Genomic DNA, 144,179 nt, shown 5'->3' on the forward strand with positions numbered 1-144,179 from the left:
TAAAAAAAAAAAAAAAGGAAATAGGAATCTGCTGTGCGAAGAACTATTCATTGCTTATTACAGACCTAAGTGCCCAATTATCACTCAATCAGTAACAATTAGAGAATAGCTGGTTACTGGTACAATCTTATGTGACAGAAGAGAGCTGGTTTGGCTGAAAAAATATATAGGAATAACCTTGATTACTATACTATTTATTTAAAAATTTTTATTTAAAATCTTTTCTATACCGTCGTTAAGCGGGTGCCATCACATTTACAAGGAAATTTTAAAATTAATAGGGCCCCAATCTCAGAAACCCGAGGTCTCATTAATAAAAACTGTTTCCTTCTTTTTTGGGTAATCCTTGACAAATCTAGGAAGATACTGATTTTATAGTCCATAAAAGTTTCTAAATGATGGCAAAAATACATCTTTAATGTCCATCCTTATCCACCTCTAAAAGAAATGACACCACCAGAGTTGCTAGGGTAATCAAGTCCTTTTGGGTGGTTTCAAGTGTTTCTGTGAAGTTTAATCGTGGCGTCACCGTTGGTGTAAGAACTTCCATTCCTTTCTGATCTTTGGAATCCTCTCTCCTAAATGGAGATGTTAAAGGTAATGTCTGTTCTGGAACTTTTAAGATTTCAAGTATATATTTTTTCCACATATCCTTTGTAGGGATTAACTGATCCCTAGGAACATTTATAAACCATAAATTTTTCCCCTTCATTAAATGTTTCAAATTTACCAACCTTGTAGACAGCAACTGGTTTTCCTTGATCAACAATGCCTGAAATAGCGATTTATTATTTATGTCCTGCTGCAATACTTCAGTGGTGTTCTTATGGGATAAAATATCTCTTTCCACATTTCTTATACGGATATCTATATTCCCTAAGTAAAAACCGGGATCATTTGTTTAAGGATGTTTGAATTGAGAGTCTGAATGACCTCCCATATTGAGTCTAAGGAAATCTCTGTTGGTCTTACCAGATCTGTTTTAATGAATTCAGACACTACCAACGTTTCTCCAGCTGCTGGCTGAGACGCAGTGCTTCTGGACTGTTCCCCGGCCTCCGATGTTGGCAAGGAATGTTCAGGGGCCACCTCTGATGTTCTTGCCTCCAGTTGCCCCCTCAGGGTCCAACCAACATCGACTGCTGTGGATACGCGGGACTGGGCATTAGGCGCCCTTCTGCAGGATTTGCCGGGGCTGTCCTTTCTCCCGGGGAGAGAGTACTATGTAGCTCAAGGGAAGTGTCGGGTAAAACTTCCTCCTAAACACCTCCCAGTGAGACCTCTCCCGGTTCTCCCATTCTCCGCTGCACATGGGCATCCATGGGCCTGTTTTAGAGAGAGAAGTTGTCGGCTGAGCTTCTCGCTCTTTAGCCTGCCACTTTCTTACTGAATAAGGCATATTGGAGGAGGAAAGAAAAGCGACCCTCACGGAGCAACCTCATACACATCCAGCAGGTTCGGGCATCTTAGATCAACTACGATGCATAATTTTGTGTCATCCGCAAATTTGATCACCTCACTCATCAAACCCCTTTCCAGATCATTTATAAATATATTAAAAAGCTCTGGTCCAAGTAGTAGAGATCCCTGTGTGGAATCTGTCACACACAGGCCGAGACTGCAATCCACACAAGCACATACTCTGTTGTTAAAAATGTTGACCCTGCCCCCTTTTTGTTAGTTCACGCATGTGCGTATTTGTGCATAATTAACAGCTTTTAAAATATGCATTGCTCATATGCAGCCCACATACTCACGTGCATGAGCCTGTTTGTGCAAGCAATGCTTTTAAAATTCAGCCCAAAGTGAACAGAAATGGTTTTCAGTTAAACTTCCTTTCACTTTGAGCTAGAAAAAGAAAAATAAGCCATGTCAATCTATGCAGATGCCAGAAAAGATAGGGTTGGTTAAAAATGTGTTTCCCCTTGGTAAGTCCTGCTCCCTGATTCTTCCTTCCCACCCCTTGCCACCTCAGCCCCTGTCAGTCCAGGGCCATGTGTGACATCACTGGTTGCTAAGCAGTGATCGCTGTACTTAAATGTGCTAGCTGGCAGCTGCCTTGGCAAGAAAGAAATCCTTAAAGTTTTGCTTGTCCCATAGACTTTAATGGGAAATGAAAACAAAAACATTTCTATTAGTTTATTTTAATTTTATTTATTTAAGCATTGTATATACTGTCATTCCAAAAGATGATCACAACGGTTTACATTATCAGTCTTCATATACTTGATCAAAAATCACATACTGTGTGGCAACATTCACGTTCCAGGTTAGTTGATTAAAAAGAACTTTCAGGCACATTTAGTTATGTCGCCTGTGCATATGTAACACCTATGGAGTCCAAAAGGAAGCTCTCATTGGCACAATCAAAGTATTAAGAAGGGCACTAACATTAAATTTGAGAGGCTGAGACCAGACTCAATAAACCCTCCCGTATGATGCGGTTCATTCCTTTGGATTCACAAAATTAACCCATTTGGAGACAGTAGCCCAAAGTTAATAGAACTTTTATTGTTACATTGTTTTCCTTTTGTACTGACAGTAGTACAATAAAACGATATTAACTACGTATTATTTGTTGACCCCTATTCCTACATATTCAAGTGGACTAAAATGGCAACAACAATATTTTGCCTCAATGGTTGGAAGAAATCCATTGACAACACGTTTTGGGCACAGAGCACTGTGGTAAATTTGTCTGATCCTTACAATGAGACCTCTGGAAAAGTTACCCACACAATTACTTTTTACACAAGTTTTGCTCGTGCAGATTTTGCGGGGAACTTTTTTGTTTTCCCAGATGCTGACAAAATGAAATCAAGAGGCAAAAGATTTGTTGTTTCAAAGTTCTGCAAACATTCTGACTTGAATGTTTTAGCAATTTTTCACCCTAATTTTAATCTGATCTCAAATCTGTCCTTATATGTCTTCTAACGTTACTCTGATTGTAAAGGTTGAATTATAGGTCATGCAAATTAGAATATCTCAGTTGTATTGCAGAAATCAAAGGTTGTCCTTGTGCTCCTTCTCTCTCTTTAGCACAAGGAGGCAGACTTAACGGCCATAGCTATTGCCATAGCCACTGTCACAGCATATCCTGCACAAGGGAAAGAAATAATTAGAAATGAGGACAACTTAAGATATAAAAGATCTGGTTGCTGGTGTTGCTACACAGTCAGTCACTATAAGCTAGATAAAGATGCTAAGCTACAAGGCTGTAGAACATTTTGAGCTGATATGAGGTTATTTGACATTCCATCTGAAAGCAAGGATAAGGTCAGTTTATATTTTATCTAAGATCATTGAAGCATATCTAGAACAAGAACAAGGATGAGGCCAATTGACATTCCATCTAAGATTATAGAAAATATTTTTAGAACAAACACAAGATGCTAATACTGGAAAATTCCAAGAAAATATTTACATATGAGAAAAGGATTTATTAACTTCAAGAATTAAAGCAAACTGCCATATGACTATTCAGATTATTTGTTTATAATAGAAAGCCAATCATAGAAATTTTGACAATTATGTAACCTAGGGGTTGAAAATATACAACTGAAATTCTTTTTTTTTTTTTTAATTTATAATTTTTATTGATTTTTCAAAATTAGACAACAAAAACAGGCATATAATTACACCATAACTTCAAATTACAAATCCAAATTTTACCTTCAAATAACATATAATGGTCTAATTATGATCTAATCAAAGGATGTCATTACTATACTTATCTAAATAATAACAGAGGCATTGCAAACTAGGGGAGAGAAAAGGGAAAATAATATAATTCTCACAGTTGCATTGTAATCTACCTTATAAATGGCCTGTGACCGACGGCCCGCAAATGCGCAGTAGAGCACAGCTCTACTGCGCATGTGCGGGCAAGGACGTCGATCAGAAAAAAAAAATGGCGGTGGGGCCGCAGGAGCGGGAGGAGAAGCAGCGGCGCCGCGCGCGCGCGGTGCCGCTGCTTCTCCTCCCCAGATCTGCCGGCAGATCTCGGGGGGGGGGGGGGAGGGTGTCACTCCCGCGCCCCCCGAGATCTGCCGGCAGGAGCGGGAGGAGAAGTAGCGGCACCGCGCGCGCGCGGTGCCGCTACTTCTCCTCCCCAGATCTGCCGGCAGATCTCGCGGGGGTCACTGCCACGCGCGCGGGGAGTGACAGCCCCCCCCGAGATCTGCCGGCAGGAGCGGGAGGAGTCAATGGAGCCGGGTGAGGGTTGCGGGAAGTCGCGCTTACGGCGCCGGGAGGAAATGGAGGTGGGTGAAGGGAGGGACTGAGTGGGAGGGAGGGAGAGGGGGACTGAGTGAGTGGGAGGGAGAGGGGGGACTGAGTGGGAGGGAGTGAGGGAGAGGAGGGAATGAGGGAGAGGGGGGACTGAGTGAGAGGAGAGGGAGGGTGGAGAGGAGTGGGTGGGGGAGGGGGGTGGTGAAGAGTGAGGGGAGAGAGAATGAGGGGGAGGTGAGAGACAGAGGGATGTAGCCCGTTTTAACGGGCTTTACGGCTTGTCCTGTAATAATTTACATTTCACTGGGCTATACCTGGTGACATGACTAGCTTTTTTTGCTCAACAAAAGTTTTCAGATGGTCAGGAGTAAAGAATATATAAACATCCTGATGTTTCTTAACAATACATTTACAGGGATATCTAAGGGTAAATGTAAATCCCATTGACAACAACTCCTGTCTGAAAGTCAGAAACTCTCTTCTTCTAGTTTGAGTAGAAATAGATAGATCAGGGAAAATTTTAACCCAACTTTCTTGAAATATGATAGGATATTTGCCAAAATATTTTTTCATAACTTTATTTAAATCAAGTAAGTTTGTAAAAGCAACTAATAGCAATCCCCTATCAATTATCTGATTGTCAGTGCTTTCAAGGAAATTTGTGAGATTGCCCTGAAAGGGCATCTCCTCACTATTCAAGTTGGGGGTTTTTTTAGGTAAAAAATAGCAATAGCTGATTATTGGAAGATCGTCTTCCGAAAAGCACAAGGTTTCCATTAGAAATATCTTCAGCGTTTCCATCAGCACCTGCCCAGCTATCCTAGGAAAGTTGAGCAGACGTAGATTTAGGCGCTTATTATTATTTTCAAAAGATTCACGTCGTCTAGACAAATAATCTCTATCTTTTGCTACTATTGACTGAAATTCTAAATTTTTTTCCTCTTTATCTTCTAGAACCTTAATCCTTGATTCTGAATTTTTAATACATTCTCAGATTTGCCTTAAATCCTGCTGATTATTCCCTGTCACTATGTCTACCTTTTTCTCTAGTCCTTTTATATCCATTGACATTTTTGCGATCATGTCCCATAGCAGTTCCAGTGTGACCACCGCAGGGTGCTTTAAGGCAGGGGTCGGGAACCCATGGCTCGCGAGCCAGATATGGCTCTTTTGAGGGCTGCATCTGGCTCGCAGACACGTGTTGCCATACTTCGCGGTTCCCCGCTGACCCAGCTGCTCCCCGGTCCTCCGCCGCCCGGGCTTAAAATGATGTCAGCCCGGGCGGAACGCGGCAGGACAGCTGGAGTCAGCGGCACCGGCGTGCTCTCTTCTCCTCCCCCCGCGGCCCGGAAGAGGAAGTGGAGAGCATCGGGTGCCTGCGCGGGAAGAAGAGACCACACTAGCGTGGTCTCTTCTTCCGTGCAGGCACCCGATGCTCACCACTTCCTCTTCCGGGCCGCGGGGGGGAGGAGAAGAGAGCACGCCGACTGGAGTCATCCGGGTGCCTGCGCGGGAGTCATCGGGTGTCAGCCGGGTGCCAGCGCTGGAGTCATCGGGTGCCTGCGCGGGTCATCCCGCGCAGGCACCCGATGCTCTCCACTTCCTCTTCCGGGCCGCGGGAAGAAGAGAGCACACCGGTGCTCTCTTCTTCCCGCGGCCTGGAAGAGGAAGTGGAGAGCATCGGGTGCCTGCGCGGGAAGAAGACTGCAGCGCGGCTCGGAGGAAAATGAAAATCTTCAACCGCGGCCGATGGGACTCCGCCTTCGCCTCCGCGAGGGCTGAAAATGAAGGAGGTTAGCGTTGGGAGGTGGCTGCTGCTGCCGCGAGTTCCCGGGGGGGGGGGGAGAGAGAGAGTGAATGAGCGAGCAAGCATGTGTGTTTGAGATCCTGTGTGTGTGAGTGAGAGATTGCATGTATGTGAATGATTGAGAGCCTGTATATGTGAAAGAGAGTATGTCTGTGATTGAGATCCTGCCTGTGAGAGAGAGAGCATGAATGTAAGTTTACCATTGGGAACCTGTATGTGTAAGTTTGTAATTGAAAACCTGTTTGTTTGAAAGAGTATGTGTGTATGATTGAGATCCTTTGTGTGTGAGAGAGATCATGTGTATGTATGATTAAGAGCCTGTGTGTATAAGTAAGAGAGAGATCATGTGTGTCTGTGTCTGATTGACAGCTGGTTTAGGTGATGGAGCATGTGAGTATGTGATTGAGAGCCTGTGTTTAAATGAGAGAGAGAGACCATGTGTGTCTGTGTGATTGAGAGCTGATTTAGGTGAGGGAGCATGTGAGTATGTGATTGAGAGCCTGTGTTTAAATGAGAGAGAGAGACCATGTGTGTCTGTGTGATTGAGAGCTGATTTAGGTGAGGGAGCATGTGAGTATGTGATTGAGAGCCTGTGTTTAAATGAGAGAGAGAGACCATGTGTGTCTGTGTGTGATTGAGAGCTGATTTAGGTGAGGGAGCATGTGAGTATGTGATTGAGAGCCTGTGTGTAAATGAGAGAAAGAGAGGACATGTTTGTAAGCATGTGAATGAGAGTCTGTGTGTGAGAGAAAAAGACAGCATGTATTTATGTGATTGAAAGCCTGTGTGTGTGTAAGCGTGAAAAGATAGACAGCATGTGTGTAAATGTGTAATTAAGAGCCTATATAAGTGAGAGAGAAAAAACATTTGTATATGTGAGTGACTGAGAGCATGTGTGTATAGGTGTGTCATTGAGAGCCAGTGTGAGAGAGAGCGCTGGTATGTGACTGAGAGAGGAGAAAGTTCCAAGCAAACCACCCCACCTCCTGCTAATTCAGAACAATCTCAGGACACCTGGATATCAAACGTTCCCAGGTATGCAGAGCAAAAAAATTTTTGTATCCTTATTATTTTTCATTACTGGATCTTTGTGTCTGCTATTTTGAAATATTTTGTTGGTATCTGGAAATGTTTTATATGAGTTTTTAATTATTGGATATTCCACTCATCAGCTGTTTCGAAATATGTTCTTTTTGTTAGTACAGTTTTACTGCTGATGATTTTATATTTCTTGATTTGTTTTATAAGGATGTGTGATGTTTCTTTTTTCCTTTGTTACACTGCATACAGAGACTCTGGCTTGTTGCAGTTTCCAATTCAGTTTTTGTCTGCATGCTTCTTGTTATGCGTTTTGGTCTCTTTATTCTATGTTAGGTGAGGGACAGCACGTGATTCAGGTGAGGTTTTCTGCTGGCGTGTAGTTTCTGTGTAGGACTCTATAGCAGCCTGACTTGGTCCGTTTTCCTAATAGGAGATGTATTGGTGTCTTAAGGCCTGGTGTAATATTTTCAGAGACTTATTGTACTTTAAAAGTGTGATCTTACATAAAATGCACACATTTACTTGTATTTAGTTTTAAACATATTGTATGGCTCTCATGGAATTACATTTTAAAATATGTGGCGTTTATGGCTCTCAGCCAAAAAGGTTCCTGACCCCTGCTTTAAGGCTTCATTCTGGCTGTTCTCTGAGGCTTGATCACCTCCCTCAGGCGTTGTTCCATTTCCACCTCCGATATCTCTAATCGGGGTTCCTGACTCGGTTGAATTGAGTCCCTCTAGTGGGCTTCCCATGAGTCCTTGAGCCGCCCTGTATATTGGGGGTATATCTAGATTGGGACTCAGCGAGGCTTCCTCCAATGACTTGGGCTGTTCTCCCAAAAAGCCCAAGTCTGCGGTATCCTTAGCTGCTGGAGATACAGGAGCGGATAAGAAACAAACTATCTCTTGCTGAATAGGAGATGGGGGGGGGGGGAAGCGAGGGGAAAATCCTTATCTTCCCCTTCCGTTTAGGTGGCATCTTAATACTACAATTTTAAATTATCAGCAGTCTGATAGTCTCTTATAACAATGCAATATACTTGCCTCTGTGGTGGTGACTGAGTGGCAGAGTTCCTCCTCGATCCTCGCTATCCAAGCAAAGCCAAGCAAAGCCAAGCAAAGCCGCGCGCGCCTAAGGGGCGCCCGTGGCTTTGGCGGCATGCCGGCGGCAGTGGCGCACCTAGGGTACGCCGTTCTTATGGCGTCTCCTCGGCCCCTCCTGATGATGTCAGGGCTGGCAGGCAGGCAGGCAAAAACAGCAGAGAAATCTCGGGGCTCTCTGGGTGCTCCTTTCAATCAGTCACGCCATACAACTGAAATTCTATATAATGCTGTGTTATCAGTAAAATCATTTAAGAGGGATTTTATGTTAGTGTCTTGCATAGCACTCTGCCTCTCCAAAAGATACCTTATTGTTTAATTTGTAAGAGTTATATTATTTTATTGCATTTAATAAAAAAACTTGTCTCTACAGCTAGTAGCTTTAAGCATTCTTATTTTCAGAGAACAACAGGCTTGTTCACCCTTCTTTTGTTGCTATTTTTTTTTCTTTCGATGTTCACTGGATTTACGACAAAGTATTTTCTTCATTTCCCTTCATCTCTGAGAGGATGATAATGGTTTTCAGCTGCTCCAATTTTGCAACATGACAGTTGCCAGCTCTCTTGATTTGTAATCTGGTGTTCTATTTTGATCCTTGCTAGCCAGATATGACTTAATATCTGCAGACATTTTGTCTTATATGCTTTACCTTTTCAGTTAACTTGGAAGCGATGGCTGATGTTTTCTTTTTAATGCCAGATCTACCTCATTCTGGGCCCATGAGCCTTCATGTTGCATTTATGTATAGTCAATATTGCTGTATGTTTCTCTTCTTTAACTTGTAGGTAATGCATTGGATGCCAATTATGTTCCCTTCCATATTCATTTGGACACAGCAACCTTTTCAGTTATTATTTATCATCCCGAGTTGGATGGCTTGAGCAGCCTATTTCCGTGCCTCTCCAGCCCTATCTATCTAGTTTCCCGGATGTTGGAATATTTTGGCGCATCACTTTTTAGAGGTGCATTGTTTCTTTTTTTCTCTACTTTTGCCCTCTCCTTTCATGTTCCCAGAGCTTCCCACTATGTCTCCTTTTACAGCCCTTTTGGATCAGTGCCCATCCTTACTCTACCCTCTGGGGATTTTCACTCACTGTAGTGTCTGCATTTTATCCTCTCTATTTTCTATGGCTACTGATCTGAGAGTATTTACTTTGAATGTGGTTTAAACCACTTTATTAGAATCACCAAAGAGCCAGTACGTTATCCACAATAATCAATCCAAATGTAACAGAGGAAACAAAAATGAAAATTTAGAAAAAAGACACGGGTCAGCAAAGCATAATAGAGACTTTCAAAGTGAAGGTGTCAGAAGCCTGCCAGCGTGTTCCATTCAAAAGAACACAACTCATGACAGACAGATTTTTAGCGAGGGCATATTCTAAAACAGTTGTACAAAAACATTCCTTAGAGGAAAGTATAGTCATTGGGAATGGTTATCTTTACCTTGTACTGTTCCATCATCTTCATGCATGACTTGTATTTTACCTTTTTCAAATCAAGTACAGGCCTCTATTTTATGGAATTGGCATGTGTTACAGATTCATGGCATCTTTAAAGATGACCACGTATCACCTATACTAGAGGTCCCAATCTATGTGATTTGTTAGTTCATTCTGATTTTACAAGTTCCTAGTTGGTCGAATCTACTATGATAAATGGGGCTCATAGCCCTTGTGGAAACTGTTCTGTGTGTCATATATCCATGAACACATCCTCAGTTACAATTCATGTGATAAATCGGATTTTCACCACTACATGTACTTCATCTTCAGTAATTTATTTGATTGAATGGCCTTGCAAAAAAAGTTTACATGGACAAGACATCACGTATGATAAAAGCCCATATGATTGAACACCGTTAACGCTCTTACACATCAGAGAACCAGTGCTCCATTGGTTCCTCATTGTGAGGAGACGCAGCATGATTTCAATGATCTACGGTTTTGTGTCATTGATCAACTTAAGGTCAGATGGCAGGGGGTAATTTAAATTTGAAACTACTTTGTTTAGAGCAAGGTTGGATTCACAGAATCAGTTATACCTGTTAGACTCAATTCAGAATGTGATTTTTAAGTGCTCTTTTGAATTGACCATGTGTTGTGTATGTCATATATCAACACTCTTTTTCAGGTCTGCATGCATCAGATGTTTCGTATGCTACTATCATGCTATAACAATTTAGATTGTGATCTAATTTTTCTGCAGTGATCATACGCAGTGCATGTTGCTCATTAACATTCTCTTCCAGGTCCGCATGCGTCAGACGCTACGTATATTTTCACCATGCTTTAAAGTGCTTGCCTCTTTTCAGTTTTATACATCCTTGAATCATTGAGACCTGGCAGTCTAGATTGATGGTATACCATTGGGCACACAGATAAGTACATTATCAAGATTTTCTTCTTGGTTTATTTATTTGGTATTTCTTATATTTTAGTGGATATAAACTGTGGAACACTTTCTACCCCTGATGAAGCTTTTCTAAGTGAAACACCAGCTGTGTCAGCTTTTACCTCAGAATCCCATCATCAGCATTTGTATTTCCCATGCCATGCACAGCATTAAGGATTATAGACTAAAATATTCTTCATTACACTTATTCAATGTCTGCACACAAAAATAATTTTGCACAAGATGGATGATCGAATTGACACCTTCACTTTGAAACTCTATATTATGCTTTGTTGACCCGTGACTTTTTTCTAAATTTTCATGTGTGTTCCCTCTGTTACATATGGATTAAACCACTGTATCAAATAAAAGAAAGTTTTGGATCATTTTAACACCTCTACATCCTGACTTAGTTTTCCTATAAAAAAAACTCACTTGTCACATGTTGAATCTCTTAAGCTTAAACAGGATTGGGTTGGCCCCCGCAACTCATAAAAAGAGTGAGGTGGCTAAACTAGTTCACAAATCCCTATCTGCAACATATTCAACAAATATCTGATCCTGAAGGTAGATGGATTGCTGGAGTGGTTTCTATCCATAATACTAAATTACTGTTAAATGTTTATTCCCCTAGTGTTGATGCTCATACCTTTTATACTGATATTTCTACCCAGCTTCATACTCGTGCTGAACTTCCAGTATTAATGGGAGGTGACTTTAATTAACCCGCAGATTTGATTTTGGATCATCAATCCACCAGCCCTGCCAGACTCTGTTTCTCATACAGTGGTTACCATCCTTATCTCCTCCTATGGTCTTGTCAATCCCTGGAGATTATTGCATCCTAAGGATAAGAACTGCACCTTTTTTTCTTAGCTGCATCAATCCTATTGACATATAGACTACTTTTTAATTCTCTATTGCACTCTATGATTTCCTCAATACTCTATTGCACTCTACGAATTCCTCAATTTTCTCTATACTCTACAATTTCCTCAATACATTTTAGTTCTCTATTGCACTCTACGATTTCCTCAGTACTTATTTCTGATTATGCTATGGTTTCCTTATTTATTCATTAGTATCTGCTGCCATCTAGTGAACCTAGCTGGAAATTCAAAGCAGATTTGGTAGAAGACTAAAGTTCAATCTCGAATTTCAGCATTTATTGAAGATCTTTTTGCCATTAATAACAATATCAATATCACACAGCAAAAGATAGGGAAAACTTTTAAATCTACCTTGCAAGGCAAAATGATCAATTATTAATTCTGTCCATGCTCGCAGAATCTTTAAGACTCAACTCATTGATTTCAACTTGTCAGATTTCTCTCAGAGCATGCTTATATTGGCTTTCTAGATAATTCCCTTGTGCTCAATCTCTGTCAACTGAAATTTCCATATAATAAACTGCTCAGCAATCAAGCTGGTAAAGCTTTATTTCTTCAGAAATCTAGATACTATTCAGAGCAGAAAAATTCTGGTAGATGGCTGGCTAATTACCTTCGGACACACAAAGATCAATGGATTGCAGCTTAAATCTAGACTGGTCCAACACTCTACACAAGCTGAAATTCTTCAAGAATTTAGGGATTACAAGCTTTCCCTCTATACCTCTGAGTCTCGTAAAGATCCCTCTCTTTTATCTAACTTTCTTTCTTCCTTAGATTACCCATCTCTAACACCAGTGGAAAGAGAGAGGTTTGATAAACCGATTATTCAATCTGAAACACGGCTCACTTTATCCACCCTCCAATCCAGGAAGGCCCCTGGTTTAGATGGATTAATGGTAGAATTCTACAAAGTATTTGCCTCTCTGCTTCTCCTTCATTTGGAGTCTTTTTATTCTACCTTGAAGGACATGCATAGTGTTGTGGCTCCGCACTTCAACAAGCCAAAATAGTTTTTCCTAAACCTAACAAAGACCCACTACTAGTTACCAGTTATAGGCCAAGCTCTCTTCTTAATGTAGATTATAACAATTTGCTAAACTGCTTACTTTAAGATTTAGTACTGTGGTAGGTAAATTACTCCATGTCTCTCAATCCAGATTTATGAAATGTCGGTTTATTATAAACAATGCAAGATTCTTTCTCAATCTCTTGCATATATCAAAAAACATTCCAGAGACACTAGCTGCTTTCTCTCTTCCTGATGAAGAGACATTTGACCTTGTTAAACAGGATTATCTCTTTGATGTCCTGCATTGGTTTGGCTGTGGTGGTGACTCCTTTCTTTCCTTAACCAAACTATTATATAGTTCTCCAAGATCCTCTCTCTCTATCAATGGCATTTTCTCACAACAAGTGCTTTTATAGAGGGGACATGACAGGGCTGCTCTTTCTCTCCATATCTGTTTAACATCTCTTTGGAACCTCTTCTTCTATCCATTCAGCAAGACCCAGAAATAAAAGGGATTTGGTTTTGTGGGGTGGAATTTAAATTGGAAGTTTATGCTGATGAAGTCCTCTTGTTTGGCAGCCAACCCCTGCTTATGATTCCTAAAATAATGGAGTATATTTCCTCCTTCTCACACATTTCTGGCTATCATGTTAATTGGAGCAAATCAGAATTGATGCCCCTCAATGGATGAGCCATTGAATATGCTTCCCAACTTTATCAGATTTGCTGGGTTCCTGGTGACCTGAAATATCTTGGTTATCTATTTTTACACTTTGCTATCTTTGACCCTCTCTAAAGTAGAAGACCATATAATCACTCTTTTAACTAATAGTGTCAGTAGTAGTCACCACTGTTCCTTTCTTGATGGGGTCATCTATACACAATTAAGATGGTGCTTGCCCCTCAAGTTAACTTTATTCTTAGTATGCGTCAAATGCTATTTTCGCACAAATTGTACCATAAACTAGATGTCATACTATGCCACTTTTTATGGAATAATAAATCACCCCATCTAGCATTATGAAAACTCAAATTACCCAGGCAAAAGGGAGTGGTCAGTTTTCCATACTTTCGATTTTACCACTTTTCATTCATATTACAGCAGGGTCTTGCCTGGATTTCAGAAGATGTTTATTTTCTATCTCTCCCAGTCTGGCACCCATTGGAACAAGAATAGCTAGACTGAATACTTTATTCACTATCATTGCTACAATCACTTATTTTCACTCTCATCCAATTTTTTAGCTACCTATACAGCTTTCCATGCTTTGGCAAATGCCATCCAACGTCCCTTCGTTCCTTGGAAATTACCTGCATTGATAACATTGTAGTTTAATTCCAAATTTATGATTGCCAGGAAATCCAGATTGGCTGGTGTGGCAATCTGCTGGTGTCTCATCCACTAATCATATACTTCAAAATGGCAACCTACACATTTTACTCAATTACAAGAAAAATTCCAACTTCACCCCTCTCAGTTTTTCTGCTGGGCCCAACTAATATCATGCCTCCATGGGGCATCAATAGATTACACTCTGATTTCCCAATTGCTCCAAGTGGTCAACTTATTAAATACCCTGACTCTCCATGGCCATAGTGGTTCCTGCATTTAGAAATATTTTAAACTCAACTCCTTCCAACCCTACACTGGTTTAGAAAGACTTGGATGCACAAATTGTCAATATCTAATGATTTTCCATGGTTCCTATTTTGGGATAAATTCATATGCGTGTCTCTTTCTTCTCATCTCACTCAATCGATGTTTTCATTGTTTGGCACATCCTGCAGTTTGGACACCTTGGGCCATGCATAAAGCTGGTATTTCTGATAACCACAATTTCTGGTCTTGTGGAACCCCCAAGGCTGCCCTATCTCATCTTTTATATCACTGTCCGTCTACTAATGATTTTTGGCATGATGATTGGCATATGATCTCCATTATGATGAATGTAACCTATCCTTTAACCTAAAATCTCATTATTCTTAGTCTTTTGCTGTCCAGCCAGCCTTATCCTCATTGGAAACTATTACATTTTTTATCTATTGCTCTTAAATTCATGTTATTTAACTGGAAAAAATTCACTAATTTAAATGCTACCTTTTGGTGGCACACAGTTTGTTTATACTACAGTTATGAGAAGGAAGCGACCAGGAAATACCAGTAATTACTTAGTTGGGTGGCTATGTGGAGGATAGTAGACCACTTCTTTATGACTCCTGACAGTGATAAATAATGATGTTCTTCTCCGCTGCTTTGATTATATCTAGCTCTACTATTTCTTCCTATTCAAGATGTTAGTTGCTCTTCTATAGTTAGGTCTGCATCAATCTGGTTCAATATTGGTTGTATTTCCTTATATTTTTACATTATTGTATTCTATTCCTTTGTATGGAAGCTCCCCTCTTTTTTCTCCCCTGATTCCACCTGTTGTATAAAATATAAATTCAATAAAGATTTCACTTAAAAAGAAAATGACACCAGTGACTCAGGCTCCCCTTTGCTTCTCACAAGAAAGGGACAAAGGGGAGCCTTATATCAATCAGCACTATCTTGAATTATGTCACTAGCAAGGCAGAAGAGACTGGGGATTACTAATACCTGAGGCGACTCAGCAATTCACTGTTGTGATTAAAGGCATAGAGAGGTGGGGTCATAAGGAGCAAGCATGGAGTTGAGTATTGGTGAGATTGGGGTTTTAAATGGGGGAAGGCTAACATGTTTTTACTTTTGTGATGGTGCATCAGGGAAGGCCCAGAGGAGGGAGCAGGGAGGTTTGACTACAGAAAGTTTGTAATGGAGGGGTACCTGCCCCTTTAAGGAATAAAGGCACATTAAACGGCCATTGGTCTCAGGTAGAAATTTAGCTATGCCTATTAAAGTGTAATTACCTTTCAGATTGTGAAGTTTATTGCAAGTCATCTTAAACTTTTTAATATTAGTGAGCTGCTTTGCACATTCAGCCTAATATTATCTGCAATATCAATATCTCAATTTAATGTATTTTATTGTACATTAAATGCCAGTATCGGGATTTAATGTACACTGACACAATAACACTGGTTAGGAAATAGGTCCCTCAGTCCAGATAAAGGTATGAATGAGCTTCCACTGCATGCATATGATGTGGCACTAAATTAGGTCCTAGGTTCAATAGAAAATAGCCCTTGGAGAAAACCTGAGGAAGGAGGAAGTCACTTAGCCTCTGTTTCAGCTATGCAAGTGCGCTTGTGGCAGAGGTTTTCAGATAATTTGGTATATACCTTTAAGAAAGTGAAGGAAATCCACAAGGAGGAGTCTCCTTGGGATCAATATAAGATGGTGTTAATGGTGGGAATTGGATATTTTCTTGTTCATTTCCCTAAGAAATTTATTATTAAGCTTCCCAGTTTCTTGGAGGGCAGCCAGTCTGTTCAGTCCAGCAAGGACAAGGCGTGAGAGATCTTTGCTGAGATCTTAGGAGGTGGCGATGACAGCCAATGACACAAGAAACTGGTGAAAATCCTTTGGGAAGTGAGTGAACTGTATTGGTGAATGAGAAGAATCCTGAAGGGTGATGTGAATATTGAATTCCATCTTAAATAAGAAAAAGGGTGAGTATGTTTTGTATTACTCTAAGAAGATTGGAGGAAGAGAGTTTTGTTATTATTGCTGGTACTGCTGTAATAAACTGCAAACCCTGATTCAATTAATGTATTTTTAAAACTCATTAAGCACTGACTGCTGTGGACAATAAACGTTTTGTTTGAAGATACCCTCAAGTGAGATCTTACTTAATCCCAAGTGTGGGTTTGTAAGAGACTTCAAGGAAGGAGTTGGGTTTGTAAGTGACTTCAAGGAAGGAGTTGGGTGCAGATAATCACAGTGGGAAAAGGATGTTTTAAGGAATTTTTCCTTATCCAGTCTGAGAAATCTAGCCCATGTCTCCATGTTAGGTTCTCTGTACCATCTGCTTGACCGTTATCATAGTATGAACCCCATATAGACTTGTGCTTAGCTCAGAAAGAGGCACCAGGCCCTCTATCATTTTATGTGCCTCCCTAAAAATAGGTTAAACAAACTTTTAGCTGGATTGATTGAAATCATTCCTGGAGGCAAGGCAGAATTTCAAATCTATGCTCATTGTTTTTCAGCAATTTTTTTTCCACAGGAAAAGCAGGTGAAATGTCTGTGGAATCTCTTTACCTGTAGGCAGTTTTTAAAGGAAAATGAGCCAACTATTTGTAGATATGTAGATTTGTCTAATAATGACTCTCTTAAGACATAATCCAATCTTTTCAAATTATTTTGAACATTGCCTTCTTTATTTTCACCATATATGTAATAGGGATGTCAGGGAAAAAAATGTGGTTTCATTTCTCTTTTCAGGAGGATTTTTTCACATGAATTTCGGTTTTGGGAATGTTTAATTCATTTCATTCGTGTAACAAAAAATCAAATATTTACCCCCCCCCCCCCCCCCCCAAATAAGAACATCCAAAAAATTTAAAATGGGCCCTCCCAAAGCCTCCCGCCCACCCAAAAAAATACTGGTAACAGAATCCCTCCCGGCCCTCAGTTACCCGATCCGGTGGGGATCCATCAGTGAGGCCTAGATGTAGGCTGAGGCTGCAGCAGGACACTGGGGCCTCAGCCTGGACCCAGGGCAGATGCCGGGACCAGGCCCCAAGGCCAGACCCAGGCCATACACCATGGCCTGGCTCAGAGACTGAGTCCTGATGCCAGGGCCTTGACATGGATCCAGGCCCGATGCTGGGTCTGGATTGGATTAACTCCGGTGTGACCCCAGCAGATGGCATCAATTGAAGAAGAAAAGAAGAGGACATCAGATTTGTTCCAAGGCCTGTACTCTGGGCCTAGGCCTGACCTACTGGCCAGGTCTCAGCATCGTGCCTGGGTCTGGGCTCTGGCCTAGGCTGTGGCCCAGGGGTCAGGCCCAGGGCTAAGCCTCGGCCATAGCTCCAGCGTTGCACTTAGGCATAAGGCTATGGTGCCAGCTTTGGGCCTCAGTCTATACCCTAAGTGAGGCACCAGCCTCACGCCTAGGCCTAGGCTCAATGCATTCATTTAAAATGAATGCAATAAATAAGGTTTGTTTCATTTGGGGGTGCCACCAATTCATTTCAGACCCCCCAAATGAAATGAATTGGCCTTATTCATTGAATTTTGTGCATTCATTTTAATTGAATGATCATCCTTAATATGCAATTTTCTAAGCTAAAGGTTCTATTTTGAGCCAAAGAAGTGAGTATTAACTCCCGAAAGCAAGTCAAGAAATATATTAAGTTAGTCCAATAAAAAGTACCAATTGATATAGCATAGTATAAATATATATATATATATATATATATATATATATATTGTTGTTGTTGTTTTTGTTTGTTAATCTTTATTCATGTGTATTTAAGTGGTCTAACATGGCCAGCACACTACTTTAAGCTAAAGGTATCATTCATGAATCTTAATAATAAAATATCAAAATAAAGAATCATTTTTAATCATTTTTTTTCCAGAAGCAGATCTGAGCAATCATCATAGTGGTTTGGAAGTTCAATATTGTCCATCAACAAATATGCCATCAACAAACTGTCAGGGAATGAGATGTCCCTGGAACATTCTTGCAGATGAATAAAGGAATGAAATATCATTTACCTGTTCTTCAGGAGGTATTTACAGACAAATGGAAAGGAGTAACTTGCAGGGTAATCGTTCCAGGTAATCTTATCTTAATCAAGAAAGAAAAGAAAATATCAGAAGTGGCTATGGAGGAACAGGAAGTATAAGAACTTAAGAGATATTTACTGAGAATGCCCATCTGTGTGATTGTTTCTTCTGATCCAGAGTAGGTTTTTAACAGTGACTGACAAACTTTTATTACTCAAGCTTTCATTCTAGGACACTTCTTTCCAGGGAAGGTTCATTCCAAGATGGCGTCCCAGAAAGACAGCTAAATTCCTCCACCAGAGGCACTCCTGGTAGGGAGACACTAGGATCTTCTCTTTCCCATCCAGAGGGTTAGAAGGAATCTCACAACCATGAGGCAGTTCTGGAGAGGCCTGCAAGTAGAGTTTAATTATGGAGCTTCCTACCCATGTGGGTAAGGACTAAGTATAAAATGGGGAAAGGGAGGGATGGGGGATGGGGGGATGTTGCTGTGGATGAGGTGGATGGGGATTGCTATGGAGATGTGGTAATGGTGAATGGTGATGGTGAATGGGAGGTTGGGTGTTTGGGAAGTGAGATGCAAAATGGCACTGTAAACTAACTATGACACAAGCAAAAGGATGTTTTATGAGAGGAAGGAAGAACAAAGCTATTATAAGAAATAAATATAATCAGATCTAGAATTTAATTTAAATATTTCAACTTGCTTGCATATCAACACAGAATGGCAGAGGGCCAAGTGGGAAGAAAATAACATTTTCTTGGGTAAGAACAGTGTAAAGTTCAGGTGACAGCTGGGATATATATAGAAACATAGAAATGACGGCAGAAGAAGACCAAACGGCCCATCCAGTCTGCCCAGCAAGCTTCACATTTTTTCTCACACTTATCTGTTTCTCTTAGCTCTTTGGTTCTATTTCCCTTCCACCCCCACCATTAATGTAGAGAGCAGTGATGGAGCTGCAACCAAGTGAAATATCAAGCTTGATTAGTTACGGGTAGTAGGGGAAGTAACCGCCGCAATAAGCAAGCTACACCCATGCTTATTTGTTTTACCCAGACTGTGTTATTCAGCCCTTATTGGTTGTTTTTCTTCTCCCCTGCTGTTGAAGCAGGGAGCTATGCTGGATATGCTTGTAGTATCAGTTTTTCTTCTCCCTTGCCGTTGAAGCAGGATATGCATTGAAAGTGAAGTATCAGGCTTATTTGGTTTGGGGTAGTAACCGCCGTAACAAGCCAGCTACTCCCCGCTTTGTGAGTGCGAATCCTTTTTTCTTCTCCCCTGCTGTTGAAGCAGAGAGCTATGCTGGATATGCGTGAAGTATCAGTTTTTCTTCTCCCCTGCCGTTGAAGCAGAGAGCTATGCTGGATATGCGTGAAGTATCAGTTTTTCTTCTCCCCTGCCGTTGAAGCAGAGAGCTATGCTGGATATGCGTGAAGTATCAGTTTTTCTTCTCCCCTGCTGTTGAAGCAGGGAGCTATGCTGGATATGCGTGAAGTATCAGGTTTTCTTCTCCCCTGCCGTTGAAGCAGAGAGCTATGCTGGATATGCATTGAAAGTGAAGTATCAGGCTTATTTGGTTTGGGGTAGTAACCCGCCGTAACAAGCCAGCTACTCCCCACTTTGTGAGTGCAAATCCTTTTTTCCACATTTCCTCTTGCTGTTGTAGCTTAGAGCGATGTTGGAGTCACAGTAACCATGTGTATGTTTATTGAATAAGGGTATTGTCTCCAGGCAGTAGCCGTCATTCTGGCTAGCCACCCACTCTTTATTGACGGCCTCTTGATTTTATGGATCCACAGTGTTTATCCCACGCCCCTTTGAAGTCCTTCACAGTTCTGGTCTTCACCACTTCCTCTGGAAGGGCATTCCAGGCATCCACCACCCTCTCCGTGAAGAAATACTTCCTGACATTGGTTCTGAATCTTCCTCCCTGGAGCTTCAAATCGTGACCCCTGGTTCTGCTGATTTTTTTCCTATGGAAAAGGTTTGTCGTTGTCTTTGGATCATTAAAACCTTTCAAGTATCTGAAAGTCTGTATCATATCACCTCTGCTCCTCCTTTCCTCCAGGGTGTACATATTTAGATTCTTCAATCTCTCCTCATAAGTCATTTGATGAAGACCTTCCACCTTTTTGGTCACCCTTCTCTGGACCGCCTCCATCTTGTCTCTGTCTCTTCGGAGATACGGTCTCCAGAACTGAACACAATACTCCAGGTGAGGTCTCACCAAGGACCTGTACAAGGGGATAATCACTTCCCTTTTCTTACTCGATATTCCTCTCTCTATGCAGCCCAGCATTCTTCTGGCTTTAGCTATCGCCTTGTCACATTGTTTCGCCGACTTCAGATCATTAGACACCATCACCCCAAGGTCTCTCTCCTGCTCCGTGCACATCAGCCTTTCTCCCCCCATCGAATACAGTTCATTCGGATTTCCATTCCCCATATGCATGACTTTGCACTTCTTGGCATTGAATGTCAGCTGCCATGTCTTCGACCACTCTTCCATCTTCCTTAAATCCCATCTCATTCTCTCCACTCCTTCCGGCGAGTCCACTCTGTTGCAGATCTTAGTGTCATCCGCAAAAAGACATACCTTACCTTCTATCCCTTCCGCAATGTCGCTCACAAAGATATTGAAAAGGACTGGTCCCAACACCGATCCCTGCGGTACACCGCTTAAAACCGCTCTCTCTTCAGAGAGAGTTCCATTTACCATCACACATTGTCTTCTGTCCGTCAACCAGTTTGCAATCCAGGCCACCACCTCGGCACTCACTCCTAAGCTTCTCATTTTATTCACCAGTCTCCTGTGCGGGACAGTGTCAAAAGCTTTGCTGAAATCCAAGTAGATGACATCGAGTGCTCTTCCTCGATCCAATTCCTTGGTTACCCAGTCAAAAAAGTCAATCAGATTTGTCTGACAGGATCTTCCAATGGTGAATCCATGCTGCCTCCTTAGCTAAAGCAGCGTAAACAGAATCAACCATCAGACTGTGTAGATCAAGTCAATCTGCGCATTTTGAGCTTTCCAAAGTATCCAGCTGTTACACCAAAATATATGGTTTAAAGAAACCGAATGGAGATCTTACAAGATTGCAGAGAAGCTATTTTCCCAGCCCTGTGAACAAGATCTTTTATCTAACTTTACCTTTTAATGTATTCCTATGGAGAAGTACATGTCAGGAATTAAAAACAAAATCCTCATGTACTTTATCAGGGTGACCCTGGATCCAACCCAGCACTGCCCTGGCTAGGTATCACCATTGTCTGGTAGCTGGGACTCCATCCCACAGGATCTATAAATACTGAAGCTATGGCATCCCCAGCCACCAACAGCCTAACAAGAACAATGACTGATTTTAGGGAACTCTGCCATTGAATAAACAACTTATTGAAAATGTACTACCAGGTCATAGCACTAGTTCACTTAGGACAAGCAAACTATAAATAAGAACATAAAACATAAGGCTTGCCATACTGGGTCAGACCAAGGGTCCATCAAGCCCAGCATCCTGTTTCCAACAGAGGCCAGTCCAGGTCACAAGTACCTGGCAGGATCCCAAGGGGTAGATGGATTCCAAGCTGCTTATCCCAAGAATAAGCAGTAGATTTCTGCAATTCTACCTTAATAATGGTTAATGAACTTTTCCTCCAGGAACTTGACCAAATCTTTTTTAAACGCATCTACACTAATAGGGGTAGATTTTAAAAATTTGCGCGATCGTGTACTTTTGTTCGCGCCCCAGGCGTGAACAAAAGTACGTTGGATTTTATAAGATACACGCGTAGCCGCGCGTATCTTATAAAATCCGGGGTCGGCGCGCGCAAGGTGGTGCACATTTGTGCAATCTGCGCGCGCCGAGCCCAGCGCGCGCTGCCTGTTCCCTCCGAGGCCGCTCCGATTTCGGAGCGGCCTCGGAGGGAACTTTCCTTCACCCTCCCCCCATCTTCCCCTCCCTTCCCTTACCTAACCCACCCCCCCCGGCCCTATCTAAACCCCCCCTTACCTTTGTTGGCAGATTTACGCCTGCTAAAAGTAGATGTAAATCTGCGCGCGCCAGCGGGCTGCTGGCGCACCGTCACCCAACCCAGGGGCCGGCGCCACGCCCCCGGGCCCGCCCTCGAAATGCCGCGGCACGCCCCCGAAACGCTGCGTCATTTCGGGAACGCCTCCGACACGCCCCCTCCCCGCCCCTTTTATAAAGCCCCGGGACTTACGCGTGTCCTGGGGCTTTACGCGCGCCGGCGGCCTATGCAAAATAGGTGCGCCGGCGCGCGTAAATCCGGAAGGATTTACGTACGCAGGGCTTTTAAAATCTGCCCCATAGTGTTCACCGCATCCTCTGGCAAGGAATTCCAGAGCTTAATTATGCATTGAGTAAAAAATATTGTCTCTTATTGTTTTAAATGTATTACCTAGTAACGTCATTGCATTTCCCCTGGTCTTTCTACTTTTTGAAAGAGTAAATAACTGATTAATGTTTACTCGTTCCATTCCACCCTTTATTTTATAGACCCCTATCATATCTCCTTTCAGCCATCTCATCTGCAAGTTGAAGTTGAAGAGTCCTAACCTCTTCAGCCTTTCTTCATAGGAGAATTGTTCCATCCCCTTTATCATTTTGGTTGCTCTTCTCTGTACCTTTTCTAATTCTGCTATCTTTCTTGTGACGTGAACTGCATACAATACTCAAGATGAAATTGCACCATGGAGCGATACAGAGGCATAATGATATTCTCTGTTTTGTTCGCCATTCCTTTCCCAATAATCCCTAGCATTCTATTTGCTTTCTTATTAACCTTTCCAGATCTCAAATATGTCAGTGCATTATTGAGAAATATAAATACCAGCTGTGAGGGAAATTTAGTCTGATGATTGAGAGGAATTAGGCAAGAAATAATAGGTGTGAGATAAAAAAAAAAGTACTTACCATTCTCAGGGTACCAAGAGCCAATATAGTCTTCATTTCCCAAGTTATCTGGTTGTCCAGAGCCAAATCTTGCAAAATCCCATGCAGAACCATCTGTCCACATGTATCTCCCTTCCTTTAAATATTAAAAAATTAGTCATAGACTGAAGAAATAGACTACCAATGGAGAAATGGAAAACATTTGTATGAAATAAAAATTATAGCAGAGGATTAAAAAAAAAGCAGGTAGGGAAGTGCAGCACCAAAATTTTTGTTTGTTTTTTAATTTCTTTTTTGAATTCAATGTTTTTTTTTTTGTTTGGTTCATTTGCGAAAGCGAACACACATCCCCATCATTAATCTAGAAAATAAAATCTAAAACAAAAAACCAACAGAACCACTAAGAAAAAATTGTGTCCTAGGACCAAATGACATAGGCCTGGTGACAAGGCCTAGGTCCAGGTCAGACCAAACACTGAGGCCTAGTCCGGGAGCCAAGACCTAGGACCTGCACCAGAGCCTAGTCCAGAGGCCTTGTTCCTAGTGGTAAGGCCTAAGATGAGACCAGGCCCAGCATTGAAGCCTAGGCCCAGCACCAAGTCAAGCCTTGAGGACTGGTCCTGGTACCAAGGCCTAGGACTGGGTCCAATGGTGACTTTTAGGCCTGGTGCAAGAGCCCAAAAATAAGGCCTACTCTCAGGGCAAACGGATACCATTTTTAAAGGATTCCAGTGAGGAAAGAGGGAATGGAGCTTTGCTCCTTTCCATTTCTGGTACTTGGACCAAACAGAAAGGTAAGTAGAGGCCAAGATGACCCAGGTCCCAGCAAACATCTGAGAGTGGAAGGGAAGAGAGTTGGAGGTGCCTATGGAGGCCCTGGTTAGGCTTGGTTCAGTCCAGCCAGGAAAGCCCAAGCCCTGGCTGATTTTTGGAAGGGGTGAGAGGGGTGATGGAGAGGCCTGGGGAGGCTCTGGGAAGCAGTGGAGTGGGCCCAGGAGGCCCCGTTTTGATTTTTTTTTTTGTTTGTTTGCAGGATTTTTTTTAAATTTATGAAACTAAAAAGACAATTTGGTCATAATCTGTCTTTAGAGGACTGAAGCTTGAGCTTACACTAGGACAGTCAGAGAGCAGGTCTTTAAAGGTGTTCTGGAAAAGAAAAGTTTTAACTTCTTTCCTGATTTCTTTATGGCCCTCAATAATTTGCAAGGGAGACGGTAAAGAGTTCCATACGGTTGGGCTGGTGATTGAAAAGGTCCTTTTTCTGGTTGAATTGAGCCTGGCATAACCTAGAGCTGGAATTGCCAAGAATTGTTGGCTTGCAGAACAAAGGGAATGGCAAAGGGTATATATTTTTACAGTTGAATTAATCCAGGGCAAAGCAATGTTATGAAGCTTGTGTTGATGATGGATGCTATCTTGTATTTGATCTGCCATTGAACTGGAAGCCAGCGTAATTGCATGAGTATTGGAGTGATGTGTAAGTAAACATGTGGCTGAGTTCTGGATAATCTGAAGAGCATAGTACACATCTGCCTCTTTGCCATTAACGTGCTAAATTCAGTTCTTGATGTGCCTACTAAATACATTTGCATATTAGATAAAATGTCCGGTCCTGTTCCTGCTCATTCTCTTCAGATTACAGTTTATTATGGACTTGCTCCGAGGTTTCATTAAACACGAATGTCAGATTATACCTTGAATGTATCATGTCCTCCAATCCAGTAGGCCTGCCCGGTTAAATGGTTGTGTATTTTTCCCATTAAAATATAAATAAAGTCATTTTCCTCCGAAGAATGAATGGAGGCCAGATGAGAATTCTGCAACAGGCATACTGCCTAGAACAAACAGGAAGGAGACATTTTTATTATTATTTTTTTATTAAAACTTTAACTATTGAAGTTCTAAAAAATGAACTTTAGAATGTGAGAATAAACAAGATTAAATGCATGCATTAAACACAGGCAACAAACACCAAATAATTTGAGATAGCAAAAGAGTTCATTATTACTAACAATATCCTCTAATATCTGTGCTGACATTCAAACTGAAATGTTTTGGGTAAAATAAAAGAAAACTAGTGGTGGTTTGAAATTGTGTGCATGAGAAAGAAATATGTATACTTCCAAAATACATAGAAATGATTGTGTTTGCTGGTGAACAGTTTATGTTTTTTACCTCTGCATCCGCCCAAGACATGCGAGTTGTAAAATTCCTATAGCAGGCATCTTTATACTGTATCCAACCTATGTTACAGAATCCCTGAGCACACAGGCAATTTTCCCAAGCACAGTTACCTGTTAATAACAAGAACAATAATAATAAAAAAATAATAATTTGCATTTATATAGCACTTCTAACTAGGGATGTGCACTGATTATTTTTCAGGTCATTTTCTTTTTGGGTTGTTATCTGTTTGATTTCATTTTTAAAATGGTTCATGGGGTATTTATGTCAGGTTTCCCTAATTTCAGAGTTAGTCCGCACAAACTGAAAATGTCAAGGATAAGTTTAATTAATAGTGTAAACTGGGGAGCAGTTCCTTAGCCAGAGGTACAGTTCAGCATTCCCATTGGCTGTCTTCTTTAGTTACTTGTCTGTGCTGCCAAGATTGCAAGCTGGTGTTTGTGGGGGAATGGCCAGTGCCTGGCAACAAGTGTAAACAAACAAGTGATGCAATAAATAATAGCATCAAGTTCTAGCAGGCAAAAGTAAAAGCTTGTAACGCAAATGCATATTTTGAATATGCCAATCCCTTTGTATTTTAGGAAAGGGGACCTGGCATTTTGGGACATGCATACTTTGAATTCCCCAGGTGTGTGTCTGTGTGTTTGGGAGGGATAGGGGTGACTAGTGAGAGAGGAAGTGATTGGGGTGAATGTATGGGGTGGCAGGTGGGAGAGAGACTGATGGAGTGGTGACTGGTGAGAGAGGCAGCCTAGTGTGTTGGGGTGACTGGTGAGAGGGGGAATGACTGGCGTAACTTTATAGTGTATCAGGTGGGTGATAGAGACTGGTTGAGGTTGTGAAAGAGAGGCAGCTTGGTGTGTGGAGGGATGACTGATGAGAGGAGGAGGACTGGGATAGCTGTATGGGGAAACAGGTGGGAAAAAGACTAATTGGGGTGGTGACTGGTAAAAGAGAGAGGTAGCCTGGTATATGTGGGGTTGGTGATAGGGGGACTGGTGATAGGGGGAGTGACTGGGGTGACTGAATGGGGTGACTAATGCATGTAAGGGGGGTGGAATTTTTAAATATATTATGGGAATGGACTGGGAGGGAACTTCCTAAACCTTCTAGCTAATCTGTCTCCCTTTTCCCTTATTTTCCACAACTCCTAAAATCAGACTATCTATCATTCTTTTTTTGTTTTACAACTTACCCACAGTCCAGGGCAGGAGCAAGTTGCGTGAGTCCAGCGTTTGCTGCGGGTGCGGCAATGGGACAGCGCTTTAATAGCACTGCCCCAGCCTGCTCATGCCCTGCCCAGACCCCGCCCTGGATCCGCCCCTTTTCCTCATCCGGTTAGTGCGTTTCTTCGTGCTCCCGAAACAAGACGAAATCGACAATTTCATTGCCATTGTCTATTTCATTTAAAACGAATGCACATCCCTACTTGTAACCACTGTCAGCGTATTTCTCACTCACAGACTCCATGAAATTATACAAAGGGGAGAAGAGTTTAATTAGTTTAGTGCATTTAGCTTGCATGTTTTCATTGTAGCTCAAGGTAAGCTAAATTCAGGTACTGCAGGAATTTTCCCCGTCCCTAGGAACAAATAATGTTGTTAGAACTATTGCTCACAGAGACGGTAACTTTCAAACCAGTGAGTGTGTGCACATTTGCCCTTATTTGCCCACGCCCAGGGATGCAACCGTTTTATCGCATATGCGCACGTGTGCCATATTGTAAGTGGGCAGGTGCACGTGTGCGCAAATCCCGCTTCTACTGCGTTCATCAGGGGATTTTAAAAGTGGCGTGCCCTGACGCCTTTCCCAGTTTACCAGCTCGTCCCCACTTTGCCCACTTAAGAGAGAGGTCCTCCAACCCCTCCCGGTTTGATAGCCATCATGCCCCCTAATTGACTCTAACCCTTAAAACCCACGGATCTGCCTAGTTTCCTTTAAGTCTTAACTTACGCGGCATCCGTAGCAGAAGTAAAGTTACGCGGCAGGGGACCTCAGCGCACACCGTTTATGCGCCCATTGCAGGATCACTCCCTGAAACATCCAATGCCCGCCCCTTTTCAAAAACTTTCAAGATGTGGATGCTGCGGCACTTACCTGTGTAAGTGGATGCTTTTTAAAATACACTTGGTGCATGTGAGCCCGACTTATTCACGTATCCCCGATCGAAACGCACATCGGGCTTTCAAAATGTACGTCTGTTAATTCTTCAGCTGAATTACATTTAAATATTATGCCAAAGGCATCCTTACTCCAGAAAGAACAGGAATGGAGAGCAACATTGACTTGCGTAAGCTCACAAGAATCATCAGTGGGAAAAGCAAGATTTGAACCCTGGTTTTCCTCACTCTCAGCCCATTGCTCCAACCACTAGGCCACAAGGATCTTTAGTGCAATATAATCCTACCTCCAGTAATGAAGAGGAGACCCAGAAGACACAGCGATGCATAGACGTTCATGTCTAGGGAGAGAAAGAAGGTGTCATGAAAACAGCTACAACATGGCGTGGACTGAATGCACTGAAGTGATAACATTTAGTACCATTAACATTCTGTGGCGCCGATGCAATAAAGTTGCATAGAAAGCGGGCGCTGAACAGTCAGTGCTAGGGTTTTCATGGCTGTCCGCCGCTAAGGAGCTTTTTTTTTTTTTTTTTTTGAGCTTTTGCAGCACCTGTACTGTCAGGAATGGCCAGCAAAAACGGGTGCCTTTCTTCTACACACAAAAACCAATGCCGGGTTTATCGGCGTCGGTTTTCATGGCTGTCCGCCGGTAACGAAAACAGATGCCGTTAAACTTGGCGTTGGTTTTTGTGATGGGCCCAATCGTCAATTATTTTTTCTTTTCTTTCTTTTAATTCTTTTTTTGATGCGCACATCTATTAACGCCTGCTCCTGGCAGGCGTTAATAGATGATAGTTAAATGTGCGTCTGAGACTGACATTTTTCTTTTTGCATCGGGAGTGAATGCCTAATAGCCTCATTCACACGCATTTGCATGTGATGATTGTTATTACATTCACTCTGCTTTAGACGCGCGTTGAAAAGGCGCTAATCCCCTTATTGCATTAGGGGATTGATTAGCGCCTCTTCTACCCGCGTCCAACTGCACTTTAAGAGTGCATTCGGCTCAGCGCACCGTATTGCATCGGCCCCTGTATGAGGAAGTAATTCTTCTTCACACATAAAGCATTGCCTCCCAAATTCATTAGGTTCTTATGAAGGTGTAAATAAACAAGCAGATAAAGGTGACCCAGCTGATACAGTGTGCTTGGGTTGTCAGAAAGCATTTGACCAAGTCCCCCATGAGGGACTCATCAGGAAATTACAAAGTCATGAGAAAGGAGGCAGTGTCTTATTGTGGATTAGTAAATGATTAAATGGAGAAAGGGCATTAGTGGATTATCACAGGAAACTCTTCTAGGAACTATGCTGTTTAACATATTCATAAATGGAAAAGGGAACAACGAATGAGATGTCAAATTTGCAGATGATTAAAAAATGTTCAAAGGTTTTAAAACAGTAGCAGATTGTGGGGATCTAAAGAAGGAACTTGCAAACCGGTATGATGGTGAATAACTTAATGACGGTATATAAAAACTTTTAAATAAATAAATAAACTCAGAGATTATGCATCTGAGTGACAGATGAAATGAACTGTGGAAATGTGCAAAGTGATGCACAGAGGGAAAAATAATCCCAGCTACAGATAGAAAATGCTAAATTCACTATTGAGTCACTATCCAGAAAAAGGAGTCCTTCTGGGCAATACAGTGAAATTCTTGGTTCCATGTGCAAAGGCAGTCAAAAAAGCAAACAGAATATTAGAAATCATCCAAAAAGGAATGGAGAATAAAAGGGAAGGTATCCTATTGCCTCGATAATGAGGCAGGGTGAGGTGGCCGCTTCAGGTGGCAGAATTTTGAAGCAGCTAAAAGTGCCCCTTCAAAATTCTGCCCAGCCCCCGCCTCACCTGCCTCCTGTTGTGCCACCCTCCCGACCCCTCAAGATTCACAAAAATCCCTGGTGGTCCAGCAGGGGGCCCGGGAGCAATCTGTCACTCCCAGGCCGTCAGCTGCCTCCAACCAAAATGGTGCTATGGCTTTTGGCCCCCTACCATGTGACAGGGGTTACCAGTGCCATTGGCCGGCCCCTGTCACATGGTAGGGGTAATGGACAACCCACACCATTTTTTAAATTTTAAAATTACCCCTACCATGTAACAGGGGCTGACCAATGGCTCCGGTAGCCCCATCACATGGTAGGGGCTAAAGGCCACCAGCACCATTTTGGTTGGTGGCAGCCGATGGCCCCGGAGCGGCAGATCACTCCCAGGACGCGGCTGGAACACCAGGGGTTTCCGTGAGTCTTGGGAGGGGGGAGGGTGCATGTGGTCCCCGCCTTAGGCAGAATATTGCTTTGAGCCCTCCCTGCAATTTGAGAACTGTGTTCAGTTCTAGTTGCCCAATCTCAAAAAGATATAGTAAAACTAGAAAAGGTACAGAGAGGGTGATCCAATGATACAAGGGATGCAATGGCTTCCCTATGAGGAGAGGCTACACAGGTCAGCTTGGAAAAGAGATGGCAGAGAGGGGACATGATAGAAGTTTACCAAATCATGAGTAGGGTAGAATGGGTACATAAAGGATGGTTATTTACACTTTCATATAACATAAGGGGACAACCTATGAAACTAACATCCAGCAGATTTAAAACAAATTGTGGAAAGATCTTTTTCACTCAGTGTACTATCAAGCTGTGGGGTCTGTTGCCATAAGAAGTGGTAAAAACAACTAACATAGTATATTTTTTAAAAGATTTTTACAATTTCCTGGAGGAAAAAATCCATAAAACATTAATAACCAGTAAGTCACTGCTTTCCATGGGGCGAGTAACAGGAAATAGTTTATCCAGATAATGTTTGCTTTCACTGACTATATTGAAAAGAATATAAGCCAGTTAAATATAAGCCAGTTAAATATAAGCCAGTTAAATATAAGCCAGTTAAATGGTGATGGCCCTTTAAAAAAAAAAAAAAAATGTTGTGTGTGGACCTTATGGACCCATTTCCAACTCCTCTCCTCCCCCACCCGAACTCAGTGCAATAAGATAGCGTCTTACCAGAGCAAGCCCCCAAATGCCTGCTGTTTTTTGTACTTTGAACTCTCCTATCTTTGAACTCTCCTATCTGTGTATATAGTTGGTTTACTCATATTGATTTATATTTATATCTAGTTTTCACCCCCCTGTTTAATGTACTCTATTGGTTATACGTAAGGGCTCCGCCCAAAAGTTTTTGTTTTTTGTAAACCGATGCGATGTGTCAACGGATGTCGGTATAAAAGAGACCTTAAATAAATAAAATAAATAAATAAATAAAACCACCCTTCAGATCCTCCATGAAGAAAACAGAGTTCTTACAAGTGGGCCCCAACCTCCAGCCGGTGCCATCTTATGCTCCTACCATGTGACAGGGGCTGACCAATGGCACCGGTAGCCCCTGTAACATAGTAGGTCAAAGGCTATCGGCGCCATTTTGATGCGAGCAGGCCGGACAGCCCGATGGCAGGGAGGGAGAAATCGCTCGCGAGACCCCGCTGGACCACCAGGGATGTTAGTAAGTCTTGGGGAGGGATCGGAATGGTGGGGGGGGGGGGGGGGGGGGGTTGTATTATACTAAATTTTAATGCTTGGGGTGGTTTTTTTTATTTAAAAAAATAAAATGTGCCCCTCCCCCCGTACAAACCTGAAAAACACATTTTTCTCATAGTTCGGGGAAAATCTGTTTCAGGGGGCAGGGTCCCTGAACCACGACAAATTAGGCAATTTCATTGAAATTGCCTAATTCATGATAAATGAATGCACGTCTCTATCAACTAATCAGTTATTGAACTGTTCGCCAAATAGCAGGCAATCACACTGCCAGCCAGAAGCTCAAAATTCCACTTGTATTCTCTTCAGGTTGCTGAAAGGAGCAATCAGATACACATAAATGCAAAGAGAGGCAGATACCACACCATATCCAGACAGGCACCTCACAGTAACAGCAGCACAAACTCCTTACACTGCCAGACACATTGTGAACTAACACAAAACCCTACATAAAAGACACTCAAAATCTATACTGCAATCCCATCATAACATAACAGTAATAACACCAAGGACTCAAACAACAATAACCCTACCTGTGAAAAAGCAAGGGTAAATATTACACTGGGTCCCAGAATACCAATACACCACCTACTGAGGAAACAAAACAAACCTGATTGCTATAGATGCCTACACAGACACTACACATTAGCAAAATCTCTCATCATGGTCACACGCACAGAACAGAGACAGACCCTCACCAAATACAGAATAAAGGATCACAAATTAGAACCAGCAATATGCAGACAAAAACTGAAATGGAAACTCCAAGAAGCCAGACTCTGTCTACAGTGTAACAATGGAAAAACAGAACCACCTTTCCTCATAAAACAATAAAATCAAGAAACATAAAGCATCAAGTATAATAGCAGAATCATACTAATAAAAGAATAAATATTTCAGAACTACTGACAAATAGAACAACATCTATTAAAGTTGTAGATATATTTTTTAATTTCCCAAACACCAATAAAATATTTCAAAACAGCACACACATATCAAATAACACCCAATAATTCAAACTAATGAGGATTCAAAAAAGCTCCTGCTGTCCATACCTGGGAAGTCTTGATTTCCAGTCAAGGACTAGGAGGCTATGAGGACACCCAAACTTTATCCTCTCTTGCTCACACACACACCCACATGTTCATTCTCCCTCACACGTATACATACATCAATCAAAACCCCTAGATCGATAACCATTGGTTATTAACCAATTTCTCTTGAGATGGGGATGAATTAACTGCAAGTAATAACTCATAAATACCCCCTCACTCAATTATATCCAACTTAACGGCGCATCCACTATATGACCTTCATAATAGGCATCATTGTGTGGTAACACGTACCTTCATTCACTCTGCCTTATTTATAATCATCGGTCAGTCCATATAATATTTTTGTGCAATAATGACCTTTGTTTAATCTGAAGTAGAGTTGTGCACAAAAAACTGTTCACACAAATGCACGCTACATGGGCACACGCTGAGCACAACTTATTACATTGGGACCAAAATTAGAAAATCCTCCTTTACAATTTAAGCTTTAACTCCAAGGAGATGGAGAACAACTGATTCCCAGCCTCTGAGCACTGCCATCAGCTCCCGGTCCTGCTAGACAAGAAGAAAACTGCTGTAACCTTCTTAGACAGTCTCAGCTGTTACAAGGAATATCTTTTCTCAGATTCCTGCAGAACATTTTGTAGTGCATTAATAAGGACCCTGGGACAACAGGTAAAAAGAAACTAGCAATATCAGGTGGTATTTGTCAAATCATAACAAAACACCTTTCACATGAGTTTTTCAAGCTTTTTTAAATAATGATATTCAATACATTTCTGATAAGATCAATAACCTTTTCCTAAATGTGCAATCCTGCTCTGCCTTGCTAGAATTACTGATATTCAGAGAAGTTAGTAACTTGTAACTTTTGGGAATTGTGAGAAGTGCAGAGTTTTTCTTGGGTGCTAAGATGTTTTCTGTAGAGTGGTGCACAGATCTCATACATCCAGCACAATATTCAGAGGCAGTAAACACTCACCTGGTTTTGGTTCTTTAGCTGTAAGAGAAGAGAAATCTTTTTGCAGAAGAGTAGAAATGACGGCTCTTCACTGCACTGAAAATTTGTCTGAAGAGTACCTTCTGGTCCAGAAACTCCCCGTTTATATCCCCTGGCACTCAAGTGATGACAAAACAAAATGCAAATCAGGTGCAGGAAGCAGTAAAAGTTTCTTCAGAATAGGCAGGTATGGGATTACTGATTACAACATAGGTCACAGGGTCAGGATTACAGTCAGCAGATGCATTTATGTACTTTTCTGGTATAAGGTTTTTCAAAATGAAGAAGAAAAAAAGCATGCATGCACACAGACTCACTCCCGGAAGGACCCGGAAATATTCACTGAATAAACTCATGTGGCTAAGCATGGTGAACATTCCGAAGCAGGCAGAAGTAAGTAGAGGAGGAGAATTTCAATGGCCCAATAGCGGACTTTTCCCTACTGGTATCTTACCTTGTCCCTCCTTCAGGGGAGACATTCCTCATCAGTCAGAGAAAATTCATCCAGTCAGAAACCATTTTCAGCTACATAGATAAAGCACTCAGAGAAAAACCATTAACGTGTATCAAAATTAATACATATCTCAACTGGAAAGACTCCCAACAGAGACACAGAAATACAAATGCTCTCCCAAGCCTCACACACAGAGAAGGTCCTAACTATTAACCAGCAGTTTTAACACCCACCTAACCTTTGCAATGTAACACCCCATAGTTTTTTGGTCTAATAAATGCCCCTGTAATATGCTTTGAAGCAACCGACCAGCTGCATGAGGCAGAACAGAAGTAATAAATTAAATTGTGTTCCCACAACATATTACACAGTAAATTAACAATCCCCTCAAGGCATCACCGTTTGAAGGAGAAATTCTTATTCCTTTTATTCCATTATAACTATCCTCCCCCATTTCCTTCCCTGTGTACTCCTCATACTCTAACCCATGCATAGAAATGCATTTGGGCTTGTGAGTGCTGCAAAACACCGGGAGAAGGTGTTTTGCAGCACTCCCTACCCCTCTACCCACCCACCCCTGGGGCTTGTTTTCTAATAAAGACTGCCTAACTTCCCATTGGCAGCAAGATAAATTAGTACATTGGTAACAGTCAAGGAAATACAAATCACAAACTACCAAGATGAGGACTATCCAATGTAACTGCTGTAGAGCCTTTATTCTGAGGGAAAGCATCTGGAAACTTAGAGCTTGCCCAATTTGTGCACAACTCTCTTCCTTGAAAATGGAGCTGACTGAGATAAAAGCTCAATTAGCTTCAATTAAAAGTATTACACCCACATTGCATTACACAGATAATAATTCCCCAATATCACAGAAAAACCAGGAGTCAAGAAAAGGAGATCCATTACGCTCAGGTAGGACCCAAAGTCATCCATTCTTGACAGATGAGCAGCCAACAGGTACACCCTCCCACTCAAACAGGTCATTAAGAAATTCTTTACAATCCAGGATTACAGTGGGCTCTGGTAGAATTAGACCTGCGATAAGGAGACACACAATGTACCAAATGCAAAAAGAACAAGCCCTCTCTATATTAAAAACTGAGGAAGTTCTTGAAAAAAACATTGCAGTATTACCAGAAAAGAGAGAAAAAACACAATGCATGCAGTATTTCAAGATCCATAACCAAAAGAAAAATCTAATTGAGATGGATAACTCTGTCAACAGTGGCACAACTACAAACAGAAAGAGTAAAGTGAATAACAAATCTCAACTAATATCTCATAAGGAGTCCAGGAAAAGCAATAACCTTAAAGAGAGTACCTGGAAGGCTATGACCACAAATGCTCATAGTTTGGGAAATAAAATCCCAGATCTGCAGGCCCTAATGGCTGAGGCAGAATTGGACATTGTTGCTATCACAGAAACATGGTTCACAGAATCTCATGAATGGGATACAACAATACCAGGCTACAACTTGTTAAGGAAGGACAGAGAGGATAGAAAAGGGGGAGGTGTGGCTCTTTATGTCAGAAACAACATCCAAGCATCTGAGCTACAAGGAAGTTGGGGTAAAGAAGAAGCTCTATGGGTCGACCTAAAAAAAGATGACGGAGTGTCCATTTATATTGGAGTGGTTTACAGGCCTCCAAACCAAAAGGAAGAGCTGGACAGAGATCCGATTGAAGACATCCATAAGATAGGTAAGAAGGGAGAAGTGGTGATCGTGGGTGACTTTAATATGCCAGATGTAGACTGGAAAATCCCCTCTGCAGAAACTAAAAATAGTAGAGCAATAATGGATGCCATGCAAGTATCTTTGTTCAAACAAATGGTGTTGGAACCCACGAGAGAAGGTGCTATACTCGACTTATTGCTCAATAATGCAGATAATGTCTCAGATGTCCAGGTGGGCGCCCACCTCAGCAGCAGTGATCATCGAACGGTATGGTTTAATATCACTAATAGAATAGGGAAAAGAACCACAAAGACCCGAGTTTTACAGTTCAAAAACACAGACTTTGAGGAAATGGGAAAGTACCTGGAGGAAGAACTTAAAGGATGGGAGAACGAGAGAGATGTGGATCAGCAGTGGACCAATCTAAAAGGAGCAATCACCAAGGCAACTGCTCTATATGTTAGAAACATAAAGAAAAGCAAAAGAAAATTGAAACCTATCTGGTTCTCAAAGGAGGTGGCTGACAAAATTAAAGCTAAAAGAACAGCATTCAAGAAATATAAAGGATCCCAAAGGGAGGAGCACAAAGAAGAATATTTGTATCAACTGGGGGAGACGAAGAAAACAATCAAGTTGGCAAAAAATCAAGCAGAAGAGAGGATTGCCAAGGAGATAAAAAATGGTGACAAAACATTTTTCAGATACATCAGCGAAAAGAGAAAGGTCCAAACTGGTATAGTAAAATTGAAAGGTGGTAATGATCAATGTGTGGAGACAGACGAAGAAATGGCAGAAATATTAAACGAATACTTCAGCTCTGTGTTCACTAAAGAAGACCCTGGAGAAGGACCATCTCTACACAACAAGAAACTGGAGGGAAGTGGAATAGATGAAAATCCTTTTACAGTAGAAAATGTGTGGGAAGAGCTAAAGAACCTGAAAGTGGATAAAGCCATGGGGCCTGATGGGATTCATCCAAGGATATTGAGGGAGCTCAGAGATGTTCTGGCGGGTCCACTGTGTGACCTGTTCAATAGATCCCTAGAAACGGGAGTGGTGCCGAGAGACTGGAGAAGAGCGGTGGTGGTCCCGCTTCACAAGAGTGGGAACAGGGAGGAGGCTGGCAACTACAGGCCGGTTAGCCTCACTTCGGTGGTGGGAAAAGTAATGGAGTCTCTGCTGAAAGAGAGAACAGTGAACTATCTACAGTCCGGAGAATTGATGGACCAGAGGCAACATGGATTCACCAGGGGAAGATCCTGTCAGACAAATCTGATTGACTTTTTTGACTGGGTAACCAAGGAATTGGACCAAGGAAGAGCGCTCGATGTCATATACTTGGATTTCAGCAAAGCTTTTGATACGGTTCCGCACAGGAGACTGGTGAATAAAACGAGAAGCTTGGGAGTGAGTGACAAGGTGGTGACCTGGATTGCAAATTGGTTGACGGACAGAAGACAATGTGTGATGGTAAACGGAACCTTCTCTGAAGAGAGAGCGGTTTTAAGTGGTGTACCGCAAGGATCGGTGTTGGGACCGGTCCTGTTCAATATCTTTGTGAGCGACATTGCGGACGGGATAGAAGGTAAGGTTTGTCTTTTTGCGGATGACACTAAGATCTGCAACAGAGTGGACACGCCGGAAGGAGTGGAGAGAATGAGACGGGATCTAAGGAAACTGGAAGAGTGGTCGAAGATATGGCAGCTGAGATTCAATGCCAAGAAGTGCAAAGTCATGCATATGGGGAGCGGAAATCCGAATGAACTGTATTCGATGGGGGGGGGGAAAGGCTGACGTGCACGGAGCAGGAGAGGGACCTTGGGGTGATAGTGTCTAATGATATGAAGTCTGCGAAACAATGCGACAAGGCGATAGCAAAAGCCAGAAGAATGCTGGGCTGCATAGAGAGAGGAATATCGAGTAAGAAAAGGGAAGTGATTATTCCCTTGTACAGGTCCTTGGTGAGGCCTCACCTGGAGTACTGTGTTCAGTTCTGGAGACCGTATCTACAAAAAGACAAAGACAAGATGGAAGCGGTACAGAGAAGGGCGACCAGGAAGGTGGAGGATCTTCATCGCATGACGTACGAGGAGAGATTGAAGAATCTAAATATGTACACCCTGGAGGAAAGGAGGAGCAGAGGTGATATGATACAGACTTTCAGATACTTGAAAGGTTTTAATGATCCAAAGGCAACGACAAACCTTTACCATAAGAAAAAAATCAGCAGAACCAGGGGTCACGATTTGAAGCTCCAGGGAGGAAGATTCAGAACCAATGTCAGGAAGTATTTCTTCACGGAGAGGGTGGTGGATGCCTGGAATGCCCTTCCGGAGGAAGTGGTGAAGACCAGAACTGTGAAGGACTTCAAAGGGGCGTGGGATAAACACTGTGGATCCATAAAGTCAAGAGGCCGCCAATGAAGAGTGGGTGACTCGCCAGAATGATGGCTACTGCCTGGAGACAATACCCTTAGTCAATAAACATACACATGGTTACTGTGACTCCAACATCACTCTAAGATTCAACAGCAAGAGGAAATGTGGAAAAAAGGATTTGCACTCACAAAGACGGGAGTAGCTGGCTTGTTACGGCGGTTACTACCCCAAACCAAATATCCAAATTACTACCTCCACCTTCCTCTATTCCTGATGCCTTTCAACTAGCTTGATCACTCCATTCTTATACTTCACTTTCAATGCATATCCAGCATAGTTCTCTGCTTCAACAGCAGGGGAAAAGAAAAACTGTTACTTCACACATCCAGCAGAGCTCTCTGCTTAAACGGCAGGGGAGAAGAAAAAAGGGTTCGCACTCACAAAGCGGGGAGTAGCTGGCTTGTTACGGCGGTTACTACCCCAAACCAAATGTACCTGATACTTCACTCTCGACGCATATCCAGCATGGCTCTCTACTTCAACGGCATGGGAGAAAGACTGATACATCACGAATTTCCAGCATAGCTCTCTGCTTCAACGGCAGGGGAAAAGAAAAACTGATACTTCACGCATATCCAGCATAACTTCAACGGCAGGGGAGAAGAAAAAAGGATTCACACTCACAAAGCGGGGAGTAGCTGGCTTGTCACGGCGGTTACTACCCCAAACCAAATGTGCCTGATACTTCACTTTCGATGCATATCCAGCATAGCTCTCTGCTTCAACAGCAGGGGAGAAGAAAAAAACTGATACCTCACGCATATCCAGCATAGCTCCCTGCTTCAACGGCAGGGGAGAAGATAAACAACCAATAAGGGCTGTATAACATAATCTGGGTAAAAACAAATAAGCATGGGTGTAGCTTGCTTATTGCGGCGGTTACTACTCCTACTACCTCTAACTAATCAAGCTAGATATTTCACTTGGATGCAGCTCCTCCACCGCTCTCTACATTAATGGCGGGGGTGGAAGGGAATTAGAACCAAGAGCTAAGAGAAACAGATAAGTATGGGAGAAGAAATGAGGGAAGCTTGCTGGGCAGACTGGATGGGCCATTTGGTCTTCTTCTGCCGTCATTTCTATGTTTCTATGTTTCTATATAATTTATTTATTTTATTTATTTATTTGATTTTATATACCGACAACCGTTTGCACATCGTGCCGGTTTACAGATAACTTATAACAAGTAATATATAGGCAAGGCCTTTACAAGGAACAGTTTTTAACATAATGCAGTAACATGGCAATTAACTAGATAAATAAGTAGGGGAGGGAAGGGTAGGGATATACGGGACAAAAAGGAGGGGGGGAGGGGTGAAAAAGGAAAACTGAAGGAAAAGATATGTACAGGGGTTCAAGGGACAATTAATATATACATAGGTTATATACAAGGTTTGTTTTTTTTTTTTTTTTTTTTTTTTGTTTAGGTTTGAGGGTCCTTGGAGGGGGTGGGTGTCGGGTGTAGGTCCTGAGGGGGAGTACTGGTGAGAGGTGGTGATCCGGTTAGGGTGTTAGTGAGAGATGAAGATGATTGGGGGTAAGCTTGGAGGAAGAGCCAGGTTTTGAGTTTCTTTTTGAATGTGGGTGTGGAGGTTTCGGTACGTAGGTCAGGAGGCATGGAGTTCCAGAGGGAAGGGCCTGCGAGGGAGAGGGCCCTATTGGTGGTGGAGATGAGTCTTGTGGATTTTATGGAAGGAGGAATGAGGGTACCACGGAGAGAGGAGCGGGTGGGTCTTGTGGAGGTACGAGGGAGGAAAGGTGGGTTTAGCCAATTGTAATGTTCGTTAGTAATACTTTTGTGGATGAGGGTAAGGGTCTTGTAAATAATTCGTGAGTGAATGGGAAGCCAATGGAGATTAATGAGGGTGGGAGTAATATGGTCTTTCTTATTGGCATTGGTTAGGATGCGTGCAGTGGCGTTTTGAAGGAGTTGTAGAGGTTTGATGTGGGTAGCAGGGAGACCAAGTAGGAGTGCATTACAGTAATCAATTTTTGAGAAAATTATAGATTGAAGTACTGTGCGGAAATCAGAGAAGTAGAGAAGAGGTTTGAGTTTTTTGAGGGTTTGTAGTTTGAAGTAACAGCTGCTAAGGATAGATTTGATGTATGGTTTGAAGGTTAGTTGGTTATCGAGAATAACCCCCAGGTTTCTTGTGTCAGAGAGAAAGTTGGGGGGGTGGAGGGTGGAGGGAAAGGGTATGGAAGCTTGTTTTGAGGAGATGAGGAGGAGTTCCGTTTTTTGCGGATTAAGGGCTAGGTGCATGTCAGTGAGGAGTTGGTTTATGGAGGTGAGAATGGTGTTCCATTTTTGAAGAGCAGTGAGTACAGAATTTGTGAAGGGTATGAGGATTTGCACATCATCGGCATAGATGAAGTGTGTAATACCAAGGTTGGAGAGGAGGTTTGTGAGGGGGAGCATGTAGATGTTAAAAAGGGTGGAAGAAAGGGAGGATCCTTGGGGAACGCCACAGTCGAGATTAACAGGGGGGGATGTAAAATTGTCGGTGAGGACTGTGTAAGTTCGGTTTTGGAGGAAGGACTTTATCCAAGAAAGAGCGGTACCTGTGATTCCTATGCTGATGAGAGTGTTGATGAGGATGTTATGATTTACTGTATCGAAAGCGGCGGAAATATCTAGCATGGCGATAAGGTAGGAGTTACCGGCATCCATACCTTTGATGATAGTGTCTGTGAGGGAGAGGAGAAGGGATTCTGTACTGAGGTGTTTTCGGAAACCATATTGTGTTGGAGGGAGTATGTTGGCTTGTTCTAAGGGAGTATGTTGGCTTGTTCTAAGGGAGTATGTTGGCTTGTTATAAGGGAGATTTCTTGGCTCCAGATTCACCCTTAACTGCCGGCTATCTGGGTCCAGTGATGGATGTTGCCGTCCCTTGGCCCTAGTGGTAATGTCGCCCCCTTCCCTCCCCTGGGCAAGGGACAACAGAGCAGAAAGTCTAAGGCACGGCCTTCATATGTTCACTTCCTCCCTTCACGTCCCTGAATGGCAGGACAAGAGGTGCAGGATTAGGGAGCAGAGTGGCTTTCCTCGTACTCCTTAGATAGGGTGGGGGACATTGAATGGTGGAGACTGAATAGGGAGTAGAGCAATTTTTCTTTGTTCTGTCTCTTCCAGCTTCACCAGTCCCTTCTGTTATCTGTTGAGTGAGATTCAGCACAAATGGGAGGCAGCAAATCATCAGCTGGTCTACTGCCTCCCCCCCCCCCCCACTCCAGATGTTTGCCACCCTAGGCACAGGCCCAGTATATCTATTGGCAAATCCAGGCCTTACTGGGTGTCTGGGTTCACTCTTACCTGGGAAGATATGTGCACTCTGACTCTGGGTCTACATCCCTCTAAGAGGACCGAAGCTCTTACTGTGCTTCATGGCCAGCCTTCTAGTCCTGCCTGACTTGGAAGAGTCTCTGTTGACCAGCTCTTCTAGTCCCATTACCTGCTATTCAGTTCTTCTTGGCTGGGAGGAGGTCCTTTTCCCAGGACCCTTAGCTCAGCTATGTCAAAGGCCTTAGATTTAATGCTGCATGAAAGGGAAAGGTTCCATCATCAGATATTCTTCATCTTCCTACCGAGCAGGTTGTGTATTAGCATAGCCAGGCAGTCTGAAGGGAAAGCATGTCCCCCAGGTTACAGAAAATAATAAACTGCAGCTTGGATAGGCAGAGAAAGCCAGCATGAGGCTGCTATACCTGGTCTTAGCCAAAAGACCAGGAACCAAACAGTGTGTGCGGCACAGAGGAAGATCCTGCCTCACATTCCCCTTCTGTTTGGATTTTCTTCGTTTCTAAAATCCCTCGGCAGCTGCATTTCTAAATGCTTTCCCTATTTTTGTGTAATGCATATTCTTTTCTTTTTTTTAATTAGAGGTCTAAGCCTTAGGCTTCTGCTGTTGTTTGTAGCAAAGGATTGTTTTTCAGGAATTTCCTGTCTCTTGCAAATTCCCCATTTTGACAGCTTCAAGTTATATTTCCCCAAGAGTCTGTATACTTCCTCCTACTTTCTTGTATTACATTTCATTTCAACAAACAATATACTAACTTTCTATGCCCAATCAGTCCTATCATGCCATAGATGAGGGGTTTCAAGCACTTTTTATCTCTTTGGAGAATTTGAATGTCTCTATCATATCCTCCATCTCTCACCTCTTCTAGGTCTCTAGGGTAAACATATTTAAGACCCTTCTCAATGGGACTTAGGTGCAAATAGCACATCATTTTGGTGGCCTTTTTCTGGACCGTCTATATTCTGTCTATATCTTTTCAGACATAGAGCCTCCACAGCTGGATACAATACTCCATGTATCTTCCCACTACTGCCTGGTACAGCAGCATTATTACCTCCATTTTAGCCATACATATGGTATTTATATTATTACATGTTTTATGTACCTGATCCTGCTGCGTTTTTGTTAACTGCACATGTGCAATAAATTATGCATGTGAACTTCTTATCAACAAAATGAAGCATGTAACAGGAAAACTACACAAAATTTGAAAAACAGGATGGAGGGCATAGTGGCCAGAACAGTGGGACTGGTTGGGTTCTCCAGGCCTACAACCAGTGAGATCCAGGAGCCAGAGCAGCAAGATCTCAGCAGGGTTCACAAGGCTCTGCCAGCAGAAAAGAATGAGGAGGAGCCACTGGCCAGTCAAAGAGAAATAGGAAGACCTTTGCCCCAATCAGGGCCCAGGAAGCAGCAACAGTGGCTTGCCCAGGAAGAAGTGGAAGCCATCCAGATCTGATCAGAGCCCCACTGGGAGCAGGAGACATAGTGACCTGGGAGGCAGCAGCAGCGATTGACATATAGAGAAAACGGCCTGCTATTCAGGTGGATGAGAGAGGAGGAGAAGCAGAAAATAAAGTGAAAAGGAAAGTTGGGAGGGAATAAGAGAACCTAGGTGGGGGGGGGGGGGGGGGGGGGGGGGAGAAGAGAGATGACTGCTTTTTGGTAGAGGGGAGAAAGACACACATAAAGATTGTATTGAGGAAAAGGCTGAGGGGATACACCAATGTAGTATCGGGGGGATACTTGCCAGGGAAAAAATATATTAAGAGTGTACTTTTGCCACCTTCTTGTAGGGGGACCAACACCCCTAAAAAAATGTTGCTGGAGATGACAGGATTATATGGCAAATTAACTTCATCCCTGGTGCATAAGTCCCAGTGAAATTACAGAATCTCCGTTGAATGCATCATATAAAAGATCCCCACATAATGAGTGCAGGCACCCTGTCCAGCCATCACACGGGAAGTACACAAACAAGAGGCCTCTGGATACCTCTAGTAGGAAGACACTTTCTGGGTGGGGGCCACAGGAAAGGTAATGTGAAGAATGCCTTTGGAACTGTTGGGTACGCCATGGAATACACCTTTCCAATTGTTTTACTACTAGTTGATAGGAATATCATATCCACTGCATATATCACACTATCCGATGTCCATAACACCTCTTCAGCATTCTGATAAAGACCAGGAAGGCAGTATAAATAGATTCATTTAAATTTAACACTGGTACATACTCTGTATCGCTCCATGGTGAGACCGCACCTTGAATACTGTGTACAATTCTGGTCGCTGCATCTCAAAAAAGATATAATTGCGATGGAGAAGGTACAGAGAAGGGCTACCAAAATGATAAGGGGAATGGAACAACTCCCCTATGCGGAAAGACTAAAGAGGTTAGGACTTTTCAGCTTGGAGAAGAGACGGCTGAGGGGGGATATGATAGAGGTGTTTAAAATCATGAGAGGTCTAGAACAGGTAGATGTGAATCGGTTATTTACTCTTTCGGATAGTAGAAAGACTAGGGGGCACTCCATGAAGCTAGCATGTGGCACATTTAAAACTAATCGGAGAAAGTTCTTTTTTACTCAACGCACAATTAAACTCTGGAATTTGTTGCCAGAGGATGTGGTTAGTGCAGTTAGTATAGCTGTGTTTAAAAAAGGATTGGATAAGTTCTTGGAGGAGAAGTCCATTACCTGCTATTAAGTTCACCTAGAGAATAGCCACTGACATTAACAATGGTAACATGGAATAGACTTAGTTTTTGGGTACTTGCCAGGTTCTTGTAGCCTGGATTGGCCATTGTTGGAAGCAGGATGCTGGGCTTGATGGACCCTTGGTCTGACCCAGTATGGCATTTTCTTATGTTCTTATGGTCTTACATACATGATTCAGAAAACAAGTCTACATCACAAAATAGGAAAAGAAGAAAAAAAGTCTTTACAAGACCACAAAAATAAGAGATGCAAGTAGATTCTGGGCAAAGAACAGAATAAGAAAACAAGCATACAAAGATTATTAATAACAGTCAATATTACATTACATTGCCAATGGAGACAAAATGCAACCAACAAACGAAATTACGATCCTTGTAGCATTTTAGAATCTAAAAGGATACACAACATTGAAGGCTCATAAAAAATATATTTTACATTATTCTAAAACCCATTTAATAAATAATAGATAAATAAAACACTTTCCCTTTGCAGAGCAGTTCTGGGGGCTCTAATTACTATTTTTCTGTCAGGACCTTTGCTATAAAGACTGCCCTCGAAGACAAAAGAGGATGAGGCAAACCATGGAGCAGAGTATTCAAAACCTCACCAGAAACATCCACAGCATGGCTTTATGGTAGAGACCCAAACTTTCCTAAGAGAAATTTAAGACAATATTAATCCTTTGAGCACAACAATTCAAACCAGCCACAGACGTTGTCACTAGCATCCAAGAGGGAATCCAGGCTCTGAGATCCCAGCAGTGGTGGAACAATGGTCGCTTGGACCTGGTGCACGTTTTCATTTCATGTCTCTTCTCCCTATCCAGTGCTTCTCTCTTCTCCCTACTTGAAGAGGGAAGAAATCCTGTACATCAGGCAGTTTTCTCCTTCTTCCCATCGGCCGAAGGAGGCAGGGCAGAGCAAGCCTTCAGCTGGTCGCCTTCATGTCAGATGCATTTTCAATGCTGTTATGGCATTCTCTATAGGTATCATTTATGGGACAAGTCTTATCCTACCAGAATCCACTATTTTCAATCTGTTAATTGAATTATGAACACAAACCATCAGCTCTTGGTGAAAAACAGCAAACTAATCACAGCAAATATATTTAGTCCAAAATAGAGTAAAATTAACTATAATAAAAGTGCTCACAGGTTGCACAAATGTGCACCCCCTTGCGCCAGCCGACCCCGGATTTTATAAGCTACGCGCGTATCTTATAAAATCCAGTGTACTTTTGTTTGTGCCTGGTGCGCGAGCGCGTAATTTTATAAAATCTACCCCTATGAGTACTTTCACCCACATTGTAGTGGAGGCATTCCTAGGAATGAGTTCAATGGGGAAGTAAGCAGTGTGTGCCCTTCTGGATTTTCTAAAGAACATGATTTGTTTTGGTTTCAAAAGTAGCCACAGGAAAAGCAGGTGCAATCTTTGTGGATAGTTTTTCCTTCGTCAACTTTCAAAGTGAAAGTGCACATGCATTCTCACTCTGGAAACTGGTGGAAAGGCCACAGGTACAAGGTAAATGATGAGCTTGCAGCCACGTGGGAAGCTTGAAAATTGCTCCTTTGTACACTTGACTATCAGTGTTTATTTGGTTAACTTAAGTTGGACAAGGGTCCCTGATCTGAATGCCCTCTTCCTGCCCCTCACTTTCCTGGATAAAGTGCTGGCTAAGTGGCAGCAGCTGACAGTGCCCAGATATTCAAAGAGCAAGCTACTGTAGGTCTGAACTTAGCCAGCTAAGTAGCATTGAACATTGAGCCCAACAATTTTGTGAGTAGGATAATTTCATTAGTAAGCTGAAAGCTGTGGAGCATAGAATCAAGACATGATTTCTTAAGCAATGATCATAACTACCTCCCTGCTTGAGTCTGTAAATGCTACCTCTGAAGCATCCCCTGCTGACCTGCGCATTGGAAGTCAAGACCCAGCTTGGGGATTGTCCTAGGGGTCTTCTATGTGGCAGTGCACAGTAGTTGCCACCTGGTTCATTGGTATTCCTATGCACTAATTTTAACTTGCTTGTAGTACAAGGACCCCTTAGTGCAGGGTTTTCCAACTTGTCCTAGGGATTCACAGCCAGCTGGGTTTTCAGGATATCCACAATGAATATGCATCAGATAAATTTGCATATTGCGGGGGACCTAGTTTACGCAAATATATCTCATGCATATTCATTATGGATATCCTGAAAATCCGAATGGCTGGGGGCCCCAGGACAGGTTTAGGAAGTCCTGCTTTAGTGGTTTATAACCAGCACAACAAAATATAAAAATCTGGGTGTTAAGTTTTGTTTTCTAAACAAATATTAAGCAGTTGTTTATTATGTGCTATGCATTTGCTTCTAAAACATTTTCATTTTTCTCTCCATGAAGCTGTCATATTGGCCATCTTATCTTTTATCAATATTTCACTGCTCCAGGGCCACACATTTTTTAAATTAGCACAGAACTTATAAAGCAGTCTTGCACAAAGTTTGACTCAGACTGACACAATTGTGCAATCTGGAGATTGCACAAGGATTTTGTAAGCCATTGTTTGATCACTAGAAGGAAACCAGAATTATACAAGCAGCTTGGGCCCAACCCTTAAATGTGGTTCATAAAGTTCTACAAATAAAGGAGAAAAAATAGTGAAAACATATTTGCAACAAGATTAATTCCAGGGTAAATCTAAGGAAATGTCTACAGTCTCTAAACCATTTTTCCTTTTTTGTACAACAGCTGTTGCAGTTTGTGTTAAGATATATTGCTGATTAGATCACAGACAGCCCAGTGATTAAAAACCTTTGAACGTTCTACATGATAAAAGCCTCACTTCTCTCAGCCCCTTCAAACGTTTTCATTGCTTTTATCTCACGGGCAGGCAGCTCATTTGAAATATCTGTGTATATTTATGTGATTCAAGGAGTTAGAAGAATTTCCAGAGTTTGTACACAAATAGAAGGTTACGCGCTTGCACTGCCATATTCCTTCCGTACCTCAGATTGTAAGGCACCTGCTGCAGCAGGAAAACCAGAAAATCCAGGTCAAAATGACCTTTGGACATCCTGTTGTGAAAGGAAGCACATCCTACGTGGACAAAGTCAAGCCTTTTCCTCATCAGGCGAGCACATGGTTGTGACCAAGTCAGCAGCTAATTCACTTTACCACTTTTCTGTAATTCTAAGATGACCAGAATAGTTCTTGCGTTTTTTCACTTTTGATCAATGCCATCTGAACCTGAGATGAAATGATGTGGATTTCAGAGAAGGCATTCATTACATTTCTTTTCTGAATATTTGAAATTGCAGGCTTTTCTAAACAGCAGAAACATTCCCTCTATAGCATCCTCCATAGAAGAAAATCCCCTTCCTGACTAACAATATCCCTTTTTACCCCTTCCTCTCCTAAGGCTCCCTCACTTTAATGTAAGCTGCATAGGACTTTGGATATCACAGCGTACACCGTAAATATTTTAAATAAATAAAATTGGAATGGGGCATAGAACTTTCTCATTTTTTTCCCTCTGTAGTTTTTCCTGCTCCTTTTGACTTACAACTCAACCATAATTTGCTAAATCTGAAATGAAAGACCCCTTTTCATTTCATTCGTGGGCCCCTGAAAATGAATGAGCCACTTCCCATGAATGAAACGTGTCATTCATTTATTTCATTTGTTTAGCTTCCATAGACTTGATGGATACATTAAAGTGAATGTCTCTATTAATGTGGCTGGTCATGTAGCAGCCACCAGCCATTGCCTGAGACTCACGTGTAATGTCACAAATTGCAAGGATGTGTCAGCAAGGAAACCAAAATGCTAATGTGGTTGAATGTATCAGAGTGAAGCATTTATCTAAATCAGCCAATTGCTGCTTAGGTGATCCAGTGATGCTCATTCTTACTTCTGATTAATCAAAAATACCCAAAGCAGCATGAAACTCATGAATGTCCAATATATTGCTACTGAAAAATGAGGGCTTAACTATTCTTTTATACAGTGACCATAATATAGCACTTCAGGATTATTGGGCTTTTTAAATAAACCCTGTATCAGTGCTAGGGCTTTATAATCATCAGTCACTCTCTAGATAATTTATGCATGCTTTGTATTAGAGCTATAGATACGCTTATAGATGCTTTATATTAAAGCTATCGATTCACTTATCTGCATCAAGTCCACTATATTGTCGAGCCTCTTATTGTCCGTTGTCCAACATTGCAATGTTTCGGAGAATGCGCTCCTTCTTCAGGGAATCAAATCAATTGAATTGCGGCATCCTGATATGTGGACTATTTGTGAACTTATCTGTAATACATAAAGCTATGTTAAGAATGCCCTTTTAAATCAATTGTTTTATGTTTCTTTAAATGGTATCGGTGAAAAGAGAGATGCTAACTTGGTCAGTATGTTGCTGTGTGCTAACTACTGGATCGAAAACATCTTCAATGCTACAAGCACAAATTGTTTAGTAACTGATAAACACCAGCTTGTCCTTCGGGTAACATTTACAAAACAACGATCCACTTACTTGTATGAATGTGGTGCTGCGAGCTACCTACTGCTTCAAGATGCCTTAGCCATTACTGACAAAAGATGTGCTCAGTGGCCACCATTTTTTTTTTTTTTTTGAATGTAAAGTTTTATTAACTGAATAAACAGCACAATATGACATAAACAAATACAAGTGTCAGTAGATTTTTTTTCATAGAATAAACCCTCCCCCAAATCCCTCCCTTCCCTTCGCCATACAAATACCTCATGAGATCAAGTAAACCACAATGGTAATATCAGCGGAATGCATTGCAGAAAACGGGTACGTTGTTTAAAACCTGACTTCTATGGCATAAAGTACAGAATGTAAGAGGAAGAACATCACTTTTTCGAGATAGCAGCTGAAAAGCAAGAACATCTCCCGTGGGTTATATGCTTTAGCCTAGGCAACACCAAGCTACAAGGTACACTAATAGTCTCAGCCACCATTTTTAAAGGGAATTCCACTGGCCAAAAAATTGATTAACATCCAGAAATGATTTGTGTTAGAATTAAATGAGGGTACACCACTCTATTTTCTCATTTAAACCATTAAGTTCTATAGATTGTAAATGATAAATCCATTGATTTTCTTTATAGTTGAGCATGCCTGCTCTGTCACCTCCACACCATGTCAAAGGAACATGTTCTAAGATGATCCATTTAAACTCTTCAAAGTGGTGGCCTTCCTTAATGCAATGCTGTACAATAGGCGCTTTCAAATCTTTGTGGTTAATCCGACTTCTATGTTCTATGAGCCAGATGGCATCATTTTCGTATGTCAATCAATTTTTTGATTGAGAGAGAAGCTTCTCCCCAGTCTGAGGCCAAGATATCCCTCATCCCAGATTAGCATTCGATTCTCCTGCAACCGGAGCTGTTGGACTCCCCTGGAGCTGGATCCCCCATCGACATGGTGAACCCAGAATTTGGAGAGCCACTAGGAGTTGTAACAACTGGTCAGCACCTGGGTATACAAAGTCTAATGGCTAGTGTTTCAGCAATCAGGACTAGTTGTGAGGAGCAGTTCGAGATGTCAGCTGACATTTCTGTTGTACCGGGCCCCGTTGGAGCAGTGGGACCATAGGCAGTGCCTTTGACTACACCCCACATTTCTGGTCCCAGGAATGGAGAAAATTGTTTGTGGGGTGAGAGGTGAGATCTCTCTAGAATCTATATTGAATGCAGTTAGTACTATAAATATCACTAATGAGAGACAATAAAATTAATATTGAGAGAGTGGAGTTGTGTCATTTTTCTGAGAAGGTTCTTGACCTTGAAAGAAAGGTAACCTCAATTTAATCTAACAATGACAGTTTGTAAAAAGATAATTTAAAATTACAACATAAGCTGGAAGTGATGGAAAATAAACTGAGATCTCTGAATTTGAGAATCTTGAACTTTCTGCAGACTTCTTTGGTCAGTCCAAGGGACTTGTTTAAGAAATATCTACCAGAAGACCTAAAGTTCACTCCGGAAGCACTACCAACTTTAAATAAGGAATATTATCTTCCTCAAGAACAGCGTGCTATTGATCCTGAAGCTGGGCAGGAACAGCTGAATTATAGACACTTTAGAACTGTCTACTTATTTAGAGAATTCGCAGGACAAGGTTGCGTCGTGAGCCTCCTTGTTAATATCTTTTGTCTGTGAGCCGGTAAAAATTCTGTTATGCAGCTTTTCTTTAAATATAAAGTATCTCTGTTTATGTATCCCTTGAAACTCAGGCTAGACGTAAGCAATTCCTGCAGATGAGGCAGGACGTGCTTAAAATTTGTAGTGAAGTTTTTCTTCTCTTTCCATGTAAGTGTCTCTTGACGTATAAAAATGAGCGATTTTTTTTGTTTTTGACCATTCACAGTTGAGAATATTTTTGAAGCTAAAATTGCCCCTGCTGTTCCTATATAGGTTTTGTTAATGAGAAATCCTAGCTATTTTGAATAACTCTAGGACTCCTTTTTTTCTTCCTGTAAGATTACTGTAGGTTGTTTATATAATCAGCTTCTCTGTATTTCTTTTCCCCTTTGCTAATATTGTGGCCTGTAAGAGATCTGAGCCATATTTATCATTTTCCTCGATTTATTTGTATAATTATTACATTTTCTTAGTACCTATTTTCTTTACAAATATTAATGTAATATTATTTGATAAAATTGAATAAATAAATGGTTGAAAAAAAAGAAACTTCACTTAAAATTATTTTGGCTGCTGTGTTCATCTTTACATGTTTTTATTGTTACATTTTACTATTACTCACTGAAAAAGGAAGGCTTGTGTTTTCTTTTCACAATTTTTCTCTCCCATTTGGGGGTGGTACTGGGCTTTAGGAGTGATTTAGGACCAATTACAGTGATCCAGCAGCTGGCTAGCTAAGCCACAGAGTACCCAAGACACAGAGGAGTAGATTTTAAAAAGATGCGTGCGGGCGTACATGTGTGTGTGCTACCCGGCACGCACACATGTACCCCAGATTTTATAGCTTGTGCGCGCAGGTGCGCACAAGTTATAAAATCAAGGGTCAGCGTGCTCAAGGGAGTGCACAATTGTGCACGCCAAGCCGCACTACCTTACCCCGTTTCCTCCCAGGCTGCTCTGAAATCGGAGCGGCCTGAGAGGGAACTTCCCTTCCCCCTAGCCTGACCTTCCCACCCCTTCCCCTAACCTTTCCCCCCCCCCCCCATGCTCTACCCCCCCATCCCCCTAACCTTTATTTTAACTTTTGCGCCTGCCTCCGGGCAGGAGCAAGTTGCGCGCACCGGCAGACTGCAGGCCTGCGATCCCCGGCACAGCGGCAAATATGGCCGCTCTGACGGGAGCCTGACCCTGCCCTGTCCTGCCCCCACCCCACCCCTTTTGTAAAGCCCCAGGACTTACACGCGTCCCGGGGCTTTACGCGTACCGCCAGGCCATTTTAAAATAGGCTTGGCGCGTGTAAAACAGATTACATACGTAAATCTTCTGAATTTACCCACCTAACCTTTTGAAAATCCAGTCCAAAATGTTTTCTTCTATGTCTGGGAGTATAGGGAACCAGATACAGTGAATTTACAAAGCAGGCAGGCAGATGAACACTTTGTAGATCCTGTTGCTGTACTAATGCACACACAGAGGAGAACAGTATCTGTCAACTGAGCTGTGAGCAGTGTGTGCACTGTGCACTAGTGTAAAATACTACAGTGCATTGTCTGTGCGTATAGTTCCTCATTAGCACAGAGTGATCACTTCAGTCAGTCAGTGGTATTGTGTTAATCTTTGTCAGTTCTATACATACTCAACATCCCTTTCATTTAAATCCCAGTAGGAAGGCACTGCATCTAATAAATACAATCCCATGACATCTGGGAAAGGCAGAGGCCAAGATAAGCCGGCAGTTGGCAGAAAATTCTATAAAACAACAATGAGTCCCTCAATAAAAATAAAAAGGGTTTAAAAAAAAATGTCAGGAGAGGCAGGCATCTCAAGCTATAAGAAATTTAAATTTGGAGAGGATGTGCCAGCATCTCCTGGTTCTCTTTCATTCCCTGTGTCAGAGGGTAGAGAAAGGGCAGGCACTAGCACCAGCATCAGGGCACCACCAGTGCCATTGGGAGTAAAAATGCAAGTCATAAAAGCACCAGTACCACCCCCAAATGGGAGTCCTTTAGTGCTGAAGAAGAAGTAAAAGCTTCTTCAGAGTTTGAATCAGAATCTGCTTTTTATTTTTGCAAATATCTTTATTGGGTTTCACCACAGAATATAAGGATAACTTTCCACTCAGACATTAAGACTGAAAAAGAGTGAATCCTTCTACACCCAACACTTTGCATCATTTCCCAAACCATCCCACCCTTTTCCACCATCACTCTATCCATCCAACAAACCAACAGATTGATACCACTGAATCCAGTTTCCATAGTGCATTAAAGGAACATATAAGACTCTCCAAATATGTAACCATCGTGGGTAATGTTAGAATTGACTGTACTGGGCAAATATTAGGGATGTGAATCATTTTTGAACAATTAAAATTGTCAGATAATTTTAAAATCGTCCTAAATCGTCAGAGTGCACGATACAATACAAAATGCCCCCGATTTATCGTCAGGGGCATTTGTATTGTATCGTTAAATAGGGCACGGGAATTATTTGGGGGAGGGTGGGAAAACCGGCACACCAAAACAACCCCTAAACCCACCCCGACCCTTTAAAACCAATTCCTTACCCTCCCCCACCCTCCCGAACCCCCCCAAAATGTTAAATTACCTGGTGGTCCAGTGGGGGGGTCCCGGCGCGATCTCCCGCTCTCGGGACATCGGTGCCATTTTGGCTGCCACTAATTAAAATGGTGCTGATGGCCCGATAAAAAAAAAAAAAAACCCACCCGACCCTTTAAATCGACCCCCCTTATCCTCCCCCACCCTCCCGACCCTTTTTTTTTTTAGGGAGGCCCGTGCCGCTAAAAGAAAAAAACCCCACCCGACCCTTTAAATCGACCCCACCCTCCCGACCCCCCCCCCCCCAAAACCTTTAAAATTACTTGGTGGTCCAGGGGGGCCTCGGGGAGAGATTTCCCATTCCCAGGCATCAGCTGTTCTAAAAAAAAAAATGGCGCCGATGCCCCTTTGCCCTTACCATGTGACAGGGTATCCGTGCCATTGGCCGGCCCCTGTCACATGGTAGGAGCACTGGATGGCCGGCGCCATCTTTACTCATCAGCCCCTATTATACTATACTCTATAATAGGGGCTGATGAGTAAAGGGGAAAAAAAACCCAACAAGAACCTGAAAACTGTTAAATTAAAAGAATACTTTTAGGTCACTATGCCTAGTGTTTTAGCAATGTGTTACAAGGCTGGTGACTTTATAGGTCTGTCTGATTATATTTAACAATTATAATGTTATGATGTTAGGCAGATAAGGATTTGGTGATATTACTTTCTTTTGCTTTGTCCAATAAGAGCAGGTGAGTGAGGGGGTTCGGGGGGGAGGGTGTGCAGGATAGAATGAACTGGGGATCACTGGGTGGAGGGAAGAAAACAAACTCACCAGGGATTGAAGGGAGGGGAGTGAGTGCATGAGGGGGAGTGAGTGAGTCAACTGGGGAGTGAGTGCATGAGGGGGTGTGAGTGAGTCAACTGGGGAGTGAGTGCATGAGGGGGAGTGAGTGAGTCAACTGGGGATAAGCAAACCAGGGTGAGTGAGGAGTTCAAGGTGGGGAAGGAACCTTGAGTGGGTGAGAGGATTGGGTGGGGAGTATGTGAAAGAGGGAGAATTATCAGGAAGGGAGAGGAGTGAGTGAACAGAGATCCCTTGTGTTTGTCCCATGGTTTCCTGAATTCAGATACTGTTTTTGTCTCTGTCACCTCCAATGGGAGGCTGTTCCATGCATCCACCACCTTCTGTGAAATATTTCTTTCTGGAGGGCGTGGTGAATGCATGGGAGGGCTCCCCAGTGGATGTGGTGGAGGTGGGGGAGCAGTGTCTGAGTTCAAGAGGGCATAGGATGAATGCAAGGGATCTTTTAGGAAGTAATGGGAATTATGCTAAATTAATGGGTCATATAATCTTTTTCTGCTGTCCTGTTTCTATGTTTATGCTTTGAATATGAAAATATTAAAATGTATACTGTCAAAGTACGGGAAAAGAATGTTAAATATTAAAGTATGATAATTCATATTAAGCTAAATACTGCACACGGTGTGTGGTGTCCATAAGGAATTGAAAGAATGATTTCACTCTATGCATCCTTTACAGTTGTTTACCAGAAGATCTGAAGTATGACTGAACTTCCTCAGGGTAAGAAGCTGCAAGACAGAATCCCTGGAGCTTTTCTGAACATCTTTAAAAGATTCAGGAAATTATGAACTACTTAGGTACAGTGAAAAAAAGATCCATTTGCCGAGTAGGTATGTTTTCTTTATTTTATGATTCTTAGTGCTAACATTATAACAATTCATTCTCTGTCCCCACCCTGCCACTCTACAAAATGTGAAAATATTGTAAGTTGTGTGAATGGATGTATTGAAACATTTTGCTTATTCATAAAAGACACAGATTACACTTTATGACTTCCTGTTTTATTGCTGCACTGGCTTTGAAAGACAGAAGTCATCAAAGTGGACTATTGTCTTCAAACTCTAATGCTTCAATACTTTGGTGGTCCTTTTTTGTTGCTCTAGACTATTTTTGCTATTTTTCTAAAAACATGTTCAAGTATATGTATTTGATTTTGAATTTTTGCCTAAATAGTTTAGAATTTTATACGATGGAAGAGAAATGGATGAGAGTCTGGGCATTGGGAGAAAGGAGAATGAAGTCACAGAGAGTTGATATGTCCTATAAACTGTTCATATCACAGAGCGGAAAATTACCTGAATTCCATGATCTTACAGAAAAACAGTCATGCTGGGACATAACGAATGCTGCAGGATAGAAGTAGCCAGAAACTGACTGGGATCCATGACGGGAATGAGATTTCTGGATATCCTAAAGAATAGTCAACCGCCTCAGCAGGTAAGATCCCCAAATAGATTGGAGGCAGCTTTGGATCAGTTGCCTTTAAAGGAAGCAGATATTGTAAGAGAGATAATAATGCAGATCACAGAAAACTTGAAAAACTGGTGACTGAAACATATCAACTGAGTTCAGGTCAAAAGCAGAAAAGACAAGAAAGAAAAAATCAAGATATTACACTGAAAAAAAATGCCAGCTTTTAATCTTACAAGAAAAAAAGACCCAATATCGTATAACATGTAACTAGATACATTAAACAAAGACCTGTTATATTTGGATGAAAATTGAGTGTACCTTCATACGATGCGAACAACAGGTTCTGCTATCGTGTCTGTGAGCCTAATTCATTAATTCTAAATCATTCTAAATCATTAGGTACCTCAATGCGTTGCTGTTAGATTATGTTAATGTCCACTTGTTTATGTACTCTTCAAAGTGAAATTTGTAATACTGAATATTATGACGCTGGCCTTAGCCACCACTTATCTTGTGCTTGCTCCAATAGTCAGTCTTGTACAGCAGACACCTAGATGTTTTGGAGCAGAGGCTCCTTCAAGGGCTGAACATTATCAAGAAGGACTGGAAAAACACTGTGGAATTGTTGACGGCTGAATTGACTTAAGTGGACTTCTGCGTTGTTAGTGCTGTCTGGAGAGCTCCGTGTATTTTTGACGGCTGCTCTTCGCGGCTCCTTTTAAGATTAAGCTTTTAATCTTATGCATGAAAGACTCCAAAATTCACCCAAAATAATTTTGGCTTCTAGATAGCCGAAAGCAATGGAAGTAGATTTTAGTCTAAAATCATGTTTGGTAAATGCAGAACCTTAGAAGAATGTATCTCATGATCACAGCAAATTCCAAAAGCCATTTACCCTCATAAGTGCATGTAACATGGATAAATAACAACATAAGAACATAAGATATGCCATACTGGGTCAGACCAAGGGTCCATCAAGCCCAGCATCCTGTTTCCAACAGTGGCCAATCCAGGCCATAAGAACCTGGCAAGTACCCAAACATTAGATAGATCACAAGCTAATCTTGCTTATTAATTACCGTCATAGCAGTTTATGGACTTTTCCTCTAGGAAGTTATCCAAAGCTTTTTTAAACCCACTTACAGTAACTGCTGTAACCACATCCTCTGGCAATGAATTCCAGAGCTTAACTATATGCTGAGTGAAAAAAACTTCTTTGATTTGTTTTATTGCTCTGTTTATTTCCTTGTTATTACCCGTTATAATGTAATCAGTTAATTTGCTTAGTTCAATGTATCCTATTGTTTTCACTGTAAACCATGGTGAAGGCTTGCGCCAAACTACGGTATATAAAAACCATCAAATAAAATAAAATAAATAAAAAATAAAATGAGCTACTTGATCACTTCATGGAGCACCCCTTGGTCCTTCTATTATCTGAGAGAGTAAATAACCAATTTGCATTAACTTGTTCTTGTCCTTTCAATATTTTGTAGACCTCTATCATATCCCCCCCCCCCCCCTCAGTCATCTCTTCTCCAAACTGAACAGCCCTAACCTCTTCAGCCTTTGCTCACAGAGCAGCCGTTCCGTGCCCCTTATCATTTTGGTCGCCCTTCTCTGCATTTTCTCCAATGCAACTATTACTATTTCCATTTTGAGATGCGGTGACCAGAATTACACACAATATTCAAGGAGCATTATGACATCCTCCATTTTATTTGCCATTTCCTTAATTCCTAACATTATTAGGCAGGGAATGGCATAGCACATTCAGCCGACGATTTCAATGTATTATCCACTATGATACCTAGATCTCTTTCCTGGGTGGTAACTCCTAAGACAGAAGCTAACATTGTGTAAATAGTAATACAGCATGGGTTATTTTTCCCTGTATGCATCACTTTGCACTTGTCCATATTAAATTTCGTCTGCCATTTGGAAGCCCAATCTTCCAGTCTTGCAAGGTCCTCGTGCAATTCATCACAATCCACTTGAGATTTAACTACTCTGCTTAAGTTTGTGTTATCCGCAAATTTGATCACTTCACTCTTTGTACCCCTTTCCAGATCATTTATAAATATATTAAAAATCACCAATCCAAGTACATATCCTACTCTCTGTAGGATTAAATGTTATAGGCAATTCATTGGCATGTATTGTAGCAATTTTCAAAAGACCTCTTACATAGGTAAAGTTCATTTACATGTGAAAAACCTAGTTTTAAACATGTAAATGCTTTTGAAAATCAGGTCAATAGGGCCAGATTTTTAAACCTACACGCAGGCGTAGTGTTTGGGTAATTGCCAGGTTCTTGTGGCCTGGTTTTGGCCTCTGTTGGAAACAGGATGCTGGGCTTGATGGACCCTTGGTCTGACCCAGCATGGCATGTTCTTATGTTCTTATGTTCTTATTTGTGTAACTCGGGGTGCACAAATCTATGCCCGATTTTATAACATGCACCCTCCCTTCCCCTACCTAACCCACCCCCCAGCCCTCTCTAAACCCCCCCCCCCCCCCCCCCCCGACCTTTGTTGACAAAGTTGTGCCTGCCTTTGGGCAGGCGTAGGCTGCGCGTGCCAGCTGATTGCCGGTGTGCAAGCCCCCGGCATGACCGCTGTGCCGGAGGCCTCGGCCCATTTTGTCAAGCCTCAGGACATATGCACATCCTGGGGCTTGCGCGTCTCTCCGGGCCCATGCAAAATAGGCTCGGTGTGCGCAGGAGTGGGTTTTCGGGGTTACACGCGTAATATACACTCGTAACCCTTTGAAAATCCACCCCATACTGTTTTGTCTTTACCAACTCATCCAGGAGGACATTTTAGGCATCTACCACCCTCTCTGTTAAGAAATATTTTCTGACATTTGTTCTGAGTTGTCCACCTGGAGTTTCATTTACTGACTTCTAGTTTTACAGTTTCCTATTCAACACAAAAAGTTCAAAATATGTGCATCATTAATGTCTTTCAGGTATCTCAAGATCTGTATCATATCTCCCCTGCACCTCCTTTTCTCCAGGGTATACAAATTCAGATCCTTCAACCTCTCCTCATAGGTCTTCGGATACAAACCCCCGCAATATTTTGGTCACTTTTCTCTAGAATTCTTACATCCTTGTCTTTATCCTTTTTGAGATATGGTTTCCAGAACTGAACATAGAGAAAGGACATTATTACCTCATTTTTTTTTACTGGTTATTCGTCTCCTCATGGAGCCCAGCATCCTTCTGGCTTTAGCGATTCCCTTGTCACATTGCTTCGCTGTCTTCAGATTCCCAAAATTAAGTTGAGATCCAAACAGCAAACAATGCAAAAACACCAAAAATCCCATGCAGGAATAATCCCCAAGCTGGTATATCGGGGCAAGGCAAGTAGGAAGAGAGGTAGTAGCAGCAAGATCCCTAAAATGGCATATCAGAGGCATAGTATGTAAGAATAGTAGCATCAAGTTTCCTAAGTTGGTATATTTATTTATTATTTATTTAATTTTATATACTGACATTCAAACTAGTATAATCACATCATTTACAAAAAGTAAACAGCATTGCTTACAATGACATTTGAGCAGAGATTCTTATGGTAGGACACAAATACAGCTTATTTGGAAGTACATAAATACAGCTTAGTTGGAAGTATTGGTAGAGGTAGAAACGTTAGTGTAACATTCATTCTTAACTAGGGTAGTCTTAGGAGGAAAGGGGGATAATGTTAATTTTGTCAACATAAACAGGGGTTATTCAAAACAAGTCTAGACATGTAATATCAATTTTGTTTGGGTTGGGTAAAGGGAGGTGTATTCAACTTTGTTTGGGCAAAGGGAGGTGTATCTAACTTTGTTTGGATAGTCAAGGGTTGGGCAAAGGGAGGTGTATCTGCTGAGGCAGACAGAGAGGTATATAGATGAGACCTTCAGGGACATAGTAGCCAAGTCCCAACTTCAGACTGGCAGCCCTGGTGCTGCCTTGGAGGAAGAAGGTCTCATGATTGGAGAGCATCAACCTGGTGCAGCAGGAAAGGATCCTGTAGCAAGGACCTGCTCTCCAGGTGATGCATTGTCTTTTCGCACTGAGGATATCTCCCCAAGGCCTACAGCCCAGGAGGGAAGGGTTAGGTCGGCCATCATAGTTGGTGATTTGATTATTAGGAATGTAGACAGCTGGGTGGCTGGTGGGCGTGAGGATTGCCTGGTAACATGCCTACCTGGTGCGAAGGTGGCGGACCTCACGCGTCACCTAGATAGGATTTTAGACAGTGCTGGAGAGGAGCCGGCTGTCATGGTACATTTGGGCACCAATGACATAGGAAAATGTGGGAGGGAGGTTCTGGAAACCAAATTTAGGCTCTTAGGTAGAAAGCTTAAATCCAGAACCTCCAGGGTAGCATTCTCTGAAATGCTCCCTGTTCCACGCGCAGGTCACCAGAGGCAGGCAGAGCTCCGGAGTCTCAATGCGTGGATGAGACGATGGTGCAAGGAAGAGGTATTCAGTTTTGTTAGGAACTGGGGAACCTTTTGGGGAAGGGGGGAGTCTTTTCCGAAGGGATGGGCTCCACCTTAACCAGTGTGGAACCAGACTGCTGGCGCTAACCTTTAAAAAGGAGAGAGCAGCTTTTAAATTAGAACAAAGGGGAAAGCCGACAGTCACTCAGCAGCGCATGGTTCGGAGAGAGGTATCTTTAAAGGATACTAATGATGCATTAGAATTAGGGCATCCCGACAGTGAGGTTCCAATAATTAGAAAAGTAGTCCAAGTGCCTGTAACTAAAAACTCACCTGAGCTAAAAGATTCTAACTTATCCCTATCAATTAAAAAGCAGAATGAAAATACAAACAAAACACAAACTTTGAAATGTTTGTATGCTAATGCCAGAAGTCTAAGAAGTAAGATGGGAGAATTGGGAAATCTGCAAGAGGCAGGAAATTCCTGAATAACAATCCATTGTTACAAACAACAGCTTGGATGGAGCAGGCACAAGGAATCCGAGGGCCAGCAAAGTTCAAGACACAGGACCAAGACAGGACTTGGCTTCAAGCAAGGATTACCCTCTGGAGGCTTGAGCTGCAGTAGTGAGGAAGGCATTGTACCACGAGGCGCCCTACTCAGCCCGCCCATGGGGCTGGTCACGGACCACGACATGGCACACCAGGAAAGGTGGCAACAAGGAACCAGGGGTTCAGGACATCTGGACTGGATCATGGACATCAGGAACAGGAGACGGACATCAGGAACTGGAAGACAGACATTAGGACTGACTGTGGACATCAGGAGCGGAAGACGGACATCTGGACTGGATCGAGGATGTCAGGACAAGCAAGGAGCTCCAAAGAAGAACAGGAAACACAGGACCTTGAAGTGATGGAACAGCGAGACTCCTGGAGCGAAGGACAGAAGATCCCAGGAGCGTCTAACTCCTTGTGAAGGCAAAGCTTGAATGAACACTGGGCCCTTTTTTAGGGCTCAAGAAGACTACACCCGGGGAGGAGCTAGCAGGGGGCCACACCTGGATGGCCCTTTAAAAAAAGAGGAGAGGCGCGTGCCCCTGCCTAAGGAGAGCTGGAGAGGAGCAGACATGATGGTGGCATCCTAGCCACGTGGAGGGCCCAGGAAGGAGCAAGGCAGGCTGCAGAAGTGGCTCCAGCCACAAAGAAAGAAGAAGGAAGAGCAGGCAAGCTGCAGGCACCGGCAGGGATGACTTCCCTGCCGGGTACGGACCCCGGCAGCAGCAAGGACGGCTTCCTTGCCTCCGACGACCCGAAGAAGAACAAAGCAGGCTGCAGGCAAGGCAAGGACAGCCTCCCTGCCGTCTAAGGACACCGGCAGCATGAAGACAAAAGCAGGAGCGGCAGCGGCGGTCCCATCAGCATAGGATGGCTCCTGGCTGCTCCGCCCTGCCGTGCAAGGCAGGAGGTGGCCGGGGAGGAGCCTGGTGATGGCGGCACGACTGCCTGGAAGAAAGCAGTGCCAGCGGCCCATTTGGCAGCAGCAGGTAGGGGGCCTGCCCACGCTCGTTGCGGGCAGGTTCATAACAACTGGGGTCCACCAATGAAACAAAAATGGTCTCATTTGTTGGATTTTACCATTTGTTTCAAATGAATGCAAGTCCTTACTGACTTACATTCAAATCTAACTGGTTATGTTTAATATAATCGGTTATGTTTGGATGTTATCCAGCCATGTGCGAGCCAGATAATGAACTACATAACTGTCTATATTCAAATATATAGTCAGTAAAGAGTCCTTTAGATCTTAGCCTGCAGTCTATCACTCCAGAATACCCTAAAATATAATTACATACATAATGCCTGATCCTCCTAACAAACCCCAACCACCACATTAACATTAAAAAAGCAGTGGGCATTAGTGCCATGAGGCCACCCCTGCTCCTTCCCTGCTTTTTGTCTATAAAATTAGGATCCACTTCTTTCCCCCCCCCCCCCCCCCCCCCCCCCCTTCCCACTCACCTGCAACCTATAGTCTATGCCTCAGATCCCACCTCCAATCCCAAAAATCCCAGCCAAGAACATGGCAATCTCTTACTTGCTCATGGCCACTTCCAGTGTTTTTCTGGCAATAATACTGGAAACATAGAAAAAGAATGTTGCTGTCATAGTTGGTTAAACCTTTTGAACATTGACCCTGATATTTCCCTGTCTATTAGTGATACTGCTGTAGTCATGAACATAGTTATCAGACATGTTCATTTTTCTGAGCTGCTGCTAATTTAATGGTAAGGTTTAGCAGCAAGGGAGCATGGGAGCATAACCGACACGCTCAGTGAATATCTATCCAAGGAACTCCCTAATCTGGATATCTCCAACCCCAACGCAGCCCTTCTATCCTGGCGCATATCACGGAGTCAATAGCTAATAAACTTTGCCCCGAAGTGACGAAAACTATCAACTGGACACAAAAAAGAAAACAACCTTTGTTCTTACCAGAACTTAAACGGATGAAGCAAGACCTCAGACACAAGGAAGGCACATGGCGGAAGACCCCCAACACCACAACACAATCCGATTATAAATGCACCATGCATCTTTATAAGATCTCTCTTTTACAAGCAAAAAAAGACTATTATGCCAGCAGAATTCATGATATTCAATATGATGCTAGGGCCCTGTTTTCCTATGTATCCCAACTCACTAAACCCTCTGCCCCCACCATCCCAGACGACCAGGCCCAATCCAAAGCAAATGAGCTAGCACACTTCTTTCAGGACAAAATTGCAAACACACTAGCGCTTCTCCCCACCAACCCAATCCCCCCAGCCCTAAACTCCAACACTACATTTCACCTTGGAGCCACCCTCGACTCCTTTGAGCCCACTACCCCCTTGGAGATTGAATCCACCCTCATGAAGTTGAAACCATCCAGCCATCCGATGGACCACATCCCAACTAAACTTCTGCTCCTCATCCCGGGTGCTATCTCCAGAGTATTGGCTGACATCATAAACTGCTCCCTAGCCCAAGGAATATACCTGGATGAGCTAAAAACAGCATCCCTCAAACCCCTCTTGAAGAAACCCAACCTGAACACAAAAGAACTCTCCAACTTCCGACCCATATCCAACCTCCCTTTTCTAGCAAAACTCACAGAGAAAGTGGTGAACACACGGCTCTCAGACTACCTGGAGGAACACAAAATCCTATACCCTTCACAGTACGGCTTCCATAAATCATCCAGTACAGAAACCCTCCTCATCTCCCTATCAGACCACATCCTCTTGGGCCTAGACAAAGGGCGGTCATTCTTGCTTGTCCTCTTAGACATCTCAGCGGCGTTCGACACCGTGAACCACACCATCCTTCTAAACCACCTCTCAGACAATGGATTAACTGGAAACGCCCTCAGATGGTTCAACTCCTTCCTTAACAACAGGAGCTTTAAGGTTAGAATCAATAACAAAGAACCCCCTAATTTCAAATCAACTCTAGGAGTCCCCAAGGCTCTTCTTTATCCCCTACCCTCTTCAATATCTACCTACTGCCCCTCTGTCAGCTGCTCACAAACCTAAACCTAATACACTACCTCTACACAGACGATGTTCAGATCTTGATCCTTATAAAAGAATCCCTTCCAAAAACGCTTACCTACTGGGAGAATTGCCTTAAGTCCATTAACCGCCTTCTCACCAGCCTGAACCTGGTTCTCAATGCAGCCAAGACAGAAATCCTTCTTATCTCCCCCCGACCACTCGGACAGCACCAGTCAGACAGTCCATAACCCCCAGACCACTCAAGTAAGAGACTTAGGAGTAATCCTTGATAACCATCTGAACTTAAAGAAATCAAACAACATCACCAAGGACTGTTTCTATAAGCTTCAAGTTCTGAAAAGACTCAAACCCCTTCTTCAGTTCCAGGACTTCAGAACTGTTCTCCAGTCAACACTTTTCTCTAAAACTGACTACTGCAACACTCTCCTCTTAGGGATCCCGATCTCCACCACCAAACCACTACAGATGCTCCAGAATGCAGCAGCCAGAATCTTAACCAACACTAACCGGGGAGCTCATATCACACCCATACTCTGAAACCTGCACTGGCTGCCAATAAAATACAGAATTTTGCACAAGGCACTCACCATAATCCACAAATCCATCCACAACCAACTACCTCTAGACCTTCGGATCCCATTCAAACTATACTCATCCGCAAGACCCATCAGAGAAGCATATAAAGGAACCCTTCAAGTCCCACCAACTAAATCCACGCGTCTAACTTCCACAAAAGAACATGCATTCTCCACAGCCGGCCGCTTCATCTGGAACAACTTGCCGACTGACCTAAGATTGGAACCCTGCCTTCTAACCTTCCGAAAAAAACTTAAGACCTGGCTTTTCGGCCAAGCCTTCCCTTAAGTTCTAATATATCAACATACTTCTCACTCAGACACAGCTCAATTGGCTAGACTCTCGATCCAGCCCCAGTATATTCATATGTATTCTACCTCTAGTTTTTGCTATCCTTTTACTTCCTGGCTACTCTAGACCCCAAGTTCAATCTCCCTGTTATATGTAACTGTGCTTTGGCCTTCCTGTTATATTGTTATTTAGTTAATCCCTAAGTTCCATGTAAACCGGTTTGATATGAATCTTGTCATGAAGATCAGTATAGAAAATGTCAAATAAATAAATAAATAAATAAATAAATGATGGGAAGCTACTCGGGATTAAACATACTTTTCAAATTTTATTTTTATATGTTGATCCTATTCTTATGATTGGGCTCACTTTTAGTATTTTTCTAATGCTCTTTACTTTTCATTCCTACAGATAAACATTTCTGCCATAATGGAAGAAAAGAACCAGACCATGCCCATCAAATTTTATCTGATGGGATTCTCCAATCATCCACACCTCCAACCCTTATTTTTTGCCACATTCTTCATTATCTACATGCTAGCCTTGCTGGGCAATATTGTGATCTCGACCATCATTACCATTGACTCTCGCCTTCATACTCCCATGTACTTCTTTCTCATCAACTTGTCCATATTAGACATCTGTTGCACAACAGCTGCTATTCCTAAGATTTTACAGATCATCCTGTCCGAGGAGAAAACTCTTTCCTTCTCTGGATGCATAGCTCAGTTATTTCTTTTCACCTCAGCCTTGAGTGTTGAGCTCATGCTATTGACAGTGATGGCGTACGATCGCTATGTCGCAATATGCATCCCACTGCATTATGCAACCATCATGAGCAAGAGGACTTGTGTGCTTCTGGCTACAGCTGTCTGGCTGCTTGGATTCACAAATTCAATGACACACACTAGCTTAATCCTGAAGTTAAAGTTCTGCCAGCGCAACATTCTTGACCACTTCTTCTGTGAAGTCACACCGGTGTTAAAAGTAGCCTGCTCGGACACTTACATCAATGATGTGGTGATTGTAATTTCAGATATTATATTGGGTATGGTTTGCTTCCTTTTAACAGTCATATCTTACACATATATCATCTTAGCCATATTGAAAATTCGTTCTGCTGAGAAAAAGAAGAAAGCATTTTCTACCTGTGCATCCCACCTCACCGTTGTGACGTTATTCTATGGAGGTGTAATATACACCTATGTTCGACCTGCTTTCAGCAGTCACCTGGAAGCAGATAAAGTAATATCAGCAGTTTATGCTATTATCTCCCCTGTGCTGAACCCTATTATTTACAGTTTAAGAAACAAAGAGGTTATCAGTGCTCTCAGAAAATTAGTGGAAAGAAATGTATTGTCACAAAAATAGAACAATTTGAAATATATTCAAGCACTCAGAAAGAAGGATAGAGACTGAATATACTTGAAACAGGGAGTAGACTATGGCTTGACTTGCACCCTTGCTCTGTGTCATAGATGACCATGTTCAAGGATCCATAATTCATTTATAGGGACTGTTCAACTTTTGAGGACAGTTTTCTGAGAGATCTATCTGATAGCTGTATCACTAAAGAGTTATTCAACTAGATCCCTTGGGGAGAAATGTTTTCTTCTCAGATCTATCTTCAAATATGAATGTCACAAAAATAGAGGCCCACTGACAATATAGAATATAACAATAGTAACTCTGATAAACATAAATTTTAATGATCTCTCAAGACCATCATAATAGGAACTACTGGCTCTGCCAGCCTTCATCTTGCCTTAGATATAATTATATGGTCATAACATAGTCTATTGTTTACTTTTCTTATCAAGTAATGCAATTACAAAAATAAAGCATTTATCTCTTCCGGCAATATATGGCAGTATATGACAGTTCATAAATGTTTATCTCAGCTACAAACCCACGGGCTATATCTGTTCAACTTAAAACTTTAAAGCAATCTTATATTGACAGTTCCATAAAATTCTATTTGCTGCACTTTTCAAATTGTGATGCCTAATATTTCTTTTATTTGGACATTCTTTTCCTCACTTCATCTCTATTCACATATGTTAAAAGGACAGACCTTTGGACCGAGGTGGAGTTGGCACAAGCTGCAGGGAGGAGCCCTACAGGTCCCCACCATCAGCTTGTGGAAACATATGAGCCAGAGGCCCAACTGGAGCTTTGCCTATTCCAGCCCACATTCCTCTTAAGTTGAACCCTCAGGTGCTAGGGCCAGCAGGTCTTAGGTGGAGCCCTCTGCTGAAGTCTTGAAAATCCATAGGTTGAAGACAGGCCAGGGTTAGGGCAGGCAGTACTCATGGAAGGTCCAATGATCAGGTGGTGTTCAATGGCAGGCAGCAGTCAAGAGATAGTCTGTTGGTTAGGCAGTGGTCAGTGGCAGGTGGCAATCAAGAAATTCTAGGCAGAAAGCCAGTGTCCAAGTTGGAGATCCATCTGAGGAAAAACGGGACAGATGGGCAGAGCAGGAAGACAAGGAGCACCACAGGAGGCAAGGACTACAAGATTGAAGACTGACCACAGGGACTGGAAGACAAAATGAAGACCACAAGAACTGAAGACCAAGATGAAGACACAGAGAAGACCAAGAACTGAAGACATGGGGAAGACCAAGAACTGAAGAGAGTAATGCAAGAGAAATTCTGAGGCAACTCACACTACACAGTGGTAGGCGACTTGTTGCTGAGGCGAGAACTGCAAGGAAAAAGGGACTTTTATAGGCCAAGGCCTCTGACATCAACTGTGGGCACCATGGAGGATTTCCTGGCACGGGCCCTTTAAATCAGGGCAGATTGACTGTTCACATGCCTAGGGACAGCCATGTTTGGGGCTGGTGGCATTCTCACTAGTGTCTCATCAGGGCTGCAGAAGAGTGGCGGTCTGTCATGCATCTGTCTGGGGGGTGCCTTCCTCGGTGTCGGGGGTTTCCACTAGCAGCTCAGGGCTAGAGGTAAGAACGGTGGTTTGCAGGGGAGACCATGGACACCAAACCCAAGAATATGGTTTCTTCTGTTTCCATGGTTTCCTTCAAAGCATTCCTCTCTGGCTCTGTATCTGATAGCCCCTCTACTAGTCTGCGTTTGTCCAAATAAAATAAATATTAGCTATCACAATTTGTAGCAAATGATAGAATTTTAGGAAACCATCAACTGAAAATTGCTTAAAAGTTTCAAGTTGAATAGATACATCCTCTAATGCAGAGATCCATCATATCAGGGATTTTGGCTGAGATGAATGGTCATGATCTGTCATATACTGACAGAAGAGATAAGTGCATTATTTTTTAATTGTATTACTTGATAACAAAACTAAAAAAATAGACTATGTTATGACCATATGTTTATATTTAGAGGATTGGGATATCTTGAGTGGTCATTAAAATTTATGATTGTCAGAAGTACTATTATTATTATATTCTAAATCTATCTTCCTGTATTTACTAGGTACCTAAATTTAGCTGTGGTAAAAAATGGGCCAATTTAAAGGAGGAATTGGACTGAGGAGGGAAAATACATTAGTAGATTTAATTTTCATACATACATGTATATTTTCAAGGGTGAAAAATAATTAGGAAAAGTAAGGTCAATGAATACTTGTGTAATATTCAAAGAGAATCGACCTTAGGTGGGATACTGAAAATTGATCCCAAGCCTTAAAGAGTACAGCAAAAGTAACAGTGACATGAACAGCCCAAGGATCTGTGAGGGGGACAAAGCATGAAAAAACAAGGGTGAGAACATTTGAAGGCATCATTAGAGGGGCAAAGAGCATCAACAACAGTGGCAATAACACCCCATGGCAGAGAGAAAGGGGTAAGTACAGATAGGTCGAAGAAAAAGTGTGTGTGTGTGAGTGGTATTTTGTTCAAATGAGAACATACATTTTAATTCTATGGGTGAATGATTGAGAGGTCCTGGCTAGTTCCCGGCTTGCTGATACCTTCATATACTGCTAAGTATTTAAGTTTTCCACTGTGCATTACATGTGATTCCTGTGGTCCTTATGACATCCCCACGAGTAGGAATCCACTGAAAGATACTTAGCAGTAACAGTTTAGAGTACTGTGAGGATTCCTGAGCTGAACTTCAGAGGGAGAGGACCTGTGCTGTCTCTGGCTGTGCAGAGGCCTAGTAAAAGCAGCAAAGCCTAACAGAATACACAGGGAGCACTGATAATTGAATGTATCAGTATATGAGAGCCTAGTAATAATATTAATAAAGAAGAAAGGTATGAAAGTGTGCTTGGTAGTTTAAATATTTTTTAATTAAGCTGACCTGTGAGATTATTTGTCAGATAGATAGCTGTTTGATTGAGGAAGGATAAGTGAGAAATTAATAGAGAATTTACATAAGAAGTCAGTATTTATCAAAATACTATTTGTTGAATAAGAGGGTAAAACTGATGTATATAAACCAATACCTCTATATACCTATTTATGGTGATTTGAATATTTAAGTAAATTATGCCCAAGAGTAATTATTTAGAATAAAGTCATAATATTATTTACGTTAGTAGGTCTTATATGCCAAGGGGTAGATTTTCAAAGGGTTACGCGCGTAAGATATGCGCATAACCCTGAAAACCTACCCCTGTGTGCACCAAGCCTATTTTGCATAGGCTCGGTGGCGCGCACAAGCCCCAGGACACACGTATGTCCCAGGGCTTTGAAAAATGTGTGTTTCGGGGGTGTGGCTGTGGGCGGGGCTGTGGTCAGTGGGTATGCCCGGGGCGTGGCAGCGGTCCGGGGGTGTGACCGAGTGCCCCGACACAGCGGCCTATGTCGGGGCCTGGCGCGCCGGCAGCGAGTCGGCGCACGCAAGTTACCCCTGCCAGAGGCAGGCGTAACTCTACGAAACAAGGTTAGGGGGGGATTTAGGTAGGGCTGGGGGGGTGGGTTAGATAGGGGAAGGGAAGGAAAGGTGGGGGACCAAAAAAACTTTCCCTCCAAGGCCACTCCGATTTTGGAGCGGCCTTGGAGGGAACGGGGAAAGACATCGGGCCTCCCCTAGGGCTCAGTGCATACAGGGTGCACAAGTGTGCACCCCCTTGCACACGCCGATCCCAGATTTTATAACATGCGCATGGCAGCGCACGCATGTTATAAAATCGGGTGTACATCTGTGTGCGCTGGGTAGCGCGCACAAATGTACTCCCCGCGCGCAAAATTTAAAATTTAAAATCACTAGAAGAAACATACAAATTAGCAGCCAATTACCTAAACAGTATAAAGGAAATACTAGCCAATCTAAAACTCATCCTCAACTTTGACAAAACTGAATTAACATTATTAGACAGAAAGATCAACTCTCTTCAAATACCACCATGAACCAAAATTCGAACCTATCTCCAATCAACCATGCCCACAACCTTGGAGTAATAATTGACAGAGAACTTTCATTCAAAAACCATATATCAACAAAAATCAAAGACGGTTATCATAAACTACTTACACTCCATCATCTAAAACCTTTTCTTTCCAAGAATGACTTCAGATCAGTCCTTCAATTACTAATTTTCTCCAACATAGACTACTGCAACTGTCTTCTTTTCAACTTACCTCTAAACACCATTCGCCCATTCCAGATCATGCAGAACGCAGCTGCAAGAATACTCACAGGATCAAAAAAGCATGACCACATCACACCAACACTTATTCACTTCATTGGCTACCAATAAGATACAGGATTGAATACAAAGTCCTATCCATCTTATATAAAATTATATATGAAGAACAAGAAAATTGGCTAAGCCCCTACATACAACTACATACCCCAACCAGAAACCTTAGGTCAGCAAATAAAAGACTCCTAAAATCGCCACCAACGCACTCAAATCAACTCACCTCAACCCAAAAAAGAGCAATCTCCCTTGGTAGCCCAAAACTTTGGAACTCCCTACCGACTGAGCTCAGAACTCAAGAAAACCCAAAAACCTTCAAAAAGGAACTAAAAACATGGTTGTTCAACAAAGCATACCAACTCACACAATGAACAACACAACATCATCGCCCTCCAATCCACCCTCAAGAATAAATGAAATACATCACATCTATGTTTTCATAAATAAGAAGTGAAACAAAAAACTGAACTAAATCCTTACACTTGTTATCTCCTATGCTTAATAACAGTTTGTACCTTGTAACCCTTGTTTAACCCCCCCTCATCCCTGTAACCTTATTTTGTAAACCGTTATGATGGCGTTATTTTGATGATTCCGAATGACGGTATATAAAACTAATTAAAATCAGCCCCCAAGTGTGTATATTAAAAGAAATTGACACACTTCCTCTGTATTGCTTCATGCCAAATAATCTTCAAGCAAGATTAACACTAAAATAGATAATCTCCCTCTGAAGAAGTTAGGGAATCTAATTACTCTTTTGTTTTGATAGTCAATAATAAACTTTATTGTCCAGTCACAAACACATAGGAAGGTTCTAGTTGGCGGAAGAGAACTATCGGGAATAGGGAGATAGCTTTTTCTTATTGATTTGTTAAAGACAGAATAGTAGGTAAAGATACATCATGTTCAAGATCTTGCCCAAGAATGCCATTTTCGCTTGCCAGCCACGTACTGCTAGCAACTAAAGCATCTCATCCTCAGGTAACCCAAATCAACAAATGCCAATCACTAGCACAAACTCCACCCTCCCCATCTCCAAATCAATGAGAAGACAAGCAAAGTGTGTGCCTACCTATATATGGAACATTAAGCACATTGGGTACTAGTAATTAAATACCGACACATAAAGACATTCAATAAGATAGGATCCTATAGATTAGTGAAAGCTAAACTTTCCTGAAGCTCTTTATCCTGGTAATCCATGGTGCACCTGAAACACAAAAACATGTTCAACAGCGAATCAGTTCTTAAAAATACAAGTAAGATACACACATAGATATGAACTCATGCATGGGTGTTTAACTGAAAAAAAAAATACTTATCTGATGTAAGTCTGGTTCAGTGATAAAGAATTGTTCTTCCTTTTGCTTGTTGCCTTAAAGAAGCAAATATTTAATACTGTGTGAGATTTTATTTAAGGGGACTTAAATTGTTCTAACTATATATATATATATATTCAACATCAAGTTCTATAACACAACCAGCTCATTTAACTGTTCGTTGTAAATATTTAAAATACTATTAACCTTTTCTTTTTCCTTCCTCTCCCAGTTTAAGCATCCCTGTTTTTTGTAGCTGCTTTCTTCCGCACTACAGTTCCAGTTTGTTTTTTCTTTCTATGCACCACTGTTTTAATGTAAACCAGCATGATGTGATTTTTATCATGAATGCCGGTATATAAAAACCTTAAATAAATAAAAATAAATAAATATTGTGTTAAAGTATTGTACAAAGTGCTATTATACACAAAACCATCCACTCACAAACAGCACTCAAATTAAATCGCCCTCTACAAGTTCATACAGCCTCCAGACCCATTAGACAAATGTATCTTGGCACCCTCTATGTACCCCCAGCCAAGTCTTCAATGAAGAAACGTGCCTTCTCTATAGCCGGTCCCACGCACTGGAACAATCTACCATCAGACCTCCGCTTAGAACCCTGCCTGCGGACATTCAAGAAAAAACTGAAAACATGGCTCTTTACGGAAGCCTTCACTTAAAGCCTTTTGCTATCCTGAAAGGCCCACATTGTAGCTGTACTAGTCTTATCTAATACTTGTATTTGCATATTACTCCTAACATCCCCCACGTTCGAGGTATATCCAATGCCAACAGTTTAAATAGTTTATTATTTCCACACAGTTACACCTACTATTTTCTACTTATTTACTCTTTATTATTATTATTTATTTTCTACTTATTTACTCTTTATTATTATATTATTTATTGTTATATGCATTCTTTTTACTGTTTTCTATGCATCATGTTTACTGTTTATTGATTTCTGACTATTAAGCATCGTTCTATGTACACCATATCTATGGTAATTCCCAATCTGGTTATATGTAAACCGAAGCGATATGTACCAGTACATGATCTTCGGTATAAAGACTTTATAAAAGTCTTTAAATAAATAAATAAATAAATAAATAAATAAATATTGACAATAGACTACAACTACTGTTGGTGAAAAATGACATTGTTACTGATATTTCATGTCACTTTACTAATTTAAACAATTGTCACCAATAAACCCTTTAAACTTTACCTTTGGTAATTCTTTTTCTAGGTGGATGCCTGGTATTGTTATAACACCATTTTACAATTTTCTTTAATTTTCTTAGCCTACTTGGCTACCTGTATGTGACACTGTGCTGCACAATAGTTTGAATATCAGGTGCTCTACACAAAGCAGCAGAAATAGTAACCCAAAGACCCCAAGGCACCAAAAGAGGGACAAAAGGAGCAACAATAGTGGCTTGAAAGCCCTAAGGCACCATAAGAAGGAGACCCCGAGGCAAAAAAATGAGCAAAACATGCACAGGAACTCCCCAAGGCACTAAAAGAAGGACAAAGGACACCATCAACAGTGGCATAAAGATCCCAAGGTACACTGAAAAGGGAAAAACATCACAAACATAAGAACATGAGAATTACCATATTGGGTCAGACCAAGGGTCCATCAAGCCCAGCATCCTGTTTCCAACAGTGGCCAATCCAGGCCATAAGAACCTGGCAAGTACCCAAAAACTAAGTCTATTCCATGTTACCGTTGCTAGTAATAGCGGTGGTTATTATCTAAGTCAACTGAATTAATAGCAGGTAATGGACTTCTCCTCCAAGAACTAATCCAATCCTTTTTTAAACACAGCTATACTAACTGCACTAACCACATCCTCTGGCAACAAATTCCAGAGTTTAATTGTGCATTAAGTGAAAAAGAACTTTCTCCAATTAGTTTTAAATGTGCCCCATGCTAACTTCATGGAGTGCCCCCTAGTCTATTATCTGAAAGACTAAATAACCGATTCACATCTACCCATTCTACTCCTCTCATGATTTTAAACACCTCTATCATATCCCCCCTCAACCGTCTCTTCTCCAAGCTGAAAAGTCCTAACCTCTTTAGTCTTTCCTCATAGGGGAGCTGTTCCATTCCCCTTATTGTGGTCATCCTTCTCTGTACCTTCTCCATCGCAATTATATATTTTTTGAGATGCGGCGACCAGAATTGTACACTGTATTCAAGATGGGGTCTCACCATGGAGCGATACAGAGGCATTATGATATTTTCCGTTTTATTCACCATTTCCTTTCTAATAATTTCCAACATTCTGTTAGCTTTTTTGACTGCCACAGCACACTGAACCGACGATTTCAATGTGTTATCCACTATGACGCCTAAATCTCTTTCTTGGGTGGTAGCACCTAATATGAAACCCAACATTGTGTAATTATAGCATGGGTTATTTTTAGGGATGTGAATCGGGCTTTGGACGATTGAAAATATTGTCGATATTTTCAAAATAGTCAGAAATCGGGGGCTCCCCCAAAACGATAGGAAAACCCCACGATATTGATCATGGGGGTTCCCTTATCGTTTTGGGGGAGGGTGGGGAACAACGGCACATAAAAATAGCCCCTAAACCCACCCTGACCCTTTAAAAATAACCCCTTAGCTTTCCCCACCCTCCTGACCCCCCCCAAAAAACTTTTTACAGGTACCTGGTGGTCCAGTGGGGGTCCCAGGAGCGATCTCCCGCTCCCGGGCCATCGGCTGCCACTAATCAAAATGGCGCCGATGGCCTTTTGCCCTTACCATGTGACAGGGTATCCGTGCCATTGGCCGGATCCTGTCACATGGTAGGAGCACTGGATGGCCGGCACCATCCAGTGCTCCTACCATGTGACAGGGGCTGACCAATGGCACCAGAAGCCCCTGTGACATAGTAAGGGCAAAGGCTATCGGCGCCATTTTGAATACTGGAGGGTCCCCCAAGATTTGCCAAAAGCCCCTAGTGGTCTGTTCTTGACTTCTCACAACTCCAGAAATCCCTAGTTTGGATTCTAAACAGAATCTCAATGCACTTTCAAATTTTTTGTGTCTGAAACATGTGACGTAATTTCTGTGAAGGAAATCTCTAAAGGTTTAAGACAGCTTCTGAAGGGAAGTTAGGACCAGGCACTCCTATTAAAAGTAATGACTTAATTTGAATAAACTGATGTTTACTGATGTTCAAAGTAATGTTTAATTTGAATAAACTGAGGCAAACAAAAGTAAAATGAGATGAGACTTCCAAAGTGAAATAGTAGAAAACATGAAAGAAGGTGATAATGAGATGCCGAGGGTCACTTGAGAGTCAGGGTTAGAAACCTTGGATTCCTCATGTAAGGCGCATAAGGAGTAGTAATAGGTAACTATTACTACTCCTTATCCTGACCATTTTTAACTACTTGTCACACTTCCTTTACTTCTTCTATACAACTGGTAAAACTTGAAAATAATAACTAAAAGTGTATTTTAATTCCCTATGCCTAGTTTTTTATCAATGTGTTACATTATCTGGTGACTTTATAGGTCTGTTTGATTTAATGCAACAATTATAAAGTTATAATGTTAGGCAGATAAGGATTTGGAAATATTACTCTGCATATGAAAATATAAAAAATTATATTGGCAAATTATAAAAAGTTTAAATATTAAAATATGACAATTCATATTTAGCTAAATCCCACATACTGAATGTGGTGTCCATATGGAATTGAAAGAATGATTTCACTCTATGCATCCTTTACAGTTGTTTACCAGAAGATCTAAAGTATGATTGAACTCCTCAGAGTAAAAAGCTTCAAAATAAGATCTCTAGGGTTTTTACAAATGTATTTAAAAGATTCAGTAAATTATGAACTACTTAATTACAGTTAAGAAAAGATCCATTTGCCAACAAATAGGTATGTTTTCTTTATTTTATGGTTATTAGTGCTAACATTATTACAATTCACCCTGTGACCCCACGCCACAACTCTATAAAATGTGAAAATATGATAAATTATGTGAAAATATTTATTGAAATAATTTGCTTATTTATAAAAGACACAGATTGCACTTTAGGACTTCCCGGTTTATTGAAACATTTGCTTTCAAAGTCAAAAATCATTAGACAAAATGGGTACTATTGTCTTCAAAATCTATTGCCTTCATACATCAGTGGGCTTTTTTTGTTGATTTTGCTGCTATAGACTAATACGGTTATCTCTCTAGAGATTTTTTCAAGTATATGTATTTGATTTTGAATTTTTGCCTAAATAGTTTAGAATTTTATACTATGTACGAGAAATGGATGAGAGTCTGGGCATTGGGAGAAAGGAGAATGAAGTCACAGAGAGTTGATATGTCCTATAAACTGTTCATATCACAGAGCAGAAAATTACCTGAATTCCATGATCTTACAGAAAAACAGTCATGCTGGGACATAACAAATAGTGCAGGATAGAAGTAGCCAGAAACTGACTGGGATCCATGACGGGAATGAGATTTCTGGATATCCTAAAGAATAGTCAACCGCCTCAGCAGGAAACATCCCCAAATAGATTGGAGGCAGCTTTGGATCAGTTGTATTTAAAGGAAGTAGAGATTGTAAGAGATAATGCAGATCACAGAAAACTTGAAGAACTGGTGAATGAAACATATCAACTGAGATCAGATCAAAAGCAGAAAAGACAAGAAAGAAAATCAAGATATTACACTGAAAAAATGCCAGCTTTTAATCTTATGCATGAAAAACTCAATTCACCCAAAAATGCAAGCTTTTAATCTTAAACAATTTGAACCTAACTCTGAGACAAATACCAATATCAAAAACAAAAACAATTTCTCACAAAAAACGTATATGGTGGACTGGCCAAAGTCAATATATATTACCAAGTGACCATCATAAAGCACCGGGTTGAATTAGTGTTGAGGAGTACACTGCAAGAGATTCACCATTCATCTGGGACAAACAGCATGGAAGAAAATTAAGGTGAGAACCTTCATATATCTGTGGCACCTATGTATATAGTTGGAGGCATAACTTTCAAAAATCCATACAATCTCTTAGATTTCTTTTTGGTAGAAAATGTTGGATTAGTAATCAAGGATGTTGAAGGCACACCATCTATAGAAATGAGGAGCCATTGCAACCCCTGAGGAAAGAGCAATCCTCCGAAACGCTGCAATGTCGGGAGTTTACATCTGAAAATGGAAGTTCCTTAAGCACATTTCGTTGGAATAAGTAGAAAGCATGGATTGCTACTATTATAAGATTTAGTGACAACCAGCACATACAACTTGTGAGTTCACATTTTAATATGCAAGTTCCTTAAGTACAATTCGTTGGAATAAGTAGTAAGCATGGATTATTACCATTGCAAGATTTAGTGAGAACAAGCGGACATATCTTTTTAAAAAAAGGTATACAAAGATAAAAAGATTAAATATAAGAGATATATTCTTACAAAAAAATTATACACATAAATTGAAATGCATTCAAAAGTCATGGTTTCCCAAGTGAGTAGTGATTAAAAAAATGTTTTGAGCACAAATAAACAATAGTTTGTGTTGTAGAACAAGGAACACAAATTCAACCCGGTGCTTATGATGGTCACTTGGTAATAGGGATGTGAATCATTTTAGGACGATTTAAAAAAATCATCAGATAATTTTTAAATCATCAAAAATCATTAAGAGTCGCGATACAATAGAAATTTCCCCGATTTATCGTGAAAAATCGTAAATCGGGAGAGGGCGGGAAAACCAGCACACCAAAACAACCCCTAAACCCACCCGACCCTTTAAAACAAATCCCCCACCCTCCCGAACCCCCCCCCCAAAATGTTTTAAATTACCTGGTGGTCCAGTAGGGGGGTCCCAGCGCGATCTCCCACTCTCGGGTCATCGGCACCATTTTGGCTGCCACTAATATAAATGGCGCCGATGGCCCGATAAAAAAAACAAACCACACCCGACCCTTTAAAATTACCCCCTTAGCCTCCCCCACTCTCCCGACCCCCCCCCCCAAAAAACTTTTTACACATACCTGGTGGTCCAGGGGGGCCGCGGGCAGCGATATCCCGTTCCCAGGCCATCAGCTGCGCTAAAAAAAATGGCGCCGATGGCCCTTTGCCCTTACCATGTGAGAGGGCAAAGGTAGCGCCGGCGCCATTTTGAATATTGGCAATACGGCCCGAGTGCAGGAGATCGCTCCCGGACCCCCGCTGGACCCCCAGGGACTTTTGGCCAGCTTGGGGGGGGCCTCCTGACCCCCACAAGACTTGCCAAAAGTCCAGCGGGGGTCCGGGAGCGACCTCCTGCACTTGGGCCGTATTGCCAGTATTCAAAATGGCGCCGGCGCTACCTTTGCCCTCACTATGTCATAGAGGCCGACTGTCGGCCTCTATGACATAGTGAGGGCAAAGGTATCCCTCACTATGTCATCCCCAAGTAGGGATGTGAATCGTGTGCCCGATCCTTAAAACGATCGGGCACACAATTCACATCCCTACTTGGTAACATTTATTGACTTTGGCCGGTCCACTATATAAGTTTTTTTGAAAAATAGTTTTTGTTTTAGCTTTTAATCTTATGCACGAAAGACTCACTTCACCCAAAATAATTTTGGCTTCTAGATGGCCGACAGCAATAGGAATTAGATTTTAGTGCAATATCACCTATGGTAAAAGCAGACAACTGAAAACAAAATTTGGCAGAAATTGACAAAAGAAAACTATGCAGTATAGGAGGAGGAACCACCATAGATATGCCAGGATTGCCCTCACTTCTACCCTTGGTCTCAGTTACCTAAATCAGTGGTCCCCAACCCTGTCCTGGGGGCCCACCAGCCAGTCGGGTTTTCAGGATATCCACAATGAATATACATGAGAGAAAATTTGCATGCACTGCCTCCATAACATGCAAATTTTCTCTCATGCATATTCATTGTGGATATCCTGAAAACCCGACTGGCTGGTGGGCCCCCAGGACAGGGTTGGGGACCACTGACCTAAATGTGAGAGAGTCCCTGTGAAGAGAGAGCCACTGAGTATGCCTGTGTGTGTGTGAGGGAGAGAGATACACTGAGTGTGAGAGTACCTGTATGTGCATGTGAGGGAGAGAGAGAGACACTGCATGCGAAAGTGTTCCTACGTGTATGTGTATGAGGGAGAAAGAGTCACTGAATATAATGTAACAGGACCCGAAGGCCACCGTGCCCTCGGGTCGTAACGGGATCCGAAGACCCCAAGCCCTTGGTCCCTACATCTGCTGGAAGTCGTGCTCGTAACACTGATATTGCCAACATCTACATGGCCCAATTTGAAAAACTCCATCTATATTCATCTCAGTGGTTTAGTCACATCGCATTGTGGAAACGATATATTGATGTTGTTCTGTGCATCTGGGCTGCTTCTGAAGAAGAATTTAAAAATTTTCTACAATGGCTCAATGCACAGAATTCACATTTACAGTTCACGGCACAATACCATCAATATTCCATTGCTTTTCTGCACATTCGGTTGGTACAAGAAGGTCATAGGATTGGGACTACTCTCTACAGGAAAGAGACTGATAGGAATCATTTTCTTCACTATTCTAGCTACCATCCTAGAAAATTGAAAGATGTTCTCCCCGTTTCTCAATTTTTGTGATTACGCAGGATCTGTTCCAGTATAGGAGAGTTCCAGCAACAAGCATCCAATTTAAAGATAAGATTTCTCCAGAAGGGATATCCCAAATCAGTTATTAATAAAGCCTTCAAGCATGCTCTGTTTGCTAAAAGAGATTTACTACACCAGTATAAACAGAAACCGTTTTGTCAGAACTTGACATGTGTTATGAAGTATTCAGCATACACCAATGAAGTAGTGCAGATCATAAAATCACATTGGCATATATTAGCACTACATAAAGTTTTTGAGCACGCACCTAGATTTGCGTATTTATGTGCACAGAACATCAGAGATCTTATTGTCAGGTCTGCTTTTGACTCGTCACCACTAAGCCCTAAAGGAGGAGGTCATCAAAGTTATGGTAGGTGCGATATGTGTGCAAAGACCATAGTAGGACACCAGTAGAAATCTCCAACATTGGACATTACAGTAGATTTGGTGTCATCCATGAGATGTGATTCAGAATGTATTGTGTATGTTATACATTCAGTACCCCTGTGATCGAACACCGAAGCTGTATTAAAACCTCTAAATTAACAACGTCTCTTGTCCAACACTGTTTACAAGCTCATCATAGCTTTGTGGATCTAAAATGGCTGGTTTTAGAACAACTGTACCAGGGGACACGAGGAGGAGATATCCAAATACACTTAACTCAACAGGAACATTGCTGGATCTTTACATTGCAGTCATCCCATCCACAGGGTCTCAATGAAAAAAATTAATCGGTATACATTAATTTGAATAGTTTCAGATTTACCGTTGAATTTATTGGAAACATCTGCATATTCCTCGTGACTTCCTCTCCGTTTCATAACAATGAAGAATATCTGTCTGCAGATTTTTTGGCTTTTTTGATTTAACAAGCTACGACCTGTTTGAAAACTATCTCCTTTTTAGGACTTTCAAGTGTCCCTGGTCGAAGATCATGAGACATGCCTTGCACTTGGGCTGGATTGTCATTTCCGGAATAAATATCAGGCGGACCTGATTGAAGACCAATTGCAAAGGAGATTCTCTCTACATATCATCACATCACATCCCTCCCCGAAACATCACATCATCCAGTCCCGCCCCCGACACGCCCCCTTCAAAAAAACCCGGGACCGGCGCACAAGGCCCTGCTTGTGTAAATCCGGGCGGATTTACGCAAGCAGGGCTTTTAAAATCTGCCTGAGTGTGTGCAAATATGTTTTTGTCTCTCACGCACATATATTTACAATTTTATGTATGTACCCTGCTGACTGACTCCTTTTATACACAAAAACAAACAGAAAGAGAACCATGATGATTGGCAAAACTGTACTTCAATTCAATCTGTCTGCAAATAACCTCAGTGCAGTGCACAAAAGAACGGTCTTCTCTGGCATTCTCCATTCTCACCCTGTCCCAGGGAACAGACAGAGAGTGGTGACTCTGCCTCCCTGTCACAGTGAGAGCACCGTGACACTGGCTGCAGCAGTGAAGATCAGAAAAAGCCATTTGCCAATGCCTTCTTTTTATAAGCTTTTCTTTCATTTTAGTAAAGTTTCTGAACACAAAACCTTTTTCTGCAAAATCCAAGGGAGGAAATGGAGTTTCTTTCCACATTCTCAAATCTTTCAATGGGAGGATATCAGTGCTATTAGATTCAGATGGCAGCTATAGGCGAGTTAAAAAAAATGCTTTAATTTGATTGGTCCTCCATCCTGTATATTTCCCTAGGTGTTCCACCTTGGCGCTGGCCATCTGCTATGTCGTGCAGGCAAGGGTTGATTGCTGTAGTTGCCAGCTTTCTCAACATTGTTCACTAGAATTATGTTAGTTGGTTGAGTCCTTTGAAATTAAATACTGCATGGTTATATTTTCCCAAAGACATCGGCAAATTGGAGATGTCTGCATGACCATAGTTATTTGTTTATTTCTGTAGTCATAATTATACCTTTTCATAAAAAATCACCCCCCCTTATTTTTGAGTGACATTAGTTCTGACGCATTTTGCGTTTTTAAATAAAAATTAAAAATGACAGCGTCTTCACAATCGATTCGGTTGAGTTTATAAGGGCAAGTTAAGCAGCCGTCTATGGTGTGCTGTCAAATTTGTAACGCAAGTCATTCAAATATCTGTTTGTTGTGGCATTATCAATGGGCATATTATTAAGTCGTTTTCACATATGTATTTATGCAGTTTATATTTTATCTGTGTTACAATTACTAGTAGCCAAAAATTTTTTTTCCGTACACAGAGAGTAGTTCTTTTTCACTTGTTTCTACAAGTGATTCCTACACACCAAAGTAATACACAATTATCGATATAATGTTTGGCACACTTTTTATAATAATGTAGTCATAATTCATAGCTAATATTTTTCTTTGTGAATCACATTTTCACGGCACATTAGCAGTTTTCACAATGAGCGATTTCACTTTGTACAATTTTTTTTAATGGCATTGCTAGTCATTTTTTATTTTTTTCACTCTAGCCTGATTTTGTATTTTAAGTATTGTTTTTTAAGTTTCGCTTAGTCCTTACATTATGAACAATTGAATACTAATCATTTGTCCATCTCGGTTCAAAGCCATACTATAATACAAATTATAAATTAAGTATCTTTCACTTACCTAAGTTTCTGTTGTTCCAAAATATATAGCCGAGTCATATTTTTTAACTTTGCTTTTCAACAAATTTGTTTCCAAAAGATATCGGTATATTCATTACCTTGTGTTGATGAATACATGAAAAAACAGTGATATCGCTGCCAATAAGCCTTTTTCAAGCTAATCTAATAGTAAGTACACATTGTTAATTGTTACACATTCCTTTTCAAAGCCACAATTTTGAGTGCCAATATTTGTTTCAAGTTATTCTTATTTCTTATCATGCCAGCTTATTTAGTCTCAATATATTTTTTTATTTTTTTACTATGTCAGCTCATTTGTCACTTTATATTGCAGAATACTTAATACAGTCTTTTTTAAGACTTGGACTCTTTCATCTTATACACGAATTTCGTTGAGGTAAAGGACATATTTATGTTGTTTTGATTACATGTAATTCGACATATTCTGTTTGTTACACCACATTTTCATGTTACCATTTTATTCATTTTTATTAATTATGTTTTTATGATTTCTATTATTTATCAATGTGTGTTGTTTGTATGTTGTAGCCCCTGATGTAGCCCCATTGTAAGAGGGCGAAACTTGGCCAGAGTTGGGCACTCTTTACACATTCGTGTCATCTTACAATAAAGATTATCCAATTTCCCGGACATTGGCTGCTAATCCTGTTTTGTTGCCCTCACGGCTTTGTTAGACAGCCTTCCTTGCTGTTTCTTCAGTCCAGCTTTCTCAGTACAGCAGATTTCAATAGGCTTGTAGATTTTAATAGGAAACATTAATGAATGACATGAACATTTTTGCTTGAATTCATGGGCACTCTCCATTCATTTAGGGGGGTCTACAAATGAAACAAAAATGGTCTTATTTGTTATATTTACCATTTGTTTCAAATGAAGGCATTATGGTAGCTTACTGGCTACCATTCAAATCTAACTGGTTATATTTGACTATAACCAGTTAGCTTTGGAAGTTATCCAAAAAACAAGATGGTAAACAATCCAGGAAAGCCATGGAAATGGAAAAACAAAAACTGGACTGATGCCTTGGAAAGTATTTTATTTAATTAATGTTGAACATGCTCGACTCTGGCCAAAGTTTCGCTTTATGGCTGCATCAGGGGCTCTTCAAATTAGGTAACATCTAGAGTATGTACTCTAGTGCAATATATATCCACTCTGGGAGTATCCACTGATTTCATATGTCAAAAATGACTTTAAAACATATCTTGTTCATTAAACCTCTAGGAGTATCGGAGTCAAGGCTATAGCGATTTGCAATGAGAAGAACTCTGTAGCCTATTTAAATGATCCTTATATCCACAATTGAGAGCGTAGTGTTGTACTGCATGCGATGGCGCATTTCAGTGACAAGACATCGTATGGCGCAAATTAATTTAGTTGAAACAAATCCAACCATTCAAGATAATGCTCATTCCTTCAGATTTCCTTTAGATACAAAGACCATCTCATTTGTCAAAAGAAAAAAAAGGTTTGGAAGTTATCCAGCTGTGTGTGGCTGGGTAATCTTCCACGTATCTGGCTACTGTATATTCAAAATTCGCACTGAACAATATGGATATTGGATGTTGCAGAATACAAAAATGTTAAATACTTAAAGCAGCAAATTGGTTCTTAAAATTAAAACCTTTGAGGCCTTTAGGCCTGAGCCCCTAGCCCATCACCCCAGAAAACACAAACATTTAATTGTATCCATAGTGCCTGACCCTCACCCCGCCACTGTCCCCCATCCCGCCACCTAATCCTCCCAACTCACCCCAACCAACCAAATTAAAATAGCAGTAGACACTAGCACCATGAGGCTGCCCCTGCTTCTTCCCTGCTTTTTGTCTGTAAACTTAGGATCCACTCCTCCCCTCCCCATTCACCTGCAACTTGAAGTCCAGAAGTTCCCAAATCTGTCCTGAGGGACTCCCTGCCAGGCAGATTTTCAGGATATCCACCCTGAATATGCTTGAATATGGAGGCAATGCAGGTAAATTTATCTCATGCATATTCAGGGTGGATATCCTGAAAACCTGACTGACTGGGGGATCTCCAGGACAGATTTGAGAACCACTGCTCTAGTCCGAACCCCAGATCCTACCCCATTTCCAAAAAACGCAGCCAGGTGTTGCTCATGGCCAGCTCCGGTGTTGATTTGACAGCAGCACTGGAAGATAGGAAAAGAAGGTTCTTGTCATGTCTGGTTAAACTTTTTGAAAGCTGATCCAGATATTTAGTGATACTACTGAAGTCATGCACATTGTCAGTAGGCAAGTTTAGATTTCTGAGCTGCTGCTTATTTAATGGTAAGGTTTAGCAGCAAGGGAGTGTCATGTGATGCTATTCTGGATTACACCAAAATAAGCCCAAACAATATTCCAGAAACCTCCAAACTGTAAACACATCAAATCCAATGGTAACTGGTTCAATTTTGTGTCCAATACCAAACATGAACCTTATAAGCAGTCTCAAAAATTTATTTTGTAGGACCTCTAAACTCGATGAGTTTGTCGATCGTTCAAACTCATACTTGGGTGAAATGGTCCAGTTGACTCTTTTCAAACATATATTGATTTACATCGTTTTTTTCGTCGCCTTCAGCTGAGGTTATTTTTTAGTGGCTCCAGTGATTATGTTGGCGATTCTTCAATCATTACGCCGAAGTCTTCATGGGTGCCACCCGGTCCTGTGGATCCGACCATTTTCACTTTTATACAACTAGTTCTTAGAGATGTTGACAAACTAGAAAGTGCTCCTACAAATCGAAATAGACAGTATGCTCCAGACTGGTCATATGATCAATATTGTGCTGTAAAAGAGCTAGCCAGCAATTCTAAAGTGGTGGTGAAACCCGCTGATAAGGGCGGAGTCATTGTTATTCAAGACACTACAGACTATGTTGAGGAGATCCACCGCCAACTCGGTGACTAAGTATTATCAAGTGCTTCCATTAGATCCAACTACCGATCTGCAAGATGCTATTGATGATTTGATCCTAGAAGGAAAAAATAAAGGTTTTTTGACGTCTAGAAAAGCATGTGCTCTTAAGGTATCTCATCCTATGCATCCAGTCCTATACACTTTACCTAAGATCCATAAAAATGTGGAATCGCCACCTGGGCGTCCTATAGTATCGGGTAGAGGCTCAATTCTAGAGCCTCTTTCAAATCTTTTGGATTTTTTTCTCAAACCTTTCGTAAGAGAGGCTGCCTCCTATCTTCAGGACACTTCACATATGTTGCGTTTATTATCAGAATTGCCGCCGCTACCAGAAGAGTGCTGGTTGGTCACCTTGGACATAACTTCATTATATACCAATGTGCCCCAGGATGAAGCCTTTGTTTTGGTTGAAGGGATTTTACATTTGCATCCCCGTCCTCATAGGATTCCCACCAAGTTTCTTCTAGAGTTGGTGAAACTGGTTCTATTTAAGACCTTTTTCAAGTTTAATGAAACATTTTACCTTCAGATACAGGGAGTGGCGATGGGGGCCACTGTAGCTCCAGACATCGCAAATTTATATGTGACCAATTTTGAGACTCAAGATCTATATCCATCTAGGTGGTTTTCTAAGATTTTGCTATGGAGACGATACATAGATGACGTTCTGTGCATCTGGCAGGCGTCTAAAGAAGTCCTTTTGGACTTTCTACAGTGGTTGAATCATCTTAACCCCCATCTTCAGTTTGTTGCTCAGTTCCATCAAAATACTGTGTCATTTTTAGACATATTGATTCAGCGTGAGGGGCAAAAGTTGACCACCACACTATTTCGTAAAGAGACAGATTGCAACCATCTCCTCCAATACTCTAGTTACCATCCCAAGAAACTTAAAGATGGTCTCCCCATCTCTCAATTTTTGAGGCTGCGAAGGATATGCTCAGACAAGGCAGAATTTATAAAACAAGCTGAGGATCTTAGGGAACAATTTATTCAAAAAGGGTACCCAAAGTCTAATTAAGAAATCTTTTAAATGTGCCCTGTTTGCAAATCAGGACTTGCTATTACAATACCAGCAGAAACCATACAGCCAGGACCTTACGTGTGTCCTACGTTACTCTTCTCATAATAATGAGGTTGTGAGGATTGTGAAATCTCACTGGCAAGTACTCACTTTACATAGTGTCTTTGATTCCATCCCAAGATTTGCTTTTGCTAGAGCATCTAATATTCGGGATCTTGTAGTGCATTCAGCGTTTCAATCTGCATGTACGTTTCTCACCGCAGGGGGGCATCAGACCTGCGGACAATGTGATATGTGTACCTTGACTATGACGGGGAAGCAATGGAGCTTGCCCAACTCTGATATTGTGGTACAACAGCCAGTCCTGACCAATTGTGACTCGGAGTGTGTGATTTATGTGATCCAATGTCCTTGTGACAAAGTTTATGTTGGTCGCACGAAGAGGAAGATCAGGACAAGACTCATTGAGCACAGAAGTTGCATAAGAACTGGCAAATCCACTGCACCGCTTGTTCAACATTCTACCCAACTGGGTCATAATTTTATGGATTTACGCTGGTCTATTTTAGAACAGCTACAGAAAGGCACCTGGGGGGGGAGACGTTCAGGTTCGTCTTAATCGCCGGGAACATTTTTGGATCTACAGATTGGGTTTGGTAGATCCGCGGGGCCTTAATGAGAAGATACATTGGTATTCTCTGATTTGATTTTTGAATTTTGTGGACCGGTTTGAGAACTATCTGTATATTGGAAGAAACTAGTACCCTCTCTATTGCTACTTTGTTGATGTTGTTCGGGCTTTATTTTTTGGATGATCTTAAGAGTTTTTTTGTTTTTGTTTTTGCGATTCATTTTACATATTCCACGAGAGATGGAGATGTGCATTTACTTCATTCTTGTTATTCAACATTTGTTTTTGGAACATCTTTTTTGGCCTGTTTTCCTAAAGATGACCTGGTTGAGGACTTGCTTTGCCGCACTTGCACTTCCGGCGCGTACATTTAAAACCAGAGGGTCCGCCATGTTTTTTTGCTAAATGGCGGTCAAGAACGCTGACCGCCCATAAATGAAATTGGAGAGAACCGTGATAGAGCTGGCACTGCAGTCAAATTGAAGTTTTACACTGATGGGAACGAAGAATTCTCTTTGATGAGCCATTTGCCCCTGAAGCAGGACCCGGTGTGGTCCGAAACACAATTGTGTCGGGACACTTTTTGTAATGGAATTTACTGCTGAACAATTCAGATGAAGGAACTTTTCTAGCAATGGAATCTGCTGCTGAACAATTCAGATGAGTATTTTTCCATATCATTCTTGGGGGGTTTATGAGTCTCTAAAGATAGAGTCTCTAAAAATAGATTTGAAGAGTTTCTAAAAACAGAATATTTGTACCAGCATACTTCGGCTTGTTTCAGTCTATGGATGCATTGCTGCATAACTTTTATTAAAAATGACCTTGGTTGGGTCTAAAAAATGAGATAATCAAAAATAGGTATTTGACTAATAAAGTAACTGGACCATTTCACCCAAGTATGAGTTTGAACGATCGACAAACTCATCGAGTTTAGAGGTCCTACAAAATAAATTTTTGAGACTGCTTATAAGGTTAATGTTTGGTATTGGACACAAAATTGCACCAGTTACCGTTGGATTTGCTATTCTGGATTAAACATACTTTTCATGTTTTATTTTTATATGTTAATCCTATTCTTATGATTGAGCTCACCTTTAGTATTTTTCTAATGCTCTTTACTGTTTCATTCCTACAGATAAACATTTCTGCCATAATGGAAGAAAAGAACCAGACCATGCCCATCAAATTTTATCTGATGGGATTCTCCAAACATCCACACCTCCAACCCTTATTTTTTGCCATATTCTTTATTATCTACATGCTAGCCTTGCTGGGCAATATTGTGATCTCTACCATCATTACCATTGACATTCGCCTTCATACTCCCATGTACTTCTTTCTCATCAACTTGTCCATATTAGACATCTGTTGCACAACAGCTGCTATTCCTAAGATTTTACAGATCAACCTATCAGAAGAGAAAACTCTTTCCTTCTCTGGATGCATATCTCAGTTATTTATCTTCTCCTTAGCTGTGGGTACAGAGCTCATGCTCTTGACAGTGATGGCAATTGATCGCTATGTTGCAATATGCATCCCTCTGCATTATGCAACCATCATGAGCAAGAGGACTTGTGTGCTTCTCGTTACAGCTGTGTGGCTGGTTGGAGTCATAAATTCAATAACACACACTAGCTTAATCCTGAAGTTAAAATTTTGCCAGCACAACATTCTTGATCACTTCTACTGTGAAATCACACCAGTGTTAAAAGTAGCCTGCTCGGACACTTACATCAATAATGCGGTGGTTATATTGGCAGATGTTCTAACTGGCATGGTTTGCTTCCTTTTAACAGTCATATCTTACACATATATCATCTTAGCCATATTGAAAATTCGTTCTGCTGAGAAAAAGAAGAAAGCATTTTCTACCTGTGCATCCCACCTCACCGTTGTGACGTTATTCTATGGAGGTGTAATATACACCTATGTTAGACCTGGTTTCAGTAGTCACCTGGAGGCAGATAAAGTAATATCTGCAGTTTATGCTATTATCTCCCCTGTGCTGAACCCTATTATTTACAGTTTAAGAAACAAAGAGGTTATCAGTGCTCTCAGAAAATTAGTAGAAAGAAATGTATTTTCAAGAAGATAGAATATATTTCAAATGGTTACTAACACACAAAATGGATAAAGACCGAATATGCTTGTAACTAGGAGAAGACTTCGGTACGGCTTGACTTGTGCTCTGCGTCATAGATGACCATGTCTAAGAAACCATAATTGATTTATAGGGAAGACTCTGAAGAGGTGTTTTCCTGAGGGAGAGTTTTGGGCACTTATCCTTTTATATGTTCAATGTGCCCTTGTGATGGAAATGAAACCCATTTGGAGAGCGGCAGGGCCAGATTAAGGCCAACCAATGCCCTAATCACAGCCCAACAATGGTGACCCCTTGGCCCTTCCATTGCTTAAATGAAAAGACATTAAGACTCAATAAGTGCTAAAGGTGAAATAAGAGATTGAAAATTCAGTTTTCTTCCAAGTCATCCCCCAGCCAGACTCTACAACTAAATTAAATACAAACTTTTTAAATGTAATTTTTTTTAAAATTGTATTTATTTAACACTAAATAGCAGTAAGCAATATAAGAAAATTAATTACTTATAATTAGGGAGCAACAGAAAAAAATGCACATTTTCAACACTCTGTGGTACCCCTCCTTCACTTGATGATATTTGCACGTGCTTATTTTGTTTAATGTTTAATTCAGGGTTGGATAGCGGGCAATGTGTGCCCATAACTGTGCAACATGCATTCCCTCTGGCACTTTTCACACTAACACAAATTCCAAGATTCTAGGATAATGTATATGAAGTAATTTATTGCTGATTTCTATAGGTAAATATATATTTTATTATTCATTCAATTCCTCCTACCATATGATATCCAAACCTAGTGCTTGCTTAGCTGCCCAGTTTGCCTCTTACTGCTCACAAAATAAAATATCTTGTAACATGACCAAGAGTCCATGATGCCTCTGAATAGTCTGATCTGTCTCTTTCTGGTCACATCTGTGGCTGGGTTGATTGGTTGCTCGTATGCCAAAGTTCTGATCACATCTGCTTTGGGGTGCAATTGGCTGTCTGGTCATGTGCCCTGGTTGTGTACCCAAAATTGTGTAAGAATTAATAGAAGCAAATAATAAAGTGTCCAGTTATATCCAGGTTCCCAATCACATGTGAGTACATGTTAAAGATATCTCTACCTCTGTGGATGTGTCCCTAAGCACAGGACTTGGAACTTGCCTATCCTCCATTGAGTAGAAGGATAATTATCCCAAGGTGGCTGGGATGAACTAATCATGAATGAAGGTTCCCTTCCCCACAGTACATTTGGTCCACATCTTACGCGCATACCCCTTTGAAAATCTGGCCCATTATACTTATAAGTTAAGAAATTTCACGATGTCAAACTAATTTTGTGATTTATATAATCAAATGTACCTGTAAACCATTTATGTCGGACAGACCACCAGATCATTAAGATTGCGCATTGGTGAACACAAAAGTTGTTTGAAAAATAAAAAAGAATTGGTTCCAATAGTTGTGCATTGCATTGCAGAAAATCATAAGATTCAAGGTCTACGTTGGTTTGCAATAGATCACATCAATAGATCACATCAAATTAGACATAAGAGGGAGCAATCATGTAAAATGATTATACCGGAAGCAACACCAATGGATTTTCAAGTTGGTTGCTGAAGAACCCAATGGACTAAACAGTAAGATAGAATGGAACAGCTTAATTCATTGAATATTGCGGGATATATAGAGAGCCGTTTAATATGGACACGTCATTACATGGCCACGTCAGCACGTGAGTCACAATTGGTTACAGTATTTTGATTAAGCCCGACTATCAGAGACTGAAGGTTTAATAATGTAACAGTGAGTATTGCCGACAAAAATTGATTGTAGCATTAAAATATACTGTGAGTTAAATGTGCTTGTTCTTCATAATGTAGAGCCCGCCCTGATGCAGGTTAGCCAAATGTTGACAACATCGGCGGCTGGGCGGCTGAGGAAAACACAGTGGTTTATAAGCACACACTTGCTAAAACAGAAAAACAGGAATTTGGAGCAAGTTGCAAGATAAGTGCTTTATATATTGTCAGGATAAATACAAAAATTCAGAACACATGAAGATATTTTGATCTCCATTCATAGAGTAATTGCAAGTTGGGCACTACAGCTAAAAATGTGATGCTGTTTAAGTGCTCAAGTCTTCTGTTCAGAAGTTGTTCATAAATAGAATTTTTGACTCATAGGGGTAGATTTTCAGACGAGCGCGAACAGCCTACTTTTGTTTGCGCTCCAGGCGCAAACAAAAGTACGCTGGATTTTAGCCGATACGCGCGTAGTCGCGCGTATCGGCTAAAATCCTGGATCGGCGCGCACAAGGCTATCGATTTCGTATAGCCTGCGTGCGCCGAGCCGCACAGCCTACCCCCGTTCCCTCCTAGGCCGCTCCGAAATCGGAGCGGCCTAGAAGGGAACTTTCCTTTGCCCTCCCCTCACCTTCCCCTCCCTTCCCCTACCTAACCCACCCGCCCGGCCCTGTCTAAACCCCCATCCTACCTTTGTCGGGGGATTTACGCCTCCCGGAGGCGTAGCCACGCCCCCGTACCCGCCCCCAAAACGCTGCCGACACGCCCCCGCAACGCCGCACGCTCCGGCCCCGCCCCCTGACACGCCTCCTGACACGCCCACTCCGAAAACCCCGGGACTTATGCGAGTCCTGGGGTTCTGCGCGCGCCGGTGAGCCTATGTAAAATAGGCTCACCGGCGAGCAGGGCCCTGCTCGCGTAAATCCGCCCGGTTTTGGGCGGATTTACGCGAGCAGGGCTCTGAAAATCCGCCCCAAAGAGTAAAGAAATTCATAGAAGATTGAAGAAAAGGATATAAAGTTAAAATAGCTAGAAAAAGAGGTTATAAGACCGGTGACTACAACAATTGGCTATTAAGTTCCTCCCCTGCCGTTGAAGCTCTCTGCTTCAGCGGCAGGGGAGAAAGGCCAGACACCCAGGCCTTGGAGGTGTTCTTCCTTTGGAATTCTTTCTTCTAACTTCTACGATGAAGTGATGCCATCTGCTCAGGAGGCACTGGAGTTAATTAACTTTGGAGCATCCTTTAAAGCATAGGACACCATTTTGATGAATGGTCTCCAAAACGGACCCCAGCATCAGGACTGGGCCAGGCCCTGGCATAGACCAATGCCCAAGCATCGGGACCCAGTCTCTGGGTCAGGACCCAGAGTGGTGCTTGGGTCCAAGCTCAGGATCAGGTGTTGGGACCCAGTCTCTGGAACAGGCCCTGGCCTATACCAAGGCTCAGGTATTGGACAAAGCTTTGAGGCCTGGACCTTGCATAGGGTCTAGGCTGAGTTTGCAGTGAGCTACTTTGGCTAGGATTACGCAAGTCCGAGTTTTTAGCCTGGGCCTAGTTGTCAGGACCTTGCTCTGGTCTAGGCCAAGGTAGTTCACCATGACCTCAGCCTAGGCCCTAAGCAAGGCCCGGGCTTTGGTCTAGGCCTAGGCTTTGATGTCAGATCCCGCTTGCACTGGGTAAGAGGGGGCCAGGGACAATCCTGGCCCCAGCATTTTTTCAGGTGGGAGGGATATGTGGAGGAAACTTGGGGCCTCAGGTGGTCCTGTTTCTTTTTTTTTTTCCATTTTTTCAGGGGCTGGGTTAATGTTTATTTCAATTTTTTAATGAAATAAACATTAGATGAAATGAAATTCATGTGAAAACCCACCCCCAAAAACAAAACAACATTTTTTCTTCTTCTTCCCATCCAGCATGGCAATTTCTTATGTTCTTAGGGGCGGATTTTCAGAGCCCTGCTCGCGTAAATCCGCCCAAAACCGGGCGGATTTACGCGAGCAGGGCCCTGCGCGCCGGGAAGCCTATTTTACATAGGCCTCCCGGCGCGCGCAGAGCCCCGGGACTCGCTTAAGTCCCGGGGTTCTCCGAGGGGGGCGTGTCGGGGGCGTGTCGGGGGCGGGCCCGGTCGTCGCGGCGTTTCGGGGGCGTGTCGGCAGCGTTTTGGGGGCGGGTACGGGGGCGTGGCTACGGCCCAGGGGCGTGGCCGCGCCCTCCGTACCCGCCCCCAGGTCGCGGCCCGGCGCGCGGGGATTTACGTCTCCCTCCGGGAGGCGTAAATCCACCAACAAAGGTAAGGGGGGGGTTTTAGACAGGGCCGGGCGGGTGGGTTAGGTAGGGGAAGGGAGGGGAAGGTGAGGGGAGGGCAAAGGAAAGTTCCCTTCTAGGCCGCTCCGATTTCGGAGCGGCCTAGGAGGGAACGGGGGGTAGGCTGCGCGGCTCGGCGCGCGCAGGCTATACGAAATCGATAGCCTTGCGCGCGCCGATCCAGGATTTTAGCCGATACGCGCGACTATGCGCGTATCTACTAAAATCCAGCGTACTTTTGTTTGCGCCTGGAGCGCAAACAAAAGTAGGCTGTTCGCGCTCGTCTGAAAATCTACCCCTTAGTTCTCACAACTCCAGAAATCCCTGGTTTGGATTCCAAACAGAATCTCAATGCACTTTCAAATATTTTATGTGTGAAACATGTGAAATATTTTATGTGTGAAACATGTGAAGTAATTTCTTTGAAGGAAATCTCTACAGGTTTAAGACAGCTTCTGAAGGGAAGTTAGGACCAGGCACTCTTATTAAAAGTAATGACACTGTTTAATTTGAATAAACTGAGGCATACAAAAGTAAAATGAGATGAGATTTCCAAAGTGAAATAGTAGAAAACACGAGAGAAGGTGATAATGAGATGCCGAAGGTCACTTGAGAGTCAGGGTTAGAAACCTTGGATTCCTCATGTAAGGCGCATAGAGCTTACCTATTACTACTCCTTATCCTGACCATTTTTAACTACTTGTCACACTTCCTTTACTTCTTCTATACAACTGGTAAAACTTGAAAATAATAATTAAAAGTGTATTTTAAATTCCCTATGCCTAGTTTTTTTTATCAATGTGTTACATTATCTGGTGACTTTATAGGTCTGTTTGATTTAATGCAACAATTATAAAGTTGTAATGTTAGGCAGATACGGATTTGGAGGTATTACTTTGCATATGAAAATATAAAAAATTATATTGGCAAAGTATAAAAAGTTTAAATATTAAAATATGACAATTCATATTTAGCTAAATCCCTTATACTGTATGTGATGTCCATAAGGAATTGAAAGAATGATTTCACTCTATGCATCCTTTACAGTTGTTTACCAGAAGATCTAAAGTATGATTGAACTCCTCAGAGAGTAAAAAGCTTCAAGATAGGATCTCTAGGGTTTTTACAAATGTATTTAAAAGATTCAGGAAATTATGAACTACTTAATTACAGTTAAGAAAAGATCCATTTGCCAACAAATAGGTATGTTGTCTTTATTTTATGGTTATTAGTGCTAACATTATTACAATTCACCCTGTGACCCCACCCCACAACTCTATAAAATGTGAAAATATGATAAGTTATGTGAAAATATTTATTGAAATAATTTGCTTAATCATAAAAGACAAAGATTGCACTTTAGGACTTCCCGGTTTATTGAAACATTTGCTTTCAAAGTCAAAAATCATTAGACAAAGTGGGTTTGGGTACTATTGTCTTCAAAATCTATTGCCTTCATACATCAGTGGGCATTTTTTGTTGATTTTGCTGCTATAGACTAATACGGTTAACTTTCTAGAGATTTTTTCAAGTATATGTATTTGATTTCGATTTTTGCCTAAATAGTTTAGAATTTTATACTATGGAAGAGAAATGACTGAGAGTCTGGGCATTGGGAGAAAGGAGAATGAAGTCACAGAGAGTTGATATGTCCTATAAACTGTTCATATCACAGAGCAGAAAATTACCTGAATTCCATGATCTTACAGAAAAACAGTCATACTGGGACATAACAAATAGTGCAGGATAGAAGTAGCCAGAAACTGACTGGGATCCATGAAGGGAATGCAATTTCTGGATATCCTAAAGAATAGTCAACTGCCTCAGCAGGTAAGATCCCCAAATAGATTGGAGGCAGCTTTGGATCAGTTGTATTTAAAGGAAGCAGAGATTGTAAGAGAGATAATAACACAGATCACAGAAAACTTGAAAAACTGGTGACTGAAACGTATCAACTGAGATCAGGTCAAAAGCAGAAAAGACAAGAAAGAGAAAATCAAGATATTACACTGAAAAAATGCCAGCTTTTAATCTTAGTAATATTATAATGACCCAACGTACAGCTTGAAAAGGAGAAATATAAGCCACAAGCGTTCTGAGGCTATTTATGATGGTTGTGCCATACACTTTTTTAAGAGTTTCTTTTTACAGCTGAATTTTCGTATTGTGTCAGCTTTTAATCTTATGCATGAAAGACTCAATTCACCCAAAAATGCAAGCTTTTAATCTTAAACAATATGAACCTAACTCTGAGACAATACCAATATCAAAAACAAAAACAATTTCTCACAACAATCTTATATAGTGGACTGGCCAAAGTCAATATATGTTACCAAGTGACCATCATAAAGCACCGGGTTGAATTAGTGTTGAGGAGTACACTGCAAGAGATTCATCGTTCATATGGGACAAACAGCATGGAAGAAAATTAAGGTGAGAAAAATCATATCTCTGGGGCACCTATGTATATAGTTGGAGGCATAACTTTCAAAAATCCATACAATCTCTTTGATATCTTTTTGGTAGAAAATGCTGAATTAGTAATCAAGGATGTTGAAGGCACACCGTCTAGCAAATTGAGGAGCCATTGCAACCCCTGAGAAAGGAGCAACCCCCCAAAACGCTGCATTGTCGGGAGTTCACATTTTAATATGCAAGTTCCTTAAGCACAATTCATTGGGATAAGTAGTAAGGATGGATTGTTACCATTGCAAGATTTAGTGACAACCAGCGGACATATCTTTCTTAAAAAAGTTAAAAAAAGATATACAAAGATAAAAAGATTAAATATAAGAGATATATTCTTACAAAAAAATTATACACATAAATTGAAATGCAGTCAAAAGTCATGGTTTCCCAAGTGAGTAGTGATATACAGACCCTTTGCGTATTGGTCCTACAAAACAAGTTGTATTAATGTCTATAATTTGTCAGAACTTGTGGCGAATTGTAATTGGAGAAAAAGATTGACCAGTGAAACCGCTCTGATATTTTGTATTAGTACTTTAAGGTTTCTGGATTACAATGTGTGGTTTTTGGACCAATTGGTTGTGATTAATAAATTTACCTCCAGATTTAGAATCCTGTTAATAGCACAAACATCATCTATCTTGTAGGGCTATCTCTCACAGTGTATGCAAATGTTTTTTGTCTCTCACACACATAGATTTACAATTTTATGTGTGTATCCTGCTGTCTGACTCCTTTTATAGACAAAAACAAACAGAAAGAGAACCATGATGATTGGCAAAACTGTACTTCAATTCAATCTGTCTGCATATAACCTCAGTGCAGTGCACAAAAGAACGGTCTTCTCTGGCATTCTCCATTCTCACCCTGTCCCAGGGAACAGACAGAGAGTGGTGACTCTGCCTCCCTGTCACAGTGAGAGCACCGTGACACTGGCTGCAGCAGTGAAGATCAGAAAAAGCCATTTGCTAATGCCAATGTCTTCTTTTTATAAGCTTTTCTTTCATTTTAGGAAAGTTTCTGACCACAAAACCTTTTTTTCTGCAAAATCCAAGGGAGGAAATGGAGTTTCTTTCCACATTCTCAAACCTTTCAATGGGAGGATATCAGTGTTGCTAGATTCAGATGGCAGCTATAGGCGAGTTAAAAAAAAATGCTTTAATTTGATTGGTCCTCCATCCTGTATATTTCCCTAGGTGCTCCACCTTGGCGCTGGCCATTTGCTATGTCGTGCAGGCAAGGGTTGATTGCTGTAGTTGCCAGCTTTCTCAGTACAGCAGATTTCAATAGGCTGTAGATTTTAATGGGAAACATTAATGAATCAAAAAATCACAGAAGAGAGGGAAAAGGATCAAAATCCAATCATTAAAGTCAAAGTGAAATAATGGCAAATGACAATATCATAAATAGTTGCTTTGGAATTTCAATCTGCAGCCTCTCGCCTCGCAATGGGCCGCAAGCTTAATTCAGCTTACAAAGCAATGTGTAACATTCAATCATTTATTGTCATATTGCTCACCATTGATTCTAATTTTATAATTTCAAAAATTCTTTTATTAATACTGAATTAATTTAATCACCCAAAAAAAGGTTTTAACGTGTGCCGTGAAAAAACCCATATACTTGCCACATCTAAGCTATCCAAAATTTACATTAAAATTCCCACATCAAAAATGTTGGAAAAAGGAATACTTAGCCAATTCGATTAGAGTATCCTAAGATGGTCGTAAAATACAATTCATAGTACTCCCGACATGATTCATGTTTCGATTGTTATTACAATCTTCCTCAGGGGAGTTTTCCAAATACTTTTACTTGAAAAGGCCAATATTCTTCAATACCTTAAAAACAAAATATATAAAATGTCATCCGGGTGAGTTTTTTCCTTTGCTGTGCTGTTATTGAATTTCATTTGAACCATGTCCATACATATATACTTTGTGGTTCTGTGAGTTTGCAGATTTCATTTTATATATTTTTTGTTTTTAAGGTATTGAAGAATATTGGCCTTTTCAAGTAAAAGTATTTGGAAAACTCCCCTGAGGAAGATTGTAATAACAATCGAAACATGAATCATGTCGGGAGTACTATGAATTGTATTTTACGACCATCTTTTTCCAACATTTTTGATGTGGGAATTTTAATGTAAATTTTGGATAGCTTAGATGTGGCAAGTATATGTTTTTTTTCACGGCACACGTTAAAACCTTTTTTTGGGTGATTAAATTAATTCAGTATTAATAAAAGAATTTTTGAAATTATAAAATTAGAATCAATGTTGAGCAATATGACAATAAATGATTGAATGTTACACATTGCTTTGTAAGCTGAATTAAGCTTGCGGCCCATTGCGAGGCGAGAGGCTGCAGATTGAAATTCCAAAGCAACTATTTATGATATTGTCATTTGCCATTATTTCCTTTGACTTTAATGATTGGATTTTGATCCTTTTCCCTCTCTTCTGTGATTTTTTGATTTATTAGAGAGGTGTTCCGCTTCTTGGTTTTTGATTAAACATTAATGAATGACATGAACATTTTTGCTTAAATTCATGGGCACTCTCCAGTCATTTAGGGGGGTCTACAAATGAAACAAAAATGGTCTTATTTGTTGTATTTACCATTTGTTTCAAATGAAGGCATTATGGTAGCTTACTGGCTACCATTCAAATCTAACTGGTTATATTTGAATATAACCAGTTAGGTTTGGAAGTTATCCAAAAAACAAGACGGTAAACGGTCCAGGAAAGCCACGGAAATGGAAAAACAAAAACTGGACCGATGCCTTGGAAAGTATTTTATTTAATTAATGTGGAACATGCCCAACTCTGGCCAAAGTTTCGCTTTATGGCTGCATCAGGGGCTCTTCAAATTAGGTAACATCTAGAGTATGTACTCTAGTGCAATATATATCCACTCTGGGAGTATCCACTGATTTCATATGTCAAAAATGACTTTAAAACATATCTTGTTCATTAAACCTCTAGGAGTATCGGAGTCAAGACTATAGCGATTTTCAATGAGAAGAACTCTGTAGCCTATTTAAACGATCCTTATATCCACAATTGAGAGCGTAGTGTTGTACTGCATGCGATGGCGCTTTTTAGCGACAGGACATCGTATGGCGCAAATTAATTTAGTTGAAACAAATCCAACCATTCAGGATAACGCTCATTCCTTCAGATTTCCTTTAGATACAAAGACCATCTCATTTGTCAAAAGAAAAAAAAGGTTTGGAAGTTATCCAGCTGTGTGTGGCTGGGTAATCTTCCACGTATCTGGCTACTGTATATTCAAAATTCGCACTGAACAATATGGATATTGGATGTTGCAGAATACAAAAATGTTAAATACTTAATTAAAGCAGCAAATTGGTTCTTAAAATTAAAAACTTTGAGGCCTTTAGGCCTGAGCCCCTAGCCCATCACCCCAGAAAACACAAACATTTAATTGTATCCATAGTGCCTGACCCCCACCCCGCCACTGTCCCCCATCCCGCCACCTAATCCTCCCAACTCACCCCAACCAACCAAATTAAAATAGCAGTAGGCACTAGCACCATGAGGCTGCCCCTGCTTCTTCCCTGCTTTTTGTCTGTAAACTTAGGATCCACTCCACTCCTCCCCTCCCCATTCACCTGCAACTTGAAGTCCAGAAGTTCCCAAATCTGTCCCGAGGGACTCCCTGCCAGGCAGATTTTCAGGATATCCCCCATGAATATGCTTGAATATGGAGGCAGTGCAGGCAAATTTATCTCATGCATATTCATGGGGGATATCCTGAGAACCTGACTGACTGGGGGATCTCCAGGACAGATTTGAGAACCACTGCTCTAGTCCAAACCCCAGATCCTACCCCAATTCCAAATAACGCAGCCAGGTGTTGCTCATGGCCAGCTCCGGTGTTGATCTGACAGCAGCACTGGAAGATAGGAAAAGAAGGTTCCTGTCATGTCTGGTTAAACCTTTTGAAAGCTGATCCAGATATTTCTAAGTCTATTAGTGATACTACTGAAGTCATGCACATTGTCAGTAGGCAAGTTTATATTTCTGAGCTGCTGCTTATTTAATGGTAAGGTTTAGCAGTAAGGGAGTGTCATGTGATGCTATTCTGGATTAAACATACTTTTCATATTTTATTTTTATATGTTAATCCTATTCTTATGATTGGGATCACCTTTAGTATTTTTCTAATGCACTTTATTGTTTCATTCCTACAGATAAACATTTCTGCCATAATGGAAGAAGAGAACCAGACCATGCCCATCAAATTTTATCTGATGGGATTCTCCAAACATCCACACCTCCAACCCTTGTTTTTTGCCATATTCTTTATTATCTACATGCTAGCCTTGCTGGGCAATATTGTGATCTCGACCATCATTACCATTGACTCTCGCCTTCATACTCCCATGTACTTCTTTCTCATCAACTTGTCCATCTTAGACATCTGTTGCACAACAGCTGCTATTCCTAAGATTTTACAGATCATCCTGTCCGAGGAGAAAACTCTTTCCTTCTCTGGATGCATATCTCAGTTATTTATCTTCTCCTTAGCTGTGGGTACAGAGCTCATACTCTTGGCAGTGATGTCATATGATCGCTATGTTGCAATATCCATCCCACTGCATTATGCAACCATCATGAGCAAGAGGACTTGTGTGCTTCTGGCTACAGCTGTCTGGCTGCTTGGATTCACAAATTCAATGACACACACTAGCTTAATCCTGAAGTTAAAATTTTGCCAACACAACATTCTTGACCACTTCTACTGTGAAATCACACCGGTGTTAAAAGTAGCCTGCTCGGACACTTACATCAATGATGTGGTGATTGTAATATCAGATATTATATTGGGTATGGTTTGCTTCATTTTAACAGTCATATCTTACACATACATCATCTTAGCCATATTGAAAATTCGTTCTGCTGAGAAAAAGAAGAAAGCATTTTCTACCTGTGCATCCCACCTCACCGTTGTGACGTTATTCTATGGAGGTGTAATATACACCTATGTTCGACCTGCTTTCAGCAGTCACCTGGAGGAAGATAAAATAATATCTGCAGTTTATGCTATTATCTCCCCTGTGCTGAACCCTATTATTTACAGTTTAAGAAATAAAGAGGTTATTAGTGCTCTCAGAAAATTAGTAGAAAGAAATGTATATTCAAGAAGATAGTAACCATTTGAAATATATTCTAACACACAAAAAGGATGGAGACCGAATATGCTTGTAACTGGGAGAAGACTATGGTACAGCTTGACTTGTACTCCTGCTCTGTGTCATAGATGACCATGACCAAGAAACCATAATTGATTTATAGGGAAGACTCTGAAGGGGTGTTTTCCTGAGGGAGAGTTTTGGGCACTTATCCTTTTATATGTTCAATGTGCCCTTGTGATGGAAAGGAAACCCAGTTGGAGAGCAGCAGGGCCAGATTAAGGCCAACCAATGCCCTAAGCACAGCCCAAGAATGGTGACCCCTCGGCCCTTCCATTGCTTAAATGAAAAGGCATTAAGACTCAATAAGTGCTAAAGGTGAAATAAGAGATTGAAAATTCAGTTTTCTTCCAAGTCATTCCCCAACCAGACTCTACAACTAAATTAAATACAAACTTTTTAAATGTAATTTTTTTTAAAAATTGTATTTAACACTAAATAGCAGTAAGCAATATAAGAAAATTAATTACTTATAATTAGGGAGCAACAGAAAAAAAAATGCACATTTTCAACACTCTGTGGTACCCCTCCTTCCCTTGATGATATTTGCATGTGCTTATTTTGTTTAATGTTTAATTCAGGGTTGGATAGCGGGCAATGTGTGCCCATAACTGTGCAACACGCATTCCCTCTGGCACTTTTCACACTCTAACACAAATTCCAAGATTCTAGGATAATGTATATGAAGTAATTTATTGCTGATTTCTATAGGTAAATATATATTTTATTATTCATTCAATTCCTCCTACCATATGATATCCAAACCTAGGGCCTCATTTTCTAAAGTATCACAGGCCTGCGATACTTTAGGCAATGAGGGGTGGGGGGCTGAAACGGGGGACGGTCCTGCCCTAGCCGGCAGTGATCGCACTGCCGCGGTGCGATCGCTACCAGTTTCGCACCCAATAGCGCCACCATAGAAGGTGTAACTATTGGGCACGAAATAGGACGTGAAAAGACCCTTACCTTTTCGTCATCCGCGGCGTCTTCGCGGAGTCGGCCCCAGTGACGCCCGGACTCCTCCTCTTCCGGGGCCGACTCCGCCCCCATCTTGGTATCGCACGTGATAAGGGACTTTTTGCATGCGAAACGTCCCTTATCACGTGCAATCCGTCTGGTAAATGACCCCCCTAGTGCTTGCTTAGCTGCCCAGTTTCCCTCTTACTGCTCACAAAATAAAATATCTTGTAACATGACCATGATGTCTCTGAATAGTCTGATCTGTCTCTTTCTGGTCACATCTGTGGCTGGGTTGATTGGTTGCTCGTTTGCCAAAGTTCTGATCACATCTGCTTTGGGGTAGAGTTGGCTGTCTGGTCATGTGTCCTGGTTGTGTACCCAAAATTCTGGCCTCATACTCAATTATTTTATACAACAAGATTACATATTTCTCAGTTCATTGTTTGGATCTGTTTGATGATTTTGTCTAGCCCTTAAAATGTCCGGGTGTTTAGGTTGTTCAGCTCATGGTAGTCCTCACCCTCACCCATATGGTAAATGGGTGTAAACGGCTTTGGATATGAGGCCTTTCCTGATTGGATGTTCCACATATAAGATAAATATCTGATGCTTTAGTAAAACACAGTTCTGCAGCTTTCATTAACTGATCAATGTTTGTCAATATTGAAACTCCAGGCTTTCCTACCAAGGTCCACAAAGCTTACATTTTCTTGCTAGTGACAGAGTTCACTCTGCACCCATCTTTACAGTTGGGTTTTTAACTATTGCAAATATTTATCTTGGTAAATACCAATTAAACTCTGCTTTTATGAGAGCTTTATATTAGTATATTCTTGTGGTTTGGTTAATGCATATATTTAACTGTCAATTTCTTTAAAAAGTCCATTATATGAGAAGTTCATTGCAGAAACTTAATCTGTTTTCAGTTTTAAATGTCTATTATTCCATGCCTTCTGAGATGCTTATGTGAAAAGTCAAAATAGAAATGTCAATATGAGAGGCTTATATGTTAGCCAGGACATTCTTCAGGAGCTTATCCTAACTTTTATGCACTTATTCTATATATAATTCTCCACCCCAAGCTCTAATCATAACAGTTCGACTGTAGAGGATAAGTTTTCAGAGGAATCCGTCCAGTAGCTGATAACTATGGAATTATTCAATTAGATCCCTTAAGGTGAAAAGTTTTCGCCTCAAAATGGCTAAATCTATTTTCCAATAAGAACATCACAAAATTGGAAGACCACTGAAAATATCGAATATAATAATTGTACTTCTGATAAAGAAAAGTTTTTATGAACTCTCAAGACCATCACAATAGGCACTACCAGCTTAGGTATAATCTCATTAGGGATGGGCATTCAATAGGAAGAAAGTTCCTCTTTCATTTTATTTTGTTAAGAAGCAAAATATAACAAAATTTTGTTGGTTTTCATGTTTTGTTTTGAAAAAAAAATGGATGCATTGGGTCTACGTCCAGTTTGTAACCTGGACCCCAGTCTAGGCGAAGGCCCAGGTGACAGGACCTGGCTTCCGGGCGAGGTCCTGGCTTTGGGACTCTCTCTCCTTATTAGGTTGCAGAACCGGGATTGGGTCCAGGCCGTAATGCCTGAGCCTTGCACACTTGGGGTTTTTTTTCTGTGCTAAGCTTTAGAAAACAAATCCCTGACCTGACATCAATATGTGAGGATGACCCAGCAAATCATTGTGGCTGAAGCAGAAACCCACACTGAATCCAGCCTTTTCAAATGCACTCCTGAATGTCCCCTGCCCCACAGAGTCTTGCCCATATTGCTTTTTCCCTCTTTGGGAATGAAAGTGGACCAGTCCTGGAGCTCCAGAGAATTAGTGTTCGGGGAATAAATTTGGTGACTGGGTTTAGGTAGGTAAGGGGGGGGGGGGTGCAGAGAATAGGTTGTATGGAGGGAGCAAGGTGTGGAGGTGGAAAGAACTCTGACTAGAGAGTGGGAGGAGCTGGGAGTGGGCAGAGGTTTTTGAGGGAAGTGATGGGTGTGGGGTTTGGTGGGGTGGAATATTTGCAGGGAGACAGAAGGGGAGACATAAAGGGGTGCACTAAGGGGCAAGCCCCTTTGGGACGTGGCACTAGGCACGCGCCGCCTGAGGCCGGTAATTTAAAAGGCCTCGGTGTGATGCAGCGACTTCACCCGGGGGGGGGGGGGGGGGGGGGGGGGCCCTCTGGCTGGGCTGTGCGATGTCCGGGTAAGTCGGCAGGCAGGTCGGACTCGGGTTGTGCTCGCTCCTGATCCCAGCGGATCAGCACCGGCCGCGCAGAGCTGAGCACTCAGTCGGAGGGTGGTGAATACAATTTGCAGAAATGCAGAATATAAATCTTTTTAAATAAAATCCTTTCAAATAAAATGTAAGCCTGGAGCATAGGCCCAGTCCTGAGCTCAGTTTCCCACCACTGAGACCCAGTATTGAGGCTTGGTCCCAGTGCCAGGCCTCAGATCTAAGGACCAATATTGGTGCCTAGGCCAGGCTCTGAGGCCCAGTCCCAGCTCTGAGGTCCAGGCATGAGGCCCAATTTACGCATGGGCCTGAGGCTCAGTCCCAGTGCTGAAACCTAGGCCTGGGTCTCCAGGTATCTTCTTCATGTTTCCATGCACTTGGAATATGATGCCGGAATGCTTTTACTTTGTGCTCTTCTGTCAGTGAAGCTGGCACAGTTTTGATGTATGGCCCGATATTTCTATGACCATGCGTCTGCTCTGCAGGAAGATGTCACAGTGATGTCACTCTGCTGCCACCTTCCGGGTGCATAATGTCATTTACTCAAGTACTAGGACACAAAGAAGATCTTTGGAGACCCTGGCCTACTCCTCAATGCTAGGACCAGGCTTCAGGGCCTCGCTCTGGCATCAGTCTCAGACCTCAGAGCCAGGACCAGCCTTGGCACTGTGACCAGGTCTCAAGGTTGGGCTACAGCACCAGGCCTAGACCTTGGCACTGACTCCAAGCCTGAGTACCTGGCTCTTTTTTTATATTTTTAAATGGAATGAATAAAAAAATGCCAGAAAATTGGGGGTATTTTCATAAAAGGCTAATTCTGGTTCTTTTCATTCTGAATTCACTGAAAATGGCTTCCTTTGTAGCAATTTTTTCCTCTAGTTAAAAACAAACTCATATCCCTATGGCTTACTTGATTTTTTTTTTTTTTTGCTAAATTTAAGGTAAACACAAGAATATCCTGTACCAGCAAAGAAGGATCATAGAAATAATACAAAAAAATACATAATTTGCATTTAAATATTTCACAACACACTTGCATGGATAACATAATATATACTGGTCCCCATGTGACAGAACCTTAGGTCTCATAGACAGAAATTTCTTTCTTCGCACCTGTGTTAATTCTTGTGACATCTGGATAAATCCAAATTTTTCCCCCATGGAAAAGATGATTCCTTTTTCTAAGAAAAAAATCTTATGACGGTGTTCCTATCACTCTTAAAAGTGAAAGTCACCGACATAGTCCCTCTTTGTAGAATCTCAATTTCTGCTTAGCTGGATTTGAATATCTTAGTCCCTGACACAAATTAGGGGACATTATGACAATGTCATGCTTATGTTCCTACAAGAACGAATCTCTTGAAAGGACATACAATGAATTTATTAATAATCAATTCCTCTCTGCTTGTGAGGGACTCTAAGGACCATATCCCTGAGGTTTTCTACAAAATATAAAACCTGTATAAGTTCCATACACCAATATATCAAAATCAGGAGGGAGATGAGACTCATCCACGGGTAAGTGAGAAAATACAGGAAGGCCTTATATTGGTAAAGATATTCTGAGTATCATACCTCTTACTGCATGAGTGCTCCCATTTGCATGTTTTGGGAGTAGACTGCACAATGACCCTACAAGTCAAACATGCAAATGATAGAAAATGTCAAGAGAGTTTTTAAAAATTCCACTACTTTAGAATTGAAATGATTTGATTTCCTGCGTATTTTCTGAATGTCTTAGAGTGGGAAAGTCTGTGTGCTGGATAGAGAAAGAGCTAATAACAGGCAAGGAGCTGTCAGAAAAGGGAATAACATCTTGAGAAAAGGCAAAGAAAAAATATTAATGGACAATTAGAGCAGAGAGAATTGGGGGGTAAATGGTCTGGAGAACTGGAAAATCAGACTTGTGCATATATTTGCCCATCTGTGTCTGCTCTGAGAATGATGTAAAAAAATGCCTTTATTAAAGAGTTGCCCGACTCTGGCCGAGTTTTGCTCTCGCAGCAGCTGCCTCAGGGGCTGTTAAGGGCAAAATTTGAAAATTAAAATAAAGATACACATGACACATGACACATAAATACATGTAAATAATGGTGACATACATACGTAAATAAAATGAAATGAACTTACATTGTGTGCACATATTTTGACAACATACAGAAGAAAATGTAAATAATTTAAATGAAATGCACAAACATAAATATATAAATACATAAATACAAAGATACGCACAAATAAAACATTTTTTAGTAGAAAATTGCTGTATTGACCTTAAAGAATTGTTTAAGGATGTGATCAAGAACTCAGTTAGTTTGTGTATGTGTGTACTGTTTTTCACAAAGGACATGGATATGGAATGGAGTATTGAGGACAAGAACTCATAATGTGTATATTTTTAACACAAAAGATATGGTTGCACAGTGGAAGTAGACTATGGTCACAACAAGAAAAAACAAACAATGATACCTGTTTCTATTCTGTTGATTTTGAAAAATTCAGTGGAAAGTCATCACCGAATGCCAATATCAATCTAAACAGAGCAACTTGGTGTTAAAATACGTCACATAAGTAATTTAAAAATGGAGTAAAAATATGATAAAAAGAAAATGATGGTCTTTAAAAGTATAAAAATGTAACAACCAAGATTGAATCATAAAAGAAAAAGAAAATAAAATGAACATAAAATGGAAAATTAAAAATAATAGCAGGAAATCAAAAAACAATGCTCTATGACCATGCACAATATGAATATTATCTACGGGGCACAGCATGTTCAACTAAAAAGTTTATACATGTCATTTAAAAAAAAAAAAAGTAAAAATAAATGAGGATAATTTATGGCAGTTGATTACCTCAGTGTTGTTAGTACAGTCAATCCCGCATGTGTTAAGTTATTTATTCGAATTCTCAAGCTGGCAAACAAGCATGATACTTAATACATTCCAGTCTGAAAAAAATTTTTTAAAACTGAATAACCTATTTTTTATGAGTATAGGAGAAATGAAAGCAGTTAGTTTTCCGTATGATTCATTAGGGACTAATATGCAAACGCTCTGATAACAGATTGTAAATGTGTTTTAAAAGGAGAACAAATACCATTGTTCAAAAAGATTGTGTCAACTCACTTGTTCAATGCCTTGTGTAAAAGCGAATGTAAGATAGCACATTTCTTGTGTTCAGCCCCTCATTGTCAAAATCGGCAGGAGACTATAAAATATAAATTTAAAGTAAATACTATGAGCAGACTAACAGAGGAGACTTCTGTTTGAAAAATACCATATTCTCCTTACCTTAACCACTTACCAAAAACTGAACACGGTGGCAAGTAACATTTTATTTATTTTTATTTAACAGTTTTTTATACCGACCTTCATAGTAAATAACCATATCGGATCGGTTTACAGTTTAACAAAGGGGAAACTAGAGTAACAATTCAAGTAAACGAAAGATAATAATAGGTAGGAATAAGTCAAAGTTACAATCAACAGGGGGAGAGAACTTGGGAGCTTGTAACAAGCTGTAAAGAAGAAAGGCCGGTAAAAGTATTGTTACCATAGAGTGTACAAGTTAAAAAACCTAAAAACGGAGCTTTAACCTGAAAGTCTCAGGTTAACATCGGGGGTATTTAAATATGTTCCCACAGCGTTTTACTGAAAAAGCCCACCAAAAGATAAACTGGTTTAATGCGTTTTTTGCGCAATCACAGGGACTGTTTGCTGTTTTTTGTCAGCAAGGATCAAAGCACGAGTGACATATTAATCAAGAGACCAACCGTGCATATGTATTTAAAATCAAAAAATGTATAAAAATAAATTGAAACTAAAAAATTCATGTATGAAAATGGAAAAGAGAATAAATTAAAATTATCAGCCAAATCTATATAAATAAAGTATAACCTTGAGTGCGACTGTTCAATATTAAATGGAAGACACAGCAGTGCGGATGCCATACAAGTTAACTGGTCTGGAGAACTAAACTAAGCCCGATGTTGTGCATGGTATCGATCAAGGGTGTATATTAAAGAGATGCTAAACAATAAATCAAACCATATATATGTAAAAAAAAATTTTAAATGTGAGATTTAAGCATTCATTAAAGGATTAAATAAAAACATGGACCATGTTCATGTGGAAAAAAGAAAAAGGGATACCTAAAGGTGGGCTTGATAGTATAATCATAACTATGCTTAATGGTTGATGAATTGTGTGTCAAATTAGTCAAGCCTTATAATATCATATATCTTAAAAAGAATAGAACTATAAAAATGTTAAAAAATGAATGTAAAAATTTTTTTTTTAAATATAATAAACATGATGCTCAAATAAATAAATTTTAAAATATGAAAAATTATATGTAAAAATGAGATCCAAATCATAAAAAACGTTTCTAAAAAAAAGAGGAAATGATGAATATAAAAATGAAATCATGAAATAAAATGAGAAAACACCATAAAAATATAATACCACCAAGTTGCTCATAGGTAAACTAAACACTAAGATCGGTATCACAGTTGAGTCCAAAAGAAGATGCAGTATTAAAATAAAAAATGAATTTTTGTTCCCATCTGAGTAAAGTGTTGTCAAAATTGCCTCCTCTCTAATTGGTATATGGATTCTTAATAATACAGAATCTGAAATCCTCAAACGTATGGTTCATTTCGACTGAATGTGCGACCAAAGGTTTTCCCTTGCTGCATCTGTTTATGGCACTTTTGTGTTCTATAATCCTCTTGTTGAATTGCCTTATGGTTTTCCCTACATAAATGAGGTTACATGGGCAGATGGCAATATAAATAACACCTGACGATTTGCATGTAGTAGAATCCAATAATTTGAAAATCTTTTCTTTTCTTCCAGTTTTTAAGGACTGTACTTGTAAATTCATGGAGCTAACGCTACACCTGCCATAGGGTTTGTGTCCAGGTTGTGTCTTTGTTATAGGTTTATCATCAGGTAATGCAGAAGAGGATAAGAATTCTTTTAGGTTCTTGTCTCTTTTGTTGGCCACCATAACTTCTTTTCCTCGGAAGACTGGAAGTAACTGGAGGATATGCCAGTATTTTCTGATTATTTTGGTGATGTCATAAGATAGTCCTGTAAACGTTAGGGGACAAATGACTTTATCCTCTCTCACAGATTTTATTCGGGGTCTCAATAATTCAGAACATTTTTGTGTATCTGCTCTTAGAAAGCCATTGTCAATGCATTCTCTTGGATATCCTCTTTTTAGAAACCTGCTTTTCATTTCTACTGATCTCTTCATAAAAGTTTTTTTGTCTGTGCATAATCTTTTAAGATGAAGAAATTGACTGTACAGTAAGTTCCTTAGTAGAGATTTATTGTGACAGCTATTAAATGTTAAAAAGTTTATTTATGTCAGTAGGTTTTCTATATATGTCCTTTACAAAACCAGCAGGAGTGTTTTTAATTAGAATATCTAAAAAAGCAATTTCTTGGGTATCATATTGTATTTTAAATTTTAAGTTATCATCAAGGTTATATAGCCAATTGTTAAAATCCAAGAGTTCATTGACATTGCCTTTCCATATCAGGAAAACATCATCGATGTATCTTTTCCAAATTACAATATTATTTTCATATCTGTGATGTGTAAGGAAAGTTTTTTCAAAATTGGAAACATACAGGTTTGCTATAGATGGGGCCATAGTTGACCCCATGGCTACTCCCTTAATTTGTAGATAGATTTGCAGATCGAAAGCAAAAAGTTATTGGTTAAGGCAATGGTGGCCAAATCTATAATCAATTGATTCAGTATGTGTTCATGTTTCTACCATGAATGGTTTGTTGTATAATTTCTATAGCACTATTTTGGGGAATGTTAGTGTAAAGGGAGTCTACGTCCAATGTGACCATAATAATGTTATTGTTGTTAAGTGATGTGTTCATTAGGATATTGATCATATGAGCTGAGTCTCTAACGTATGACAGCATGTCTGGGACATGGGGACGCAGGAAGATATCTATGAATGTGGAAAGAGGTTCTAAGCGTGAGCCATTGGCTGAAATAATGGGTCTGCCTGGTGGATCCATCGTGGACTCGTGTATCTTTGGTAATGTGTACAATACCAGCACCACTGGATGTTTTACACTAAGGAAGGAGATCTCTTTTTTCGTGACATAATTTGATGATTCTGCTATAGTGAGAATTGTATCAATTTCTTTTTTTATATTCTCCATTGGATCTTTGTTCAATCTTTTATAAAAATTTTTGTCAGAAAGTTGTCTGTGTATCTCTGCTGTATAGTCAGATCTATTCATGACAACTATTGCACTGCCTTTGTCTGCTTGCTTGATGACTATTGTTTTGTCTTTACTCAAACTTCTAATCACATTTCTTTCTGGTATGGTGATATTGTGTTTGTATTTAAATTTTCCTTCCTTCTCTTTTAGTATTAGTGTCTCAAAAGTAAGTATTACAGGGTTAGGTGGTCCACTAGGCATCCATTTGCTTGTGGGTTTTACAACGGAGAAATCTGTCATTGTGGGTCTGGTTGAAAAGATATCTAGGATTTTCAACTTTCTAGTGAATTTGAATAATTCTGTCCTAGTTCTGAAAGCATTGTACATGGCAGTTGGTACAAAGGACATCCCTTTGTTCAAAATGGCCATTTCATCTGTATTTAATATTCTGTTGGAGATATTGATCACTTGGTTATCTTCCTTTAGTATGCTGTTTTCTGATATGGGTTGTAATAACCCCTGCCTCTTCCTCTCCCTCTTCCTCTTTCCCTCCCCCTCACTGGTATCATGTCGCCTTTCTTTTCTTGTGCAAATTGTTTTGTCAAATCTTTTTTCCAAACCTTTCCTAACTGAAAAACCTGATATACTGGGATATTTTTTTGGATTGGATCATTATGGACTGTACTGAAAAGAGGTGCTGAGGGATCTACGCTGTCTCCATTATCACTGCATATACGCTTGGCTCCTCTATCAATATTTGGGCTTGTATATTGTCTTTCAACGTGTTTTTCAGTATTCATGCTTTTATCCTTATCATACATATGATGTGGAACATCATTCTTTTTTCTATAATTAAATCTGTCGTTGAATTTACATTTCTCTTGTCCCTGCCAAGGGTATACTGTGTCATTTCTATAATCATTTTCATCCCTTTTAAATTTTTCGTATTTGGTACTCTTAAGGTCCTTTGTGAACTTGTCCAAATTAACCTTATAGTCCTCATAAATCATGTTGAAACACAGATCCTTCTCTTATAAATATTGTAGCTGTTGGTCTAATTCAGCTTTTAATTTGTCTTCCCTTTTCTTGGCTGTCTTGATGATCAATATCATAAGGTCCAGCGAACATTTATTCAAGATAGCCTCCCAGCTATTCATGAATACGCCATCTTCTTGATACATGCTCGGGCACTTGTTGATCCTGCCTCTTGGTATTCTCTTGTATCTATAATAGTCAAGAAGAGAGGCATGTAAGGCACTTCTCACCACACCTTTAAGATTAATAGCGTCCTCCCATCTTTGTAGAAAATCATCAAAAACCTAATTTTCTTTGAAAAACGATTCAGATGGCAATAAATCATGTAATGTGCCGTCACCATTACTGAGTACATCCTTCCAGGGTGAAAAGGACATTTCCGGTAGAAGGGATGGACCCAAAAAACAAAGTGGAACCCGATCCAATATTGCTAGTAAGCGATGAGACGAAGAAGATCGTTGTAAAAAATGCCTTTATTAAAGAGTTTCCTGACCCTGGCTGAGTTTCGCTCTCACAGGAGCTGCCTCAGGGGCTGTTAAGGGAAAAATTTGAAAATTAAAATAAAGATACACATACACATGACACATAAATACAGGTAAATAAATGAAGGTAACATACATATGTAAATAAAATGAAATGAACTTACATTCTGTGCACATATTTTTACAACATACAGAAGAAAATTTAAATAAATTAAATAAAATGCACAAACATAAATATATAAATACAATGATACACAGAAATAAATAAACCATTTTTTAGTAGAAAATTGCCATATTGACCTGAAAGAATTGTTTAAGGATGTGATCAAGAACTCAGTTAATTTCTCTATGTGTGTACTGTTTTTCACAAAGGACATAGATATGGAATGGAGTTTTGATGACAAGAACTTATAATATGTATACTTTTAACACAAAGGGCACGGATGCACAGTGGAAGTAGACTATGGTCACAACAAGAAAAAACGAACAATGATATCTTTTTCTATCCTGTTGATTTTGAAAAATTCAGTGGAAAGTCATCACCGATTGCCAATATCAATCTAAACAGAGCAACTTGGTGTTAAAATAAGTCACATATGTAATTTAAAAATGGAGTAAAAAATGATAAAAACAAACTGATGGTCTTTAAGAGTATAAAAATGTAACAACCAAGATTGAATCATAAAACCAAAAGAAAATAAAATAAGCATAAAAAGGAAAATTAAAAATAATATCAGGAAATCAAAACACAATGCTCTATGGCCATGCACAATGGGGCAGATTTTCAAAGGGTTACGCGCGTAACCCCCGAAAAACTGCCCCTTCCACCCCCTGTGCATGCCTAGCTTATCTTGCATAGACTCGGCAGTGCGCACAAGCCCTGGGACGCGTGTAAGCCCAGGGCTTTCCTGGGGGGGGGCATGTCAGGTAGGCGTGTCGCGGCCGGCGCGTCATCGGGGCCGTTCCGAGGGTGGGGCCACGAGTGTGTGATTCCGGCCCAGGGGCGTTCCGGGCAGGCATAACTTGTAAAATAAAGGTGTGGGAGGGAATTGGTTAGTTAGTTAGGGCTGGGGGTGGTTTAGATAGGGGAAGGGAGGAGAAGGTAGGGGGGCCGGAAGGAAAGTTCCCTCTAAGGCCGCTCCAATTTCGGAGCAGCCTTGGAGGGAGCCATGATTCCTGATGTCTGACCTGGGCATCCTTCAGTACCCCGCTCCTCCTTCGACTGGAATGGTAGTGCGCTTCGTGACAGCGCAGACCATGGCGTCCACTTTGGGGACAGCGCTGACCCTGTATTTTATACATGGTCTCAATAATTCAGAACATTTTTGTGCAACTACTCTTAGAAAGCCTTAGTCAATGCATTCTCTTGGATATCCTCTTTTTAGAAACCTGCTTTTCATTTCTACTGATCTCTTCATAAAAGTTTTTTTTGTCTGTGCATAATCTTTTAAGACGAAGAAATTGTACGGTAAGTTTCTTAGTAGAGATTTGTTGTGACAGCTATTAAATGTTAGAAGTTATTTGTGTCAGTAGGTTTTCTATATATGTCCTTTACAAAACCAGCAGGAGTGTTTTTAATTCAAATATCTAATAAAAGCAATTTCTTGGGTATCATATTGTATCTTAAATTTCAAGTTATCATCCAGGTTATTTAGCCAAATGTTAAAATCCAAGAGTTCATTGACATTGCCTTTCCATATCAGGTAAACATTATCGATGTATCTTTTCCATAATACAATATTATTTTTATATCTGTGATGTGTAAGGAAAGTTTTTTCAAAATTGGTTTATTTTAGTTCTCCAGACCAGTTAGTATGTATGGCATCCACACTGCTGTGGTCTTCTGTTTAATATTGAAGAGTCACACTCATGGTTATATTTTATTGATATAGATTTGGCCGATAATTTTAATTTATTCTCTTTTCCATTTTAATACATTAATTTTTTTGTTTCATTTTGTTTTTGTACATTTTTTGATTTTAAATACATATGCACGGTTGGTCCCTCGATTAATATGTCACCCGTTCTGCTTTGACCCTTGCTGACAAAAAACAGCAAACAGTCCCTGTGATTGCACAAAAACCGCATTAAACCGGTTTGTCTTTTAGTGGGCTTTTTCAGTAAAACGCTGTGGGAACATATTTAAATACCCCTGATGTTACTTGCCACCGCGTTCAGTTTTTCGTAAGTGGTTAAGGTAAGGAGAATATGGTATTTTTCAAACAGAAGTCTCCTCTGTTAGTCTGCTCATAGTATTTACTTTAAATTCACATTTTATATTCTCCTGCCGATGTTGACAATGACCGGCTGAACACAAGAAATGTGCTCTCTTACATTCGCTTTTACACAAGGCATTGAACAAGTGAGTTGAGACAATTTTTTGACTAATGGTATTTGTTCTCTTTTAAAACACATTTACAACCTGTTATCAGCACATTTGCATATTAGTCCCTAATGAATGATATAGGAAAATGAACTGCTTTTGTGACTCCTATAAAAATAGGAGTCACAATAATATAAATAATATATAAATAATATATAAATAAAAAGTAGGTTATTCAGTTTTAAAATATTTTTTTTCAGACTGGAATGTATTAAGTATCATGCTTGTTTGCCAGCTTGAGAATTCGAATAAATAACTTAACACATGCGGGATTGACTGTACTAACAACACTGAGGTAATCAACTGCCATAAATTGTCCTCATTTATTTTTACTTTAAAAAAAATAACATGTATAAAGTTTTTAGTTGAACATCCTGTGCCCCATTTATGATTCAATCTTGGTTGTTACATTTTTATACTCTTAAAGACCATCAGTTTGTTTTTATCATTTTTTACTCCATTTTTAAATTACGTATGTGACTTATTTTAACACCAAGTTGCTCTGTTTAGATTGATATTGGCAATTGATGATGACTTTCCACTGAATTTTTCAAAATAAACAGGATAGAAACAGGTATCATTGTTTGTTTTTTCATGCTGAGAGCATAGTCTACTTCCATTGCGCATCCGTGTCCTTTGCGTTAAAAGTATTCATAAGTTCTTGTCATCAATACAACATTCCATATCTACGTCCTTTGTGAAAAACAGTACACACATACACAAACTAACTGAGTTCTTGATCACATCCTTAAACAATTCTTTCAGATCAATTAGGCAATTTTCTACTAAAAAATGGTTTGTGTGTATCATTATATTTATGTATTTATATATTTATGTTTGTGCATTTCATTTAAATTTTCTTCTGTATGTTGTTAAAATGTGTACACAATGTAAGTTAATTTCATTTTATTTACATATGTATGTCACCATTATTTATTTACATTTATTTATGTGTCATGTATATGTGTATCTTTATTTTAATTTTCAAATTTTTCCCTTAACAGCCCCTGAGGCAGCTCTTGTGAGAGCAAAACTCATCCAGAGTCGGAAAACTCTTTAATAAAGGCATTTTTTACACCGATCTTCATCTCGTCACTTACTAGCAACATTGGATCGGCTTCTGCTTTTTTTTTGGGTCCATTCCTTCTACCGGAAATGTCCTTTTCACCCTGGAAGGATATACTCAGTTATGATGATGGCACATTACATGATTTACTGCCATCTGAACTGTTTTTCAAAGAAAATGAGGTTTTTGATGATTTTCTACAAAGATGGGAGGACGCTATTAATCTTAACAAAGTTGTGGTGAGAAGTGCTTTACATGCCTCGACTCTTCTTGCCTATTGTAGATACAAGAGAATACCAAGAGGCTTAAGGATCAACAAGCCCCCGAGCATGTATCAAGAAGATGGCGTATTCATGAATAGCTGGGAGGCTATCTTAAATAAATGTTCGCTGGACCTTATGATATTGATCATCAAGACAGCCAAGAAAAGGGAGGACAAATTAAAAGCTGAATTAGACCAACAGCTACAATATTTAAAAGAGAAGGATCTGTGTTTTGACATGATTTATGAGGACTATAAGGTTAATTTGGACAAGTTCACTAAGGGCCTTATTTTCCAATATCGCATTGGTAACGCATTAGGGGGCGTTACCAATGCAAATGAGGCTTCTTTCGTGCAGTGGGGAAACATCGTGTGCGGCGATGTTTTCGCCATTCGCGAAAACATTAGCGCCGCACGCGATGTTTTCCCACTGCACGATGATTCTTTCAGGGTTTTATCGCGGTGCACGATATGTGGCACTTTTTGGAGATAGTCCCAGACAGCCTGTTTTGAGAGAGAGAGAGAGAGAGAGAGAGAGAGAGAGAGAGAGAGAGAGAGAGAGAGAGAGAGAGAGAGAGAGAGAGAGAGAGAGAGAGAGAGAGAGAGAGAGAGAGAGAGAGAGCGCCTTACTATAGTGCCTATGCCCTACATAGGTATTTGAATCCCTATGGGAGGGCTACCTACTAACTCGGGGTGGGGATTAGGTATGAGTGTCGGGGGTTGGGGGCCACTTTTGCATTCCACATGAGACCTACTGACAGAAACAGTGGTCTCTAGTGCAGATTTGCTGGCCGGAGTGAGGACGCTCACTCCAAGCGGAGATTTGGCCAACATTTTCTCCACCTAGCATGTTGTTGCCCAGGTAGAGTGTCCATCAAGCTAGGTGGAGAGAACGTTGCCCAAACCACTTCTTGGTGTGAGCGTCCTCACTCCGACGGCCAGCAAATCTGCACTAGAGACCACTGTTCTGTCAGTAGGTCTCATGTGGAATGCAAAAGTGGCCCCCAACCCCCGACACTCATACCTAATCCCCACCCCGAGTTAGTAGGTAGCCCTCCCATAGGGATTCAAATACCTATGTAGGGCATAGGCACTATAGTAAGGTGCTCTCTCTCTCTCTCTCTCTCTCTCCTCTCTCTCTCTCCTCTCTCTCTCTCTCTCTCTCTCTCCTCTCTCTCTCTCTCTCTCTCTCTCTCTCTCTCTCTCAACAGGCTGTCCGGCACTACCGTGGATGGCGATAATCCTTTTCTGGCCCGTAGCGCAGTCCATAACGCGAAGTTGGAGTTGTAGTTAAAATCCGCGATAGCAGCCGCGCTACCACTGCGGTTGTTTCGCCGCACACGATACACAGGTTCCCGCTTTACATATGCTCCGCCCCCTGAATACCAAATGACTAATTTGCATTCGCGAATCGCGTTAACAGCTGTTAACGCGATTCGCGAATTTATCGCACGCGGTAAAGTGCTTTGAAAATGAGGCCCTAAGGACCTTAAGAGTACCAAACACGAAAAATTTAAAAGGAATGAAAACGATTATAGAAATAACACAGTACACCCTTAGCATAGACAAGAGAAATTTAAATTCAACGACATATTTAATTATAGAAATAAGAATGATGTTCCACATCATATGTATGATAAGGATAAAAACATGAATACTGAAAAACACATTGAAAGACAATATACAAGCCCAAATATTGATAGAGGGGCCAAGTGTATACGCAGTGATAATGGAGACAGCGTAGATCCCTCAGCACATCTTTTCAGTACAGTCCATAATGATCCCATCCAAAAAAAAAACCAGTATATCAGGTTTTTCAGTTAGGAAAGGTTTGGAAAAAAGATTCGACAAAACAAGATGCACAAGAAAAGAAATGCGACACGACACCAGTGAGGGGGAGTGGAAGAGGGAGAGGGAGAGGCAGGGGTTATTACATCCCATATCAGAAAACAACAGCATACTAAAGGAAGATAACTGAGTGATCAATATCTCCAACAGAATATTAAATACAGATGAAATGGCCATTTTGAACAAAGGGATGTTCTTTGTATCAACTGCCATGTACAATGTTTTCAGAACTAGGACAGAATTATTCAAATTCACTAGAAAGTTGAAAATCCTAGATATCTTTTCAACCAGACCCACAATGACAGATTTCTCCGTTGTAAAACCCACAAGCAAATGGATGCCTAGTGGACCACCTAACCCTGTAATACTTACTTTTGAGACACTAATACTAAAAGAGAAGGAAGGAAAATTTAAATACAAACACAATATCACCATACCAGAAAGAAATGTGATTAGAAGATTGAGTAAAGACAAAACAATAGTCATCAAGCAGGCAGACAAAGGCAGTGCAATAGTTGTCATGAATAGATCTGACTATACAGCAGAGATACACAGACAACTTTCTGACAAAAATTTCTATAAAAAATTGAACAAAGATCCAATGGAGAATAAAAAAAAGAAATTGATACAATTTCTCAGTATAGCTGAATCATCAAATTATCTCACGAAAAAAGAGATCTCCTTCCTTAGTGTAAAACATCCAGTGGTGCCGGTAATGTACACATTACCAAAGATACACGAGTCCACGATGGATCCACCAGGCAGACCCATTATTTCAGCTTAGAACCTCTTTCCACATTCATAGATACCTTCCTGCATCCCCACGTCCCAGACATGCTGTCATACGTTAGAGACTCAGCTCATATGATCAATATCCTAATGAACACATCACAACAACAATGACATTATTATGGTTACATTGGACGTAGACTCCCTTTACACTAACATTCCCCAAAATAGTGCTATAGAAATTATAGAACGAACTATTCATGGTAGAAACATGAACACACGCATACCGAATCAATTGATTATACAGTTGGCCACCATTGCGTTAACCAATAACGTTTTTGCTTTCGATCAGCAATTCTATCTACAAATTAAGGAGGTCATTTATCAAAATGCGCTAAGGCGTTTTCGCATGCGTTAAGGGCTTATCGCATGCGAAAACGTCTTTAATGCATGTGATAGCACCATATCGTATGGTGCGATGCAAATTTGGAAAAGAGGAGGAGTTAGAGGCGGGCTGGGTATGCCAGTGTGCGAAATGCTATCGCACAGACTTAACGCCGATTTTAACTACACCTTTTTGAATAGCGTTAAGCCATGTGATAGCTTGGGCAATGTTCTCTCCACCTAGCTTGATGTTACCCATGTAGAGAGTCCATCAAGCTAGGTTGAGAGAACATTGCCCAAATCTCTCATCTTGGAATGAGTTTTCTCTCTCCATCGGTCCTCAGATCTTCACAAGAGACCACTGTTCTGTTCGTACGTGTCACATTGAATGTCAAAGTGGCCCCTAACCCCCTACACCAATACCTAAACCTCACCTCGAGTTGCCAGTTGGGCCTACAATAGGGATACAAATAATTATCTAGGGAGAGGATACTATGGTTAGTCTCAGTCTCTCTCTCAGTCTCTCTCTCTCTCTCTCTCATGCAGGAAATACATTAGGTCTGGCACTTATCAAAAAGGTTAGCACAATATGCACTAACTTAGAGCATCCTCAGAGGGAACATAGCTTCCCCTACCTTTGTTGCAAAAGTTACACCTGCCTGAGGCACACCATGTTCCAATCCAGAGGCTGCAGCCATGCCCCTGGGCTGGTGTCACACCCCCTAGCAAAGCACTGGGTCTTATGCATGTATCCCTTTGAAAATCTGCCCCATTATGCACAGACAAAAAAACTTTTATGAAGAGATCAGTAGAAATGAAAAGCAGGTTTCTAAAAAGAGGATATCCAAGAGAATGCATTGACAATGGCTTTCTAAGAGCAGATGCACAAAAATGGTTTGAATTATTGAGACCCCGAATAAAATCTGTGAGAAAGGATAAAGTCATTTGTCCCCTAACGTTTACAGGACTATCTTATGATATCACCAAAATAATCAGAAAATACTGTCATATCCTCCAGTTACTTCCAGTTTTCCAATGAAAGAAACAAGAACCTAAAAGAACCTAAAAGAATTTTTATCCCCTTCTGCATTACCTAATGATAAACCTATAACAAAGACACAAGCTGGACACAAACCCTATGGCAGGTGTAGCGTTAGCTCCATGAATTTACAAGTACAGTCCTTAAAAATTGGAAGAAAAGAAAAGATTTTCAAATTATTGGATTCCACTACATGCAAATCGTCAGGTGTTATTTATATTGCCATCTGCCCATGTAACCTCGGATATTAAAAGATAGGCGCAGCTACGCGCGTATCTATTAAAATCCAGCGTACTTTTGTTTGCGCCGGTCACGTGTACAAAAGTACACCTGGGGTTAGTTTTTTAAAATCTATCCCATTGTGCATGGTCATAGAGCATTGTTTTTTGATTTCCTGTTATTTTTAATTTTCCATTTTATGCTCATTTTATTTTCTTTTTCTTTTGGTTTTATGATTAAATCTTGGTTGTTACATTTTTATACTTTTAAAGACCATCAGTTTGTTTTTATCATTTTTTACTCCATTTTTAAATTACATATGTGACGTATTTTAGCACCAAGTTGCTCTGTTTAGATTGATATTGGCATTTGGTGATGTCTTTCCAATTAATTTTTCAAAATCAACAGAATAGAAGCAGGTATTGTTTGTTTGTTTTTTTTGTTGTGACCATAGTCTACTTCCACTGTGCATCCGTGTCCTTTGTGTTAAAAGTATACATATTATAAGTTCTTGTCATCAATACTCCATTCCATATCTATGTCCTTTGTGAAAAACAGTAGACACATACACAAACTAACTGAGTTCTTGATCACATCCTTAAACAATTCTTTCAGGTCAATTAGGCAATGTTCTACTAAAAAATGGTTTATTTGTGCGTATCATTGTATTTATGTATTTATGTTTGTGCATTTCATTTCAATAATTTACATTTTCTTCTGTATGTTGCCAAAATATGTGCACACAATGTAAGTTCATTTCATTTTATTTACATATGTATGTCACCATTATTTATTTACATGTATTTATGTGTCATGTGTATGTGTATCTTTATTTTAATTTTCAAATTTTGCCCTTACCAGCCCCTGAGGCAGCTCCTGCGAGAGCAAAACTCAGCCAGAGTCGGGCAACTCTTTAATAAAAGCATTTTTTACACCGATCTTCTTCATCTCTTTGCTTACTAGCAATATTGGATCGGCTTCCGCTTTGTTTTGCTATGAGAATGATCCGGTCCTACTTACAAATGAATAAAGCCAAGTATGAAGCAAGCAAATTTCAACTTGGCTTGAGTTTGGCAAAAAGTTTGGATTGCCTTCATATTCACTTGGGAATTTTGTCTAAATGTATCTTAGTAAGAATCTTTATTGAATTGGACTGCTGCAAATTTTATATGGTTGGTGTTGCATTGTCAATGATTTGTTTTTTAGTTAGTAGGACTTTTCCAGCTGTCTGAATAATCAGATAAAATTTGGGCAGGCTGTAGGTGGATTGGGGTAGCATAATTTATCCAGTTAGCCTAACCAGATAAGTTATCTTTTATCTCGTTAAGTTATTCAGATAAATTATACCTGACAAAGAGCAGGTTTAACTTGTTTATTTATTTATTTATAACTTTCTTTATACCGAAGTTCAGGTAACAGAGTTACTTATCACTCCGGTTTACATTACAACAGGTAGTAAACAATGACAAGTTATTTGTAACCTACAAATGCACATTAAAGTTAAATTCTTTCCGTCTAATATGCTCCCTACAGACAAACTTAATGTACACACGTAGTTTATTGAAGTGAATTGTTACCGCACTATGATGGCACATGATTAACTCTAATCTATACCACTTACTTTATTCATTATTGTGCCTTGCTGTAAACCGTTGTGATGGTTATCTAACTTAACGACAGTATAGAAGAGCTTTTAAATAAATAAATAAACAAATAAATAAATAAGTCTTACAATGAACAAGGGAGTGAATAACTTGGAAAACATAACTAGGAAAAAGAACAATACGAACTATTAGAGCGCATGGACTTAAGGGATATCAAGCCCAACTTAGCTGTATATAATTGTTCGGGCTAAGTAGCAGCTTGTATGGGGATATTCAACTGCATCACCATGCCACTAAATATGCCTTGTAACTGAGCTGGATTACATCCAGCTAAGTTACATACCCAGATAAATTTTATATATGATTATTATTATTATTATTATTGACTTTCTGCATCATGTTGAGATGTTTTAAGAAAAGGAAACCATGAAACTATACTAAACTAAAATCCCATCAATCATAAAAATCTGCTTGAACTCCAGTGCAAATTCACTAGTCCAAATAATTATTGCTAGATTTTTGGGGTAATTTTAGCTGGGTATATTCAGGAGCAGACTTATGTGACTAAGTGCCTCTGATTATTTGGGTACAATTATTCCTGTAACTTTCCCAATCACGAGCCCACTGATACCAGGGGTGTTGTGATCTTCCTGCACGCAGTGCCCTATCCCTGATACCGGGAGTGTTGTGATCTTCCTGCACGCAGTGCCCTATCCCTGATACCGGGAGTGTTGTGATCTTCCTGCACGCAGTGCCCTATCCCTGATACCGGGAGTGTTGTGATCTTCCTGCACGCAGTGCCCTATCCCTGATACCGGGAGTGTTGTGATCTTCCTGCACTCAGTGCCCTATCCCTGATACCGGGAGTGTTGTGATCTTCCTGCACACAGTGCCCTAACCCTGATACCGGGAGTGTTGTGATCTTCTTGCACGCAGTGCCGTATCCCTGCTCAGTGCAGGAAGATCACAACACCCCCGGTATCAGGGATAGGGCACTGTGTGCAGGAAGATCACAACACTCCCAGTATCAGGGATACGGCACTGCATGCAGGAAGATCACAACACTCCCGGTATCAGGGATAGGGCACTGTGTGCAGGAAGATCACAACACTCCCAGTATCAGGGATACGGCACAAGTTCTAGTCACATTGACTGATCACATTACTTTTTTTGTCAAGCTACCAACTGTTTCCATTTCCCATCCCCCATATACTGTCAGTGGGAACCTTGGTAACATGAATAAATAAGAGGGCAGCCAATAGGAATACATATTCATTCCTAAACTGACCTTAACTGACCTGAAAAGTGTCAAATTGTATCATTTTCTGTTAACGGGAGTTAGTGCGCACTAACGCCCGTTAGTGCGCACTAATCGGAAAAACCGATTTTTTTTAACTAAAAAATCATGCCAAACACGATTTTCTTCTCCTGCCAGACGATTTCGATCGTTAAGACGATCGGGCACACGATTCACATCCCTAGTTAGCAAGGTCTTGGTAGAGAGAGGTTAAATATTTGAGCCGAAAGTTGGGTACTTCATCAGGGCCAAGGTATGTCCAGTTTGGGGCTTATTTTAATCTGGCTTTCAGCTCAATCTTTGTAACTTCAGACCATTCCATGATGTTGATGTTTGCCTGTTTTATACTACTGGGTATGCTGGGCAACCATTCTTCTTCTCTATGTCTACAGGATCTTCATGCAAACTTCTCCACAACTTTTCTTTTTTGTCTTTTGTTGTTGGTGTTTTAACTATATTAATGGTCTCTCTCAATTCCCTATAGAGCCATTTAGGTTCTCTCTAAATGGTGTCTTTCCTCTCTGTTTTATTCATATATATGCAGCTTTTGTGCTTCCAGTGTTATTTATCAATTTATTATTGAATGTTATGAATTTAAGATCTTCTGTTAGTGGATTTTTCTGTAACTTCAGTGTCCTTAATCATCTACACATAGTGATTTAATTTTCTCTTCTATCCAATTTTTCCAAGGAGAAGTTGTAATCCTTCTCCTGTTCTGATGCCCTTGTGTCCTTGTTGGTAAGGTTTTCTCAGTATTAATTTTTGCTTCACAACACTATATCCAATTTATAACCATGATATCAATAGATGTCTCCTTAATATGGACTATGGCCCTGTTCATAACACCTATCATGCTTCTAATTTTGGTTGTTAAAGTTATCTTTGATAGTCTTTCCCTCTTTCATGACTCCAGCATACCTATCCCTTTCCATACAGATCAGGAGCTCCAGTGTATGTTTTCTATGGTTCCTGTATTTCTTCCTTCTGACAGAGATTTTGAGGATAAAAACACCCCAGTATAACCAACAAACAAATAGGTGGGAGAACCAGAATGGGATTGTAAGGGGGGGGGGGGGGGGTCGAACAAAACAAAGAACAGAAAAAAATGGGGTGGGAGGAGAACTTGTAATTTCTTTTTCCTTTTTTCACATTTTATTTCTGGGGGAAAAACAAACACCCCAGTATAACAACAGCAAACAACACGGAGGCATAAACATTAGGAATGACTGCTAGGCTTATTAATAGCTTGACCCCCCAAGATGGCATATCAGGGAAAAGGAAGATAGGCAGAGCAATAGCAGCAAGACCCCTAAGGTAGCACATTGGAAACATAGCAGGTAGGCATAGGGGAAACAGCAAAATCCATAAGTTAGTACAGACTAGGGATGTGAATCGTTTTAGGACGATTAAAATTATCGTCCGATAATTTTAATATCGTCTTAAACCGTTATGGAACACAATACAATAGAGATTCTAACGATTTATCGTTATAAATCGTTAGAATCGTGAGCCGGCACACTAAAACCCCCTAAAACCCGCCCCCGACCCTTTAAATTAAATCCCCCACCCTCCCGAACCCCCCCCCCCCCCAATGACTTAAATAACCTGCGGGTCCAGCGGCGGTCCGGAACGGCAGCGGTCCGGAACGGGCTCCTGCTACTGAATCTTGTTGTCTTCAGCCGGCGCCATTTTCCAAAATGGCGCCGAAAAATGGCGGCGGCCATAGACGAACACGATTGGTCGGCAGGAGGTCCTTCCGGACCCCCGCTGGACTTTTGGCAAGTCTTGTGGGGGTCAGGAGGCCCCCCCCCCCAAGCTGGCCAAAAGTTCCTGGAGATCCAGCGGGGGTCAGGGAGCGATTTCCCGCCGCGAATCGTTTTCGTACGGAAAATGGCGCCGGCAGGAGATCGACTGCAGGAGGTCGTTCAGCGAGGGTTCCGGCGCCTCGCTGAACGACCTCCTGCAGTCGATCTCCTGCCGGCGCCATTTTCCGTACGAAAACGATTCGCGGCGGGAAATCGCTCCCTGACCCCCACTGGACCTCCAGGAACTTTTGGCCAGCTTGGGGGGGGGCCTCCTGACCCCCACAAGACTTGCCAAAAGTCCAGCGGGGGTCCGGAAGGACCTCCTGCCGTCCAATCGTGTTCGTCTATGGCCGCCGCCATTTTTCGGCGCCATTTTGGAAAATGGCGCCGGCTGAAAACAACAAGATTCAGTAGCAGGAGCCCGTTCCGGACCGCTGCCGTTCCGGACCGCCGCTGGACCCGCAGGTTATTTAAGTCATTTGGGGGGGGGGGGGTTCGGGAGGGTGGGGGATTTAATTTAAAGGGTCGGGGGGGGGTTTTAGGGGGTTTTAATGTGCCGGTTTTGCGATTTTACGTTTTTTTGATTTTTCACGATTTTTCACGATTTTTCACGATATTTTACCCCCCCCAAACGGCAACAATACGATTCCCTCCCCCTCCCAGCCGAAATCGATCGTTAAGACGATCGAGGACACGATTCACATCCCTAGTACAGACTAGGGGTGTGCATTCGTTTCGACGTATTGGCAATCCGCAACATATATGTTCCTATTTTTTGTATTCGTGGGGGGGTCACGAAAACGTATGGCAAACCCCCACAAATACAACGTATCTAATGAATAAATCCCCCACCCTCCTGACACCCCCCCCCCCCCAAGACTTACCAAAAGTCCCTGGTGGTCCAGCGGGGGTCCCGGCGCAATCTCCTGCACGCGAGTTGTCGGCTGCCGGTATTCAAAATGGTGCCAATAGCCTTTGCCCTCACTATGTCACAGGGGCTACCGGTGCCTTGGTTGGCCCTTGTCACATGGTAGGAGCACAAGAGGGTGCCGGCCGTCCATTGCTCCTACCATGTGACAGGGGCCGACCAATGGCAATCAATAGTCCCCAAAATGAGGGGATGCATGCAATTTGGTGAAAATCAGTCATAATCTGATGTCTTCTCTGAGTAAAATATATAAAATAAAGTGATTTTTTGAGAAAAGCAGCTAGAAACTGATCAATACATGTGGAGGTGACTGACTGGCTTATTCCACCCTAGAGGTGTCTGGAAGGTACCAATGGTCAAAAAGGCCAGGGCTGTAGTGTCCTTGAGGTGTACTGGAATGGTCTCGCTAGGTGGAAGTGCCAGGCGTGATCTAACTGCTGGAAGAGGTATTAGCATGATTTCTTTTTCAATTTCAGCCAGCACATGACTTTCTCCTCAAATAGATCCAAAAATTGTGCATTCCTGTATATTGCCTGTAAAGGGTGCCTTATCCTCCTCCTCCTCTGTTCTTTCTACCACCTCAACCATTGTGCTATGAGTATCCATGTTTATTATTTTAATTTTGGAATTTATTTCCCCTGCCAGTCACCCACCCAGAGTGCCCCAGACACACTCACTCATCCCCCAGGTATTTCCTAGTATGCTCCAGTCATATTCACTCACTCACTAAATATGTCCAGTTATACTCGGTAACTCCTCCAGTATCCCACAGTCTGCCCCCATATTCCACAGTCACATTGACTCAGGAGTGGATCAAGGAAACCTCCTGCCTGACATGAGGTATGAGATGGCAAAGTGTGGCATAGGTCAAATCATGAGAGCGCCAGGTGCGGGGGGAGGGATTCCATTGAGTCTGGCTTTTGTGGTTATTTGAAAAGCTATGGAAGAGGGAAGCACACCTCAAAGATACTACAAACCCTGGCCTTTTTGACCATTGGTACCTTCCAGACACCTCTAGGGTGGAATAAGCATGCATCCCCTCATTTTGGGGGCTATTGATTGCATTCAGATCCCTATAAGAGCAACTGGAAGGTCCTCCACTCCCTCAATATGCAGGTGGTCTGCAATGCTAAGGGAATCATAATGGATGTAGTGCCCAGGTTTCAAGAATCCTGTCATGATACCTCTGACCTCTTACAGTCAGGAATGAATGACCCCTTCCAGGAAGTGTGCTGCTCTCGCTACAGCCACAGAGCTACTAACCCATGCCTCTTTTCTCTCCCCGATATCCAGGTGGACTTATCGCATAGGCCCAGGAGGTCCATTCCAGCCTCTATCTGGGAACCATTAAACATCTCAACAAAGGTACATATATATTTTACATGTATGGTTTTACGCAGTATTATAGTCATGACATGCCAGCTCCTTAAATGTCCTTCTTACAAATAAAGCTCTCCTTGGCAGTATTGAGGATGTAAGGTATCAGAATTTCCCACAATAAACAGAGAAGCCTCCCTCCTGGAATTGGGACACTTGTCAACTCTGCAATAGAGGCCAGGACCAAAACAAGAAATATGACCCTGAGGATGTACTTTAACTTTACTTATGACCTTTTACTAATGTAATCCCTGTTTTCTGACTCATTTATATTACTCTTCCATTAAAATACTTTAGCAACATATACACTGGCCATACCAATAAACTTATATGAAATTCTTTCTGAATCAGTATTTTCCAATTGGATCATGCCCTACCAGAAGCTCTCAATGAATACCACTCTCTTGTCTCCCACCACCAAAATTAATGGGGAACAGGAGGACCTCGTTTCTCACCACCAAGGAAGCCAGCTACCTTCCCAGGGAAGGACAGCTTCTTAGCCTGAACCTGTCCTGGTAAAAAAACAAAAAAAGGAAGTGCACATGCATGCAGGTAAAAAATATGCATGTACAAGTTACCAGGTATGCACAGACTTTTAAATATAGGCACATATTTGTGCACAAATCTAAAATGTACACAGATAATTGTGAGGTCATACACATACATCATTTTTCAGTTGCACAGATGCATCCACACAGATTCTAAAATACAAAAGTAAATCTGTCTGGACCCATATGTGCAAGGACTGTTTTGAAAGTTATCCTCAGTGTGTGCAGTTTTGAAAATGTACAACTATGTACACTGTGGCTCCCTTGGCATAAGCCCCACCCGGGGAAGACCTCCTGTGTGCATTGTGGAAAAACAGGAGTACTTTTACCCTCATACAGGGTGGGTCATTTTCAAATAGCCTTTTAACTCATGGAATAGCCATTTAGAAGAGTATATAAGCTTTTGAAATTTGGCTTTCCAATTGAAACCCTAATTTATATTTCTGCATTTTCTTTGTAAGTCTTAATTTGTCACACTAGCATAACATTTCAGTAGCAAGGGAAAAGGTTACCTGTTCAAATGTTTTCTTTGCTTTACTTGCCAGAAAGAGGAGATAGTGCTTCTTCAGGAGCCTAGCCCCATGCTTCATGGTCACACAGAAGTAAAGTTGACATTGTCCCATCAAGACAGCCCACCTGAATCCTTCCAGGATGGTACATCTTACATTGGTGATATGGAGAATGACTTAGTCTATGACTGATCACTATTCTTGTCGGTCAATACTTCCACAATCTTTAAGGCACCATTTGCATTGTTTAATCTGTGGATTATTGAGCATCTTTAAAGTTTTATTATCTTCTGTTTATCCTGTGGGCAATGACAGCTCAGTTTGTTCTTTTAAGCTGTAGGTATCCAGAGGAGTCTAGAAAATCCTGTCTATCAATTTGTGGGAGCTAAAGAATTGAAGTTCACTAATGTTTATAACCGTAGAAGTTAAAAGTGTTGTGAATAAATGGAAGGCCAGAATCAGACCTCAGTGACAGAATTCATTCTATTGGGACTAACCAACAACCCAAAGCTGCAGATTCCACTATTCCTACTCTTCCTATTGATCTATATCATTACTGTTTTGAACAATATTGGGATCATTGTTACATCAAAACTGGATCCTCGCCTTCATACACCCATGTATTTTTTCCTCAGTCACTTATCCTCTGTTGATCTTTGTTATTCCTCAGTCATTGTACCCAATATGTTGGTCAACTATCTGTCAAAGAGAAAAGTTATATCCTTCTTGGGATGTGCTGTACAAATGTTCACCTTTTGCTTTCTAGGAATAGTAGAAGGTTTATTGGTTACAGTAATGGCATATGATCGATATGTGTCCATATGTAATCCTTTACTTTACACAGTCGTCATGAAGAAATTATTCTGTATACAGCTTGTGAGTGGGTCTTATCTGGGAAGTTTACTGATATCTTTAACATATACGATATGCACATTCAATTTGTCTTTCTGTGGGCCCAATATAATTGATCACTTTTACTGTGATTTCAACCCATTGTTAAAGCTCTCCTGCACTGACACATCTGTATGTGACAACATCAATTTTATATCCTGTATCTCTGTTGGCATAGTTTGTATTCTAGTAATATCTATGTCTTATTTCTACATCATCTCCACCATCTTGAAAATACGCTCCAGAGAAGGAAAGCAAAAAGCTTTCTCCACCTGTACCTCCCATTTCATTGTTGTTTCCTTGTTTTATGTAACAACTTTTTTCATGTATCTAAAACCCAGCTCCAGCTCATCTGAGATTAAGGATAAGATTGTCTCAGTGTCATATACGGTGTTGATTCCTATGTTAAACCCTTTGATCTACAGCCTAAGGAACAAGGAGGTAAAAGCAGCACTACGAAAGCTGATGTACAAAAGACTCACTTTCCATTAATATGGGGGTTGAAATAGAACTAAAATGTGCTTTTGTCCATAGAATTGGGGCACATAGAATACAGACACAAGTAGAAAAGGAGCATCTGATTTTTTTTTTAAACTTTGCAATTTTGTTTTTTTTTTATTTGTAATTTACTCTAGTCTCTTCTATCCCCTTCTTTCAATATCCCCTCCAAATCTAATCATCATCTTTCTTTGTCATGGGTCGTTGACCTTCCCAACCTTGTCGCTCTAATTATTCCACTCCCTCTAAGTGAACCCCAGACTTAGCCCTGTCCATACAAGATGTGGAAGAAACTCACAGTGCAGGGGCAAAGGCTGTTTACTCCAAGAGCTATAAAAAAAATTATCTTCTTCCTGGCCTGGCTTTGAGAATTTTATTTTATGTTTATTTATTTGTTTATAAAGTGTGTTATTCACTTTACTATAGAGGCGCTCAGAGTGATGTACAGCAAAGTTAAAAGTATAATTCATAATGAAAAAATTGTACTTAAAATGATGAATTGTAAAAATGCATATACTACTTATCCAAAGAAAATAAAACATATATATATATATATATGAACAATACCACAGTAAAGCCGAGAGAGTAGCTCCTCTGCATCTCTACACAGCTCCCGATTGCTTGTAAGGATCATAGTAAGCTCACCAGAAAGGGTATCCTTTTTTATTTTTTTCCCTCTCTCTTGATTGTAATAAGAACATTATCAATGAAACAAATGCAAAATTGGGAGTTAAAAGCATGATGGTTTCTCTGCCACAGACATACATGCGTCCCAACGGAATTTGTAGTACAACTAGCCACTTTAGCATTAAAGGAGAACTATTTTTTATTTAATGGTTGTTATTATCAGCAAGTCAGCGGCACCGCAATGGGTGCCACGATGGCACCTAGTGTGGCCAGCCTGTATGTGGGGGTCATTTGAACAACACTGGTTGGCTCAATGTCCCTTTCAAAAATATATTCATTGTTGATGGCGATATATTGATTATATCATAGTATTGTGGTCTGGTGGTAAAGTTATATTTGAACAATTTATGCAGTGGTTGAATGGTTGCGATATAAATCTACAATTTACCTCACATTATGGGGGTAATGTGGTATCTTTTTTGGATATTACCATTTCTAAGGAGAATGATGTTTTTTTTCTTCTCTATTTTTCAAAAACCATCGGATCAGAATACATTGCTTAGATATGTCAGTCACCATCCACAGCACCTAAAAGATAGCATTTCATTCAGGCAGTTTATAGGCCTGAGGCGTTTGTGCTCAACTACAGTTGAATTTAAAAAGAGAGCTGGAGAAATGTGAGATAGATTTGTGGCAAGGGGGTATCTAATTTCTATAAATAAGGCTTTGAAAAGGACATGTTGGAATAATCGAGACACCTTGCTGCAGTTTCAGGGAAAGAGAATTACAAAAAAATTAACGTGTGTGTTTTTCTACTTTGATCCATCAGGTTGCTAAGAGTATTGTTAAACATTGGAAGTTCTTCAATTATATCCACCTTTCCAAGAGAAACCGTGGATTGCTTACAGCAGAGGTCGTAATTTAAAGGGCCAGGTTGTGAGGTCACAGTTTGAGAGTACTGTGCATGAGAATTCAGTAGATTTGGGACATTTTGCGTGCGTATGTTGTTTAGTTTGTTCACAATCATGAAATAATGTGCATTTGCCTTTAGGAAAACTGGCTGACTATCGTCCCCATTCTAGAACTACTTGTACTTCAAGTAAAGTAGTATGCTTGATTTGGTATCCATGCAATTGAATGTATGTAAGGAAAATGATGCAGATGTTGAAAACGAGGTTGATTGAATACCACAGTTCATTAAAGTGTGGAAGGGAGGAAGCTCCACTGGAGGAGCATTTTTTAAAGTTTAATCACACATTAATGATTTATCGTTTACAGTTCTGGAAGTTTAAAATTGAATGTGAGAGGTAGAGATTGAAATTCATAGTTTTTACAGGCAGAACAGCATTGGATCTTTAAATTACAAACAGTTCAACCATTTAAATTACTATAGAAGGGTCAGCTAATAACTTGAGTTGAGGTTTTGGTGGTGGTTTAGGGTTTTGGGGCCAGTTTGACATGCAGAGTGAGACGTACGATAGTACCCTGTTATAGAGTCCATCAAGCTAGGGGGAGAGAACATTGTAGAACTCTCATCTTTCTGAGACTTTCCTCACTCCAAATGATGTAAAATCTTCACCGTGGTGTACTGTGCTGTTTGCGTGTCTCACTCTCCATGTAAAACTGGCCCCTAAACCACCACCAACTCCTCACCTCGAGTTATTAGTTGGCCCTCCTATAGTGATATAAATAGTTAAATACTATCTCTCTCTTTTACTCCACTCCACTCCTCTCCTCTCCCAAGCCCAAAAATGGTCAAAATGCAATTTGCAATCTTTATTACAAATTCCATTTCAGGCATTTCACACTACTTAATGCCAGGATAAAAGGAGTAGTTATTTCCAGCATTGATAGAATGCTTTATGCTATTGCACAGTGTGAAAATGTCCTTCATTTTAATTAATCCCACCCAAATCCCTCCCCAATCTAGCACCTTTGAAAAATTAGCATTTGTACAATGTGATAGCGTTAGTATTGCATGAGTTATGGTGATAACACGTGCATTGTAGCATTATTGCGTGCATTAACGCCATAACTCTTTTTGATGAACGACACTGCAAGAGGTGAAAAATGCTCTGAGAAAACTGCTGTATAAAAGATCACTTTTATGTGAGACTGGAAGATGAACGAGAAAGTAAGTGGAAGTGAGACAGGGTACTAGATCTTGTTCTTAAAGTTACAGGTATAAGAATAGTTTAAATGCGCATATATGAAACATGTTTGAGTTTTCAAAAAACAGTGAATTTTGTGTTGAAAAATAAAAAAATGTATTATTTTTCAAAAAGATGCACATTTTTAGGGGCCTACATTTTTCTCCCTTTCGACCCCCAACCTCGAGCCCGCCAGACCTGCGCTATCGGCGTAGACCCATCTGGGTATCCGTGTTGCGATCGGCCCTCCCACGATCTTCTGAGGCCTTGCCTGCATCCCATCGATGCTCCTCGCTAGGCCAAAGGACCCGCCCACCAACAGACAGCACAACGTCGCCCGTATGACATAGTGAGGGCAAAGGTAGCACCAGCGCCATTTTGAATATTGGCAATACGGCCTGCGTGCAGGAGGTCACTCCCAGACCCCCGCTGGACTTTTGGCAAGTCTTGTGGGGGTCAGGAGGCCCCCCCGAAGCTGGCCAAAAGTCCCTGGGGGTCCAGCGGGGGTCCGGGAGCAATCTCCTGCACTCGAGACGTTGGGTGCCAGGAACCAAAATGGCGCCGGCGCTACCTTTGCCCTGTCACATGGTAAGGGCAAAGGGCCACCGGCGCCATTTCTATTAATGCAGCCGTGACCCGAGAGCGGGAGATCGCGCTGGGAACCTCCCACTGGACCCCAGGTAATTTAAAACATTTTGGGGGGGTTTGGGAGGGTGGGGGATTTGTTTTAAAGGGTCGGAGTGGGTTTTAGGGTTGTTTTACGATTTTTTGACGATAAATCGGGGGAATTGCTATCGTATCGCGGCTCTAACGATTTTTGACGATTTAAAATATATCTGACGAGTGTTTTAAATCGTCAAAAAACGATTTACATCCCATTGTTCCCAACGAATGTCAGTCTATAAAAATGTTAAAAATAATAATATACCCGAAAATTTCAAAAGAGGGGAGGTAGGGGAAGGGAAGGGAAGGTGGTGGTGGGGGGGGGGGGGGGGGGAGGTAAGGAAGTTCCTTCCGAGGCTGCTCTAAAATTGGTGATTAAAATTATAAATGGTAGGTGCAGAGCAAAGCAGAGTTAGAATGCATGGCATTGATACATACACTCTACTCTCTGGCTGTGCCAATGCAATATATTACAGTTGTGTAGTACAATCCTGCACCCAGCAACACTCACAGTATGTGCAAAAATGTCTCTCACATAGGGGGTAATTTTCAAAAGCATTTACATTCTTAAAACTGGGATCTAAAATTGTAAATGCACTTTATGCATGTAGCTGGGCTTTTGAAAATTTCTGCAATGTATACCATTGAATTATCAATAGGATTTATATTCATAAGGGTACTTTAAATATGTAAATGGACTTTTGAAAGTTGCTATGATAGAATGTTATATTTAAGTACGTAACTTCTTTGAAAATTACTTCCAACCTGTGTATGTTTGATGATGCCTTCTTTGCATACACAAACTTTGAGACAGAGAAGAAACAGACATGGCTCTGACTGGTGTTCAAACAATATATAAACACAAACCTGTGTATATAATATTTATCAATTTTTATTTTAACAAAGTATCAAAATAGTTCATAAAAATTACCATATAAATCATTCATTCAAACCATTCATACTGATTACAAAAACATATTGCACAACAAATTTCACATATTACGTTACAAACAATATATTAAAATAAGTCGGAAGTCAAGATGAGTCTTGCAGGAGCCCGACACTGGAATGCATTGTTATATATAAATCATTAAACTAATACATGAGTAAGCAACTCCGGTCCTCAAGTGTCACAAGCATGTCGGGTTATCAGGATTTTCACTCTGAAGATGCATGAGGGACTGCAGGCAAATATGCCTCTTGCATATTTATTATGGATGTTCTGAAAAACAGATCGGTTTATGGCAGTCGAAAACTGGAGTGGCCTACCCCTGAACTAGTAGATCAATCTATAGTGGCTGAACATATGTTGATACCACAATTAATACAAGTCAAATTATTGCATTACAATACATATGGAATTGGACACCAAAATAATTTATAGAACCAAATCATCATTCCACTATTTTTATATTACTTATTCCTATGCTGATGTTATTTCTTCTCTTCCTCAGCTTCCTCAAGGCTTGCTTCACCTCCTTGTTCCTGAGGCTATAAATCAGAGGGTTCAACATGGGAATCACTAATGTATAAAATACGGAGATCACTTTATCCTGATTCAAAGAGTACCTTGAAGCTGGTCGTAAATAAACAAAAAGGCCCGTTCCGTAAAAGATAATGACTGTAGTAAAGTGGGAAGCACAGGTAGAAAAGGCTTTGCACTTTCCCAGTGCAGAATGTATCCTTAGGATGGTGATAATGATATAAGTATAAGAGATCACAATAGTCAATAGAGAGGCCATTGATAGGCATATTGCAAACATAAAAATGACAATCTCGTTAAAGTAAGTGTTGACACATGAAAGTTTTAATAATGGTAGCATATCACAATAGAAGTGATTGATCTTTGATCCACAGAATGGAATCATGAAAGTGCAAGCTGTGTTTACTGTGGAAGTCAGCAAGGCACCTACATATGCACTAGTCACCAGTTGAAGACAGACTCTACTGGTCATAATGGCAGGATAAAGTAAGGGGTTACATACTGCCACATAACGGTCATATGCCATTACTGCCAAGAGTAGGTTCTCTGTACTGACACACAGAATAAACCAAAATAGCTGGGCAACACATCCAAAGAAAGAGATGACTTTCCTTTCTGATAGGAAGTTCACCAGTAAGTTAGGAGAGATGACTGAGGAATAACAGAGATCTGTGAAAGATAGAGTACTGAGGAAAAAATACATGGGAGTCTGAAGGTTAGAGTCCAATCTGGATAATATAATAATACCAATATTGCCCAACAGAGTGATAATATAGACAAGTAAAAAGAGCAGGAAGAGGAGGATCTGTAGATGTGGATCATCTGTAAAACCCAAGAGAATGAACTCACTCGCTGAGGTACGATTGTTGTCTTCCATTGAGGTAAAATCTCATAGTACCTGCTTGACTAAAATGACATAAAATTAGATTTGAACAGCATTTGCAGTTATATTCAGTCTAATAATATAAATTAAACATCTATGGAAGGACAAAGAATAGATTATTGCAGGAAAGAAAAACCCCATCCTAATTCCATCATGCCATGGCAAGCAAAGGGAAGAAGAGGAAATGGCAGGGGCAGAGGATTTGGGTGTCACTGTCTGGCTGCCTTGCTGCTGATGCTACAGCTTGGCGATGTTGCTTCCACTCTGCCTGGATGCCCTGTTGCTGGCATTACACTTTAGCTTCTTCATGCCACTCATTCTTGTTGCCATGCCTCTGATATACCAATTTGGGCACCTTGCTGTCACTTTTCTTTGCTGCTATACTCCAGACTCTACAGCTTGGGGGTTCTTGCTGCCACTCTGACTTGCTGTGATACCTCTGATGTAACAATTTGGGGGCCTTGATGCTGTACCCCAGATTCTACACCTTGGGGGTTGTGCTGCCACACTGCCCTTGCTGTCATCCATGCCTCTGATGCTATAACTTGCAGAATATGTATGGCACACTGCCTTGCTGTCACCCTGATGTACCACCTTGGGGTATTTCTGCCACTCTGCCTTGCTGCCATATACCCCAAGCTGTACACCTTGGAGTGTTCTTGCCACATTAAAAGGCTGCTTTGCATCTCTCATGGTGTCTTTGGGTCTTCATGTTGCTTTGTTCCTCTATCAATGCCAAAGATTTTTTTCTGTCACCTTTGTCTGCTCTGTTCCCTCTTCAGGGTGCCTTAAGATGTGCATATCACACTCGGTGCCACTTTGCCCTTCTCATGCTGCCTTTGTGGGTTCAAAAAGCACTGTTATTGGTGCTCTTTCTGAAGCCTTGTGGTATTATTGCCACTCGTGTTGCTGCTTTAGTCATCTGAAGGTGCCTGGGAAAACTCCGGCCACAGCTGGTGCCCTTTTGCTTTGGGTATTCGTGCCAGAGTCTTGGCGCCTTGGAGTTATCTTTCCTCTTTTGATGATGCCTGTCCAAACGTGTCTTTAGAACTGATTAGAAAACCCCAGGTGTGAAGATCAAAATAGGCTGCATGACTTCCCCATAGACAAAAAAAAAAAAATACAAGTGGAAAAAAAAATAAAGAAAATATTTGTTTACATTTGAAGCAAACAGAAAGCATGGAGGTGGCCTACAAAATGAATAAACAAATCACTATGAAAATGATGCCTCTGCACATTGCTACCCTCTATATTGCTGCTAAGTATAGAAACCATTGAACTGAACATCAAAGCTCATTTGCTTTTCCTTCTGGACATGCATGGAAAGTCAGTCATCAATCGTGGCCGGGATTGAAAATGTATTGAACATAAAGGGATCATATATGTTACAAACATAATTTGAATATCTTTAATTGATTAACAAAAACAATTTAAAAATGTGTCACATAACCATACATAATTACAATACAATAGGAACACATATAAAATCAAAAAATTGGTGTTATTCTGTACGTGTCATTTAAAAACACTTCTTGCAACCACTTCAAGCATTTATTTATTTATTTATTTATTTCTTAATGTTAAGACATAGCTGCCTGGGCCGGACCTGGACCTGGATGTTTGAATGAATGCGGAACTTGTAATAACCAAAGAGGAAAGTGACAAAGCTTAGAAAGGCCTGAGAGTGGAGGTGGAGGAAGCCAGCCCTGTAACCGAATTCAAACATGCTTGAGACAGATAAAGGGGTCAGAGGTAGGAGGGAGAACGAAGGTTGGGTAAAAGACACAGGGGAAGCTAAACCTGGTTTAGGAATGGAATGCATAGATCCATCTATCCAAAGAGGTAACAAGAGGAAAGGAAGAAGCCCATTTCTGCAGAGAAAGCACCGTTTTACCCATGGAAATGGCTTTCAAAATGACTCTCCCTGGATGTTCATATCACAGACCAATACAATCCCTGCCTACCTGTGAAAGACAGATCTCTCTTGCATGTGCTTCCAATCTATTATTGACTGAAGCACAAACAGCTGGGTGCTTTATACTGAGTGGTGTGTACAGAGAGCTCTGGGACACGATTCCCAGGGTGTCATAATTAATTATCGCTAATAAGATCAGTCAGGCAAGCAAGAAACTACAGCATGAGCAATAAATACTACAAGGCAGCAGCGCCACGGATGGGTCTTAATGCTAACAAGAACCATGAACTGCAGATTCATTCACAGTGTAAAGGTTCATTTTCAAACGTTTCTATGTGGGTAAATGTGGTTGTCTGCACAATTATGGCTTTTGAAAATTGCTTCACCTCAGGGCAGATAAAATTATGCACTTTACTGGGTAATGAAAAAGAGTGGAGTTAGGTTGGAGGAGGGAAAGCGGGAATACATAACAACCAGAGACAGGGCTTTTTCCACAGCAGGACCAACACTGTGGAACTCCATCCCACCAGATTTGCGACAGGAACCCTGCCTCCCCACATTCAGGAAAAGACTCAAAACGTGGCTTTTTATGAAAGCATTTCCTGACCTAAACTGAACTTTAATCAGTCTTTGACTAGTCACTCTGACTTTACCTTAATACAACAATTAACTCCACAGCATTAGGGCAATTCGTATCATATGTATCTAGTTAAAAACCCCTGCTTCTTTTCTCTGTTCCAAGTTATATTACTACCTTGTTTTATTGTAACTGCAACTCTTAACTTTCACTTGTATATTGTTTACTATTACTACTACCTTTATAATTTATGTTATTTATTGTTATTTGTTATTTATTGTTATTTATGACCTCGTGTTACCTCTTCACTTGTTAATTGTAAACCGACATGATGCGATACCCATCGCGAATGCCGGTATAGAAAAACTTAAAATAAATAAATAAATAAATAAATTTAGAATCACCGTGCATACTTTTCAGCTTGTACCTTTCCACCCAGGGTGGACGTGCCAATGATTTTCAAAGGGAAAATCGACAAGGGGTTTCTTTGTGAAAATGAGCTTACAGGTCCTTGTGGGAACAAGCGGTGATTCCCACAGGCCTGGAAACAATCTAGTCTGAGTCCAGCTTTCTTCTCTCCTCCTCAGTCAGTGTACTCTCTTTACTTATAGTGTGTTGCTTTGCCTCAGCTCAGTGTTTGGACAGACTGGCAAGTAGACTGGATGGGCCGTTTGGTCTTCTTCTGCCGTCATTTCTATGTTCTATGTTTCTATGTATTGCATACAGGTGCTGCCTTCCTCCTGGAGACCTGGCCTGGTCTGGTTAGCCCCAGCTGGATCCCAGCTCTTATTCCCCAGTCTCTGGCTACACCTTCTGAGCCCCATCTGCCCTGCAGGATCCCGCCCATAGAGCATACTCTCCTTAGCAGATTTAAAGTGGACCAGGCATCTAGTCTAGTCCCACACAGCTAAATAAGGGAACACTAGGAGCACTGCCTCACATCTCCCTCCCCTCAGCTTGGAACAAACATCCCTAATCCCAGATGGACGAGTGAGATAATCAAATTTGCAGATGACACAAAATTGTTCAGAGTAGTTAAATCACAAGCAGATTGTGATAAATTGCAGGAAGACCTTGTGAAACTGGAAAATTGAGCATCCAAATGGCAGATGAAATTTAATGTGGATAAGTGCAAGGTGATGCATATAGGGAAAAATAACCCATGCAATAATTACACAATGTTGGGTTCCATATTAGGTGCTACAACCCAAGAAAGAGATCTAGGTGTCATAGTGGATAACACATTGAAATCATCGGTGCAGTGTGCTGCGGCAGTCAAAAAAGCAAACAGAATGTTGGGAATTATTAGAAAAGGAATGGTGAATAAAACGGAAAATGTCATAATGCCTCTGTATCGCTCCATGGTGAGACCGCACCTTAAATACTGTGTACAATTCTGGTCGCCGCATCTCAAAAAAGATATAATTGCGATGGAGAAGGTACAGAGAAGGGCTACCAAAATGATAAGGGGAATGGAACAACTCCCCTACGAGGAAAGACTAAAGAGGTTAGGACTTTTCAGCTTGGAGAAGAGACGACTGAGGGGGGATATGATAGAGGTGTTTAAAATCATGAGAGGTCTAGAACGGGTAGATGTGAATCTGTTATTTACTCTTTCGGATAGTAGAAAGACTAGGGGGCACTCCATGAAGTTAGCATGGGGCACATTTAAAACTAATCGGAGAAAGTTCTTTTTTACTCAACGCACAATTAAACTCTGGAATTTGTTGCCAGAGAATGTGGTTAGTGCAGTTAGTATAGCTGTGTTTAAAAAAAGGATTGGATAAGTTCTTGGAGGAGAAGTCCATTACCTGCTATTAAGTTCACTTAGAGAATAGCCACTGCCATTAGCAATGGTTACATGGAATAGACTTAGTTTTTGGGTACTTGCCAGGTTCTTATGGCCTGGATTGGCCACTGTTGGAAACAGGATGCTGGGCTTGATGGACCCTTGGTCTGACCCAGTATGGCATTTTCTTATGTTCTTAGATGTTGCCTCCATGCAGAGGTTGAAAATTGTTCCCAAAATGTACTTTATGACATCCTGCTTGGACTGTTCTTCTGCTATTACCAAGCCTCCTGGGTACCTTGCCACTGAGACAGAAGAGAAAAGAGACTGAGTTGGGGTCTTGAGGGTAGAAAGAGAGGAAGGAAAAAAGTGCTGGAATTTTGAATCATTTATTAATCTATATATTAAAAATCATTCAATATACAATAACATAATCAATGAAAGCAGTAATGTAATCTGTGATATCGACTACATGATCTGCAGTCACAGGAAATCACCCGAGACTCATCAGGGTACATGTTCAAAGGCTTATGTGACTTTTGGGGATAAGTTTGTAAAATTGTGCATAAATTAGCTGGAAAATATGCACATACAGTAAGTTGTAAGCATGTTTGCTTTGAAAATAATTGCAGCAAACTGTGTGTGCTCTCAAATACAACTGCTATTTGGTGCACATAGTTTTGCTGAGAGAATTCACACTCACATCTTCTAAAATGAAAAGTATGTTTATCATCCCCAACTCCGCCTGGACTCCACTCTCTGGAACATCTCTCCCCTAATTATGTAAACGTTTGCTCATGTGGTGTGTAATTTTATACCCATTTTGGTTGCATAATTTTCTAAAGCCCCATTTCTGCGGTTAAAGCTTTACTTTACCCGGTGAAGTCCCTTTGAAAATTAGCCTCCCATATGTGGATCAAAATAGAATTAACCTTCCATAGCTGGGTAAATGGATTTTGAGCTGGTGCAATTTGTTTGCATAGGAATAAAACATTCTGGCCGAGGCATTCTGGAAAATACACATGTACATTTAAATTTCCAAAGAGCATGCTCATAAAAGGAATGCTGCTATTGCAAATGTGCATCTTTACATATCATTTTTACAAAATGCGTGCAGTTTTACCTGCATTAACAATGATAAGAAAAAACACAAAGTACTGGGCAACTTGTATTTGAAAATCGGTTTGTTTTGTGCAAGCATAAAAGTACACATGAACTTTTGCTGTAAGGTTCCTTATTCAAAATTTATCAAGTTCCGTATAGATGCTATACTGTAGCTTTTATATTATAATTTGAATGAGATGAGACTACTATTAGTGTTTTATTTGTAAATCACAATGACTTACATAAAGCACTCTAGAAGGCAAATTAATTCATAGTTCAATCTACTAATCACTAAAGCCAAATGAAATAAAAGCCAGATAGCTGAATCCTGGAGAGAGGTAAAGTAACCTGAACAGGATTTCTCCTGAATCATAGTCCACAGTTTAGTCAATCCTCCCTTAACAAAAAATAAAAAAATCCAATGATATCTATCAGAATGCCACAGTCAGTCAGTCAACCGGAACCAAGAGATAAACACGTATTCTTCAGAAAATGACTTTAGTTTTATGAAGCAGCTTTTTCAGGGCATCTTTGATTTCCTTGTTTCTTAGGCTATAGATAAAGGGATTTAAAGTGGGAATTAAAACTGCATAAACAACGGCTATGACTTTGTTCACACTGGACTCATTTCCTGTCTGCTTTATGTACATGCTGAACATGGTACTATAGAAAATGATAACGACAACAAGGTGGGATGCACAAGTAGAGAACGCCTTGCGTTTTCCTTTGGCAGATGGGATTTTCACTACGGTAATCATGATTAAAAAATAGGACACCATGGTAGGCAGGAAGGAGCAAAGTATTACTATGGCAGAGATAATGACGCCAACTATTTCCTGAAGGTAGATTGAGGAGCAAGAGAGTTTTAGAACTGGAAAAGATTCACAGAAAAAGTGATCAATTCTATTGGGACCACAAAAGGAAAGTCTCGTTAGGAGTAGCACAGGGATAGTAGAAGTCACAAACCCTCCCATCCAAGCACTAGCAGCCAGTCGGATGAAGACTTGACTCCTCATTATTGAAGAATAATGCAGTGGGATACAGATGGCAACATAGCGATCTAGAGACATCAACCCAAGAATAAAAAATTCAGTAGCTCCTAAGAAGGTAAAAAAATAGACTTGCATCAAACAACCTGCATATGATATGGTTTGAAGTTTGCTGAAGAAGTTGACCAACATATTGGGGACAGTAACAGAGACATAACCAATCTCTAAGGAAGACAAATTAGCCAAGAGAGCATACATTGGTGTGTGAAGATGATGATCCATGATAACCAGAAGCAGAATCGTAGCATTGCCCATTACAGACATTATGTAGATGATTAGAAACAGAAAGAAATATAGGACTTTCAGATTCAAGGGTCCTTGAAATCCTAAAATAATAAATTCTGTCACTCTGCTTTGATTCCCATAATCTGTGTCACCCATATCTTCTCATAGATTTTATCTGAAAAAAAATATATAAATGGTAATTATATATTGAATTTATATATTTATTCAATAGCTTATATTCCATGACTTCCAAACACAGAATGTACAGTGTAGAGTACATTAAAAGAACATCTTTCTGAATGCCTTTACATCCATTTGAAATCTCTCCTGGTCTAGTCTGATAATGAGCTCCACATTGTTGCTGAGGCATATGAAAAATGTTCTAACCTTAATGCTTTTTAATCAATAGTTACAATTTGCTGCTACTCACAGCTGCTTTTTATCTGCCAACTATAGCTGATGAAACCAGTATGTATTACTCAAGTTTCTTTCCTACTACACAGCAATTATCTATGTACAAAAGTTTGTGAATTATGGTAATGAACTTGAATTTAGCTCTAAAACTTTACTGGTTGCCAGTGTAATTCCTTTAACACAAGCTGTGTGTAATCACTTTTGCATAAGCCCTTTAGCCTTCGTGCTATGGCATGTTGAATCAACTGGACTAATGGATTCGGGGAAGAGCCTTTCTAAGATGGCGGCACAAACGTTGACACTGGGCGTCCCACTGCTCCAATCTTTCCTGCAATGCCTCATTCTTCTCGAAAGAGACGTGTGAAGGAACGGGTTATAGTCGAAGCCCTTTCTGGCGTACCTCAGACTGGGCCGATGGAAGCCCATGTAGTCTGAGGCTTGAGACTACTGCTGGAATCACTGGGAGAGGAGCAGGAAAAAGAATCACTCACCCTCTCCCTTGATTCATCCACCATCTCATCAATCGGCGTATGGACTCCCCCACCGAATCCCACATCACTGAGAGTTTCAACCCCAGATCTCATCCATCTTTAACTGAGATGGAAGGTTTACCAGAGGCCTCTGGTGTTCAAGCGCTCAATACACTTGGCTTTCTGTAGGGAGCTGAATTTGGACATGGTGTAGAATTGCTGAACCAGGTAACAATTCCTCAGGCAACGGGACTATGACCTTTCCTGCTTTTCTGGTAAGACCATCCCATATTACATTAGACTCCATATGGGGTGCTATTGAAGGTCTGAGCAAGATGATTTATTCACAGTTTAATCCTATGGAAAATAAAATTAAGGATCTGGAGATTAGATTTAAATCGCTGGAAGCTGATAAGATTCGAATTAAAGATCTTTGTGAGGAAACTAAGTCTGAGGTTCAATCGGTTAAAGGTTTGCAATTGTCAATAATTAAGGATAATACGTAAATGGCTTCTAAAATTGAGAATTTGGAAAACACTTTAAGAAACCGCAATTTAAGATTCATAAACTTTCCAAAATGTTCATCAGTTCCTCCTAAGGAAAGGTTGAAAAGATATTTTCTTGAGGTGTTAAAGATTCCAGAACAGGCATTACCACTTATATCCAAAGCTTACTATGCTCTGAATTTTAAGAAAGAACTTGTATCGATATCACAGCAAGATTCATCAATGGTTATGAATAATCTAACTATGATTCTGGAGAAATCTATTACAGAAGAAATCAATCCGGCTACTTTAATACTAACATTTCTTCTTGAACCGGACAGGGACTGGGTCTTATAGCTTTTCTTCAGGCACAAATCTGTGTTATTTTTGGATATGCAAGTTCAAATATTTCCTAATATTGCAAAACAGACCCAGAAAAGGCGTCAGCAATTTTCGATATTGAAACCAAGAGCCATTCAAGTGGGAGCTATTTGTTTTTTTTAAGTTTCCATCCAAGTGCTGTATCAAAAATAGGGGCTTGTCTTACATTTTTCTTCAACCATCATAATTATCATTGTTTCTTGCTGATAAACCTCCTGTTAATGAGCCTGTTTCATTGGCAACTTAAAGATCCATTATTTCAGCGCTAGAGTCCTTAATTTATAGCCTCATTCATTGCATCATCTTTTATTCCTAAGTATAATATATATTTTTTCTTGAAATTGTGTGAGCGCTCCTTACACTTTGAGAACTTGATTTGTAATAGGCCTGACTGTGATTGATATCTACTTTTCTTTTCTTTGCATTTCTTGTGCCTTGTCAAATTTTCTTATCGAGATTTGTCTGGTAATATTATGTGAAATTTAATAAAGTATAAATAATACAAAAAAAAAAAAAAAGAATCAACTGGACTACATGTAATAATTATCGGAAAGTCCCACATATAAGGAGCTAAAATAATAAAACTGTCCCATATCAAAACTTGAAGAACTGTCCTGGATAAATCAGGCAAAAAAAAATAAATTTATGCAGCTTTGGCTACTAGCTGTGCCATAGAACCAAAGATAGAGAGGCTTTTGTAACTCTCTCTTTCAGGCCGATACAGTACAGTGTGCTCCAGTGAAGCGCACAGTTAACCTGCATTTGGACACACTAGCTTTACCCCTTATTCATTAAGGGTAATAGCGCATCGAAAACGCACATCCAACCCCCCCGAAACTAACAGCGCCCGCAACATGCAAATGCATGGTGATGGCCCTATTAGCAAGGCTACATTTAGTGAAGTTTTAATGTGATTTGGACGGATGGAAGGTGAAAGAAGAAGAGATTTGTACCAGGTTCTCTCTACCCTCATTAAACTAGGTAGAGAGGGTATCAAGCTAGGTAGAGAGAACCTGGTACAAATTTCCTTTTACTTTCCATCCCTCCAAATCACATTAAAACTTCACTAAAGGTAGCTGTGCTGTTCATATGTCTCACTGTGCATCTTAAACTGGTATAGATAGTTCTGAAATCAATGGCTCTCAGATGTGCTTGTTCTCTCTCTCTCATAGATATATACCTCTCTCTTGGCTAAAACAGCATTTGCAATAAATATTACAAATGGCATTATTGCATGTGTTAGGGCCCTAATGCATGTGATAATGTCATAATGCAATTTGATAAGTGACCCTCTGAGTTACAAGCATAAAACTTATCTGGCCAGATTACATAGGTTATACAGCAGCAAAGCTATACTGCTGAATATCTCTCTATCCAGCTAAGTTAAATCTAATCTATGACTGTTCTAGTTTGTTTGGTTAACTTAATCACCACTTATCCAGCTAAGTTATCTGAATAATAATGTCACCCCGATCTGGCCACCGCTTGCCCACTAGATATCCTTCTAACTACTTAGGTGGATAAGTGATTTATCCAGCTTAACGGCAGCCACTGAATACAGTCAGATATTCAGCAGCCACTACTTATATGGATAAATAATTTCTTATCCTGCTAAGTAGTGTTAAATATTGGACTCCTTTTACTGAGAGGGTGGTAGATGCTTGGAGTTGATGTAAACAGCTCTGTGAAAAAATTCAAGCATGCTTAGGACATATATAGAAGGCAGTGGTAGGAACAAGGTTTGGAAGTTGCAGTATTGCAAACAATCTACCTTGCACTCCGTCATGAGCAAGGCAAGGGGAGAGGTGATAAGGAGAAAACAGGACATGGAAAAATGAAGCAAAAGTTGGTTGCACTGCAGGCCATACTGGGTGGAAACTGGAAACCAGTAGACTACAATTACCCAGAAGCCAATTGGGCCAATGCCAGCAAGGTAGTGGCCCGCTACCTTCCAGCAAGGTCACAGGAACATAGGTGGTCAGATATTTGGGCAACAGTCTCATTAGTTTTGATAAGTGTTTAGATTATTACAAAGCCTGGTGGTAAGACATGGAGGATGGGAGGACCTTGGTATTGGATTAAGTAAAGGAACGTATATGCTCTTCTACCCAAGATGAGAAGACAACAAAAAAACTGACTTGTATAACGAGCCATATCAGCTATGCTGCTGAATATCCCTGTAGAAGTTATTTTATTTATGATATATAATTTTACTCACCCATTCACAAAAGGTGCTCTAAGCAGGATACAAAGCAATGTGTATAAAACCAGTGGTTCATGAATCTATCCTTCAGGATCCCAAGCCAATCGAGTTTTCAGGATATCCACAATAAAAATGCATGAGAAATTTGCATGCACTGCCTCCATAGAATGCACATTTTATCTCATGCATATTCATTGTGGATATCCTGAAACCCTGACTGGCTGGGGTTCCCCCAAGGACAGGTTTGGGAACCCCTGCTCTTTATGTTCAAGAGCAAGTTACCAACATCTAACAAATACGCAAACAAAGACTTCTTTATTTCAGGGAATTAGAAGATGTTAAACAATTTCACGATTCTTACTAAA

The 144,179-nt window shown here is 40.8% G+C and overlaps 6 protein-coding genes across 7 annotated transcripts; 4 read left to right on the forward strand and 2 right to left on the reverse strand.

Annotated features, from left to right (window-relative positions):
* Window positions 1-2,142: 2,142 nt before the first annotated feature.
* On the reverse strand, window positions 2,143-33,160 carry LOC115075379 (alpha-N-acetylgalactosamine-specific lectin-like). 2 transcript variants are annotated; one of them, XM_029575712.1, is made up of 7 exons: window positions 32,926-33,160; window positions 27,645-27,698; window positions 25,229-25,347; window positions 24,748-24,888; window positions 23,075-23,189; window positions 18,125-18,197; window positions 2,143-3,097 (listed from the first exon to the last, which is right to left on the reverse strand). In XM_029575712.1, exons 2-7 carry the CDS (start codon window positions 27,694-27,696, stop codon window positions 3,055-3,057), a joined length of 543 nt encoding a protein of 180 aa, XP_029431572.1. In that variant the 5' UTR covers window positions 27,697-27,698; window positions 32,926-33,160; the 3' UTR covers window positions 2,143-3,054. The 2 variants fall into 2 exon arrangements, with proteins under 2 accessions (XP_029431572.1, XP_029431573.1); XM_029575713.1 differs by lacking the exon at window positions 32,926-33,160 and adding an exon at window positions 31,944-31,996.
* Window positions 33,161-54,486: 21,326 nt separating this feature from the next.
* LOC115075309 (olfactory receptor 13G1-like) lies at window positions 54,487-83,535 on the forward strand. The gene is made up of 3 exons (XM_029575602.1): window positions 54,487-54,540; window positions 63,792-64,733; window positions 83,206-83,535. The coding sequence occupies exons 1-3, from the start codon at window positions 54,487-54,489 to the stop codon at window positions 83,533-83,535; spliced, it is 1,326 nt and encodes a 441-aa protein (XP_029431462.1).
* A 2,820-nt stretch (window positions 83,536-86,355) lies between these two features.
* On the forward strand, window positions 86,356-87,297 carry LOC115075310 (olfactory receptor 13G1-like). The gene has a single exon (XM_029575604.1). The coding sequence runs from the start codon at window positions 86,356-86,358 to the stop codon at window positions 87,295-87,297; it is 942 nt and encodes a 313-aa protein (XP_029431464.1).
* Window positions 87,298-98,098: 10,801 nt separating this feature from the next.
* On the forward strand, window positions 98,099-99,040 carry LOC115075311 (olfactory receptor 13G1-like). Its single transcript, XM_029575605.1, has one exon. It carries the CDS (start codon window positions 98,099-98,101, stop codon window positions 99,038-99,040), a length of 942 nt encoding a protein of 313 aa, XP_029431465.1.
* Window positions 99,041-126,451: 27,411 nt separating this feature from the next.
* LOC115075312 (olfactory receptor 502-like) lies at window positions 126,452-127,390 on the forward strand. Its single transcript, XM_029575606.1, has one exon. It carries the CDS (start codon window positions 126,452-126,454, stop codon window positions 127,388-127,390), a length of 939 nt encoding a protein of 312 aa, XP_029431466.1.
* Window positions 127,391-139,072: 11,682 nt separating this feature from the next.
* LOC115075313 (olfactory receptor 6N1-like) lies at window positions 139,073-140,017 on the reverse strand. The gene has a single exon (XM_029575607.1). It carries the CDS (start codon window positions 140,015-140,017, stop codon window positions 139,073-139,075), a length of 945 nt encoding a protein of 314 aa, XP_029431467.1.
* Between the last annotated feature and the right edge of the window lie 4,162 nt (window positions 140,018-144,179).

This window comes from Rhinatrema bivittatum, chromosome 13, assembly GCF_901001135.1.
Source record: "Rhinatrema bivittatum chromosome 13, aRhiBiv1.1, whole genome shotgun sequence".
Lineage (NCBI taxonomy): Eukaryota > Metazoa > Chordata > Amphibia > Gymnophiona > Rhinatrematidae > Rhinatrema > Rhinatrema bivittatum.

Excerpts from the sequence above, each read along its gene's own strand:
- LOC115075379 (XM_029575712.1), bottom strand. The coding sequence starts at position 27,696 with ATGAACGTCTATGCATCGCTGTGTCTTCTGGGTCTCCTCTTCATTACT. Across the intron at positions 25,348-27,644 it reads TCTCCTCTTCATTACTGGAG|GTAACTGTGCTTGGGAAAAT; the intron begins GTAGGATTATAT and ends TGTTATTAACAG. Across the intron at positions 24,889-25,228 it reads TGTCTTGGGCGGATGCAGAG|GCAGTATGCCTGTTGCAGAA; the intron begins GTAAAAAACATA and ends TGTTTGTTCTAG.
- LOC115075309 (XM_029575602.1), top strand. The coding sequence starts at position 54,487 with ATGACGGGAATGAGATTTCTGGATATCCTAAAGAATAGTCAACCGCCT. Across the intron at positions 54,541-63,791 it reads ATAGTCAACCGCCTCAGCAG|ATAAACATTTCTGCCATAAT; the intron begins GTAAGATCCCCA and ends TCATTCCTACAG. Across the intron at positions 64,734-83,205 it reads GAAAATTAGTGGAAAGAAAT|CTGAGGTTATTTTTTAGTGG; the intron begins GTATTGTCACAA and ends CGTCGCCTTCAG.
- LOC115075310 (XM_029575604.1), top strand. The coding sequence starts at position 86,356 with ATGGAAGAAAAGAACCAGACCATGCCCATCAAATTTTATCTGATGGGA.
- LOC115075311 (XM_029575605.1), top strand. The coding sequence starts at position 98,099 with ATGGAAGAAGAGAACCAGACCATGCCCATCAAATTTTATCTGATGGGA.
- LOC115075312 (XM_029575606.1), top strand. The coding sequence starts at position 126,452 with ATGGAAGGCCAGAATCAGACCTCAGTGACAGAATTCATTCTATTGGGA.
- LOC115075313 (XM_029575607.1), bottom strand. The coding sequence starts at position 140,017 with ATGGGTGACACAGATTATGGGAATCAAAGCAGAGTGACAGAATTTATT.